The 144,179-nt window shown below is 41.2% G+C and overlaps 3 protein-coding genes and 1 long non-coding RNA gene across 4 annotated transcripts; 3 read left to right on the top strand and 1 right to left on the bottom strand.

The window, feature by feature from the left end:
* Positions 1-58,984: 58,984 nt before the first annotated feature.
* LOC145802258 (uncharacterized) lies at positions 58,985-59,320 on the top strand. The gene has a single exon (XM_082894939.1). It carries the CDS (start codon positions 58,985-58,987, stop codon positions 59,318-59,320), a length of 336 nt encoding a protein of 111 aa, XP_082751065.1.
* A 42-nt stretch (positions 59,321-59,362) lies between these two features.
* LOC145802259 (uncharacterized) lies at positions 59,363-60,541 on the top strand. The gene is made up of 2 exons (XM_082894940.1): positions 59,363-59,443; positions 60,089-60,541. The coding sequence occupies exons 1-2, from the start codon at positions 59,363-59,365 to the stop codon at positions 60,539-60,541; spliced, it is 534 nt and encodes a 177-aa protein (XP_082751066.1).
* Positions 60,542-77,446: 16,905 nt separating this feature from the next.
* Positions 77,447-117,037, bottom strand: LOC145801906 (uncharacterized). Its single transcript, XR_014343734.1, has 5 exons — positions 116,868-117,037; positions 116,427-116,489; positions 80,694-80,792; positions 78,132-78,207; positions 77,447-77,715 (listed from the first exon to the last, which is right to left on the bottom strand). It is a non-coding gene; the product is annotated as an uncharacterized LOC145801906 (long non-coding RNA).
* Positions 95,525-96,786, top strand: LOC145803252 (uncharacterized). Its single transcript, XM_082896549.1, has 4 exons — positions 95,525-95,584; positions 95,712-95,873; positions 95,967-96,560; positions 96,640-96,786. Exons 1-4 carry the CDS (start codon positions 95,525-95,527, stop codon positions 96,784-96,786), a joined length of 963 nt encoding a protein of 320 aa, XP_082752675.1.
* Positions 117,038-144,179: the final 27,142 nt, after the last annotated feature.

Consider the following 144,179-nt stretch of genomic DNA (forward strand, 5'->3'; position numbering starts at 1 on the left):
TGACAAAACTCGGAAGTCAAGAAGTGATGGGAGTGAATGTCAAAGCCCAGAGATTACCCATTTTTGACAAGGCCAAAGACTTAGACAAACAGGCAAGATAACAAAGAGATGCGCCCATAGGCGGGGGCAAGATGCAAATGACATGCACAATGCCGAACATAACTTATGATCATGCAAAGAGAGCTATGATGAAGCAATTATGCAAAATAAATGTGACATTTTAAGCGAATGCTATGCGAGCAAGTAAACACGAACCAAACTACATCTCATGTAGAAAAGATGTAAGAAAATTATACAATTCTCACTGCGTCTCACGTGGAGAAGTCTAAAAGCGACTACTAAGAGTACCTAGAGTCTCAAACACAACATCTCTCAACATATCACACGCAGGAGAGGAAAGACAACACTTCTAAGCGTATCACACGCAAGAGAAGGAAAGGAAGCATCTCTCAGCGTATCACACGCAAGAGAGGAAAGCTACATCTCTCAGCGTATCACACGCAAGAGAGGAAGGAGTAACACTTCTCAGCGTATCACACGCAAGAGGAGAAATGAAGCATCTCTTAGCATATCACACGCAAGAGCGAAAATGAAGCATCTATCAGTGTATCACACACAAGAGAGGAAAGGTACATCTCTCAGCGGATCACATGTAAGAGAGGAAAGGTACATCTCTCAGCGTATCACACGTAAGAGAGGAAATGAAGCATCTCTCAGCGTATCACATGCAAGAGAGGAAAGGCAACACTTCTCAGCGTATCACATGCAAGAGAAGGAAAGGAAGCAGTGCAAGCACCAAAGAGTTGTATAAACACCGGAGTGCGTCTTGATGCTTCTAACAAGGGTAAAGCGTAAACATCGAGCGCACCCGGGTGTTTCTAACCGAAACAAAACGAACTCAAAGGATAGGAAAGGTCTTACCTGGAATTCCTCTGAATGAACCGTACATACAATATCGTCTGTTTGCATCAGCCTCAAATGAACCGTACATACAATATCGTGCCTGCATAAGAAAGAAACTCAACAGGTACAATATAGTAGAAACGCATGTTCAACGTTGTATCAAGATCCAATTCCAATACGAGATAAACGCGTGCATATACAATGCAAGTGAAAAGGTACATAACAATGCAAGTGAAAAGTGCATAACAATGCAAGTGAAGAGGTGTAAAACAATGCAAGTGAAAAGTGCATAACAATGCAAGTGAAACGGTGCATAACAACGCAGGTCGAACGTGCATAACAATGCAAGTGAAACAGTGCATAACAATACAGGTCGAACGTGCATAACAATGCAAGTGAAAAGGTGCACAACAATGCAACTGGAACGTGCGTGACAAAACAAGTAAAGTGTGCATAACAATGCGAGTAGCGTGCGTGACAACACAAATAAAGTGGTGCATAACAATGCGAGTAACGTGCGTGACAATGCAAGTAAAGTGTGCATAACAATGCAAGTGGAGTGTGCATAACAATGCGGATGAAACATGCGTGACAACGCATGTGAAAAGTGCATAACAATGCGGGTGGAAGGGTGCATAACAATGCAAGTGGAACCTGCTTGACAACGTATGTGATGAGTGCATAACAATGTGGGTGGAAGGGTGCATAACAATGCAAGTGGAACGTGCATGACAACGCATGTGAGGAGCGCATAACAATGCGGGTGGAAGGGTGCATAACAATGCAAGTGGAACGTGCGTGACAACGCATGTGAAGAGGGGATAACAATGCGAGTGGAAGGGTGCATAACAATGGAAGTGGAACGTGCGTGGCAACGCATGTGAAGAGTGCATAACAATGCGAGTGGAAGGGTGCATAACAATGCACGTGATACATGCATAGCAAGGCAAGTGCAAGACATGTATGCTCCATGCAACATTAAGATGCGCATTTCATGCCAGGGTGAGAAGTGCACATTCTATGCAAGCAAGGTTAAAACGTGCTCCATGCAATGTACATACTCTATGCAAAAGGATCAACGACGTACATCCAAAGTAACGTGTATATTCTATGCGATAACAAGAATAAGTATAGTACAAGATGCATTTATGCAATATGTGTGATGATATGATACACGTTATAAGCAATGTAGAGCATGATGTCTAGGGGATGCAATAAACAAACAAAGTGGCACTTTTAGGAAGCACCTCATGGGGCGAGTGGCGATGAACCGCTCTACTCTGATGGGGATCTCCCCTTGTGTTCTTCAAACTCTTACCTTGCGTTCTTCGAACTCTTTCCTTCAACTCACAGTACAAAGGTTCTGATATCCTGACAAGGATTCTTCATGTAGAACACTTTGGATGCCGCCTTTCTTCCTGACCATATTCACAACTTTCCCTATTTTCCAACGGGGTGATAGACTAGGTTGGTTCAGTATCCAAAATTGAGGTGCATACATGCTATCTCAACCTATGGGGCTTCCATACAGATTTCAAGCTGGGGATACACCCCTGGGTATTTAAACCAGACTTTAGTCTCGAAAATCCCAAACCTTTGCGTTCTAGGCAACATCATTTAAACTCTAGTTTCCACCGCCGCAGTTGGTCTCCTAGGAACTCATTGCAAACACGGCCAAGATGCCCCTAGTATGGAGCAGTACTTAGGGAGAGCAGTTCTGATTGCCATTTTGGCTCGTAACAGGTTTGAGCTTGAGCTTGAGCTTGAGGTAGAGGCACACTCATACTTTGGAGCATTGACAAGACCTGAGGAGGTACATCCGAAGTACAATCACGGAATTTGCTGAAGGTGAAACACACTCAGATGCTTCAAATTTTCCCTCTTTTCTTTTACTTTGCAGTCTGGAACCTATATAGCTTCAGATAGGTCCTTATTTTACTATTCTCACATGACCTGGGTTGAACTCTGTAGTTTATGAAAGAACCACATCTTGTTTTGTACATATGTGGAGAACAACACAGCATTCTGAGCACAAAACGATTCATTTTTGAAATTGAAATTGAGAATGAGTCTTTAACCAGGTATTGAGTCTACGACTGACCATAGCCAAAATGACTCAACAATAGAAAACAAAGGTAAAACAACCTAAACACATATATTGACATTCGAAATGACTCAAAACAAGAATCGAGACAAACAAAAACACAACAAAACACAAGACTCAAATGTGCACAGGGAGCCTGTTTCTCCGGGTATTGTTTCCCACCCTTTCTCATTTGTGATTCTCACATCACTCTGGCACTCAATCTCTATTTTTCTTAAAAAGCCATTTTCTCACCTTTTCTCTCATTGCACATCTCTCTATTCTTCAATCTCTCTTCTTTTTTATCCCTCCCTTGGGTGGTTGATGGATAAACAGGAAGTTGTGGGCTCATGCCCCTAGCATTCTGCTAAATTCTTCTTCTTTCGCTCACAGCCAGTGAGTTCCTCCCACAGAGGGGTTGCGCTACAGTTGGGTGTGCAGCAGGTTTGCAACTGAGACCAGTTGACGATGACCTTGGCTTAGCTTGACCAAGGTGAGTTTTAGCATGTCCCACCAGCCAAGCATACAATTGATTGGTCTCTCACATTACTTTTTCTACGTCCCCATTTCGAGTCAGATGCCAATTTTTGATTTGATCATCCAGATAAGGGATCCGAATATCCCGCTCTAGTTTCAATTTGTGCTTTGCACTTGGCTTGATACCTCGCTGCTTGGAGGATGAGAAAGCTTTCGACCGTTTACTGCTAGCTTCAGCTATGCCCTTTCTGGCGAATACAGTGCCCTTTCCGGCAAGTATGGTGCCCTTTCTGGCAAATTCATTGACAATGGCGAAAAGACAGGAATCCTTACTCAACTGTGCCCCTAGTTTATCATTTTGACCATTTTTTTGTTTTGGTTTTCTACTAAAATAATTTTGACCAACATGAGAGTTAGATTAACATGCTTGTTCGATTTTCTGATTTAAAATCATGCAAGTTAGGTTATGAGCACTGAAGATTTTCCTTTTTGGGTCCAAGATATGGTCTAGTTTTGAAAAAAATGGAATAATTTTCGTGAGAATTAGTCAACTTCAGTAAAAATTCTCAAAAACTATTTTTGCAAATGGCCACTGCTCGACCAACACAGAATTTACTCTTGAGATGCACAACCTCAGATCCAAAACAATGGAAAATTGCCCCTTGTCAAAATGGCACTGCACAGTAATGGAAAGTTGCCCCTTGTCTGAATGGCACCACAACGCATTGTACAGCAACGGAAAGTTGCCCCTTGTTCGAATAGCACCGCAGCACACTATAACCAATTCTCATAGTGAAGATCACAACCGAACACTTGGATACATAAATGACAAAGATGACCCGTTCAACCTCATGGACATGACAATTGAATTTGAAGTGTTTACGGCTGGACATCAGAATGAAGTTGCCTATGTATCCAAAAGATGGGAATCAAGCCTTACGTAGTTCTGGGGTTAAGGTACACTCGGGTATTAACCTCTCCTTTTGCGCTCTAACTTTTGCCAAGGTCGCCCTTCTTGGTTTTCAACCTTGCGAGCTCTGTTTTTCTTTTCTTTTCTTTTCATTTTTTCTTTTTCTTTTCATTTCTTTTTAAAAATTTTCATTTCTTTTTCTTCATTTCTTTTTTGTTCTTTTCGCTTTTCTTTTCATTTTTCTTATTTTTCTTGCTCTAACTTTTGCCTGAGTCAACCTTCTAGGTTTTCTGCCCAGCGAGCCTCTCAAGGGTAAAAGTTATAACTTGGTCCATGTTGATCGGTTTGAGACCTCGAAGCCACCTGTATCCAAGAGAATGGTTGCTGTTTGCTGGTGGTGTAAAAGTCCATCTAATGGGGGCTGAATTTGCCCCTAGTGTTGTGGATAGGAACTCAGTTGTCCTTCAGCAAAAACTTTCTTCTTTTCTCCCTTCTCGGATTTGGCATTCTTGCCAGTCTTCATTGGTTTGTAGAATGATCCATCTTTGGCTCTTCGAGCGCATCTGACATTTTTGCCCCTAGTTCAAGGGCTATTTCTGATCCAGCTTTGCAAGCTTCTTTTGATAACACCTGATTTTCTTGATCTGACTTTTCTTGCCCCTAGTTCGAGGGCTGCTTTAAATCTGACCTGACAGGCCTCCTTTGATGGTTGATCATTGAACATTCTAAATCCCAATTCAAGGTTTGAAAGCAAAAAAGGTCAAGTCTTGAGGCTGAGAGTGATCCTATGCTGCACAATCTCAAGAGCGATTCCACACAAGTCTTCGTAGGACGGCGTATGTGACACCCCTGTTCTGTATTATGCTAATTGGTCCCAAATGCCAATGTGATTATATGTTTTGATATGATTTTGTGTGCCATTATGCGAATATATATATGATTTTGAAGTTTTATCTGTTCATCGTAGGAATATCTGTTTGAATAATCCGCTTCGGGAATTAAATTGAGGGCATTATCGGCCACAGAACCCGAAATTGATTATGCCATTGTGACTGGCATAATTTTTAGAGCCTACGGTGAAATTTAATTGAAAATTGGTTCTGGTCAATTTAAACTGATTAAATTGATAAATTAAGTACCCCATTATTTTATATTAAAATATTTGTTAGTGGGGCTTGTTGTATATTTGCACTGCACTCTCCTTTAGCTCTCTTAAAACTCAAAATCTGAGTTAGACAATTGAGAGTGAGAGAGAGGCCGGCTATAGAGAGAGAAAGGAAGAAACTTGAGCAATTTTTGGCTCTAGCTTGGGAATTTGAAGATTTAACTCAAGAATTGACTAGAATTTGGAAGATTAAAGCTCTTAGGTGAGTAACCAACCCCTAACTCATGAATTTGAGTTGTGATTTCGTGAATTGAAGATTAATTTGTGATCTAGAACATGAAAGGAGTTGGTTTTGATGAATTTGAAGACTATATATGCATGCATGTATGTATTGTTTTGAATTTGCATATTTGAGCTTGAATTACATGACTTATGTTGCAATTTTGGTTGAAATCCATGTATTTGACCATCTTGTCATCATATGAGATGAGAATGAAGGTTATATGTCACATGCATGTACAATCCATGGAAGTAGAAGCTTTGAATGCATGAAATGGTTACATTGGTAATGAGTTGGTGGAAAATGAGCCATGCATGTAGATAAATTATGAAATTGAGCTTCAATATGTTGTAATTCTATGTTTGTACCATGTTAATACATGATTATGTGAAGTTTGGACCGAAATCATGCATTTAGAGCCTTTGAATGTCGAGATGAAGCTCAAGAACTCAATCTGGAAAACCCAGATTTTCAATGTCCGCTCGAGCGGATGAAGTGCCGCTCGAGCGGAGAAATCGAGCTTCCAGCATTTTCTGCAGACATGGTTCCCGCTCGAGCGGGGAAGTTGACGCTCGAGCGGGGAGCTATGTAGACAGGCAGTCCGCTCGAACGGCCGAGTTCACACTTGAGCTGGAATTGAAGGCAACTAGTACTTTCGCAGACCTAAGGGTCCGCTCGAGCGGGGACCCTATTTTCTGAAATCCTGTTTTTGCATTTTGTGTTCTGTTTTCCGTTCTCTTTCACTCGCAAGCACTCTTAGGCATATGTTAAGCATTGTAAATGAGTTAATGAGATAATAATAAAGCCTAAAGAGGAATATGTGGATTAAAGAACGGATTGAACTGTTAATGACCCTTTTGTGTCCATGAAATGTGTAGGGTCAAGCTCCAGGGCAAATCTACAAGCCGATCACTGTGAGTAATATCAATATTTGAAAGCTTGTCAATGTCCAATTGTTATTCCCTTATAAACTTTACGAGTTGTTAATTGGGATTGTGGACAAAAGTCTGACAGGAATAAATGAATGGACCAAAGGTCGTTTTGATAAGAACGAATGGACCGAAGGTCGTTTTGATGTAAATGAATGGACCAAAGGTCGTTTTGATGTAAATGAATGGACCAAAGGTTGTTTTGATGTAAATGAGCGGACCGAGGGTCGTTTTGACCTATATGAATGGACCGAAGGTCGTTCTGTCATGAATGAGTGGGCCGAAGGCTGTTTTGACGTAAATGAATGGGCTAAAGGCCATTTTGACATAAATGAATGGGCCGAAGGCCGTTTTGACAAGAATGGAAACCTGAATGGGCCGAAGGCCAGTATGTTGGAACTACAGTCACTTAATCTAAATTTGGTATAAGTATATATATATGTTAAGTAGAAATGTGAATTGGGCCCAAGGCCGTTTGGAACATGTTGTTCTACATTGTTATGTAATTTCTGCATTTGATATTATTCACTGGGCTACCGCTCATGCTCATTCATGTGTTTGTAGGTGAGCCAAGGGAAGTCCAAACCCAGCCCCAGTGAAGTCTGCTAGGAAAAATTCGAGTTTTAAGGAAGTCAGCCTTGCGTCTCACTCTTGAGACCTACCCTTGCCTTTTTGCTATGTAATTATATTTTGTCTTGCCGGCAAGGACTTTATGTATATCTGTAAATAGTCTGTCATAGGTTGACTCGTTTTGGATGATCCGGTCTGTAATGAATTTTGTGCAACTGTACTTTTGATGTGGGTTATTAACGTAACTGAATATGGTCTGTTGATGTGCATATAAGCATGGCTCTATGGACAAAGTTTTTATTTATTGCTTCCGTTTGGCCCCTTTACTCTGACAAGTTATGTCTGTTTTGGTCTGAGGCCGTAGGTAATCTCAAGATTGCTGGCCGGTTATGTCCTTAACCCATAGGGGCGGGTTCGGGTCATGACAGCATAAAATATATATTTTTTTGAAATCTTTTAAGAAAGCGACTAGTCGCTCGTGCTGAAGACAAGGTAGAACCAATCTGGATCAAGCCAGGATCCTTCTCAGTACTCATGTTAACAAGCATGATCTCATTCATTAAGGGCTTAGCATGCCTCTCTTTCTTTCAATTGATTAAATATTTGCAAATCCCAAGGAATTCCTTCCTCTTCGTTTTCATCACAATGTTCAAAAAGTTTTGAAAAAATTAGGTTAAGGCAAAGAGTTCAAGGCACAGAAAAGAGACAATTTTGGTCAAATACTGCCATCTCATTCAGAACTTCTGGCACAACTGGCTCTATAGACATCCCATTTTTGATCGACCTTAAGACTCAGACGTCATCGATTGAGCACTCGGTGATAGTGCATGTTGTGTTCGTTCGAGTTTCCGGAGTTTTGGTTGTGAGTCTTGCCTCCGGGCCTCTGAACTCTTTCTGCTTTGGCTCGGTTTGTGGACCGAACCTTGTTTTCTCTTCCCTGGAGGGAGGGAGTGGTTTGTAGACCATCCTTTTGTGGTTTTAGACCACTTTTTGCGGTCGTAGACCACTTTTCCCGCTTAGAGACTAGTTTCCGATTTTCGGAGCCTTCGGCCGTGTGCCTTGTCTTAGGACCGCTTAACGTTCTCCGTTTGGCTTGGTTTTTGAACCATGCCTTGTTGCCTCTGCCTAGAGGGACACTGTGGTCCGGGAGACCACTTTTGGTGCTAGTAGACTAGTTTTTGAGGCTTCCGGCTGCGCGCCTTGGCTTCCGAACTTTTGTCTTCCATCCTTTTTGGTTTGTTTTTGGTACAAACCTTGTTTTCCTTGTTTGGAAGGTGGTACAAGGGTGGGAGACCAGTTTTTCCCCTTGGAGACCACTTTTCTTCCTACCAGCCAGTTTTCTGGTCGGATAACTGGTTTTCTTAGTCTTTGGACCACCTTTTCTGGTCGGCCACCACACCACCACCTTGCTTTCAGTATGTAGACCACCTCTCCCCAGTGGCCGACCACTTTTTCTTCTGGCCGACCACTTCCACTGGTCGACCGACCAGTAGAAGTAGTTGGCCGACCACTTCAACTGGTCGGCCATTTTCCAGCTCATTCCTGGAGATATTTTCTTTACAACTGTAATAGCTGGAGGGCACATAAGCCATCCTCCATGGCTTTAAGCCCTTAGCTTCCTCAACAAGCTTGACCCTTGTTTTTCTATAAGAGGGAGGCTCCCCCTCCCTCCTCTAGGTTCAGATTTTTGTGCTTGAGTTATACATACACATCTTTGTATCTATCTTGCTCTTGCTCTTCATTTTTGTGTTCAAAAGTGCATATTTGTCTCACTTTTGCACACAAACACACACTCAAACACCATACTCTTGGAGCTGAGGTCCCTTGAAGTTGTTTTTGAAGTTTTTGGACTAGTTTTGGTCAGAAAAAGCTACTGGAGTTGTAGCTTTGAAGTAGTTCTACAAGGGCGAGTCAACTAGCCTTTTATCCCCTTGTTTTGCTTAAGCTTTTGGACCTATTTGCATGGTTTTTTAGACTTAACTTCCTACTGCAAAAAGTTCTATTTTTCAGTCCTTAAAATGTTTGTTTAAGGTCACTTTTGTGTTGGGGGTGATCTACCCCCTCTTAGGCCTTGTTTGGCCTTGTTCTTATGCCTTCTTTTTGAGCTATTGGTATCACCTTGTTTTGGCCTTCTCACCACTGAAACTCAGAGGAATTTTAGTGGTGGAATGGTGTTTTAAGGTCCCAAATAAGAGAGGGTCATCCTCTCTCCTTGTGTTTTGAATACTTGCTTTGAATGCCTCATGTTTGAGCATGTTTATTAAGCTTGTGTTGGCCACATCTCAACCTATATTTGGGCTTATTTTAACATTGCATACCACTATTTTTACTTGGTTTTGTCATCCCTTGCATGCCTTATACACTTGTAGTGTATTTCTCAAAAACTAGCTTTGTGTGCTTCATGAAGTAGCATGTCATTTTAGCATGTTTTGAGTCCATCTCAGTATGTTTTTGGTGTTGTTTTAACATGCCTTAGATCTATTTTGGGTTGGTTTGGTTGGCTCATGCATGCTCCATGCACTTGTAGTGCAATTCCATGATTTAGCCTAATGTGTCTCATGCTTTAACATGTCATTCTAGCATGCTTTTGGCTTAACTCTAAGAAGATTTTGTCCATGTTTTAGCATGCTTAAGCTCTAATTTGTGTTGTTTTGGCCATGCATGCCATGCTTTGTATAGCTATAATGCATTCTAACTTGTTAGCTTTGTGTATCAAGTCCACTAGCATGCATTGCTTGGCCTATTTGAATGATTTGGCATCATTTGGTATGAGATTTCAGTGCATGTTTCATGGTCATACACTTGCATCTTTCACTTATTCAATGCGTTGAAGGGTTGGTCCTTTATGCCTTAAACATGGGTCATTGTGTATGCCTTCATGCCTAAGCTTGCGAGCTATCATTTCAGTGTGTCTTTGGAGTTATTGTGCCATGATATAACTCTGATTTTTGTTGGCGAAGCCATCTCATGCTTGGTCCTAATAGGTGTAGTGTAATCCTCCCTTTTGGCCTTGCCTATACCATGCTTTATGCCCTTTATGCTAGCTTATTTTGGCTTCCCTCCTTGCATGTTTTAGACTCATTTTGACATGATCTAGGATTGTTTTGGGTTGCCTTGGCCATATGCTTCATGTTTTGCATAGTTGTAGTACAAATGCCTATGCTAGCTTCGAGCTTTGGGTACCATAGCATGCTTCATTTGTGTTACGTACATGATTTATCATCATTTACCATGTCATTTCAGAGCATGTAGCATTACCATGTTCCCACTTCATTCACTCTTTAAGTGCCTTTGAGTGTTATGCATTGTTGTTTTGTTTGTGGCCTAGCATGTATGCCATCTTGCCTAGCTCCTTGAGCCTCCATCTTAGTATGTTTTGGTCTTTGTTTAGACCTATTTAAACTTTGTCCATGGTTGGTTCATGCATTTGTACAATGTGTTGCATGCTTCTTTTGTATAGTCCTCTTTGCTAGCTTTGTGCCTTAAGGACTCTTTACATTCCATGCTTGTGTTGTGTATATGATTTGGCATCATTTCATACCTTATTTCAGAGCATATAGTGTTGTTACACTTACATGTTTATCACTTCTTGAGCACTCTTGAGAGTTGTGCTCTTGGGCCTAGTTAATAGGCCAATGCATGTGCATGCATGCCTTGCATTTTGTGCCTTTGTTTTGGTGTTATGGCCGCTGATTTGGGCATGACCGAGGTCTGTCCCTTTTTGGTTTAAGTTCATTGAGCATGTTTGCTTTCATGTTATTTGCATGCTTACATTGCATCATGTTGTTACATGCTTATGTTGCCTTGCATGTCATTAGCTTTGTTAAGTAGATCATGTCACATTGCATTGCGTATGCTATGTTATTCTTTGCATTGTGTATACCATGTAGTTGCATTGTGTTTTGCATGCCTTGTATTGCATGTGTCATGACCCCAAACCGCCCCTAGTAGTTTGGTACTGTGATGGCCAGTAATCCAAGATTACTGAAGGCCAACTTTCAAAATTCACACACAACAGAGTATAAATATAGGGGGCTCACAAGTACAGAAGCGATACATACAATCAGATTAGTCCATAAGAGCTGTGCATAAGTTAAATGAAATAGCAATCATCTGCAGATGGGTTACAACTCAATTACAAACGAAGCAAAGTACAAATTACATCTTACATATTAACAAAAGGGCTTCACAAGCCGACATGAACAAAATACATGAAATACAGCTAGAAGCAAAATCTTCAGGATTGCCGACATCCTCACTGCCGGCATAACATGTATACAAAACACACATCTTGATCAAAAGGCTTCTCAAGCCGACGTATGCAACATACAAGTATTACAAATCGAGAAACATAATTTTCAAGACTGCCGACGTAATTACAGGTTAAGCCGACATAATCAAAATCCAAAATAAGCTCCAGAATCACATCTAGGCGTCACCGCCTTCTTGCTCATCACCTGCATATATATAGAGAGGGTGAGCTTGGATACTCAGTGAATGGTATAAATAATAAAGGGTTTGCATCAATAACAGCCGAAGTCCTCTCAAAACAACACAAGTCAAAAACTTTAAATAACAAGGGATTGTACTCGCCCAACTAACAAATCTTCAAAGCTTCAAGGGGTGTTTACTAGCATCAACATATTACAAACGATAACATTCCGGCAAACATATCCACACGGTAACCCGTCAGTGGCAAAACAAGACAAGGTCAGAGAGGCATCTCGAACAAGGGTGCTACAAAAGTTTAGAGTCCTCTAGCACAAGGGACCTATGTTACAAAGGCCCGTAGCCTTTTAACACGAGAGTACTGCGAAAGTTTAGAGTCCTCCAGCACAAGGGACTTTCAAGACAAGATGTGCTGCGAAAGTTTAGAGTCCTCTAGCACAATGGACTTCCAAAACGAGATGTGCTGCGAAAGTTTAGAGTCCTCCAGCACAAGGGACTTTTCAAACAAGATGTGCTGCGAAAGTTTAGAGTCCTCCAGCACAAAGGACTTTCCGAGAAGGTCATTCAAGCAAGTATAATGCGAGATATAAAACTAAGGACAATCATTCATGCTTAACAAATATCTTTGAAAAACAAAACAAAGCAAAGCTCATCAAAACATTGATAACATAGCTTTATCAAAAATACCACTCACATAGTTCTTCCAACGTCGGGGTCAAGGCAAGTCAAAGTCCTACAAACACATGGCAAAGTCTATTGAATGCACTACTCAAAACAAGTCTAGCATACATGCAAATGACCTCGGCATTCTTCAAAAACTAGGTCAAATCAAATCAAAACACAGTTTCTTATCTTTGGAAAAACGTGCTGGGCAACCATCAGGTCTTAACCGAGGTCCCACACCTTCTCGCCGAGGTGTAGTCCCGATGGCCACATTCAAAAGTGAAGTCGGGAAAATCTGGGTTTCCCTCTCGATAAACATGAAGAACATGAGTATGAAGAACATGAAGGACATGAACATGAGGGAGATGAATGCAAAGATCAAAACTTGCTATTACAAAAGTGGAGATTTCATGCTACGAATTCAAAAACATGGACCTGGGTACCCATACTCAAGGATCTTATCAAAATAAACACAAAAACATGAGCCTTTCGAATCAAATGAGGCTTTTCTTCAAGAACACATGAAAACCATTTTCTCTTTCTAAAACCAACTTTAAATCAATGCATGACGTGCAGAACGGGTTTGATCGTGCAATGCAGCTAGATGATCAATAAGAACAACAAGAGTAGGTTAAGATTCTAACCTCAAAACTCGAATCTAACGGCTCAAGCTTCAACGATCAAGCTTGGAGGGTCTCTCTCTCTTGCTCAAACTTCTCCTTCTCCTTCCTAGAGTTTCTCTCTCTAAAAGGCAAGATTTGATACAAAAAGACATGCTCCTCACGACAATCACTGACTTAATCCCTCTGTCGGGACACGTGGCATCGGCTGATTGGCTCTAACCAAAAAGGTGACTGATATGACAAGACAAGACCAAGGCAATGTGTACTCAACAAGCTAGGCGGCAAGAACACACCGGCAAGTAACGACATCGGCTAACAACAAGACTCCGGCAATCAAGGGGCAAGGACATCGGCTTGGAAGGACGACACTTGACTAAACTATGCCACACCTTGGCCTAGATGTGCCACACCTCGGTCTAGGTCATACCATTCCAGGAACAAAACCACTAATGCAAGGATCAAGGATCTAGAACGCCTAGATATTAACATCTCGGCCTAGATGATGCAAATCTCGGCCTAGGCGACGCGCACCTCGGCCTAGATGGTGACATCTCGGCCAATATGCCAGAGTGAAGATGGAGGTCAACCAAAGGGGTTCCAAGATAGTTCTAAGTGATAAAGGTCTCAAAGGTGTCTAGGCTTAAGACGACCTTGGCAACACACCAGGCAAGAACAAAGTATGCAAGCAATCATTCAAGCAAAACAAGACAAGATTTGCAAATGCACATATTAAAACAAGATCGTCCATAAATGTATGCAAGTATGACCAAGTCAAAATGAGGGTTGTTACATCCTACCCCCCTTAAAGAAGTTTGGTCCCCAAACTTGAGTTACCTTATTCCAAAAACAATTCTGGATGTCGGACTTTCATTTCCTCTTCCATTTCCCATATAGCATCCTCTCCGTAATGCTCCTTCCATTCAACTTTCACCATTGGTATCGACTTGCTTCTCAACTGCTTCACTTGCCTATCGACAATCCGTATCGGCTTCTCTTCGTAGCCTAAATCTTCATTAATTACAATTCCGAAATAGTTAATCACATGTAACGGATCTCGAATATACTTCCTCAACATCGAAACATGAAATACATTATGGACTTGGCTCAATCCTGGTGGCAAAGCAGGTCTGTAGGCAGCGAGGTTAACCTTCTCAAGAATTTCAAAAGGCCCGATGTAACGGGGTGCTAACTTACCCTTCTTCCCAAATCTTGTAACTCCTTTCATCGGCGAAATCTTTAGGAACACGTGGTCCCCGACTTCAATTTCTAACTCTCTTCTTCTTTGGTCGGCATAACTCTTCTGTCGACTCTGTGCGGTTTTGATTCTTTGCTGAACGAGCTTAATCTTCTCGGTTGTTACTTGAATTAGCTCGGGACCAAGCAGAGCTTTGTCTCCTACCTCGGTCCAACATATCAGCCACCTGCACTTTCTTCCATACAGTGCCTCATACGGCGCCATGCCAATGCTAGCTTGATAGCTGTTGTTGTAGGTAAATTCCACCAAAGCCAAATGTACTCCCCAACTTCCTTGGAGGTCCAATACACATAGTCTAAGCATATCTTCAAGTGTCTGAATCGTCCTCTCTGTTTGCCCATCAGTCTGGGGATGAAAAGCTGTGCTAAACCTCAACTCGGCTCCGAAAGCTCTTTGTAGGCTCTGCCAAAATCTGGAAACCAACTTCGGATCTTGGTCTGACACAATTGACATCGGCATTCCATGAAGTCTAACAATCTCATTCACATACAACAAAGCAAGTTTATCGGCGTTGAAGGTGGTCTTAACAGGCAAGAAGTGTGCTGACTTAGTTAGTCTATCCACAATGACCCAAATCGAATCCATACCCTTTTGTGTCTTCGGCAAACCAACCACAAAGTCCATGGAGATGTGCTCCCATTTCCACTCAGGAATCGGTAAAGGTTGAAGGAGTCCTGTTGGCCTTTGATGTTCCGCTTTTACTTGTTGACAATACAGACACTGGGACACAAACTCGGCTATCTCTCCTTTCATGTTCGGCCACCAAAACGTCTACTTCACATCCTGATACATCTTGGTGTTCCCGGGGTGAACAGCAAACTTGGAACCATGAGCTTCCTGCAGAATTTTTCTTTTCAACTCTGGGATGTCGGCTACACACAACCTTCCTTCAAACCTGAGCACTTGATTCTCTAAGGTGTACCCTGATCTCGGCTTTGTGATAATCTCATCAGCTACTTTCTTGAAGAATTCATCTTCCATTTGTCTCGTCTTTACTTACTCCACAATAGTCGGCTCCACTGAGATCGCGGTTAGGCATGCAAAGTTTCCAACCACCTTTCTGCTCAAAGCATCGGCTACGGTGTTAGCTTTTCCTGGGTGATATTGAATCTGCATATCGTAATCTTTCAACAACTCAAGCCATCTTCTCTGCCTCAAATTCAATTCCTTCTGAGTGAACAAGTACTTCAAGCTTTTATGATCTGTAAAAACCTGACAAGAAGCTCCATACAAGTAGTGGCGCCAAATCTTCAAAGCAAATACCACGACTGCTAATTCTAAATCATGGGTGGGATAGTTCTTTTCATGTGGCTTCAACTGATAAGAGGCATATGCTACAACCCTACCTTTTTGCATTAACACACAACCCAGACCCTTATGCGAAGCATCACTGTAGACATGAAACTCTTCATTACCTAATGGTAGTACAAGAATTGGTGCTGCGACTAACCTCGTCTTCAACTCCTGGAAGGCTGCTTCTCTATCCTTAGTCCATTCGTAAGCCACTCCCTTCTTAGTCAGTTGTGTCAATGGAATTGCAATCCTTGAGAAATCCTTTATGAATTTTCTGTAATAGCCAGCCAATCCCAGAAAGCTACGAATCTCGGACATATTAACCGGCTTCGGCCAATTCACAACGGCTTCAATTTTACTAGGATCGACCGAAATACCCTCTTCATCAATTACATGACCCAAAAATGAAATAGTGGAAAGCCAAAACTCACACTTGTTAAATTTAGCATACAATTTCCGATCCCTCAAAGTCTGTAAGGTAAGTCTCAAATGCTCCTCGTGTTCGGCTTTACTTCTAGAGTAAATCAATATATCATCGATGAAGACAACCACAAGCTCGTCTAGATATGGCTTAAAGACTCTGTTCATCAAATCCATAAATGCTGCAGGGGCATTGGTCACTCCAAAAGGCATTACTAAAAACTCGTAGTGGCCATACCTCGTCCGAAAAGCAGTCTTCGCAACGTCCTCGGCTTTAACCTTAAGCTGATGATAACCTGACCTAAGGTCAATTTTGGAAAAGACTCGTGCTCCTTGCAACTGGTCAAACAAATCGTCTATCCTCGGCAACGGGTACTTATTCCTGATGGTTACCTTATTCAGTTCCTGGTAATCAATACATAGACGAAGCGTACCATCCTTCTTCCTAACAAACAAGATGGGTGCTCCCCAGGGTGAAGTGCTCGGCCTAATAAAACCCTTATCTAGCAACTCTTGTAGTTGAAGTTTCAATTCCTTAAGCTTGGCGGGGGCCATCCTATAGGGTGTTTTAGAGATGGGCTGGGTTCCCGATATGATGTCAACAGTAAACTCTACCTCTCTATCAACTAAATGGCCAGGCAAATCATTTGGGAAGACGCCGCGGAATTCATTAACCACTGGGACGTCGGCTAACTCAACGCTTTCACTCAAATTACTTAATATGCTACACAGGTAACCTTGGCACCCTTTTTGGATTAACCTATAGGCCTTCATGGATGAAATTAAGTAAGGTGGGGATACCACACCTTTTCCCTGAAATGTGACCTCGACTGGGTTTGGGGGTTTTAACGTGACACTCTTAGAAACACAATTTATGGACGCGTGATTTGCCACTAACCAATCCATCCCCAATATAACATCAAAATGAGTTATGTCCAATGGCATTAAATCAGCTAATAGTTCAACATTCCCAATCACAACAACACATGCTCGATAGATGGATGCAACATTCATAGATCTCCCAGATGGAGTAGATACAGATAATACATAATCAAGGGGTTCTAGTTTCCTATTAATCTTCTCGACAAACTTAGCAGAAATGAATGAATGCGTAGAACCCGAATCAATCAATACATATGCACTTTGAGAGCAAATTGAAAGTATACCTGACACCACTGTCTCAGCATTTTGAGTGTCCCCTGGTACCATTGCAAAAACTCTGCCTTGTCGCATCGGTCCTTTCCCAGCGTTACCTTTCTGCACGGAGCCCGAAGTATTCTCATCTTTCTTACTTTCTCTAGCCTTTATTTTTGGACAGTCCCTCACAAAATGACCTACTTCGCCACATTCGTAACAAGCTTCAGACGCCCGACGACAGACCTTGAAATGTGGCTTCCCACAACTGGAACATATCGGCTTAGTACCACTCTCTTGTCTTGGGTTGCTTGAACTGCCGACGTTCGCTTTCTTCTTGGTACCAAACTGTGCTCGGCGATTGTCATAACTCTGCCACTTCCTCTGGCTCTCTCCCGAGCCCTGGTATCTGTTCAAGTTGGCTTCGGCCAGAATAGCTTTGTCCAACACTCCGGCATAAGTCGGCATGTTGAGCATGTTAACCCGGTCTTGTATCGGTCCACGGAGTCCACTTTCGAACTTCCTAGCCTTCATATATTCATCACTGACCATGTGGGGTGCGTACCTTGCCAACTCGGTAAAGGCACGGTCATATTCAGCTACTGTTCTACTGCCTTGCGTCAAAGTCTGAAACTCGGTAGCCTTGCGATTCCGAACAATTAAGGGAAAATGCTTGGTGTAGAACAATTCTAAAAATCGGGTCCAGGTCAAGTCTGGATTGCTTTCTCGAACCATCATCCACCACCTGCGGACGTCGTCATCTAGTGTAAAAGCTGCTAATGTCACCTTCTGGGTGTCAGTGTTGGGAAAGATCTCGAACAGCTTTTCCATTTCCAAAACCCAAGCTTCGGCCTTCATCGGTTCTATACCCCCTTGGAATCTTAGTGGCTTCATTTTCTTGAACTCCCTGATCAGAGCTATCGTGCCATTCCCATATAAAGCTGGCTGTTGGGGCACTTGTGGTACTGGAGGAGGTGGAGGTGGAACTGCATTTCGGCCGTTTGTCTACTCAGCCTGAGTCGATGTAGCACTAGCATACTGCTGTCTTGTCTGCCTTAACTCGTGGGCCAAACCTTCAACTAGCCTCTCCAGTCTGTCCAATCTGTTCTCGGACTGATCTCGGCCAACTGGAGGTCTACCTCTCCTCGTGATGCTATGAGTATGCAAAATGTGACTTTTAAACAAGACGAACAAATAATCACGTAGGCAGGTAACAATTAAGCATGCCGAGATGATGCACACCTTGACGACAAAGCAAGCAATATGATGCAATCCTAACATCTTTCTAAGGAGAAATCCTACGCTTTTTAGGACTCAAAGTGTGTGAATAACATATACTAAGGAACTTGTGCTCTGATACCATTCTGTCACGACCCCAAACTGCCCCTAGCAGTTTGGTGCCGTGATGGCCAGTAATCCGAGATTACCGAAGGCTAACTTTCAAAATTCACACACAATAGAGTATAAATATAGGGGGCTCACAAGTACGGAAGCGATGCATACAATCAGATTAGTCCATAAGAGCTGTGCATAAGTTAAATGAAATAGCAATCATCTGCAGATAGGTTACAACTCAATTACAAACGAAGCAAAGTACAAATTACATCTTACATATTAACAAAAGGGCTTCACAAGCCGACATGAACAAAATGCATGAAATACAGCTAGACGCAAAATCTTCAGGATTGCCGACATCCTCACTGCCAGCATAACATGTATACAAAACATACATCTTGATCAAAAAGCTTCTCAAGCCGACGTATGCAACATACAAGTATTACAAATCGAGAAGCATAATTTTCAAGACTGCCGACGTAATTACAGGTTAAGCCGACATAATCAAAATCCAAAATAAGCTCCAGAATCACATCTAGGCGTCACCGCCTTCTTGCTCATCACCTACATATATATAGAGAGGGTGAGCTTGGATACTCAGTGAATGGTATAAATAATAAAGGGCTTGCATGAATAACAGCCGAAGTCCTCTCAAAACAATACAAGTCAAAAACTTTAAATAACAAGGGATGGTACTCGCCCATCTAACAAATCTTCAAAGCTTCAAGGGGTGCTTACTAGCATCAACATATTACAAACGATAACATTCCGGCAAACATATCCACACGGTAACCCGTCAGTGGCAAAACAAGACAAGGTCAGAGAGGCATCTCGAACAAGGGTGCTACAAAAGTTTAGAGTCCTCTAGCACAAGGGACCTATGTTACAAAGGCCCGTAGCCTTTTAACATGAGAGTGCTGCGAAAGTTTAGAGTCCTCCAGCACAAGGGACTTTCAAGACAAGATGTGCTGCGAAAGTTTAGAGTCCTCCAGCACAATGGACTTCCAAAACGAGATGTGCTGCGAAAGTTTAGAGTCCTCCAGCACAAGGGACTTTTCAAACAAGATGTGCTGCGAAAGTTTAGAGTCCTCCAGCACAAGGGACTTTCCGAGAAGGTCATTCAAGCAAGTATAATGCGAGATATAAAACTAAGGACAATCATTCATGCTTAACAAATATCTTTGAAAAACAAAGCAAAGCAAAGCTCATCAAAACATTGATAACATAGCTTTATCAAAAATACCACTCACATAGTTCTTCCAACGTCGGGGTCAAGGCAAGTCCAAGTCCTACAAACACATGGCAAAGTCTATTGAATGCACTACTCAAAACAAGTCTAGCATACATGCAAATGACCTCGACATTCTTCAAAAACTAGGTCAAATCAAATCAAAACACAGTTTCTTATCTTTGGAAAAACGTGTTGGGCAACCACCAGGTCTTGGCCGAGGTCCCATACCTTCTCACTGAGGTGTAGTCCCGATGGCCACATTCAAAAGTGAAGTCGGGAAAATCTGGGTTTCCCTATCGATAAACATGAAGAACATGAGCATGAAGAACATGAAGGACATGAACATGAGGGAGATGAATGCAAAGATCAAAACTTGCTATTACAAAAGCGGAGATTTCATGCTACGAATTCAAAAACATGGACCTGGGTACCTATACTCAAGGATCTTATCAAAACAAACACAAAAACATGAGCCTTAATGCAAACTTTTGGATCAAACGAGGCTTTTCTTCAAGAACACATGAAAACCATTTTCTCTTTCTAAAACCAACTTTAAATCAATGCATGACGTGCAGAACGGTTTTGATCGTGCAATGCAGCTAGATGACCAATAAGAACAACAAGAGTAGGTTAAGATTCTGACCTCAAAACTCGAATCTAACGGCTCAAGCTTCAACGATCAAGCTTGGAAGGTCTCTCTCTCTTGCTCAAACTTCTTCTTCTCCTTCCTAGAGTTTCTCTCTCTAAAAGGCAAGATTTGATACAAAAAGACATGCTCCTCACGACAATCACTGACTTAATCCCTTTGTCGGGACACGTGGCATCGGCTGATTGGCTCTAACCAAAAAGGTGACTGATATGATAAGACAAGACCAAGGCAAGGTGTACTCAACAAGCTAGGCGGCAAGAACACACCGGCAAGTAATGACATCGGCTAACAACAAGACTCCGACAATCAAGGGGCAAGGACATCGGCTTGGAAGGACGACACTTGACTAAACTGTGCCACACCTTGGCCTAGATGTGCCACACCTCGGTCTAGGTCATACCATTCCAGGAACAAAACCACTAATGCAAGGATCAAGGATCTAGAACGCCTAGATATTAACATCTCGGCCTAGATGATGCAAATCTCGGCCTAGGCGACGCGCACCTCGGCCTAGATGGTGACATCTCGGCCAATATGCCAGAGTGAAGATGGAGGTCAACCAAAGGGGTTCCAAGATAGTTCTAAGTGATAAAGGTCTCAAAGGTGTCTAGGCTTAAGACGACCTCGGCAACACACCAGGCAAGAACAAAGTATGCAAGCAATCATTCAAGCAAAACAAGACAAGATTTGCAAATGCACATATTAAAACAAGATCGTCCATAAATGTATGCAAGTATGACCAAGTCAAAATGAGGGTTGTTACAACGTGTTTGCATGCTTGAGTTGCATTGCATGTTTGCATGCTTAGTTGTTATTTGCATTGTGTATGCCATGTTATCTATTGCATTTTGTTTGGATTAGGTGTTAGTCCAAACACGAGGAACGAGGGATGTTTCATACTTTAAGTGATTAAGCGTGCCTCAATTCTCGATCGTCGACGCTCTTGATCATACATGATAGAGTTTTAGGCTTTATGTGTTTATGTGTGCATTCATTTTACATTGAATTATGCAATTTGGCTTCTCGACCATCATGCATTGAGATGCGTGATTGGTGGACCGAGGGTCGAGAACTACACTCGCTTGAGCTTATGAATTGATAGGGAGGGTGGTTGTGCACACATATCTTGCAAATAGATTGCCATGCCCTTTCTTGCTCTTTGTTGCAGCAAATTACAGTCTGGCAGCAATAACTGGTCAGCCAGCCAGAAAAACTAGCTGGCCGACCACTTTTTCTGGTCTGCAACAAAGATAGGTGGTCGGCCAGTGGCTGGTGACACCCCTAGGTGGTCGGCCACCCTCCCACAGGTCTCCAAGGTGAGTTGGAAGCTTTCTGGAGCTTGGTGCAAGGTTCTGAGAACAAATGAAAACAAAGGCAAGTTGGAGCATTGCGATGGATTTCCGAACGAGGCAACCGGGCATGCATGCACTCTTCTCCCTCTGAGGACCTTGCTTTACTGTTTTACTTAGCTAATTTGCTTAGCTAATTTATGCTTTGGTTCTGTACCTAAGTAGTTAATGCGTTTAGCTGCTTATTTGTGTTGTAATAGCTTAATTAGTTAGCTTGTTAGTTAATTAGTTTGCTTGTAATAATTAGCTTAATTAGCTTAGATTAGCTAGTTAGCTTCTTATTCGGACCCTTCGTTGAGAGGGCACATTGTTGTAATAAGCGTGCGTGTGTGCGAAGCATGCCTTCCAACCCCTTTTTCTTTCTCCCTTTTACTTAACCCCTTACGATGGTTAGTTTTAGGGCATATTTCAATTAGCATACCTTATGCTTCGCATGTGTGCATTCATCCATCTGTATTACATGCACCGGGCTCGGCGCATCATACTAATTACATTGTATTTCAATACATTTACTTGAATACGTGTTCAACAGCATGTTATCAAGTTGCATTTCACATGACATCTTAGAATAGCCGAGCCTATCTTAGTTGCATTTTTACATGTGTTGCATTAGCCATCTTAACATGAACTAGGATCATGCATGATTTCTAACTAGTTCTCTGTTTTGGCTCGGAGTACACTATGAGTGTTTACGCTTTAGCATACTGCATGTGTGTTATTGATTGCCATGAAAGCATGCTTGCCATGAGGCTAACTGCTTATTTGTTTAACTACCTGAATGCTTGTGGGTGAAGGTTGGATTACTTGAATTGGAACAATTCATCAAAATCCGCGATTTAGCCTACTTGCGAGTAGTACCTATAAAACTGTTTTCAAATAAACGAATATGCAATGTTTCATTCCAACTTAGGCGATCTAGTCTATACTTGTAGGTTGTGCGCATCACATAGTAATTCTAGGTTAATAGCCGGAATAAGAACACATGTGTTTTCAAAAACAAAATATCATGTTAGTAAAGGCTGATCTTTGATCAGGCGAGCGGGGGTGCTCATTGCATGACCTTCCACTCTTGTACCCAAGTTCCCGAGCCGAGGCAATTTTGGTGATGACGGACACGTGGCCTTAGGCACAAGTCAGGGTTTCCTAAATTTCCTAAAAATAAAATATTTAGGTGGCGACTCTGTATCTGGCAAAGCAGTCCATGTTTCACACTTCTTTATTAAAATCAGTTTTCCAAAATGATTTGCCGGATTTGGACTCTTTGGTGATTTATCGGTCTTGCATTGCACTTTGAGAGATTAGATTCAGAACCGTGACATGAGTCCGAACTTGTAGTAGCTAGAGGGCAAACCGAATTCGCGCCCTTCGCGCGCGGAGCTCGGGAGTTCTCCGGGGCGGTCTACAGGCTCCAAGGCAGAAACAGACACAAAAGGGTGAAAATCACTACTGTTTCATTCAGATCTTCTGGCGCAACTGGCTCCACGATAGGAACAGACTCAAAAGAAAGAGTGCAAAAGACAAAACACAAAACAAGAGAGTGATGTCCGAGGTAACACCCACGAAATCGCCCGACTCCAACAAAACAGGACTGACTCGATACAACAAGATAGACTCAACTGAAAAGACTGACTCAATACAGCATAACAAAACAGACCCAATACCCAAGTCAGAAAGGAAAGTAAACAACATTCACAAATGCTCAAAATAGTGCGTGCCATCCTCACATCTGGAGTAAACGGAGTGCCAACAGTAGGTGGTTCATCCCCCTATCACATAGTCACATTATCCCCCACAAGTTCACGGATCAAGTGCCGATAGACTTTACAGGACCTAGTGCAGCAGCGACCCTGTTATCAATCAAATCTTGTACTTCGTGGCGAAGACAAAAGCAATTGTCAGTATCATGACCGGTTTGTTGATGGAAGGCACAGTATTTGGCAGCATCATGCGTAGCCGGAAGGGGATTCCGGAGGGGCCGAGGCTCAAGGGGTTTGAGATGGCCTTGTCCAACTAGGGTTTGGAGAGCTTTGGACAAAGGCATGTAGAGGGCATGGAAGACCCTCCGACCTCGGGGTTGGTACTTTGAGGTTTGTGGATTTTTGTTGGATGCACCAGCAAATGGATTGATAGGCGCTGACTGGGTTTGCTGATCTCTTCCGAGTGCAGGATTGAGGCTGAAAGGGGTGTTTCTGGTACGATGACCCTTCTTTCGGCTTGCCCCTTGATTCAAACTGCCCCCAACTTGAGTGGTGAAAGTATCATCCACAGTCTTCGCAATAACTGCAATCACTTGCTGTTTGTTCAGCCCCTCAGCTTTCAAAGCCTTGACAGCCCACTGGAGGTATTTATGGGGACTAATGCCTGCCCCAACCTTGTCTTTATCACTGGCCTCCACTTTTCTAAGAGATTGGCGTTCTTCTACTGCAGCCCGTCCTAAGATTGGGGAGCCTTTTGGCGTGAAATCCGTAGTAGGTGATGTGGTTGATGACAGAGCCAAAACTCCAAAGGCTAAATTTGCCACTGTTCTCTGAAGATCTTCAATCATTCTCATCAGCTCGGAAGTAGTGGGTTCACTGGTTTGAGATGATTGGGGTTCAGAGACTGGATCGGTGGTAGGTGCCCCAGATGCGCATTGCATCTCGACATCGGTCTCATCCTGCATGGCAGTTCCCTGATTTAATACTACTATCGTGGCCACAACTTTTTCCGAACTCTGTGCCATCACGGTCTGCTGAGTTTGGACAAAGGTGATGCGACTGGTGACTGTCAGATCAAATTAAACAATGAGCCCTGACTGGCCTTTCTTTGCCTTGCCTTAGCAAAGGAACACTGGTTACCCTTTAATTGAATCTCTGACCTGACAAAGTCTATCAACACAAGTTCGGCGTACTCGGGGGATACTAGAGCCCTCTGAAGCTATATTTCCAGGACTACCTAGCAAAAGAGAAAACAGACGGCACCTCAGCCTGATTTCGCCAAAACAGATATGAGCGTAGCTAAATGACTGTGCTCTCTACTGAAATATGCCCCAAAATTCTGCCTCAAATCTGATACCCTCAGGCCGATACTCAGACTTACTACTGATACATGCATCCTGTAGAGACACATCCCTAACAGCACATAGCAAGTAAGTGAGAGCCAAAACACCCCTATGGTGGGGTAGGATTTCCTTGTCCTATCTTGTTAGGAGCTAGGGTTTCACTACGCACACAGCAGTTTCAAACAACCTACATTCTGGTAAGCAACCTATCTTAGTTTGGAATGGTCACTATGGATTCCGATATGCACTAGGTCGAATGGTCAAAAAGGGCGCCTTTGTAAAAACCGAGGTTCGTGTTCCCGTTGTGGTAGAGCCCGTAACCGATCAGCCCTATGGCACGCAGCCTCGGCAAACTGTTCAGGAATAGCAGACGGCAAACACGGTGTCCTAGGCGCACCAATGCAAATGCAATGCAAAGAAACACATAAGTGTAGTCAAAATAACATATCCTGAGTTCGAGTCAAGTTTTCTAACTCCCCAGTAGATCCCCAAAAACTATAGACTGCCTAAAACTCCGCTCCGCGCGCGATGGCGTGAATTGTAGTTCTAGCTACTACAGTTCGGACTCATGTCATGGTTCTGAATCTAATCTTACAAAGTGCAATGTAAGACTGATAAATCACCAAAGAGTCCAAATCTGACAAATTGTTTTGGAAAATCGATTTTAATCAAAAAGCGCCAAGCATGGACTACTTTGCCAGATTTCAGAGTCACCACCTAAATATTTTGTTTTGGAAAATTTAGGAAACCCTGACTCGTGCCTAAGGCCACGTGTCCGTTATCACCAAAGTTGCCTCAGTTTGGGAACTTGGGTACGAAGGGGGAAGGTCATGAAATGAGCACCCCCGCTCGCCCGATCAAAGGATCGGCCTCTACTAACAAGATATGTTGTTTTTGAAAACACATATGTCCTTATTACAATTATTAATCTAAAATTACTATGTGATGCGCTCAGCATACAAGTATAGACTCAATCACGCGGATTGGAACAAAATAACTCATGTTTGTTTTTGAAAGTGGTTTGAAAGTGCTACTCGCAAGTAGGCTAAGACGCGGATTTGCCACCCTCAAGTGGGCTTAGAAAACATGATTTTGCCACTTCAAGTGGGCTTAAAACTCACAATCATCGAGTTGTTCCAATTCAGGCAATCAAGCTTCCACCCACAGGCATTCAAGCAGTTATAGCACTTAAGCAGTTAGCCTCATGGCAAGCATGCTATCATGGCAATATGCAATCACACTCATGCAATATGATAGGCGTAAACACTCACAGTGTACTCCGAGCCAAAAAGGAAGCTAGTTAGTAATCAAATGCATGATCCTAGCTATGTTAAGAATGCCTAATGCAACACATGCAAAATGCAACTAAAATAGGCTCGACTATTCTAAGATGTCATGTGAATGCAACTAGATATCATGTATTCAAATTGGTATTGAAATACGATGCAGTTACTACGATGCGCCGAGCCTGGTGCATGCAAGATAGATGAATGATTCAAACATGTGAGCATAAGGATGCTAATTGAAACATGCCCTAAAACTGACCAACGAAAGTAGATAAGCAAAAGGGAGAAAGAAATGGGGGTTGGAAGACATGCATCACACACACGCACACTTATTACAACAGTTGTGCCCTCTCGACGGAGGGTCCGAATAATAAGCTAAACTAGCTAATCTAAGCTAATTAAATTATTACAAAACAAAACTAATTAACTAATCCTAGTTAACTAATTATTACAAAATGAAGCTAATTAACTAACAAGCTAACTAACTAGTTATTATAGAAACAACTGAATAGTTAAGCGTATTAACCACTTAAGTACAAAAACGAATGCATTAGCTAGCTTAAGCAAAGCAACTATGTAAAGCAAATAGAAGGGCCTCAGAGCGAGAAGCGCATGCATGCTCGGTCGCCTCGTTCGGAAATCCATCGCGATGCCCTAACTTGCCTCTATTTTCAATTGTTCTCAGAACACTGTACAAAGCTCCAGATAGCTTTTGCCCCACCATGGGAACCTCCAGGAGCATGGCCGACCACTTGCCGACCACTTGCCTTTGCTGCAGACCAGAAAAAGTGGTCGGCCAGCTACTTGTACTAGTCTGCCGACCAGAAAATGCTGCACTGCTCCAGTTTGCTGCAACAGAGAACAAGAAGGGGCATGGCAATGTATTTGCAAGATATGTGTACACAACCACTCTCCCTATCATTTCATGAGCTCAAGAGAGTGTAGTTCTCAACTCTCGGGCCACCAACCGAGCATCGCAATGCACGATGGCCGAGAAGCCAAGATTGCACAATTCAATGTGAATGAATGCACAAATAACACATAAAGCCTTAACCTCTATCATGCATGATCAAGAGGGTTGGTGACCGAGAATTGAGGCACCTTTCATAACTTCAAGTATGAACGTCCCTCGTTTCTCGTATTTGGACTAACACCCTATCCAAACCAATGCAATGCATGCACATGGAAATACAATGCCACGCAACATGAGCATGGCAAATATAATGTAAACAACATGAGTATGCAACCACATAATGTAATGCAACAAGCATGCAACAACATAATGCAATGCAACAAGCATACAACATGCTATTCTACCAATGCTAGGATGGCAGGCACAAAATTCCAAACACAATGCAAGGCATGCACACACTATGCAATGCATGCACATGCAAACAACATGGAATGTAACAACATGCAAACAACATGCAAACAAACATGCTCAATGGACTTAAACCGAATATGGATAGACCTCAATCATGCCCAAAACAGTGGCCATAATGCATCAAAACTGAGGCGCAAAAGGGCAAAGAACACATGCTCATGTGAGGGCCCATCAACTAAGCATAACAACACAACTCTCAAACATGATCAAGGAGTGACAAACATGGAAATGTGACAACACTAAATACACTAAAATCATGTATGAAATGGTGCCAAACCACTCAAACAACACAAGTATGGCATGCAAGAGCCCTTAAACATGAAAGCTAGTGAATGGGACTAGACAAGAGGCATGCAATGCATGGCACAAATGATTAAACCAGCCATGGACAAAGCTCAATTAGGTCAAAACAAAGACCAAAACATGCTAAGAAGGGAGCTCAAAGGTCTAGGCATGCATGCATTCACATTGGTCCACAAACAAGGCAATAATGCACAACCCTTAAAGGCACTCAAAGAGTGAAAGAAGTGGGAACATGGCAATGCTATATGCTCTGAAATAACATGGTAGATCAGGCCAAATCATGCACATGTCACAAATGAAGCATGCTATGGTGCTCAAAACTCAAAGCTAGCAAGGCCACTTGCACTACAACTATGCAATACATGGACCATATGGCCAAGGCAACCCAAAACAGTCCTAGAGCATGTCAAAACAATGCTAAAACATGTTTGGAGCAAAGCCAAAACAAGCTAGCATGAAGGGTCAAAACATGGAATATGCAAGGCCAATAAGGAGGATTACACTACACCTACCAAAATCAAGCATGAGATGGCTTCACCAACAAAATTCAGAGTTATGGCATGTCAAAATAACACCAAAAATGGGCTAACACCAAGTCAACACATGCTAGAATAACAAGCTCACTCATTAGGCATGCAAGGCTAGCAAAGAGGATTTACACTACAAGTGTAAGAAGCAAATGAGGGAAGCTCTAACCAACCAAAAATAGAGTTGTATCATGGCAAAACATCACCAAAAACGCACTGAAATGGTAGCCCAAAAGCCTAGGCAAGATGGCATACACAATGGCTCATTTTAAGGCATAAAGCACCAATCCTCCAAAGCATTGAAAGAGTGAAAGATGTGAAGACATGGCAGGGTAACATGCTATGAAATCACATACTAAATGATGCCAAATCATGAAAATAGCCCAAGCAATGCATGCTAGTGGCTTGGAAACTCAAAGCTAGTGGGCTAGAATGCACTATGGCTGTACAAAGCAAGGCATGCATGACCAAAACAACATAAATCAGAGCTCAAGCATGGTAAAACATGAACAAAAGCTTCTTTGAATAGAGCCAAAAGCATGCTAGAATGATGGTCCAAAGCATGATGTATGTTAGGCTAGTGAATGGAAATGCACTACAAGTGCAAGAAGCATGCAAGGGGTAATTAAACCAACCATAGACAGAGCTATAACATGGTGAAACAACACCAAAAACCTATTGAGATAGACCCAAAACAAGGTTAGCAAACATGCTACTTTGATGAGATACAAGGCAAGCACACAAGACATAAGGAGAGGGGATGACCCCCCCTCCTTTTTGGAACCTCAAAACACCCTTTCCACCACTGAAATTCTTTTGAGTTTCAGTGGTGAGATGGTCAAAAAGAGGTGGTCCCAATAGCTTAAAAGGATAGCACAAAACAAGGCCAAACAAGGCACAAGAGAGGGTAGACCACCCCAACACCAAAGAAGCCTTAAACAAACATGTTAAGCACTAAAAATTAGAACTTTTTGTAGTAGAAAGTCAGGCCAAAATAAGCATGCAAATAGGTCCAAAAGCTTAATCAAAATAAAGCTTTAAAGGGCTAGTTGACTCACCTTTGAAGAACAACTTCAAAGATGCAACTCCAACTGCTTTTCTGAGCTCAAACCAATCCAAAAACACAAAAAACAGCTTCTAGGTGCCTCAGCTCCAAGAGTATGGTGTTTCACTATGTGTTTGTGTGAAAAAGTGTGAAGAAACTACACTTTCAAGCACAAATATAGAAGGAAAGGAAAAAGTATAGATATAGATGATATGTATAGCCCTCAGCCAAATTTCTCAACCTGAGACAAGAGGGAGGAGGCTCCCTCTCATAGAAAATCAAGAATCAAGCTTCTTGAACAAGCTAAGAGCTTGAACTAATCCATCCATACACGTGTATGGAGGATGCATCTGCGCACTCCAGCTGGCACGGCTGGCATCCACAACACCAGCAGAAGGTGAAGGAAAGCTGCCGACCAGTTGAAGTGGTCGGCCAGCTACTTTTTCTGGTCAGCCAGGACAAAAAGTTTTCTCCTAGAAAGAAAAGTGGTCTCCCAGGGGGAGGAGGTGGTCTGCACAGAGAGAGGAAGGTAGTGCTATGGTGGGAGACCACTTTTTCCAGCTGCAAACCACTTGTAGACCACCAAAAGTGGTCTATAGGGAAGAAAACTGGCTGGCGAGAAGAAAACTGGTTTTCAGGGAGAGAAACTGGTCTCCAACCCTCATTCCACCCTCCAAGCACGGAAAACAAGGTTTGTGCCAAAAACAAACCAAAAATGATGAAAGACGAAAGTCCTCCGGACAAGGCGCGCAACCGGAAGCCTTGAAAACTAGTCTATGGGCACCAAAAGTGATCTACGAAGGAAAAGTGGTCTACAACCACAAAAAGTGGTTTCCAAGACCTCAGTGTCCCTCTAGGGAAAGGAAACAAGGTATGGTTCGAAAACCAAGCCAAGAGGAGAACGTTAAGCGGTCCCGAGACAAGGCGCGCGGCCGAAGGCTTCGAAAACCAGAAACTAGTCTCCAAAAAGGAAAAGTGGTCTACGACCACAAAAAGTGGTCTACAGACCTCTCTCTCCCTCCAAGCAAGGGAAAACAAGGTTTGGTTCAAAACCAAACCAAAAGGGAAGCAAGACAAGGCGCTCGGCTGAAGGCTCCGGAAACCGAAAACTAGCCTACAAGAGGGAAAAGTGGTCTACAAACCTCTATCTCTCTCCAGGCAAGGTCAACAAGGCTTGGTCCACAAACCGAGCCAAAACACAAAGAGTTCAGGGGCCCGGAAGCAAGGCACTCAGCCGAAAACTCTGGAAACTCGAAACGAGCACAAACATGCACAATCATCGAGTGCTCAAACGATGACATCTGAGTCTTAAGGTCAGTCAAAAATGGGGTGTCTACACATACTACCGATATCGCCACTACTACCACCACCACTATTGTTGGCTGTCACCACCACCACAACACCACCTTACCACCACCACTAAGGCCATAACAATCTACTACCGCCATCCTACAATCATTGCTATCACCACCATTGATGCCACTGCCGTCGCCACCACCATCACCACTATTATGACTCACACCATCACTTTCAGAACTGTTAACATTATAATGATCTATATAAATTTTTAATTTATTTGTTACTAGCTTGTTAAAAAAATAAATAAATAATAAAAATTTATTCCATTGCATGAGTTTAATAGGTATAACCGAATATGAGAATGATAATTATCATCATATTCCTATGTCATTTCATATTGACAACCAAACAATGGAATGAGAATGGACATTCCATTCCATTCAACCTTGTATTCCATTCTTACTCTCATTCCATTCCTACTTCGTTTCATTCCATTGTACCAAACATACTTAAGGGTTTTGGAAATCTTAGACTAAATATGAAAATAAGGTCTTATAACTAAACGTTTGAAAATTTGGGCCTTTAACAATAAGAAATTTTCAAAATTTTCTCATGAGTCTTAAACGACAGCCTAACTAGCCTAATAATTGAGTCTGTATGAGTGTGGGTCATCAACCCTAAAGAAGCTTGACAGTGGTGTTGGTGTATCGGGTACGCTCCAAGATGATGTCTCTGGGTAGGTTTTAGAGACAGAAAGGAAGAAGGAAAAGAAAATCGATCGGTATGTTTGGTTACAGAGATTAAGTAGTGGGATGTGATTTTTTGAAATATTGTTTGGCTTTAGAAAATTGTAAGAGTAGAAAGGTAAATATGCAAAATCAAATCTTTTGTGGACCATGTTGCTTAACAAATCTAACAAGGACGATAATATAATTTCAAAAAGGACAGGTAAGAATTGTGTATTTGTCAAATACTTGAGGAGAGGCTGTATAATTAACTCTAAAAAAGGCATAAAAGTTGTTGTTTTAATAAAACTTCAAGCAAGTCCTACATTTTTAACCATTATTCTCGGCAAGTTTTCATCTTTCAAAATCCCTACATGATAAATATAGTAAACCTATGGTAATGCGGATGGGAAGGGAAAAAGAGCGGTGGAGTTGGAGTTGGTAGGTGGTGGGTTTATTCAATTATTATTATTTTTTTTTTGGCCCCTGCTAAACAAAGAATTGGTGGGTTTACGAGATAATGGCAAGTTATGAGTAAATGATTAAAAGTAAGAACCCAGTTCTTCTCTAGTAACTGGAGGGAGTTGTTCTGCATTAGTGGGCCTTGATTTGGGCCCATGTCAATGATCGCTTAATGTGTAGAACCCATCAAATATATTATTATTAAAAAAATCACATTGATCGGATATCAATAACCACTTAATCAGATCACATTTCTGTCACAATTTGTTTTGAAAATTATTTTGAAAACATGATCTGATCAAGTAGTTATCGATATCCGATCAACATGATTTTTTACAAGGATGATGTACTTAATGGGTTCTACATATTGACGGTTTCGATCATCGATATTAACCCAAATTAGGGCCCACTAGCGTCGAACCGCCCCTTCCAATTATTGGAGAGGAACTAGGTCCAAAAAGTAAATTGGTATTCTCCATTACCGACGGTGTTAGTAAAATTTAAAATTCATATATTTTGGAGTTAAGTGTGAAGTTTAAAACATTAAGGGTAACTTGAAAACGGGTTATAGTAGAAGGAATTTTGTTTGGATTGCAGGGTTTAGTGAGAAACGAAAAGAAAGGAAATTGAGATAATAATGTTTCTCACCACTTATTTAGATGATTAATGAGGTGAGTAATAGTGAGAAATAAAAACAAATCAAATAAAGTTTTATATTAATGAGGTGAGTAATTAATGACGATCAAAATTTGAACCAAATAATTTGTTCGACACACAACTACCAAACAATTTGAACCCATTCAATTCTATATATGTGTGTGGAGAAGTGGTTTGGGAATACTCTTCTGATCCTGGAGAACGCTTGTGATCCTCTTCTAGTCACCTGAAAAGGAATAAACACTCCGGTTGGGGGTGCTGGAATTAGCACTCCGACGGACAAGTCAGTCCCAACACTCAAGAATGCTTGTATTCTAAGTTTAGCACAACAATTCTCACATACCTCCTTATGGCTGATGTTTCTTCTATTTATATCTTTTCTTCTTTGGGCCTCGGGATTAGATCCATTTTCCACCTCATATTCGGCACATTTTATAATAGACCGATCTTCACTCGGCCCCTTGCTTAATCAGTAATTTGGCCGAGTAGGGTTGGATTTGAGCTTTCGAGCCAATTCCCGAGTGCTTCGAATCTAGACTCTCCCAGATTCAACTATTCGAAATCTCTACAACTCCCAATTCTCGGCCCCCACAATTATCCCCCAAGCACTCCACTAACGACAATTGGCTGGAGTGTTTGGCTTCGAACTCGAAGAGTCAGAGCCGAAATTCGGCAGTTGACCGTATTCCAACGCAAATGTCTGTACACACGCTTCTCAATTATCATTTCAACTTCCCGCCTCTTCGTACACTTCTATTTATTGTGATTTAAAACTTCGACGTCTTTTCAAATGCATACACGCTTTTAGACGCCCGTCGCTGGACTGCCTTCCGAACTATCTCTGCAACTTCCTACTCTTCTCTATCTCCTTCACCTCTTGTAAGTTCCCTCATTCTCTGCTTTTTTTTTTTGGCTTAGCATAATCCTATTGGCTGGGGGGAATGACGAAACATTTAAAAGATCTCCTCTCACCGGATCGAATTTCTGGCTTCCGACGCCATTTTTCAATTCTTGACGACGTCCGTCTGTCATTTGTGGTAGACGACACCCTCGATATGGAGAGGGTTGATGAAATCACGATCGTCTTCCCTCTTCTATCAATCGCAGAAGGTGGGGTCCATTTCCCCCTTCACCCATTCCTTAGGGCCATGCTTTGCCATTGGGGGTTAATCCTTTCCCAACCCAATGTCAACTTCTTTAGGATCGTGATGGGGATTATCGCACTAAACCGCCACCTTGGGCTTAACCTTGGCATTCCCGCTATTCGGCATTGCTATGCCTTGGCCAAGTTTTCTGGTCTGCACGGGCGTTATTTCCTTACGGCCAAAGACACCGACCATCAACTAGTGACTATGCTTTCCAGCTCTGGGAAGCGAGTGGATGATGTTATGGTCGTCGTCCAAGGAAATTGGGAATTCGGAAAAGGCGAGGATCGCCTTGATCGTATTCCTAGACGGAGGGGCGAACCAGGTGGCCAAGTATCTTCTTTTATTTATTTACTTGTTATATTTATAAAACTTTATTTTCGGGACCTCATGGTTCTGCTTTTGTAGGAAACGATTTGAAGAAAGTCTTGACCTAGACCGACGACATCGTCCTCTCGGAAATCAGGACTGCACTCAAGTATTTTGGCCGATCGAGTCTTCAAAAGCAGGGGAGGGCGGCCCATGTTCTGCTTCGCTACGAGCCGACTTATACGACCTTTTCGGCGGTAGAAAACATCCCAATTCCGAAGGGTGAGGAGTTTCTTATCACCCTTATCTTGACTGATTTCAGAAATTTGAGGCAAGTCGGTTGCGAGGGATCAGATTCAGAGCGACCTGAAGTAGCTGAGGCCGCCGAGTCAAACCAATCCGAAACTGAGGTTGACGAAGCTTTGAAGTTATCATTTGAAGAAGTCGACCTCAATTCAGCTGATCCTCCGTCCACTTTGGGTCGAGAGGACCGTTCGCTTGACGATATTTTTCACGGTCTGGAGGACTTTCCCGGCGCGTTCCCAAAAGATATGGCTGGGTTGAGCCTTACTAAACTTTCCATGAAGGCGAACGCGGAAAGGATGGCCGTGCGGCGAAGGGCGGAGGAGATTCGGGCTGCCGGATCTCAGTCCCAGTCCTCCTTGCCTGTTATTGAGGGGACGGAAAAGAACAAAAGAATCGAGGCAGAACCTTTTGTGCAGGCAAGTGTAGAAGTTGAGCAAAGGGTGGAGAAATGCCCTGCCGATGTCGAGGCCAGCTCAGAAGAAGACCGTGCCGACAAACGACCTCGTTTGGAGGAGTTGGATGTGATTGTACCTTTTGTTATTCAGCCCAAGATAAAAAATACGCCGATCTCCTCCGATGCTTCGGTAATCAAAGATCAAGCGGTTGCACTTAGCTTGGCGACATCTGTTTCACTGCCTGCTGACAAGGCAGCTTTTCAAGTAGAGCCTGATCTGGTTGCAATTGGGTTGGCCGCGCAATCGGCTCTTTTGGTATATATCTGGACTTTGTCTTTTCTCTTTACGCAAATATTATTTTGTTCTTGACTTCCTATTTTGCAGGCCGTCGAAAGGATAGCTGACATGGGCCGTCGCTATCACGATGCCATCGAGCTAATTGGCAGTTTACAAGTGGAGGTTGAGGGCCAAAAGAGTAAGGTGCAGACGGAGGGCGCCCGTACCAAGGCCGAGATGGAGAGAGCCCACAATGCTGAAGAATTGAGATCAGTCACCGAGAAGAGGGCAGATGCGAGCGACGACGCGCTTAAATTGGCCTAGGAGGCGATCTCTAAATTGGAGGCTGGGTTGGAAGAGATGAAGGCGACGAAGGAAACAGCCGTCCTGAAGGCTTCCAGCGCATTCGATGCTGAGAAAAAATCTGCTTTTGACGAATATGTAGACGAAGTCCCCAAATTTGAAAATCGGGGATTTAAATACGGCCGGCTCAAAGCCCTTGCTGCTGCTGATGTGACATTGGCTACGCCAATTTCATACGAGCAAATGGATGTTGAGCCGCTGGAGTCTAACTCCGAGGGCTAATTTGGGCGGCTCTTGTTTTTGTTTTAGGATTTGCATGTAATTTTCAGCTTTTTACAACTTTTTGTTTAGTAATTTTCATATGTAAAATGGCTACAATTTGTGTCCAATTTACTTAATGAAAATTCATTTTGTACTTTGCTGTTACTAATGAACGGAATTGTTTGGTTGCTGTTTTGGATAAAACGTTTTGTATACTTGCCGACTAGATGATTAGGCCGTTTTAACAAGCCAAAAATTAGTGCATGAAGTGGCTGTGGCACATATCAATCGGCATGGGGCCAAGATGCTTCGGCCGGTTAGATTAATAAATCTGCCCTTGCCCCAACCAGTGCATGGACTTCAAGGCATTCTCCCATAATGGCCGTTTAGATAATTAGGCCGTTTTAACAAGCCAAAAATTAGTGCATGAAGTGGCTGTGGCACATATCAATCGGCATGGGGCCAAGATGCTCGGCCAGTTAGATTAATAAATCTGCTCTTGCCCTAGCCAGTGCATGGACTTCAAGGCATTCTCCCATAATTTCCGTTTAGATAATTAGGCCATGTTAACAAGCTAAAAATTGGTGCATGAATTGGCTGTGGCACATATCAATCGGCATGGGGCGTTTGGAGACTGCCAAAAGCGTTAATGAAATTGCCCCGGGGTCGTTGCACACCTGCGAATATATGGGGTGAGTTCGCACCAGTGGGTCCACTTATTCTTATTCAGACTCGATTTGAACTAGCTTGAGGCGAGGGCGAATGTCAAATAGACTGTTCTTCAATAGCAGAGGAGAGGGACGAACGCTGGCCTAGCTAGATACTGCGATGAATCGTAGCAGCGAGCCTGCGCGTATGGGAGGAAGGACGTCCAAGGAAAGTGAAAAACGTCAACCTTCAAGCCGTCGATGTAGATCACCCCGAAGAGAGAAGCATCAACAGAGAAGCTCCCCGCGACCACGACCGAGGAATGAGTCAGACGCGACGTCACGACCATTGAGTTTTGCGGTGTTCGTGGGGAATAAACTAGTGACTGAGGCAGATTCCATCGTCAATGATCCGGGTGTAGCAGTCGAGTTCGCTCGACAGATCTTTCCACCGGAACTCCAACAATCGATGGTTGGACGATGAGATTTCGAAGTGTTTCGAGAAGGTATTCATGGGGCGGTGAAGGGGCTGTACACCGCCTACGAAGTCGGCATGCGTCTGCGCACCGCGCGGTAGGAGATGGAGAAAATAGACGAACGGGTCCGCAGTTCGGAGGCTCGTGCGGAGAAGGTGGAGGGTGAGCTAAGGGAGCTTAGGAAGGTTAAAGTCGTTGATCCGCATGCGGCGGGTCAATCTAACTCGATTGTGGACGAGAGGGTGACTCAAGGGCTATTAAGTCATGCCATCGTCGACCGAGATACGGCAGGCATGTTTGCCGTAGCAAATGCGAGGGCCAAGGGTTACGAGGGTTTCCATGCTGGCTGGAAGGTTGGGATTGACAAAACGAAAGAGACACTTGCTGAGAAGGTCTGCCGATGCAAGAATCGCGGCTTTAAACATGGTTGGATTGCGGCTCTTCAGGCCGCGGAGGCTCTCCGAGCAAAGGGTGTCGATTTCAACTTATGTGGCCTGGATCATCGTGATCATTTGGCCTTTTCCGCCTTTGAAGTTGAAAAGAGCGATGATGAGGGAGACGCCGAATAAAAATATTCGTTATAAATGTTCAAACGCGGATTGCGTCTAAGATTATGTGATTATTGGTTGGTAGAATAAAAAAGCATTTTATTTTCAGTGTTTTGTTATAAGTTTTGTTCGGCACACACGTGCTTGCATGCGTTTTATTATATAAATGTTTGAATAAACGTATTTCAGACGATTGAATGGACATTGTTCGGCCTAATTTAATCGACCCGAAGGGTTCATTAATCGGCCCAAAGACGTCATTCGCCGATGTGGCTCTGAATCCGGATACTTTAATTGGCCAATTGTGATATCCACGAAGGGCGCTCCGAATCCGGAGGCTTGATCGGCCTAAAGAGGTCATTCGCCGATGGGGCTCCAAATCCAGAGACTTTAATTGGCCAATCGAGATATCTACGAAGGGCGCTCCGAATCCGGAGGCCTGATTGGCCCAAAGACGTGATTCACTGATGGGGCTCCGAATTCGGCGACTTTAATTGGTCAATCGTGATATCCACGAAGGGCGCTCAGAATCCAGAGGCTTTATCGGCCCAAAGACATCATTCGCCGATGGGGCTCCGAATCCGGAGACTTTAATTGGCCAATCGGGATATCCACGAAAGGCACTCCGAATCCGGAGGCTTGATCAGCCCAAAGACGTCATTTGCCGATGGGGCTCCAAATCCGGAGACTTTAATTGGCCAATCGCGATATTCACGAAGGGCACTCCGAATCCGGAGGCTTGATCGGCCCAAAGATGTCATTCGCCGATGGGGCTCCGAATCCAGAGACTTTAATTGGCCATTCGGGATATCCACGAAGGGTGCTCCGAATCCGGAGGCTTGATCGGCCCAAAGACGTCATTCGCCAATGGGACTCCGAATCCAGAGACTTTAATTGGCTAATCGTGATATCCACGAAGGGCGCTTCGAATCCGGAGGCTTGATCAGCCCAAAGACGTCATTCGCCGATGGGGCTCCGAATCCGGAGACTTTAATTGGCCACTCGTGATATCCACGAAGGGCGCTCCGAATCCGGAGGCTTTATCGGCCCAAACACGTCATTCGCCGATGGGGCCCCGAATCCGGAGACTTTAATTGGCCAATCGTGATATCCACGAAGGGTGCTCCGAATCCGGAGGCTTGATCACCCCAAAGACGTCATGCGCCGATGGGGCTCCGAATCCGGAGACTTTAATTGGCCAATCGTGATATCCACGAAGGGCGCTCCAAATCCAGAGGCTTTATCGGCCCAAAGACGTCATTCGCCGATGGGGCTCCGAATCCGGAGACTTTAATTGGCCAATTGTGATATCCACGAAGGGCGCTCCGAATTTGGAGGCTTTAATCGGAACATCTTCGAACTAGATTCTGTAGTAGGTGAATAGGAATCTTTGTATTACAGAAAAAGAGATGTACATAGCGAACAATTCGGAACAAGCATCATGTCCCGCAAGTCGGGTTAATGATAAAATTTGCGTAAATGCATGGAATTCCAGGGCCATGGCAAACTCCTTCCTGACATGTCTTTGAGCCGATATGCCCCTACTCCAGCGATCGAATCAATCTGGTAGGGGTCGTCCCAGTTAGGACCCAATTTTCCATCGGCTAGTTTCTTGTCACCTGGAAGCACCTTCTTCAGGACCAATTCTCCTAGTGTGTAGCGGCGCAACTGAACCCGTTGATTATACGACTTTGCCAGCTGCTGTTGGTACTGTGCCATGGACGCAAGGGCTCGGTCTCTTCGTTCTTCGATTAGAATCCAATCCAAAGCCAGCATCATGTCATTTCAGCCCGTATCAAAAACTTGCGAATTGAGTGTCGGGTGGCCGATCTCCAGGGGTAAGATTGCTTGGGTTCCAAAGCATGCGGCAAACGGCATTTCTCCAGTCGATCTTCTCGGTGTAGTTCAATGAGCCCACAGTACACTCGGCAATTCTTCGACCCATTTGCCTTTGGCTTTCTCTAGCCTCTTCTTGATGCCGTCCAAGATGGATTTATTAGAAGCTTCGGCTTGGCCATTGCTTTGGGGATAAGCCGGTGTAGAAAAGTAAGGTTGAATACCAGATTTGCTGCACAGTTCTCGGTATACGCCACAATCAAACTGGGTGCCGTTGTCTGAGATAAGAGCTCTGGGAATGCTGAATCGTGTTATGATGTTCCTCCACACAAAGCACTTAACGTCAGCATCTCGAATGTGTGTTAATGCCTCCGGTTCGACCCATTTTGTGAAGTAATCTATTGCGACGATCAGGTATCGCTTGTTCCCTAGGGCCCTCGGCAGTGGTCCAACGATATCAAGCCCCCACTGGGCAAACGGCCAAGGACTGGTGATAGAGTTCAACTCTTCAGCAGGCAGATGGTTTAACGGGAAGAATTTCTGGCACTGTTCACACTTTTTTGCATAACACTTGGCGTTCGCTCTCATTGTCGGCCAATAATACCCCTGCGTTATAGCTCGATGGGCGAAAGAGCGTCCGCCAAAATGGGCTCGACAACTGCCTTCGTGTATCTCGGTCAGAAGCTCCTCGAGTTTGTCCGGGTGCACACATTCCAAATATGGGCCAGAGAGTGACTTTTTATAAAGCCTTGCTTGCGGATCCAGATAGTATCGCATAGCTTTGTTTCGCAGCTTGTGTGCTTCTTTCTTGTCCTTTGGGAGTTTTTCAGAAGATAGGAATGCAACAATGGGATCCATCCAACTTGGTGAAGATTCTATAACGTTGATTTGGACTTCCTCCGAAGGGCCAATGCTTGGCTCTGGGATGAATCCTACTTTGATGGTCCGTTTAATCTCTGAGTTGATTGCGGAGGCTAGGCAAGCCAAGGCATCTGCATGGGTGTTCTGATCACGTGTTATCTGATTCAACTCATGATGGTCAAATTTTGCCAACAGGGAATTGGCCATTTTCATGTAGGCCACCATACGGTCGTTTCTTGCCGCGTTCTCCTCCTTTAGCTGATTGATCACCAGTTTTGAGTCGCAAAACACAAGCAGACGCCAAGCACCCAGAATATGCGCGTTCCGCAAACTGGCTAAAAGGGCTTCGTATTCGGCTTCGTTATTTGATGCTTCGAAGCTGAGCTTGACGGCCTGCTCAATTATTGCGCCGTCAGGGGTCATAATTACAACTCCAGCTCCACTGCCCCGCTGATTGGACGATCCGTCACAATACAATTGCCAGATGTCCCCAACATAAATCCTTCAGTTCGACTTCGATCGAATTTCATCTGACCTAAAGTCAGCGACATCAGACTTGAAGTCGGCAAGACCCCTAATGAATTCTGCGATAAAGTCGGCAAGCACCTGTCCCTTGATTGAGGTTCTGGGTAGAAATTGAATATCGTACTGGCCAAGTTCCAGAGCCCACTTTGAAACACGTCCAGATGCTTCCGCACTACGTTGTACTGATCGGAGGGGATAATCTGTCAGCACCCCAATGCTATGCCCCTGGAAGTAATGCATGAGCTACTTTGCCGCCATAACTAGGGCTAGGATGAGCTTTTCCAGTGGAAGGTAGCGTGTTTCGGCATCAGCCATTGCCTTGCTCACATAATACACTGGTCGCTGCTCCCCTAGCTCTTCCTTTATCAATATAGCGCTGACGGCTCGGTCAGAAACTGCTAGGTACCAAATGAGCGGGTCGCCAGCAGAGGGTGTTGTCAGGAGCGGTACTGAGCAGAGGTAGGTCTTCAGGCTGTTGATAACGGCTTCGCACTCGGTGGACCATTCAAAGGCCTTGCCCTGCCGTAGTATGTGAAAGAATTGTCGGCAGCGATCTGTGGACCGACTGATAAACCTGTTGAGTGCGGCAGCCATCCCCATCAACTTTTGAACCTCCTTTACTGAAAGAGGGGAGCCGAGCTCTAGGATTACTGTAATTTGCCTTGGGTTGGCTTCGATTCCTCTGTGGTTGACAATGTAGCCCAAGAATTTGCCAGAGCTGATACCAAACGCACATTTGGAAGCGTTCAACTTCATTCCATATTTGCGTAGGATGCCGAATGTCTCTTCCAGATCGGCTATATGATTTTGCTCTTCTTTGGATTTGACTACCACATCGTCAATGTACACTTCCATAGTTTTGCCGAGTTTCTCCTTGAACATGGTGGTGACCAGTCTCTGGTAGGTTGCCCCTGCATTCTTCAACCCAAAAGGCATTACCTTATAGGAATAAGTTCCTCTTGGGGTGAGGAATGCAGTTTTCTCTTGGTCCTCCGGGTGCATAGCGATTTGATGATAACCTCTATAGGCATCAAGGAAGCTCATACGCTGATGGCGCGCCGTAGCATCTACAAGCTAGTCTATCCTAGGAAGAGGAAAACAATCCTTTGGGCAGGCTTTGTTCAGGTCCGTGAAGTCGACGCACACTCGTCAAGTCCCATTTTTCTTTTTCACCACCATTGTATTAGAGAGCCATGTAGGGTAGGTCACCTCCCTAATTGCTCCGGCGTCAAGCAGCCTATCAACCTCCTCAACAACGGCTGCAGTGTGCTCTGCGGCTGACCGTCGGCTTTTCTGAACGATCGGCTTGCACTTAGGATCGACATTCAAATGGTGCTGTGAAACTGACGGATCTATACCCGGCATCTCGTACGGAGTCCATGCAAAGACATAGAGGTTGTTGAGCAGGAAAGATATTAGCTGCTGTCTGTCGGCCTGATTCAAGGAGGCGCCGACCATGAAGAACTTGTCTGGGCTTCCATCGATTTGAACTCGTTCTAAGTCTTTCGTTGCCTTTTCATTTGGGAGCCGCCCAACATCGCTGAGGCTTTCTCGATCCGGCAACTCAATGGAATTCACCTGTAGTTCCTTTGGCGTTTTCTCAGCAAGGAGATAACATGCTTGTGCCGATTTCTGGGAGCCACGGATTTGCTCAATACCGCGTTCTGTCAGGAAGCGAAGCAGCTGATGATAGGTGCTAGGCATGGCTCGCATAGTATACAACCAGGATCGCCCCATGATGAGATTATACGACGACGACAGCTTGACAACCAAGAATCCCACATCCACTGTTCGGGAACCTGCTCGAACGGGAAATCTGATTTTTCCCAACAGGTACTCTGGATTGGCATTGAAGCCGAATAGTGGATAAGGGGCCGGAGAGAGGTCCGATTCGGAGAAGCTGAGTTTGGTGAATGTCTTGTAGTTCATAATCTCCGATGTGCTCCCTAGATCAATGAGTACACGCTCAACTGTGAATCGGTTCACGCGTAACTCAATTACCAAGGGATCAATGCGGGGTAGTGTTACTCCGGCCAAATCCGAATCATCAGAAGTGATAACCTCGGCTTCATAGGGCCGTTTAGCCGGAGTGAATTGCTCTTGAGGGTTAGACTTCGACTGAATCGCATGCACCGCCGATGACATTGGTAGGCTGTATATCATGTGGATCACGCGGAGCGAATGTGAATCCTGTGTCAAGGCTATTGCTTTGGTTGGGTTGCCTTTACCGTCGTACAAGGTGAATGACGGTGCTTTGAATTTCTTGGATAGCACTACCTTTACAATCCGCCTTACAAAAGGATCGTGTTGATCGTCATCCGAGCTATTTCTTCTTCGCTTACACCTTGTACGGGGACTCTCTTCAGAAGAATTGGAAATTTCAGATCGTCCCTTCTTCTTGGGCTCTAAGGATAATGAGCCAGAGTTGCTATTAGTATCTTGTTGTTGGGCTCAAGATCGTCGACCAGCTGCCCTCACGGGTCATTTTGGGCCTTAGTATGTAGCTTGTTTGGACTTCGCCACCTCCAAGGCCAAATCCTGATGGAGATGTTCGTTCTCTGCGATCATGTTCTCCAATCTTTGTTCCTTTTGCTTTGCTTGTTCCAGGATCGGTTGCATTGCTTCGTGCTCCAAAGTCGAGCGTGAGGCAAAATTTAAGGCATGTCTTGTGGCGATAGTCTCTGTTTGAAGCATGTTTGTTGGAGTGGTTTCATCTTGCGGTATAGGGTCGACAGTGACTGTCGAGGGATCTTCCGCCACGCTCGCCATGGATATGCTTGAGTATTCCCACAGACGGCGCCAATTGTGGAGAAGTGGTTTGGAAATACTCTTCTGATCCTGGAGAACGCTCGTGATCCTCTTCTAGTCACCTGAAAAGGAATAAACACTCCGGTCGGGGATGCCAGAATTAGCACTCCGATGGACAAGTCAGTTTCAACGCTCAAGAATGCTTGTATTCTAAGCTTAGCACAACAATTCTCACATACCTCCTTATGGCTGATGTTTCTTCTATTTATATCTTTTCTTCTTTGGGCCTCGGGATTAGATCCATTTCCCACCTCATATTCGGCACATTTTATAATAGACCGATCTTCACTCGGCCCCTTGCTTAATCGGTTATTTGGCTGAGTAGGGTTGGATTTGAGCTTTTGAGCCAATTCCCGAGTGCTTCGAATCTCTACTCTCCCAGATTCGACTATCCAGAATCTCTACAACTCCCAATTCTCGGCCCCCACAATGTGAAAGGTAAAAATCAAATAAAATTTTATATTTCAGAAGTTAACTTTCGAATGAATGAAACAATTTCGATTGTTGATTTTTGAAAAGGTTGCACTTATCCAACACTGGTTTGCCCAAAAAAAATGAATAAATAAATAAAAAAATGAGCAACTTTTACATATAAAAAATCATATTTTCATTGATGCTTTGTTGGTAAACACATATATTCCTCTTCAAATTTGAACTTTCATTATTTTGTAAATCTTTCATTACATAAATTAAGAATGACGGAAGGAGTAGTAGAGTACAACAATGGAGGGAGTGAAAAACAATGCCAAGAGCAATGTAGGTCTTAGGAGAAATTTTTTTATGCCAATAAGGTACCATGTGGCACTACCTTCCACTAATCACAAATGTATGTCTCCTATTGCTCCCCAAACACCCAACATAAATGTAGTGGACTCTACTATCAAAGTCAATCACAATAGTAGAAGGTACCACATGGCACATACCCTATATGCATACAAAAATCACTCAAGTCTTAGTCTGATGTATTTTAAGTTTTTTTTTTTTTGAAGATGTGCATTGAGAATTTTTTATTTATTTATTTATTTATTTTATTTTTCCTAAAAGATGTGTGTAGAGAAAGCTTAGTTTTAAGAGTTGGTATGCATTGGTGTCTGTAGTGATCATTTTGTTTAATGGTAAAATTATAATAAAAATTTAATTCATTAAAAGTGTGTGCACAGGGAATAAATAGTGTGTGGAAATAGAATTGTCCCAAAATTACTTTTTACAAAAAAGTTATAATACCTAAACTACCCATCTAAATACAAAACAAATAAAATAAAAATATACATGTATCATCATTTAATCATTGTCCTTATAAACAAGAATGTAACAAAATACAATAATTTATTTGCTTTTCTCACCTTGATGAGATACTTCAATAATCTTTTCCGATGTACGAAAAAAAAAAAAAGAAAGAAGAGACATTTCAATAATTTTCTTTCTTTTCTCATCTCATGATCCAAATGGAGCCAAACATTGATGTTGATTTTTTTTTTTTAAACATTATGAATATTCCCAATAGATTACAACAAAACAAATATGTCAATTATAGACTGTCAGAAGAAGAATTCTAGTTCTGAGTTCCAATGTAAAATCTTCATAGAAATTTACCTAGATAAGCAATGTATTTCATCTCAAATATTTTTATGAATGCCATGTTTTGGTCAAATACTCTTTCAATTCAATAAGTAATTTGTCCTAGAGCAAAGCAGTGTAGGTAATCATTCTAGCTGTGGCTATGCGAATCTTCTTAGAAGATGCTTCCTAGTACACCACTCTCAAGGTTGTTTAGATCATCGATAAGTCTAAATGCACAGAAGTCAAACATAGAATGAAACGCAAATGTCTCACAAGGGTTGGGCATCCGCTTTAGCCAAGGCGCGAAAATAGTTCCCAAGCCCATCCATGGGCTAAGCTTAGCAGGCTTTTTCTGACTGGTTGGTCCACAGGTCAAAACCTTAGGCACAAAAATTGCCCGACGAGCTGAGCCAAACTGCTCAGAGACCATTGAGCTTAGCCCAATCGACCAAGATTTAGGCCTATTTTTAGAGTTTTTCCCTTATTTTTCATACTTTATGCCGACTCACAGTCCAAGCAAGTTAATGGATGGACCCACCAACCGTCTCTCATGAGCCACCGGGCCAGACCGAGCTTCAAATCTTAGGTCCCAGGCCTATCCCAAGCCTCATTCGGGCCAAGCTAGGTCACATAGAATATGAATTTAGGGCTGGGTAAAAGCCTACTGGGCACAGCAAGCCTAGGCCAGGCCTGGCACAAGCCATTACCCATAATCTCCATCATTTTATAATGGAATTTGATTGTCATCCTCTTCAATGGATGTAGCCCAATTGGAGTGTTTTGTGTTTGTTCTTTCTATCCATTTTTTTTTTTCCAGAATGTTTTTCACTGTCAAAGGAACAACACAATCCGTTTGGATTAGTTTTAGAATTACGATTTGAGTCTAATTGTGATTCAAGTGTGGAATTGTGAGTTGAGTTTTGAAAAGTGAAAATTTGTTTGGTTATTAGTTTTGAAAAGAGTTTTGAGTTTTTGAATTTTGAAAAGAATTTTGAGTTGTATTTTGAGTTTTGAGTTTATGAATTTTAAGTTGTATTTTAAAATTTTTTAGAATTTTTTTTTAAATATTTAAAAAATTTTAAGAAAAATTTATTTTTTATGTATATAAATTTATTTAAATATATTTTACTCTTTATTTTAAATATTTTATTTTCTTTAAAATATTTTAAAGTCAAAACACAACTCCACACTCAAATCATAACCAAACATATAACTCAAAACTCAATTCAAAACTCATAACCAAACTTTTTTCAAAAAAAATATTTTTTTATTTTGTTCTTTAAAATTATTCTATATTTTATATTTTTTCTGGAAAAAAAAAAAATCATTAGCTTGGAAGGATTTGGATTTTGAAGACTACCTTTAGTTATTTGTTTTTATTTGATAAACATTCAAGCCTAGGGCTTTATTTGTATTTGAGTTAGAACTCACATTTTTGTGTCCAAGTATTGGCTTGGAAAGATGTAAGCCCATAGGACATTTAATTTGATATTACATGTAATGTTTTTATTTAGTAATACTCTGATGAATGAGATAATGAATTGTTTTCTTTTAATATTGCATGTCAATAATATATATAATGGGTTATTTTGAGGTCGTGACAACTTTGTATCAAATTTTTTTTTGTTTATTTTTATTTTTTTGAAAAGTAATTTTTGTTGTTTTTTTCAATATTGGTCAAATAATTTGTTATGATTTAGCTATATATGGCATTCCAAATTGTTTTAAAATTTAAAAAAGAATAAAAATTTTAGAAAAATTTAAAAAAAAATTAAAATATTAAAAAAATATTAATAAAATAAAATATTTAAAATAAAAATAATAAAAAAATATTTAAGATAAAAATTATATATTTAAAATAAAAAAATACAACGTACAAATATATGAAATACAATGCACATTAAAATAATTAAATTAATATTTATAATATAAAATATTTACCCTAAAAAATAAAATTAAGAAAATTTTTAAATATTTAAAAAAAAAAGAAATTTAAATTTTTTAAAAAAAACAACTCAAAACTCTTTTAAAACTCATAACTAAACAAATTTTTTCTTTTCAAAACTCAAAACTCATAACTCAAAACACCACTCCACTCAAATCATGATTTTAAAAAACAAAATAAAAAATATTTTTTAGATTTTTTTTTTTAAATAGAGTTTTGAAAAGAGTTTAGTTATGGATTTTGAATTGAATTTTGAGTTACGTGTTTGATTATGAGTTTTGAAAAGAGTTTTAGATTTTTTTTATCAGAATCACGATTCCAAAATTAAACCGAACACAACCAAATGTTTCTCTTTCACTTCTACATCCCCTGAATTTAAATGTCATATCACAATAAATTTAAAGGAAATTCCAAAAAATCAAACTTCAGTTTTTCTTTAGAGGGAAATTTGTGTGCACAAATTGAGCCGAGCTAGGCAACGTCATTAGTGAAGACTGGGCCACACAGTGGGCCAAGGAGGAGCTTCTGGGTAGCTCAGTCTTGGGCCAAGTAGGCGCTATGACGGTCGCATATGTGTTGCATGGGCTTGGGCCTAGCTATTTGGGGACAATTTTTTATCAGACCAAGGTGATTACAAGTGTATTGGGCCGAACTAGGTGTAGCTCGACAGGTTGCCATCTGGTAGCTAGGGTCATCACGGTTCAGCCACGTTGAGCACAGAGCCGAGGTAGCTCGGTTGGGTACATTCAGCCGAGTAGAGTATTAGGCCATCTCACTTGGCTTGCAGAGAAAGGGGTGTTTTGAGTATAAACATTATCCTTAGGTGTGTGATTCCTAGGAGGACTCTGCTAAGGAGAGTTAGAGTCCTTCTAGGATTGTGCCAGGTGGATTCTGTAAAAGCTCATTACTGAACCTATGCAGAGGTATTGCAATTCTTACCTCCGAATACACAGAGCTTTTTGTGTCTATTGTTTATTGGCTGACTTAAGCATTGAAGAGGTTTTCGGCACACATCCACCGGCTAGCTCACGTTTTTGTTTTTAGGTAGCAAAGCGACGACATTTGGAAGAGTGCAAACTTGATCAACAAAATTATACGAGAAGATTATTTTGTGCTCGTGCAATTGGCGCCGTCTGTGGGAAGGAGTGACAAAGAACAAACCTTTTGATTAAGTTTTCCTTCAATTGATTCTCATGGTGCACAACGAAGACTTGCCACATTCTACTATTGATAGGCAAACCCCAGAAGGGGGCGGGAGGCGCGAGGGCTTGCCTTTTGTCTCGCACATGGCAGAATTGGATTTCCAGCGACAGAACTCATAAAGAGACGCATGAGAAAGATGGGGTTGAAGCCCTTATCGCTCTTAAAGCCCTAGTAGACAAAGGCGGAGGATAGATCCTCAAGTTCTGGAAGATCGCACAAAGGAGCAAAACGAATTGATAAAGAGAATGGCGGTTGACATAGAGACGATGAAGCGTCAGATAAAAGGCAAAGGGTGGCAGGAGAAGAGATTCGCCAAGGCAGGATGCATTCTCGCCACTCAAGAGGTCATGACAGACAAGTCACACCATCACAATCTGAAAGTAGAAGCCTCAGAACCGGTGATACACAATCAAGGACTTCCAGGACTCGTTACTCCAGGTCTGAGAGAACAAGGGCTGAAAGATCTTACGTGGAGGAAAGCAATTATCGACCCTCACATATGCATCAAACAACTTCTCAGCACACCGAGTTGCTTAGGTCAACGGACCTGCGGACATCGCTAGAAGAGAGGGCTCGAATGAGAGAAGATGCCCAGGCATGCGACCTCCAAAGGGTCTCTACTCTCCAGCGGTTGGCTTCTAGGACACGTGGAAGTGTCGAGGTTAGAATGCTAGTGTCGTGCCTTGTTTACGAACCAGTAGATAAAGCGTTGGCAAGTTTGCAAAGCTTGTCATTCATCCCAACAATAGAGAATGCACCACTACCCTTGGGCTTCCATCAGCCTAAATTCACGACTTATGACGGGAAGTCAGACCCCTACATGCACTTGAGCCACTTTCGCCAGGTTATGGCCGTATATCGACAGAATGTGGCTCTAATGTGTATCTTATTTCCTTCAAGCTTAGGCGACTTGGGCTTGACTTAGTTTGAGAGATTGTGTAGACACCCCATTTTTTACGGCCCTTACGACTTGGACGTCCTCACATGCACAATCGATGATGAGTCTGTTTACTCACCAAGTGCTCGAAGCCCTCAACGGAATGCCACAACTTTGAGCTTTTCAAACCCTACACCATTTTCTCTCATTTTTAGACCATGCCTTGGTCTTTCCAGCCTGTAACCTCTGGTGGCCTACCAGCCATCCCTAGAGGCTGTCGGCCATCACTTTTTGGCTACCGGCCACCAATGTGTTTTGCAGATATTTTATGCCAATTGTTTACACAGATGCATGTATCTTCACCCACGTGTAGGGCTGGATGTTTTTGAGGGAATTGCTTGGTTCTCTATATATAGAAGGCCTCTCATATTGTTTTAAAGGTTAGAAAATTTTGAACTCAAAAATTTTCCTCTCTCTCTACCAAATCTCTACACTTTAGCTTGCAATTCTTCAACCTTTACCTATACACCCTTAACCAAATCTCTTCACCTTTGAGCTGAGGTGTTCTTGAGCTTGGTTTGAGCTCTAGAGGGTGTTGTTTGCTTGTGTTGTTGCTTGGAATTGCTTCTTCTTTTCAAGAGGTATAAGGCTTTATCTATTTGCTTTCTTGCTTTGCTTTTATTCCTATTGTTTTTCCACTGTTTTTGGGCTGTTAAAACTCTACATTTTTTGGGCAGAAGCTTAGATTTAAGGCCATTAAAGGTTGAGGGGTTGATAGCCCTTCTTTATGCCTTGTTTTGGAGGCTTTTGCCCTTGTGTTTCCCACCATTTTACTATCTATAGACCGCCCGAACTCTCTTCACACGCCCCCTTTCGAAGAAGGCGCGAATTGGGTCCTGCTACTACAGGTCGGACTTCTGTCACGGTTTTGAATCTAATCTCACAAAGTGCAATGTAAGACTGATAAATCACCAAAGAGTCCAAATCCGACAAATCGTTTTGGAAAATTGATTTAATCAAAAAGCGCCAAACATGGACTGTTCCACCTAAATTTTTTATTTTGGGAAATTTAGGAAACCCTGACTCGTGCCATAGGCCACATGTCCGTCATCACCAAAGTTACCTCGGCTCGGGAACTTGGGTACGAGAGAGAAAGGTCCTAAAATGAGCACCCCCGCTCACCCGATCAAAGATCGGCCTCTACTAAGCATGATATGTTTTTATAAACACATGTGTTCTTGTTCCGGTTATTAGCTAACTTACTATGTGATGCGCACAGCATACAAGTATAGACTAAGTCCCGAGACTTGGAACAAAACAATTCATGTTTGTTTTTGAAAATGGTTTGAAAATGCCACCATCACGGTGGGCTAAAGCGCGGATTTGCCACCCTCAAGTGGACTTAAAACATGATTTTGCCATTTCGCAAAGTGGCTTAAAACTCGCATTTGATGAATTGTCCCAATTCAAGCAACAAAGCCTTCATCCATAGGCATTCACGCAGTTAATCATTTAAGCAAATAGCCTCATGGCAAGCATGCTAAACATGGCAACACTCACACTCATGCAAGTATGCTAAAGCGTAAACACTTACAGTGTACTCCAAGCCAAAACAGAAAACTAGTTAGAAAGATGCATGATCCTAACTATGTTAGATGCCTAATAAATAGGCTTGGCTATCTAAGATGGCATATGAATGCAACACTTGATAACATGCTTTGAAACACGTATTCAAGTAAGTATTGAAATACGATGCAGTTTGAATGATGCGCCGAGCCCTGTGCATATAATACAAATGAATGATGCAAACATGCAAGCATAAGGTGTGCTAATCAAAACGTGCCCTAATCTAATCACTGAAAGCGGGTAAATGAAAGGGAGAAAGACGTGGGGTTGGAAGACATGCACACACACACACACCCTTATCACAACATTTTGCCCTCTCGAAGGAGGGTTCAAATGAATAATAGCTAAACTAATCTAAGCTAAGCTAATCAACTAATCTAATTAAGCTAATTAGACTAATTATTACAACAATTAACTAATTAACAAATTAATTAATTAAATTACAAATTCAAGCTAACTAACAAGTAAAGCTTTAAACTAGGTTGCCTCAGCTCTGTTCGAAGAAGTAGAAGATGCATGCTCGATTTTCGCCCCGAAAAGCCTCCCGGTTTGCTCTTTAGAGGCTTTATTTGCAGGGTGTCTTCAAGAACTTTCTGCTGAACCTTACCAAATAACTGCTGAGGAGTGCACCATTGGCCTGCCGGCCATGAATGGTGGCTGCCGGCCCTTTGCTGACCAACATTGAAAGGGTGTCGGCCAACAATTAAGAACTGCCAGCCATTGGTGTGCTGTGACACCAAGTTGCAACAGAGCACAAAACAGAGAAAAATGGAGGTTTTTCCAGGAACATGTCTGTGCTATGCCACACCTTATCATCTCAAAACATCAAAGGAGTGGCACCATTGGGTCTAAAGCCACCAATCAAGCATTTTCAATGCATGATGGCCAAGGATCCAACTTGCGCAAATCCAATAAATGCACAAAAACAAGACTCTAAGTACCATCACCCCATCATGCATGATCAAGGGCAATGAAGACAAAGGAGATTGGCTCATTTCATCACTTGAAGTATGAAATGGACCAATCTACCTTGTGTTCAATATAACGTCCGATTGAACACAATGCAATGCACACAAAACATGTTTATCTTTGTCATGTTTTACTTGATTCATTTCTTGTTTACACATTTTACATTACCAAGCCATTCTTTAGTTGGTTTGTCCAATGTGAAAGTCCTTTAATGAGAGGAATGATATAATCTAAAGATGACTTAAGACATGAGAGAAACCATGCCTTTGACTAGGAGGAACCCTCAAAAGAGGGTTACAGCCATTTAAGCATAAGCCTCAATCTCTAGCTTAAACACAACTTTAAGACTAACCAAGCCTCAAAACAAATCAAAAGTGAAGAAATGAGGGTGGTGGCAGAATTTCAATGCTGAAATGGCATGAAACACAAGACTCTAACATGCAAACAACTCATGTACAACATGTTAGGGGACTTAAGCATTAAGACTAGTGAAGAGCTTTACACTATAACCATGCAATATCAAACTCAAATGGCTAAACCAGCCCTGGACAGACCTCAAACATGCCAAAACAATGGCCAAAATGTGCTGAGATGGTAGCATAAAAAGCAAGGAAAACATGTTCATATATTGGCTCATAAACAAGGCATAAGGCACAACTCTCAAACACAATGAAAGAGTGATATATGTGAGAGTGTGACGGAGAAATATTCTCTAAAATCACATGCTAAATGATGCTTAAACATGCAATCAACACAATCACAACATGCTAGAGGCCTTAAAACTGAAAGCTAGTAAGGATCCTTGCACTACAACCATGCATAACAAGTCTCATATGACTAAAACCACTCAACACAGAGTTAAAGCATTTCAAAAAAAGGCCAAAAACATGCTATAGTGGAGCCAACACATGCTAGAATAATAAGCTAATTCATTAGGCATGCAAGGCTAATGAACAATATTACACTACAAGTGTAAGATGCAAACAAGAGGTGCTCCAACCAGCCACAAATAGAGTTAAAACATGTTTAAAAAGTCACAAAAACATGCTGAGATCAAGCCATGAGATGGTAGAAAAACATGCTCAACTACTAAGCCAATAACACATGCAAAGGAGAAACAAGGAGGGGAGGCCACCCCCTCCTATTTTGGACCTCAAAACCAAGTTTCCACCACTGAAATTTCCCCGGATTTCAGTGGTTAAAATGCCAAAAAGAGATTTTTTTTAAAGGCTTTAAAAGATGGCACAAAGCTTAGAAAATAAGCCACAAAAGAGAGAGAAACACCCCTAACCCCAAAAGGGCCTAAACCACCATTTTCAACACTTAAAAATAGAGCTTTTTGTAGTTGACAACTAGGCCAAAAACAGCATGGAAGGATGGCCAAACCAATGTACAAAAACAAAGCTTGAAAGGGAATAAAGTCTCACCCTTGAAGAACAACAGCAAAATAGCAAGGAAACAACCAAACTTCTTAGCCAAAACCACTCCAAGGAGCTCAAACAAGGCCTCCAAGAACCTCAACTCTAAGGTGAAGGTGTTTGGTTAAGGGTGCTAGTGCAAATATGTAGAGAAAGATCACTTTCAAGCATAAAATATAGAGATAGAGTATTCTAGAGAGAGAGAGAGAGAGAAAAATCTTGCTCAGCTCAAACTTTGTAACCCTTTGCATACATATAGATAAGTCCTATATATAGAAGATACAAAAGCCCCTTGAAGAGATCCAGCCATCCACGTGGGTGCAGATGGTCTATCCTGCAAACAACTGGCTTAAAAATATCAGAAAAATATCTGTTGAAACATTGGTGGCCGTGATGGCCGGCAGTGCCTCATTGATGGCCGGTAGGCCTAAATGCATGGCCGGCAGTGCAATTTCATGGCTGGCAGTGCACCAAAACAAGCATTATGGAGGGACCAAAGCATGGTCCAAAAATGGGGCAGAAAGGATACAGGGTTTGGAAAGCTCAAACCTGTGACGTTCCGCCGCGAAATTCGAGCGCTCAGCGAGCAATCAAACCTGTCACCGGATGAACCTACAAGCACGTCCAAGTCTTGAGGATGGTCAAAAATGGGGTGTCTACACTATCTTTTTCCAAGCTTTTGAACACTGAATTTCAGAGTATTTTCAGTGGTGAAATCATGTTTTGAAGTCCAAATTCAGAGGGGCCAGCCTCCCCTCCTTGTGTCTTGTTTGCTAGCCTAGATAGCTCTATGTGTTAGCTTATTTTTGTAGCCATTTGTAGCTTAATTCCATCATGTTTTAGGCTCTAATTTGGACTATTTTAACTCTGTTTTGGGTTGGTTAAGTCATTTGAGTCTTGTATTGCATGCTTGTAGTGTAAGTGTCCTCATAAGCTTGGTGTTTTAAGCCTTTAGACACCACTTGTTTGAGTTGATTGCATTGTTTTAATGTTTTTCTCACTTAATTTCAGCAAGTATAATCTCTGCAACCTCCATTATTTCTTCACTCTTTGTTTTCTTTGACGGTTGTTTCAACCTTGGGATTGCTTAAGCTTGAGATTGTGGTCCATACTTAATGGTTTAATCCTCTTTTGGGGGTTCATTATCAATGGCATGACACCTCTCTCTTGCCTTAAACTACCCCTTGTTTGACACTTCCTTCTCTTTTAGAGGACTCAACTCACCAATGGACTTAATTGGTTAAAGAATGGAAGGGTAATTAAAAGGAGTAACTAAAAGTTGAAACTAAAATTGTGCAAAGATAAGAATTTGATTGTGTCTTGGTGTGTTCAATCGGATGTTAATTGAACACATGGAACTTGGACCATTTCATACTTGCTAGTGATGAAATGATCCAAGTCTCCAAGGTTAACCACTTCCCTTGATCTTTCATGAAAGGGAGGAGGTTTGTGTCTTTTTTCCTTGCATTTATTGAACTTGCACTCTTGGGTTCACAAACCATCATGCAATCAAATTTCTTGAATTGGTAGTTTGTGGCTTAGGTTCACCACTCCTTAGATTTGTTCATGAAAATGAAGGGTGAGTTGTGCAGATAATCCTTGAAAATACCCTGTATATGCTATGTTTGTCCTCTGTTGCAGCAAGATGAACCTGTGCACCAGTGGCTGGTAGGCCACTTTCCATGGCCGGCAGGTGGCCGACAGACCACCTCTATGGCCGGCTGGTGGTTGGCAACCTTCATCTTTGGTTGGCTGGCCATTGATTCAAAACTCAGCAGAATGTTGGTAAGGTGGAGCAAAGTTGTTCTGGAAATGTTCAACTATGCAAACAGAGGCATTCGGGAGCAAAACGGTGGTCTTTTCGGGTGGAAACCGTGCATGCACATGAACATCTCTCGTTTCCCAAGGCGGAGTAGTTAATTGCTTAGTTTAATTATTAATTGCAATTGTGTTGTAATTCTTTAATAAGTAGTTAACTAGTTATGATGTAATTGTTTTAGTTAACTATTTAGTTAATTCAAGTGTTGTAATAATTAGTTAAGTAGTTTAGCTAGTTATTCATTTCATTTTGTAATAGTTAGCTTAATTAGCTTTAGCTTAATTAGTTGCTAGTTAGCTAGTTTATTCATTCGGACTCTCCTTCGTGAGAGCGCAATGTTGTAATAATGTGTATGTCTTCCAACCCCACGTCTTTCTCCCTTTTATTTAACTGCTTATGATGTTTAGTTTAGGGACATCATGTTTCAATTAGCATATCGCATGTTTTCATCCATTCATTTGTATTGCATACACTGAGGCTCGGTTCATTATTCTAACTTCATTGTTAGCTTAATACTTCTTTGAATATGTGCTTAGACCACATGTTATCAAATTGTTTCATATTCCATGTTTAGTAGCAGAGCCAATTTAAATTGCATATCGCATGTGTTGCATTAGTCCTCTTGCATAAGTTAGGAATCATGCATTTTTCTTTCTAACTCTTTGTTCATTTTGGCTTGGAGTACTAGGTGAGTTTTTAGTGCTTTAGCATACTTGTATGAGTGTGAGTGACTGCCATGACTAGCATGCTTTCCATGAGGCTAAGTGCTTACTTGTTAAACTGTTTAAGTGCCTGTGGATGAAGGTTTGTTGCTTGAATTGGAATGATTCAATGAATGTACGTTTAAGCCCATTTTGTCAAGTGGCAAATTCACAAACTTTAAGCACACTTTGTTAAGTGGAAATATCAAACCCTTCAAAAAAAAAAAAAAAACAAACAAACATTAATTGAATTGTTCCAATTCGGGCAAACTAGTCTATACCTTGTGTGTGCGCATCACATAGTAAATGCTAGCCTAATAAACTGGAACAAGAGCATATAATGTTGATAAAAATCATATCATGATTAATAGAGGCCGATCTTTGATCGGGCGAGCCTGGGTGTTCAATTCATGACCTTCACCTCTCGTACCTAAGTTCCCGAGCCGAGACAATCTTGGTGATAACGGACACGTGGCCTTTGGCACGAGTCATGGGTTTCCTAAATTTTCCCAAAATTAAAATATTTAGGTGGCGACTCTGTATCTGGCAAAGCTGTCCATTTTTAGCAATTTGATTCAAAATCGATTTTTCAAAAGATTTGTCGGATTTGGACTCTTTGGTGTTTATCAATTTCACATTGCACTTATAAGATTAGATTAAGAACCATGGGAGTCCGAACTGTAGGGCTTATATTCGAGCTTCCAAAAAGGGGGGCGCAAAAAAAGGTGAGCTATAGGTTGCCAGAAGGCAGCACAGCTTTATGGGCGCAACGTGCAAAGGCATTTGTTACAAGGTTTAAGAAAAACACCAAGATGCCGGTGGAGATAGACCAGCTACTCTTTATCGACATAGGAGAGAAAGAAACACTTAAGTCTTACAACAACCGGTATTGGGAGACTTTTAATCAGATTGGGGATTGCCCCACAAACCTAGCTATCGCACAGTATAAATGGGGTTTACCGGAGGGTAATAAATTGAGGGATTCAATGACAATGACGCCACCCTTCACAATGGAAGCCCTGATAGAGAGAGGGCATCAGCATATCGGGGTAGAATAAGATGGCATTCGGGCCAAGGAAAAGTTTGGCATAACAACGATGTCAGACAGAAAACCCACGGCAAAAGTTAACATGGTTGGAAGGGACAAATGATTGAACAAAAATGGCCGAGGCAGACGACCAAACGAAGAGGACTCCCAGACGAGGAGGTTGAGAGTCCGCACCGCTATCACCACGGTGTTCAATAAGCCTATCTACCGGATCCTTAGTGAGATACGTGATGAACCCTTCATTCAGCGGCTAGCCAAGTTAGGGGAAGCACAAAAGGGCTATAACGAGAGATACCGGTGCACCTTCCACGATGAAGTAGGACACAGAACTGAAAATTATACACCATTGAGGCAGCATCTAGTGGAGTTAGTGGCCTCAGGGTACCTGGACCAGTACATCGAAAGGGGAGCTCGGCCAGCACCCCAGGACCGCAATAGGCTAGATGAGATGCCCGTCGACAGTTCGCCTTAAAGAGTAATCAATGTGATATATGGGATCATCAAGCCTGAAAGAGTATGCGAGCTAAGAAGGATGAACAAGAAAGCGGAGCACATGAAGGAAATACTTAGTGCACAACCTACTGTGAAAAGAGGGAAGATGGAGGAGAAAAATGTCATCGCCTTTTTCCAACAGGGACTTAGCAAGGTTGCAAAGCCCTCAAAACGACGCACTGGTGGTGACGATGCGCATCAAGAATTTTGACATTAAGCGGAAAGTCCCTTCCACTTATAACATCATCTTGGGCAGAGCCTGGTTGCACGCCATGCGAGTGGTAGCGTCAACCTACCATCAGGTGATGCGATTCCGTAACGAAGCTGGAGTGATTGAAGAAATCTTGGGAGACCAAATCATGTCCAAACAATGCTTCGTTACATTGAACGGCTGTCGAGCTGCTAAAGGGTTCGTACAAATTGTGAAGGAGCTAGAAAGCAATGAGTTGTTCGCAGACGTCGGCAGGGTAGCTAAACAAAAGGCAGTAGAAGATCTAGTGGAGGTCAAAATAGACGAGAAGGTCTCAGAAAAGTTCTTTTTGCATGGCTCATCTTTGTCTAGCACAGAGAGAATAGAGATCATGGAATTCTTGATCTCTAACATCGAGGTGTTTGGCTGGACACCGTATGACATGCCAGGCATTTATCCAACTTTCATCTACCATCAACTTAATGTCCATCGCTAGACCAATTATACAACGAACTCGCCGATCGGCACTTCACCACGCTGAGATAGTAGCTGAGGAAGTGGAAACCTACTGGAGGCAGGGGCAATCAGAGAGGTTCACTATCCCAGGTAGATCTCTAACACCGTGGTGGTGCCAAAGAAGAACGACAAGTGGCGCATTTGCGCGGACTACAAGACAGTCAACAAAGTGTGCTCGAAAGACAGCTTTTTTCTACCATGGATAGAACAACTAGTGGACCTAACTGCAGGTCATAACTGACTTAGCTTTCTCGATGCATATCGTGGTTACCATTAGATCTTTATTCATGAACTGGACCAGGAGGTCACATTGTTTACAACACCCCAGGGATTATATTGCTACAAGGTCATGCCGTTTGGCCTAAAAATGCAGGGGCAACATTCCAACGAATGATCACCAGAATGTTCGAGCCATTGTTAGGCAGAACAATAGAAACTTACATTAATGACATGGTGGTCAAGAGCAAGAATGAAGGAGACCATATCAAAGACCTAGCTGAGATGTTTCAAATCTTGAAAACCCACAAACTACGACAGAACGCATCCAAGTGCGCGTTTGGCATGGGGTTAGGAAAATTTATTGGCTTTCTAGTTACCAACCAGGGTATAGAAACCGATCCCTCCCAAATTAAAGCCATTCAAGGTCTAGAAAGACCCAACACTGTCAAGGAAGTACAACATCTCACAGGCCTAGCTACCGCGCTAAACTAATTCATAATTCTATCGTCAAACAGATATAAACCGTTCTTCCAAGCACTAAAGGCCAAGTTTGAGTGGGATGACGAATGCAACCGCGCTCTGGAAAGGTTGAAAGAATACATGAATTCTCCGCTGTTGTTGGCAACCCCAGTACCAGAAGAAGAACTTTTCTATACCTAGTAGTTTTCCAACATGCAGTTAGCGCAGCATTGGTACGAGCCGAGGGAATACAACACTTGCCTATCTTTTATGTTAGCAAGACATTATTGGGCGTCGAAACTAGGTACTTACCATTGGAGAAATTGGCCTTAGCTTTAATAATGGCTTCAAGAAAATTGTCTCACTACTTCCATGCCCACACTGTGATCGTCTTAATAGCCTTCCCCTTAAAAGCCTTGTTTGAAAGGGTGAACTTTTCTGGGCAAATTTTGAAGTGGGCCGTGGAGTTAGGACAGTTTAACATTAAGTTTCAGCGAAGAACTGCAATAAAGGCCCAAGCTTTGGCAGACTTCGTGGCCAAGTTTGCTCCAAGAAGTCATTATGTTTGCTCGACTGACTTGACCAAAGTAACCGAGCTAAGGGGGAAAAGTGCCGCAGGGATAGCGCAACCCTTGCATCAAGTCGCCCAACTGCATAGCAAACCATTTAGCCTTGCAGTAGAGGGGAAGAAGTAGGCTGCACTACTACAAGCAAGGACTCACCTGAAAGTGAAGTCCTAAAACAGTCAGACAGCAAAGATCAAATCCTAACAACGGATAACAACTTAGAAGATGACATCATCCCCAAATTCTAAAGCGTCCTCAAATCCCTCCACTTGTTAGAAGCTTTTTGTAGGAGAGATGTGGAAGCTCTTTGTGGACGAAGCATCCAACAGATATAGGGCTAGACTTAGGATGGTCCTCATTTCACTAAACGACATGACCATTAAGCAGGCTATCAACCTCGATTTTCCAACATCCAATAATGAGGAGGAGTATGAAGCACTGTTAGCCAGTTTAAAGTCAGTCTGCCGAATGAAGGCCACCAAACTGATGGTGTACAGCGACTCCCAACTGGTTGTCAACCAAATTTCGGGTGATTATGAGGCGAAGGATGATAGAATGGCCAAGTACCAAGATTTGATTAGAAAAGAGATCACGAATTTTGAAGTTGTAAGAATAGAGAAAATTGGTTGAGAAGAAAATAGCAAGGTAAATGAACTAGCCGGTTTTGCGTCGATGGTGGACACATCTATCCCATACCCATTGCTAGTGGACTTCCTGCCAAAATCGAGCATTGAGCAACCTGAAGCAGCCGAGGTATGTTGTGTCGAGCTAGGTCCCTCCTAGATGGACCCCTTCATTGTGTTCCTAAAAGACAGCATTTTGCTAGAGGACAAGGAGGAGGCTAACAAGATTAGGGCAAAGTCACAGCGATTTTGGCTCTCCCTATCGCTAGCACTGTACAAAAAGTCCTTCCCAGGACTGTACTTAAAATGTGTCCATCCTAGCAAGATCGAATCGTTTTTGTTTGAAATCCACGAGGGCATTTGTGGAAGTCACCAAGAAGGGAGATCTTTGGCCTACCGAGCTATTTCACAAGGGTATTGGTGGCCATACATGTAAGCCGACGCAGAGAAGTACGCCAAGAAATGTGAGAAATGTCAGAAGTTCGCGCATCAAATCCATCAACCAATCAGAGAGCTCCTATCTTTGACCAGGCTTTGGCCCTTTGCAATGTGGGGTTTAGATATAGTTGGGCCACTCCTAACCACACCGGGCAATAGAAAGTTCTTTATTGTGGCAACGGACTACTTCACAAAGTGGGTGGAGGCAGAAGCGCTCGCATCCATCAAGGAAAACGATGTCAAGAAGTTTGTCTGGCAGAACATCATAACCCGGTTTGGAATTCCCAAGGCCTTGATATCTAACAACAACACTCAATTTGATGGATGAATCTTTAAGGGTTTTCACGAAGAGCACAAGATCAAATTTTACAACTCTACGCTAGTATACCCCCAATCCAACGGCCAAGCCGAAGCTTCCAACAAAGTAGTCTTAGATGGTCTAAAAAATAGGCTGGAAAAAGCGAAAGGAAAATGGGCTGAAGAGCTTGCCCACGTCTTATGGGCTTACCGAACTACACCTAGGTGGTCGACCAGTGAAACACTTTTTTCCTTGGCTTATGGAATGGAAGCAGTAATTCCCCTGGAAATCAGCCTCCCCACTATTAGAAGCGAAAATTTTGATCCCAAATTGAATGGTGAGGCCATAGCGTTGGAGCTAGATCTTGCTGAAGAAAGAAGAGAACGGGCACTGGTACACATCGCTTCGTATCAACAGGAATTGTCTAGAAAATACAACAAAGCGGTACATCCAAGCAATTCAAGATCGGAGACTGGGTACTACACAACGTAATGGGAAACACTTTGGTACCTGGGGATGGCAAATTGGGACCTAACTGGGGGGGGGCCATACAGAGTGATTGATTTAGCAGGAAAATGAGCATACCACCTTGAAGACGTAGATGGCCGACCTATCCCAAGGCCGTGGAACATGGCCAATCTCAAAGTATTTTACTTTTAGCTCTTTAAAAACTTGTAATTTTCTTTGACATTCAATATAACAAGTAGACATTTTTTCAGGTATATTTCTTTCAGTGCTTGTATTTCTCTGTTTGTAAACTTTTTCGCGCTCTTTGCCCAACTAGGCTTAAGAAGGTTGGTAGGTTTGACCAACACAATTTTGCACTCTTTAGCCGAGATAAGAATCTAGGCTAAAGAAGGTTAGCAGGTTTGACCAACACAGTTTTACACTCTTTAGCCAAGACAAGGATCTAGGCTAAAGAGGGTTGGCATGTTTGACCAGCAAACATTTTTTGCACTCTTTAGCCGAGATGAGGATCTAGGCTTAAGAAGGTTGGCGGGTTTGACCAACACAGTTTTGCACTCTTTAGCCAAGATAAGGATCTAGGCTAAAGAAGGTTGGCAGGTTTGACCAACAACATTTTTTGCACTCTTTAGCTGAGATGAGAATCTAGGCTTAAGAAGGTTGGCAGGTTTGACCAACACAATTTTGCACTTTTTAGCCAAGATAAGGATCTAGGCTAAAGAAGGTTGGCAAGTTTGACCAATATAACGTTTTCGCACTCTTTAGCCGAAATAAGGATCTAAGCTAAACAAAGTGGGCAGGTGTGACCATCTTTTTACACTCTTTAGCCGAGATGAGTATCTCGGCCAATGATAGTTGGCCAATTTGACCAACAAGTTTTGTGGATTCTTCAGTCGAGATAAGTATCTCGGCCAAAAGAAGGTTGGCAGGATAAGGTAAGACCGAGCTAATTAGTTCAGCTAGGCATGCAGTCAAAATGATGCACAACAATGAAGAAGCACAGTTACCGAGCAAAAAGATCGAATTTTTTCATTAATTGGAAGTTGATTACAAGAGGTGGGGCTTATAGCCCGGTTATATCGCAAAAAGAAAACAAAGAGAAAAATAATGAAAAACAACAAGTGGTATCTTGGTTACGCGAAGAGATCATCCAGCTCAGCATCAAGGTCACCGCGAGCCTCACCGCTTGACCGAGTGGCCTCGACTTCACCTTCTTCTGTTAGGTCGATGATATCTCCTCCGTCGGATAAAATGGGCTCGGTTTGACTAGTGACCTCCATCCAAGCTGGCAGCGACGTTAAGCAGCCGAGGTTAGTGTTGGCGGGAGGAGCATCTGCTAGATTTGGAACATCCTCCTTCTCTTGAAGAAATATCTGCTGAACAACATCAGCATACTTAGTCATGTAAGACGAAATGAAGTGGGGTGGAGGATTCAGGAACACTTCGGAGTCATGCGCCTGGCCGAGCTTGTCAGCTACCGCCTTCCAGCCGCACTTAAAAAAGATATCCTTGGCCGCCTCACACTGCTGGACATAGGTTTCTTCGCCTTCTTTGAAACCTCGGTCCTCGGTGTCCTCCATTTTCTTTTTCAGCTCTTGGATCTCGGCGTTCTTTTTCTTCTCAATCTTGGCAAGTTCGTGTAGGTTGCGATCTTTTTTCTTGGCTAGGGCTTTTTGTTTGTCAGCTTCGACCACACTGACCAACTCGGCCATTCTTTCTTTTTCAGCAGCTAGCTCGGTGAGCTTTGTGTTAACCTCCTTCAGCTCAGCTGCCTTCGCTTTTACATCAGCTACAGTTAACCGTACTGTCTTACGCAGTTCAAGCACACGTTTATGGGCAACGTGGCTTTTTTGCACGGCTTGCGGTTCAAGTGAGAGTTGTTAGAATAAACTGAGCAAATACATGTACAAATTATGGATGTAAATAAACAGATGGATAACTTATAAGAACCATGGACTTAGCAGGCGATCGAATGGCCTTGAGCTCGGTCAAGTGGTTGTGATGTTCCATTCGGCCGGCAGACAGAGGCTTTCGATAAATTAAAAGCCAGCATGTGGTCCCTCTTTGCAACCATCGAATCTGTGGTGGACACAACGTGGTTTGTGTAGGACACGGCTGGTGCCCATGCCGGTGGAGAAAAAGGGCCTGCTCGGCTAGAGCAGGCAGGCTCCGAGTTCGACAACACGGGATCAGGAAGCACGGTCTCTTCCTCATCCACCAGACACCATTGTTCGGTGGACAAGGTGCGAGCATGCTTTCTTGGCCGAGATGTTGTTGCCCTGGTGATTGGAAGGGCGACGATTGTCTCGCGTGGTTGGTCAGAGGGTACTTGTTCGATTTGAACCTTGGTGGTGATTGGCTTGGTGATAAGAGCTCGCACGGCTCTCCTCTTGGCTATTTCTTGTTCTTCAGTAAGTGGAATTTGGTTGATTTGAGGAAGGCTTGGGTCTAGTTTCGACAAAGATTTGAGGAGGAAGTCAGTTACTTTGCTCTTCCTCTTGCCGCTATATTGGTAGGTCGGCTCGAAGCTTAGTAGCTTGGTCCAATCCCCATGCCTATATCTTACCGCGGTGCAAAGCGCGTCTTGGTTAGCGTGTGGGTAATTCTCCTTAAGCATGTTCAGATCTACAACAAGACAAAGGGTTAGCATACAGTAGGGATAGAAAAGTTCAGAATAAATAAAACCAAAATACTCATACCGGCTGTGCCCTTGTTCAAATTTATGTTATAGCCTAGTACAAGGGCCTCCTGGTCCTCATAATTCCCAGAGACCTAAAGAAAGTCGTTGTCATGCAAGTCTTTGTCTAGTGTGCACTTGACGACTTTCTCTCGACCTCTTTTGACCTTGAGATAGTAGACCCAACTGTCATTGTTTTGGCTGAGTGAGTATTGGTGGAATATCTCAGCCAGTCCCAAGTTAAGGCCAAGGCGGTGGTTGAGCTCGGCGATGCCGTTTATAATCCTGTATGTATTGGTGGATAATTGGGTAGGACAGAGTCTGGTCTGCCTAAGGAATTCACATATAAGGGGTTGGATCGAAAAGCGGAGTCCACCCTCTACTATTGACATCACGGCGAAGGGGAATCAACGGGGCTTGTCCTAGGGTATAGTGTCTTGCTCGGCTAAAGTGAACTGGACGTCATAAGGAATATTGTAATCCCTCATAAATTCAACTATGGCTCCTGGCGAGCTAACCATGAAGCGATATTTTCCCATTGGCTTTAACTAAAGAACTATTGGGGTTTGCTCGGCTAAATTGATCAGCACTGTTGGGTTGTTCGGTTGAGCAGAGACTTTAGAGTAGCCAAATGAATGGTCTGCCTGGGTAACCTAGTCAAGTCTGCAAAGTGAGAAGCAATTTTGGTTATGACCAGTTATTGACCAAGCTAAGGTGGCTGTGTAAGTTAAGCAGGTTTGGTTGCTCAACCACACGGCCTAGCATGACATTTTTATCTCGGCTGAGATAAGGGGCACGGTATTTAGCCCTGTCCTGGCCAAAGGGGAATTAGGTAGCCCGGTTTAATGTGACCGTCATGTTTTGCTCAGTCAAAGTCCATGAGGACCGTGCAAACTGTTTTTTATTTCGATTTCAGCATGATTTCAAATCAAATTTGCTACCTATGGACAGCTTTAGTTCCAGCCAGAGGGGATTCGTCTTAGAGTTTGAAGGGTTTACAGTGGTACTAGAGACCATTACAAGTTCATTTTATGCTTATTTGGTGGGTTTCTATGCTATAGTGTTTAGTTTTGAGCCTCAAACGATGGACTAGCAACCCCATGTGTAGCAACAACATGAATAGCAACAACATGAATATCCATAATTAAAATATCAGAAGGCTTGAAGAACTTACTAATTTGAAGGCTGATTCGGATTTCGAATAGTAGGATAGCTTTGTTGAATGATTACAAAATCCTGGGTGCAAACTGCAATGGTGATTGGATACAACGATAAAGGAAATTGAAGGAGTTTGGCGCTGGATCGAAAGGTCTGACTGAGGAAGAAGATGAACAGTGGCCAGAGTTGTTCAAGTTTAAGGTTATCTATATGAAATGCAAAAAGGTGCAGCTATTCAAATTTTGAGCAGTGCTTGACAGCTGCACTAGGGATACGAGACTAGTGGGGGCCTGCCACATGTCCACAGAAATAATAGTGTATCAGACAAGCCAAGGTAGTGCAACAATGTACAAAGCAACTGATAAGACGTTTCTAGACCAGGTAGATCAAGAGACCAAGTGGGCGTTCTTATCTCAGTCGAAGTGTAGCTCGACAGAGAGACAGTAATCCCAATCATGCTACACAGATGGAATTAAGGGACAATTGAAAGGGTAATTGTGTGCACAAATTGAGCCGAGCTAGGCAACGTCATTAGTGAAGACTGGGCCGCACAATGGGCCGAAGATGAGCTTTTGGGTAGCTCAGTCTTGGGCCGAGCAGGCGCTATAACAGTCGCATATGTGTTGTCTGGACTTGGACCTAGCTATCTGGGGACAATCTTTTATCGGACCAAGGTGATTACAAGTGTAGTCGGCCGAGCTAGGTGTAGCTCGGCAGGTTGTCGTCTGGTAGCTAAGGTCATCACGGTTCGGCCATGTTGAGCATAGAGCCGAGGTAGCTCAGTTGGATATAGTCAGCCGAGCAGAGTATTAGGCCATCTCATTTGGCTTGCAGAAATTGGGGTGTTCTGAGTGTAAGCATTATCCTTAGGTGTGTGATTCGTAGGAGGACTCTGCTAAGGATAGTTAGAGTCCCAGTAGGATTGTGCCAGGCAGATTCTATAAAAGCTCATGACAGGACCTATGCAAAGATATTGCAATTCTTACCCCCAATACACAGAGATTTTTGTGTCTATTGCTTATTGGCTGACTTAGGCATTGGAGAGGTTTTCGGCACACACACGCTGGCTAGCTCACGTTTGTGTTTTCAGGTAGCAAAGCGACGACGTTTGGAGGAGTGCAAACTTGATCAATATGGTTATACGAGAAGATTATTCTGTGCTCGTACAATTCTCTAAACATTTCTACATATTTTTGTTATGTCGTATCACTTCAAAGCAAACAATAAGCACAACAATTAAAAAAATAAATCAAAATGCCACTGGTAGAGCATTGAGTTATGCGAAATAAATATGTAGCAAAAAATTCCAATTACACAAAGCAAATTACTTGAACCAATAAGTGTAGTTAATCTTCACAAACAACAACATCAATATCAATTTCATAAAACTCACTAATCAATAATAATAGTAATAAATCAATACCAATTTAATAAAACTTAAATTATTCACTTACATTCATAACTAAGTTTGGCATTGGGCATTTCACAGGTTGGTATTCATTCGACGGCTCAATCGGATGCTTTGCCGGCTAGAATTCAGTGTTGCATTCAACCTATTTTGGCCAGAGCTCAGTTATCACCTGGCTGTACATTGTGGTATTAGTTATCACTTATTAATTATCACATTATTTTAATTATGATCTAAAAGGTCTTTAGTTGTACTTTATATGGTGTTTGATTATGACTTTTTTTCTTTTTTTCTTTTTTTAGTTATGACAGAAAAAGATAGCTATGACATTTGTAGTATCAACTCCATAAATATCATTACTTACATAGCATCTCCAAGGGGATAGCTAAAAAAGGTTTGTTAGGTATTTTAGCCAATGTAACTCTAATTGTGGGCTCCAATAGACTGGCTATTGGGCTAGCTACTTTACCATCCTACCTTTTTGCTGGCTACAATTAAAGAGCCCCATAGGCTCCCCAAACAAATATGTATGTATATATCTTGAATTTTTATATATTTATGTCTTAGATTTGGGATTTTATATATTTTATATATGTATATGTGTATGTAGTAATTTTATATGTTCTTTCAATTTTGTTTAATGAATTATGGAATAACTTATTTTGTATTTTGTATTTTTTTTCTCCTCATTCTACAAGTTTTGTATGCTTGTTTTGGGAAAATTTATTATTATTGCAAATTTACATTAGTAAAATATGAGCAATTTTTATTTTTTATTTTAAAAATTAATTAAGTTAGTTAGAATGATTAGCTAAAATAAATAGTGTGGTTAGAGAACACAATAACTAAAGTAATTAGGTAAAATAAAAAATATACTTTTTTCATACTTTAGTTAGTGAAAAGTAGAGAGTGTCGTTGGAGTTGCTTATAGCACAATCCAACAAATCATACTATGAAAATATATATATATATATATATATATATATAAGTAGTAGAAAGTTGTTACATTGATGAAAATTTCAAAAATTCTATAATTAATAGACAAACATTGAAAGGTATTCCCATTTTGATCAGTAAAATTATAAAAATAAAAATGAAAATTGATGAGAATCAATAAGGTGATGACACATATGTTTTTATATTATAAAAATTCAAAACTTTGAGAAATATAGATCGAGATCTTGATTAACAAAAACTTGAGAAATATAGATCGAGATCTTGATTAACAAAAATATATATATATATATATAGAATTTCTCATTATTTATAGTCAACGCCTCATCATCAAAGCCCACCATAATTTCTTCCTCCACCATGGTTCTGTTCCCAATTGACATTGACGGGACTTCATCGAAAGACTTTTCATCTTGTAAGAGTTGGATCTGATATGTCTTGTCATAAGACTGCATCGCTTTTAGCTCGATGGGCTTAATCTGTTCCAGGATATTTGTGAGGCTTAAAAAATCAAACAAACAAATGCTTTTACCATTGTTGTTGTTGTCCCTCTGCTTTGCAACATCAGCAACAAAAAAACTGAGGAATTCTCCTGTCTTGTAGGTCACATAGCTAATTTGCATAGCCAGGTTTTCTCCTTCATCATTCTCCTCATGGTGTTTCTCCACCATATCCTTGAGAATAGCTCCTCGGAATCTTAGCCGATTGTAAAAAGATTCGATTTCATCCCTCTCTTCATCTGCCATCAATTTGTCCTCACTCTTTATTAGATACTTCAGTTTCCTCGTGACAGAATAATTTTCAGTCATTAATCTCTCTCATACACAGTTTATTTACTGCTTTCCGGTGCTTCTATCTCAATTTGAGTGGTCTAAAGGAGGATTAGATATTGGGACCTAAATCAGAAAGACTTGTGGAAGCCAAAGTTGAATTTGTCCACAGGCTATTGGAGATATACGAGTCTCAAACATCCAGAACCAAGTATATTTAGCATTAAGAATAAAATGAAAGAAACAACGGTTTCTAAGGAAAAGATGGTGAGTTTTCTGGGATGACAAGAAGCCAACAAATTGGGATTTTTGCGGGACATCTGGTGATTGAGCAGAGAATCTTGAAATAGGTTGGTGGTGTCGAACCAAAGAAAAATGAAGAAAGATCTATCAGAGTCAAGAAGCAGAAGGAGCAAGTGACTTCTTGATTTTGGATCCATATATTGAAAGCAGCATTGCAACGCCGAAAGTAATTAAAGAGAAAACAGAAGCTCACAACTCTACTTTTACTATGCTGAGAATCTCTTACCTTGAAAACTAAAAGCAGCAGAGTGAATCCACCTTCTAATCAATCCGACTTTGGAGTAATCTACTCGGCCGTTGGAATCAATCTTTGTTATTTTCGTAAAAGAAAGCGGGATTTTGGGTGACTGCTATGTCCCAACACCACAGTTATTAAATGGGTTCATAATTAAATGGGTTTATTTTAGGGTCTATTTTGATGATTCGAACTGTTCATATCTTAGACTATATAGAATAGAATATACCTGCAAAAAATTAAATTAATCGGAAATCGTTAATTCTTTTATTCACTCATATTTGTATCTATTAAAATAAATGATAATTGTGATTTAAAGTATTAAAATGAATACAAATGTTAGTGGATGAAAGGATTAACGATATCTGATTAACTTAATTTTTTGCAGGTGTGTTCTATTCGATGTACTCTAAAATGTGCACAGCAACCACCCTAAATCCAAGCCTATGGCCGGCCATATGCATCCTATCACAATTAGAGTAATTTTATCATAAAATTTTATAATATCTATCACAAAATATAGAAGTTTCCCACAAATTAGTCCAATAAAATATTTAAATTTTTGTGATTCATATAACCGAAGTTTGTGACTTAGTTACGATATTTTTTATCATGCCAACTTATGACAAGATTATGTATTTTGTGATTAATATTACCATATGCATACCATATGCACTCCATCACAAATTGATATAATTTTATTATAAAATTTCGTAATATCAACTATAAAATGCTTAACCTCATCACAAATTAACGTAACAAAATATCTCAAATTTTGGTGTTGTTTGGGAAGGCAAGTTAGGGCTAATTTAGCCACTAATGGACAAAAAAGGCTAATTTAGCCAAATGGAGACAAAACAGACTGCACGTGCTTGGCAATAACCCTTATTGGGGTAAATTTACCAAACTACCCCCACTCTCCCCTCTGATTCTGAGGCCCATCGCCTCACCACACACACAACATTTCTAGGGCACACAATATTCGTGAAGCGAAGAAGGCGATTAATGTATACCAGCGGCGACGACATCTGAGGAAGCTTCCCAGAGCCGATCGGCACCGCAGTATGCATTTGCGGTGTCGAAGAAGACTCGTGAACAGGAAGGCAAATCGAACGGTTGGGGCGTACGTTGGCGGCGTCGAACAAGAAGTCACTGTCTCAAACACCACCGATCTTCAGGTAATGCTTCATGGCCGTTCTGATTTTGTTTCCCTTTTTGCGTAAATCTGTCCCCTGCTTCCGATCTGCTTGGGTTCATGTGTGAAATCCTTTTCTCTGTTAAATACCAAAAAAAATAAAAAATTTAAAAGGAAGTGTGGACTATGTTTTTTGAATATCTATAGTTGTTAAACCCACTGCCGAATGTGAAGTGGATTCTTATGTTTGAGTTCCCAAATCATACATGAATATTTCCATTTTCGGATTGTTTACTCTTCAATTTTTCGGTTTTGTACACTACTCTGCAAAATGGGCCAATAACACTGACCTGGCTTGAGAATAGGGTTTCGAAGGGTGGTCTGTCAAATGTATTGGTCTGTTATGTTACAGTGCTTTGTTTGCTACAACACAGAATTATAGTGCTCTGCTCAAATTGGTCATCCCTTTTCCTTCATTTATTTCCTTTGGTGAGGACGATAATTATTTAACAAATCATGACATTTCCATATCCATGGTCATTACGGTTAAATTAAGTTCAGACATTTTGCTTCATCCAACTCAAGTCGATTTGGATCTATTGTTATGTAAATGTACTTGCCGTAAATTGGGCAGATATATATAAATTTGTTCTTATATATATATATATATGATCAACCCATGGTAAAAATTGAGAAACAGATACATATGAAGAACCTTAAAAACCTATTCTTATACATCTATTGTTCATTTATCTGTTATACATTTCTTGGGATTCTTAAAACAATATGTTCTTGATTTGAGAGACAAATATATGTACATCTGTGCTTAATAAAGTAATAGGTTCTTCAGTTGTTGTTATACAAATGTAAGGGAAATCTGTTTGGGGGATAAATGTATGATCAATCTATGATACAAACTGACAAATCGGACATAGAGATGAAGTAGTTTATTCTTTTTGGAACTTCTTGTGTGGGAATTTAAACGTATCCAATAGTTTATGCAAATGTTAATCCATTTCGAAGCCTTTGCACTTGCTCGATGCAAATTGATAGGCAACACACGGTGTTCATGGCTTTTTATTATTATTATTATTATTATTATTATTATTATTATTGGTTTGGGGTTGTATATCTCCAATGTGTGCAAGTGCATATTGATAAAAGAACATGGATGAAGAACATAAAATAGAAAAAAGACAAAATAGATTTTTAAAACTTAATTAAGAGACGTAAAAAATTAATTTCACAAATTTAATTTGAAGAGAAGTATACCACTGTAATACATGTGGATGAATAATAATTTTCAAAAATAACTTTTATTAATGGTAACTTACGACATTAGTATTTCTACGTTACCATTTTCATTCATGTAATCGTAATTGATTTACTTTGATCACGAATGTATAATTTTTAATTAATTGATTTTGCCATAACATGAATTCTTAATTTGATAATGTAAACACATGATGTTCATTACTATGTTCTATATATTATTATTGTTTTTTTTTTTTTTTTTTGGTTGTATATATCCCATGTGTGAAAAAAGCCATATGGGTCACTATACAAAGCTATGGATGAATAATACTTTTACAAAATCAATTTCATTAATGGAATCAAATTACGACAGTAGATTTGTACATAATCATTTTGATTCATGTAAATTTAATTGAATTGTAATTTGATTATGAATTTATAATTTACATCAAATTGGCTTAATTTGATCATGAATTCTTAATTTGATTCATGTAAATACACGTTGTTGATGCCTTTTTTATCTGTTAGGTTTGAAAAGGAAATTACAAATTTACCTTTCTATTAACACTTTGACAGTGAAACCATAATTGGTAGGCAGCTTTTCTTTAATATTAAATGAATAAAATAATAAGTTTGTATACCCATCATATGAAATTTGTGCATTAGCGTGTTCAGTTCATGTTTAACCTGAAATATGGATATCATAAACTAATTACTGCTATGATTCATTGTTACTTTCGAATGTTTGTCGTTCATAGCATGGCTTCGTTTACCTCTAGTGCAACTTCCAGTACATGGCCACGTCGAATGTGTGCCTGTGGACATGGCCCCTGTATTGTTTAGATTTCAAGGTCTACCAAAAATCCAGGGCATCCCTACTTTGCATGTCCCTGCCCTGTGGTGAGTGCCCAATTCATTACTGGTCATAACTGCATGAACATTAAGAACCCATTGACTAATAGTTTCATCATTTGCACTCATCAGCCCTATGTTAGTTGGATTGGTTGGTGCGAAGAACCAAGGCGAGAGAGCATGAACTATGCGTCACCCAGAGACGAAATTGTCATGCAATTACGGGATGATGTCATACACATTCAACAATCCTTGCGTGTCCTTAAGACCATTGTGTATGTGCTATGCATTGTCGTTGTCATTTTGTTGTTGCGTATGTAAGCAAGGCCTGGATGTTGTTAGTATGTACAAACACGTTACGAGGTTGTTAGTATGTTGGTAGTATGTTTTAGTATGACTATAATCTTGCTTTGCGTTCCTCCACTACAAAAGGGTAAACGTATTAATGACTATCATAACTATGTGCACCGCTCAGTTCCATGTTTGTTTATAAATGTTACTAATGTGCAATGGTTGTATGATGTGTAATTTAGCATCCTATTTCTCTGTTTATTGTTCATGGGCATAGACTGTGCATCGTGCAACCAATTTAAATTATTTTGCTATGGGCTTATACGTTTGTATGTAACAACCAAATATGTGATGGTAATCTTTTGTAACCGTACATTAGTAATGGCTTCCATACGTACTTCGCCGCGTACCCAATCCAAATGCAAAGGCATTGTCACAGAGAAGTCAAGCAGTCTTGAAGAGACACAGAATCAGTTCAGCCACAAGGCCTCCTGGGACAATGACTCAATCTGAGTTTTCCTGCAGTTGATTGCAAATGAGATTACAAAAGGAAATTGGCCATTCCTAGTCCTCAGCCAAGCAAGGTACAAGTCGTTGGCCAAGAAATTTGAGAAAAAAACAGGAAGAAAACATGGCCTGAAACAGTTGAAGAATAAATACATGAGTTTGAAAAAAGAGTGGCAAGCGTGGACAAAGTTGATGGATTCAAGTAAAGGAGTGTCAGGGATAGGGTTTGATTGTGACACCGGTATGTTTCAGGCACCTGAGGAGTGGTGGGACAAGATGGAATCGGTAAGTATATGTTTCTTGCGTTTAAGATTTGTCTGTTACCAGTACATTTAACCTTTTTAGTTAACTTTTAATTAATTATGTGAAATGTAACGTCTTTCTCTTTCACATATCTCCCTTTGTGCAGATAAATAAGGTGTGTGCCAAGTTCAGGCAAAAAACTTTGGAACATCATGACTTGATGGAGACGGTCTTCATCGGGGCATCAGCTACTGGTAAGCACCATTGGACCCCGGGAGAGAAACTTCCTGAAGATGCTGATGACTCATCTGATTCTGTGCATAGTTTGGGAGCCCAGCCATTTGCTGATCCGATACCCGCAGGAGTACAGGACGTGGATTCAGATTCTTCACTGTAACTTGTTCCGATTGAAAAGGGAAAAAGGAGAAAGACACCATCAATAAGTGTTTCAAAGTCGAAGAAGGCAACAAGTGGAGCGTCAATTATTGCGGAAAGCATGAACAATCTAACAAATGTGGTGCGTATGAAGAATCGGCAGGTTACGGTGAGGCACCTCACAGGTAACGAATCGTTGTACACTATTTCAGAGTGCATGCATCGCCTGACGACTATTCCATTCCTGATTGGTACGCCGCTATTTCATTTTGCCTCAACACTTATGGATAACACAAATTACCGGGAGGTGATGATGTGCCAGCCTGATGACAACCACATCATAGGGTGGCTTACACAAAAGCAGCTCCAGTGTACTGCATCGACACTGTTTGCGAACCTGTTTGGGGCTCGCCAGATGTGATATAGCGGTGTTAGGATTGTTGAAGATGCCTGCCCTTCTCTTGCTTTGGGAAACTTTTAGTTATGTTATTGTTGGCACTGTACTAAAACAGGATGGTTGTGTTTGCATGTTTTAAACTGTTCCTTGTTGTTTTTTTTTCTTGCTAGCTATGGTGAACAAAAGTTTTGCATGTTTGTCGTAGACGGAATGGAATCATGGTTGTGTGTTTTTTTGGAAAGGAATAGGATGCTTGTGTTTGAATTAAATGTATGGCAATGAAATGTGCAATGACGGCTTGCGTGTGCTGCTTTTGTATTTGTTTATTTTGTTTGGGAAACTATTATGTTAGTTTGACGTCATTTTTTGTGGTTGTGCTAGTAATGGTCCCCCTGTAAACAATAACAACGAGGTTCACTATTTGTTTAATTCATATCATTATGCGTTAGTAATGACATTGGTGACGGCATTACTTACATTAAAAACGATGTCGGCATTCTGTAATTGCAAACTGTTATTACATTTGAGTCAATGAATCACGTGGAAACTGATTGAAACAATAACACCCTTGTAGGTTTCGCATCAATGAAGACGTGATGAATCCCTGGGATGGAAGCAATAATGACAATTTAAGGAAAATGCTTAATCAAATGGCTGTACAGCTGCAACAAGAAAACAACTGGACATTTCTACAAGCATGCCAGTATGCGACAAAGTGGTATGAAAAACACATGGCTAAAATGCCATGTTGTACTTCTATATTGACCGGGCATGCATGGATATCCGAACTATATGCGGGCCATATGGGTCGATTTGAGGAAAATGTTTGCATGCCAAAGGAAGTTTTTGCCGCTTTGTGTGAGACATTAGTAAATGATTTTGGGTTACAAGTACCGCAACGTCCACATGGCTTAGCTGCTGAAGAAAGTGTTGCAATGTTTATCCACGTGTTGAAAGGAAAGCAAAATCGGGAAATCCAAGAACGGTTCCAACATTCGGGGGAGATTCTGTCTCGGCACGTGCATAACGTATTAACTTCCATGAAAGAGTTCACTATTGTTCATTGCCGGCCCACATATAGTCAGCAACGTATACATCCATACGTGTGGTCTAAACGAAAATACCTATCGTTCAAGGTACCATTGACTAAACCTTCAACAGTTATTTGTGCCAAGTCCAATTATGTTGTTTTTAATTTTAAGTGGACGTGACGTATGAAAACAACCATTACATGTACCCGTAGGAGTAACAATACAATTGGGTTATTAGCAGGACTGTATTGGAGCCATAGACGGAACACATGTAAGTGCATGGGTTACGAGGCCAGGCGCGGCAACATATTTCGGTAGGAAATACTGTCACACGCAAAATATCATGGTCGCGTGCGATTTTGATATGTGTTTCATCTTCATTTCGTGCGGATGGGAAGGAAGTATGCACGATAGTTGCATCTTTAACGAGATACTAACAAATGACAATGTCCCATTTCCACATCCTAAAGAAGGTAACACATTGCATTGAAAATTCGACCACTGTTATAATTTTTCGACAAACATCGTTACTTGAAAATGAAGCACAATGTCGATTTTAGTGTCAAACATAAATTCTTGTTGCGTATGCAAGCAAATATTATCTTGTCGATTCTGGCTATCCAAACCGAGTAGGTTACCTAGCACCTTTCAGAGGCAGCCGTTACCACCAACAACAATTTCGAAGTAGTCAACAGAGCAGGACAGCAAATACCCCGAGGGAATTATTTAACAAAGTGCACTCATCGTTACACAGTGTGGTGGAACGCACTTTCAGTGCCTGGAAAAATCGATGGGGGTTTATTAGAGACATGCCTCGGTATGACTTTGCAAATGTGCAAGGTCAATTAGTAGGTGCGTCAATGGCATTACATAATTATATACAGCAAAATATAGGTAATCCAACAACTGTTCACCCAATATGTGACGAGGAAGAGGCTATGACAATAGTAAATGCCATACCAGAAGTTGACCATGACGAGGATGGTTTAATAGTTGGGGATGAGGACCCGCATATGGCATTGGTGCGACTCCGCATACGCAACAAGTTAGTGTACTTGCGTAATAACGGAACGTTAGGAAATATATAATAGTCCACCTAATATTCGTAGGGTTCTAACATTGATAACACACGTGGACCCTCCTGTATTCAACTATATTATCATGTACAATATGTATGTGTTTACACGGGAATATAATCCCTTTTAGTTCGTGACGTGCCTAACTTTGAAAAACCAAAAACCATAGAAAAAATCCTTTTCGGAAAAAAAAAATACAAGGTCAAACCAATAAGAAACTTAAAAAAAACACAAATTCAAAAATTATCATGTGCGACGTCAATTAAAAACATAAAAAGACCTGTTTAAAACAACAAAAAGCCAAGGCTTCCATCATTTTTTATCATGTGCCACGACAATATATGATTTTTCACATTATTTTAAATAAAGGATCTGAAAAAATGTTTTTCCAAAAAAACAAACAAAGTAAAAAATTAAAAATTAAAAATTAAAAACTAAAAACATAAATTAGCAGTTGCCACATAATTTCAAAATAATGAAAACACATGAAAAACCATTTACGAAGACTAAAAACAAATTAATGTATACAAATAAAAAAAAAAATTGACATACGCGTAAATGAAAACAAAAGGACCACAAAAATAAGTTTCAGAAGAAAAAAAAAACAAAAACAAAAAAATTCCAAACAAAAATTAGTATTTGCCACGTAATTTGGAATTGTTATAAAACACATGAAAACCCATTTTTCAAAAACAAAAACAAATTAATGTATAGAAATAATAAAAAATGACAATTTTGTAAATTTTAAAAAAAAGAACCACAAAAACACAGCTCATCCAAAAAAATAAAAAATAAAAACATAAAAACAGAAATTAGCATTTGCCACGTAATTTACAAATAAATAAAACACATGAAAACCCATTTTTGAAAAATAAAAACAAATTAATGTATAGAAATGAAAAAAAAAAATGATAAAAACGTAAATTTAAAAAACAGAACCACAAAAATACGCCTCATCAAAAAAAATAAAAACATAAAAACATAAAACCAAAAATTAGCATTTGACACGTAATTTACAAATAAATAAAACACATGAAAACCCATTTTTCAAAAACAAAAACAAATTAATGTATAGAAATAATAACAAATGACAATTTTGTAAATTTAAAAAACAGAACCACAAAAATACGGCTCATCCAAAAAAATAAAAAATAAAAACATAAAAATAGAAATTAGCATTTGCCACGTAATTTACAAAGAAGTAAAACACATGAAAACCCATTTTTGAAAAATAAAAACAAATTAATCTATAGAAATGAAAAAAAAAAATGATAAAAACATAAATTTAAAAAACAGAACCACAAAATACGCCTCATCGAAAAAAATAAAAAATAAAAACATAAAACCAGAAATTAACATTTTCCATGTAATTTACAAATAAATAAAACACATGAAAACCCATTTTTAAAAATAAAAACAAATTAATGTATAGAAAAAGAAAAATGACAAAAACATAAATTAAAAAAAAAATAACCATGAAAATCCGCCTAATCCCCAAAAAATTAAAAAATTAAAAAAAAAATTCCGCTCCAATTACACTGACGTGGAGGATGTAAGGCAAGGAGTTGACATGAAAAAATCACTTGAAGGGCACTATGATCATTTACCATGACGACACCTCACCAAAAAGCCAAAAAGGCCAAAAAGGCCAAAAAACCCTTTCCAAACCAGACTTTTTAGCCTCAGGTTAAAATAGCCAAAAAGTCAACCCACTTCCCAAACGGAGGCTTTGTAGTTCATATAACAAAAGTTTATGGGTTAATTATGACATTTTTTGTTTCGTTAATTTATTACAAGGTTATACAGTTTATGATTGATGTTATAAAAATTTTAGTAAAATTACGTCAATTTATACACTCATAAGAAGTGCACACCATAAAGCTTTCCAAGAGAAATTAATAATACGAATTTTTTCATGGCACCGACACTACTACAAAATTGATTAAAGGTCACAGTGAACCTTCAATCTTATTTTTTCCTTTGTGATAGATGAATGTGTGATTGTTTGTGCAATTTTTCCATCACAATTTTTAACCGTGATAAAAAGATTAAAAATTAGAGATCAAATGTTAAAAATGTGAATGATAGTAGCAATAAGATCTCAATTGTGACCATTTGTCAAGTTATAATCTCAATTTTTTCATAAAAATTGTGATCTATTTAAGAAAAAGATATCACTTTTTAAAAAAATTGAGATGTTTCTCTCAACACATTTTCTCACTATTCGGAAAGAAATTTTATAACCAAAATAGAGATGAGTACAACAAGCTCAAGGCACGGACCTTAATTTTATTACCAAACTAAGACAAATTTATCACAACCCAACGTACAATTTGAAGCATAAGGCAAAATATAGATACAAATATAGTAAAATATTCCAAAGAAAACCTACAAAAATCTGAAAAATCAAATAAACTTGAAGTGGCTCCTCCAAAATCTGGAAGCCCCTCTATGGGAAGAATCATCATCAAGGCCATCAATAAGAAATTCATCGCTATCACTTCCACAAGGCAGGGCCATGTTGACAACACTATTCTGAAAGACAGCAAAAGACAACCATTTACTTGTTCCTTCAAAAGATAAAAATGTTAAAAAACTTCTGCATTGGATCAAGGGGACTCAAGAGACATCGATAAGTCTCAAACCACAACCTAATCAGTGACTTGTGACTACTCATCAGCAACTAAACATGTAGTCAATAAGATATATTGACATAAAACTTCAAAACTTCTAAGATTTCAAAATCTTAAACATAATGCAATTTCTTAAAAGTGTGGGTTCAAGAGATGCCCAAGAAAGAACATAAAGTACAAGATCCTAGAAGATTTTAAACACAAGTAGGCGCCTTGCAAAGAAACAATCCAACCCTCTGTTTCACAAACAAACCCAATTCACAACAAAACCACAAAAACAGATCATCATCAACAAAATCAATATTTTCAAAAACTCACATTCCGGAAAAAGCAGCTTTGTCAACAATCCGCTTGGTCAAGTTTTGTTATTCATCGCCCTTCAGTGGTGATTTTACTGTCATGTTGGAATATATGTACAAAGAAAACAAGGCAAGAATAAGCACAAAAAGCCTTTCAACATTAACAGATTCCACTAGAATAAAATCAACACAATATGTAGTCGCAACTACACTGCACATGCAACAGAGAATCTGTGTTAGTCACACACACACACACACACTAAGAGAGCTAGTATAAAATGTGTGCTGGTATTCATATCTGTATGAGCATACAAATCAAGGCAATATTATTTGTCATATTGATCTTGAACATAATTCATAATTTAGATTATCTAATTCATATTGAAACTAAATTCTGATGCTTTCCTATTAAAATCAAAATACCAATACTTACGAAGTTTTATCCTAAGAGGTAGATGGTTGAACCTTTCCCTATATTCACTTTCATGACATAACCAAGGCAATTTGGAAAGCATTTTTGTTATGGAAGCACACCACAATCTCACACACAAACCAAAAAGAAAAAAACACAAAGAATTACGAAAAGGAGTGTGAACAAGAAGTACTAATACCAAGAAAAGGCAGGACATTAGGTAATATGCTTCTCCTAAATATAGTAACATGTGTCAAGAAAAGGAACATTGTCTTATCCTATAGGATAGCCGACAATGCACAGACACTATAAGAGATGGAAGCATGCACATCTAGTATCTAATATATATGCCACGTCACAATACATAAGAGAAAAAAACATACAACAGTTCCCCATCGGCAAGTAAATCAGAAATTGTCAGCTGGTCATGCAATCGCTTGTGCAGGACTTCTCCAAGCCATATTCTTGTTTGCATTTGAATGATTGGGAGAGAAAAAAAAATTAGGCTTGCGCAAATAAAATGAGAGAACCAATACAATTACAATCACTGGCTTCGTAAATTTGTTTCACCTCAAGCCTTGAAAAACTAAGTACTCTGAACTGGTTTCTAACAAAAATTAGCATTCAAGGTCATAAAGGATGTCCATCAGGAAACAAATTTACTATTTAATATTTAAACCACTAATAAGGAAATGAGAAAAGTCAAGACAAGTAAGTCTTTAGCTTAGCTTTGATTGCCTCTGATAGTTTCATTGTTTCCTCATCCAAGCATTCTTGTCAGTTGTGAATTAATAAGAAGAAAATTCAATTTTTGCTTATCATACTCATTGACAAGCTAGTGGGTACCCACACCAAAGTATACGTGTAACTTACATTCCTTTAATTTTTTTACATTCCAAGCCAGACATATGTCATTGAGATTAAGTTATGAAATAGTAAAATACAGTTTTGACTAACTCTTCACTTCTTTGGTGTAAATTGAATTTCAATTAGCAATTTTCATGGACAATATGAATTACAAGATCTTTTGCTTCCAAGGCTTTACTCCAGCAGAAAGCATAAGAGGTAGAATTTATCATAGATGTTTTCAGTGTCAAGTCCAAAATAGATGCAATATGCCCATCAGAGACAAATATAATTTCAGAATATCAAGAGACAGCAAGAAGGGCAACCCGCTCTGTGGACCAAATTGACTACCTTAAGTCACTGAGGTCCCACAGGGAACAAGAGTAGAGCAGAGATGTCGCTGTAAAGACTCAAATAAATAAATAACTCACCTGATCCTATTATTAAAATAAAAATAAAAATTCAGTTGGTTGTCGGTCCAAAAAAAAAAAAAAACCACAAAAATTAGGTGCCTAGTTGTCATATATGTATATCTACATCTTAAAACAAGTAACCAATGTTGGCGACAAATTGGTTTAGCCAAAGAGGGGATCATAGTTAATCTATTAACACATTCTCTCACTATTATCCTTAAGAGAGTAATCACCAAATAATTCTATTTTCTCTTTTCACATGTTCAAAACCAAAGAGGGGCACAAGTTCACCAAATCGATAGATCATAATTAAACAATCAATAAATTCTCACTCCTATCCTTAAAAGATTATCACCCAATAATCCCTTCTTTTTTTTTTATTGATAGGTAATTTCTATCAAACAAGGGCTTTCATATACCACACAAAAAATCATTATCTACAACTTCCATGGTAAACCGAAAGATTTTTTTTAATTGACTATTATCGTAGTAACATTTTAAATGAAAGTGAGAATTTGAATAATAATTAATTGAAACATGATGTGTAATGTCTTTCAAATTAAGCAAGTAACGGGCATTGGATGTGATGAGTCCACGGAGGGGCATGTGCATAAGGTGACAACCTTACATTTTCTTTTTTCATAAGGTGGCAACTTTGCATTCTCTTCAGTGTTATGGGAAGTTCAGATTTATCATTGAGGCAATAGAAACCTTGATTTCAGATGTGGATGGCATTTCAACATATGACATGGACTGCAAAAGCCTAACAAACGATGGAAATTTCCAAACTCCAACTCATTTAGCTATGCTATAAACAACAATGAAATTAACATTACTCTAGGAGCAGATTCAAACCGAAAAACAGGAAAAAGAAACAGAGAAAGAAGAACGAGAGAGAGAGAGAGAGTACCTTGAATGGAGTAATAACAACATTATTCATCCTAATCTTGGATTGATCACGAGTGTCATCAACAAGTGCAATGCAGAACATATCTTTTCTTTTCTTGCCCTAAACACCAAAGGGTAAATCATAAGATGCGTTGTTAGTACCCACAAAAAAAGTCCATGAACCATTAGACAGCCAGAATAAAAAAACAATGAAAACTCCCACATACATTCGAGTGCAAACACACAACAAAAGCAATTAACAATTGCCGAAACCAAATACTTAAATTCAATATATTTTTTGTTTTATAAAATGAATCTATTTTCTTTCTCATGGATTAAAGCCATATATATAGGACTGTTGAACTTGATATCAGTTTCAATGCTGTACTGGGAAATTAGTTATGGTAGACTTCTTGCCTGACCATTGATAAGCATGAAAGAAAATCAAAAGCATGCCCAAATTAAATAGATAAACTGCAATCGATAGCACAAATCCACACTTAGTGAGGGATTAGCCTTAGAATCATAAATCACCACTTCAGGTACAAAATAATATAGAACTTTAACTTGCCTAGTGATATATCTCTGCCCAAAAAAAGGGGACAAGAAGCATGTAAGTTGAGAAAAAGAGAAGTCCAGGCAGATCCAATAGTACCAAAATTGGTACCTAGTCCAAGACACAACCAGCCAATGTCAGCAAAAAGTGTTTTAGAAAAGGTAAAAAGGTTTTTAAAAGTTTTGAAAACAATGAAAAGTGTTTTGAAAAAAGTGAAAAATGACTTGTATTCTTCACTTCTTTTTTTTTTTTTTTTTTGTGTGTGCGCGTGTCTATTTCTTGCCTTAGATTAGATGCACTTGTTAGCAAGAAGGTATGTATGTGTAAATCCAAAACATGTAGTACACACATAAGGTATGTATGTCTAAATCCAAAGTAAACAAATTTTGGAACAACAAAAAAACTACCTTGGGATTCAAACAAAACACTTGCTTGTGAAACAAAATTCATAAAGTAAAGGAATACTAAGAGATAGAAACTTCCTTTATGCAAAAAGCATAACACATTAGGTGAATAACTAGTGAAGCAAGTCCAAATAAACTTTTTGGATACTTAGACAATTCTCCAGATTTGTGCTTCACAGCATGTGAATAACTAGTGAACAAGTCCTTAAATATACCACAACGAATATATATTAACGCAATTGAAGCCAATTTAACTAAGAATCATTCCACCATTTTCTTTCTTCCTTTTTTTTTTTTTTTTTTGGTGAAAATGTTTAAGTTCCAGCACCCTAAAATCTCCACTTCACCTGTTCTTCTTGATTTCCGAGCCATTACATAATTTTTTGCATTCAAAAGACTACTAGTAATAGACTAATATAGTGCAGAAATAATTATTTGAAAGTGAAGAAACTCCAAAAGAAACCATCACTTTGCTCAAGAATCCAACATTCGAAAAGCTCTAATTCAACGAACATAACAGTTCAATTAATCCAGTTAAAATTATAGTAGCTTGTAACACTGATTAATAATGTTTGCTATCATCAATTCAAAAAGTTCAAATAAAACCTTCCTTGCTTCAAAACTTTAATCTCCTAATCCCTTGAATGTTAAACAATCACTCATTAAGACTAACTATCAATATGTCATTAGTTGCTTTTAACCGAACACAGACCATGGGAATTTACTGTTTATGCAAGCTTTGTTAAGTGATGGGGTAACTCTCCACTAAGTTGATTGTCTTCCAAATGTCTAATAATGAAAGAGAACACAATATGAAATTCAATAAGGCCTCTCACCAAGTATATCCATTTATTAGTAGTATGAGAAGGCTAGTATAGACACCCCATTTTTTACCGTCCTTAAAACTTGGGCGCTACTGATGGTTTACTGGGTGGTGAGAGATGTGCAGGGCAAAAGTTCAATTTCTTTGGCAAGAAGAGAGTCAAACCCCCCAACCTCACACCTCATTTTGGACCAAAGTTATTTTGAATGGATTTTAGACTTTAAAACCCTCTCTTTCAAAACATTTTTGAAAAAAAGTTTCTACGATGTTCCGACGCTCGCATTTTGTTAAATGTCGCGCTTTTCGGTAAACCGAGCTAGGACAAAATGGAAATGAATGAAAGAGAGATGAACCCTTTTGAAAAATCTTTCAAAACACCTTTTTTAGGGGTTTGGAGTTGAAGAAAAGAGGAGAGGAGAGAAGAAAACTAGTTTGGGAGAAGTTCGGCATGAATCTGGGTAGGACCAAAACTGCGCGGTTTCACCAAAACAGACATAACTTTTTTCACAGTTGGAATTTTGATACAAGGCTTCCACCATTGGAAATATTACTTCTGGGGCTTCAATTTGCACACAAGAATGACCTGAAAAGGAATCCATATGAAGGAGTTAGGCTTGCTTCAAGTCGAGGACTAGAACAGATTTTTGCTGCCGGCCTCTATGGGAGTGTGTCGGCCATGAATGGCCAATGCCGTCCAAAAGTGATCCATGCCGGCCAACAATAGTGTGCTGCCGGCCAACAATGATAAGGTGCCTGCCATTGATGCCAGAAAGCAGATTTCAATAGATATTTTGCTCCAGCTTGCTCCAGCTGTCTTTTTTGAGATATTTTCAACCCAAACCTCTCTTCTTGCTATATATGGAGGCCTTATCTATTGTTTTGAAGGGTTAGAACAATTTGGCAAAGGCTTGGGAGCCTCTCTCTCTAGAACTCTCTCTCTCTCTCTCTCTCTCTCTCTCTCTCCCTATTTTAGGCTTGAAAGTGGGAAATCTCTACATATTTGCATACAACCTCTTGACCAAATACCTTCATCTTGGAGCTGAGGTCCTTGGAGGTCCTATTTGAGGTCTAAAGCTTGGTTTTAACTCAGAAATCTTGCTGTTTTGTTATTGTGTTTCAAGGGTGAGTGTTTTTCCTCTTTAAGCTTATTTTTGTACACAATCTTGGCCACCATTGCAAACTGATTTTGGCTTGGTTTTGAACTAAAGAAAACTCTATTTTTCAGTCCTAAAAATGATGGTTTAAGCCTTGTTTGGCTAGGGGGTTGTCTCTCCCTTTTGTTCCTTAGCTTGTATAGCTTTTGAGCCATCTTCTAAGGCCTTTCAAAACAACTTTTCATGGCCTTTTAACCACTGAAATCCAGAGGATTTTCAGTGGTAAAAACCCTATTTTGGGGCCCCAAATGGGTGGGGGTTGTCCCCCCTCCTCTTCTCTTGTTTGCATGTCTTATTGGCCCATCAAATGAGCATGCGTTTCTACCATTTTGAGGCTTAGTTCAGGCACTTTTTTGTGACTTTTAGGACCTACCTTAACTCTATCCATGGTTGGTTTAGTGACCTTATGCATGCTTTATACACTTGTAGTGTAATTCTTACAAACTAGCCTTATATGCCTCATGAAGTAGCATGTTTGTTAAGCTTGTATGGGCTCCATTTCAACATGTTTTTGGTCATTATTTAGCATGTCATAACTCTATCTAAAGTTGGTTTGATAGCCTCTTGCATGCTCTATGCACTTGTAGTGCAAATCTTGCTTACTAGCCTTGTATGCATGATGTTTTGGCTCATTATTCTAGCATATTTTGGCTATGCTCTAGCATGATTTTATTCATATTTTGTGCTGTTTTAGGACTGTTTTGGGCTGCCATGGTCATATGACTTATGATTTGTATAGCTATAGTGCAAATGCCTTGACTAGTCTTGAGTTTTGAGGCAACTACCATGCTTAACTTGAGATATTTGCACGCCTTGGCATCATTTGGAATGATATTTCAGAGCATATAGTGTTGTTACACTTCCATGTTTTCCATTCTTTAAGTGCTCTTGAGAGTTGCACCTTTATGCCTTATTTGTGAGCTAATACATGAGCATATCCTTCTTGCCATCTATGCTGCGAGTCTAGCATGTTTTTGCTACTGTTTTGACCTGCTTTAGGTTTGTTTTGAATGGTTGAGGCCATTTGAGCATTTCTTGGTATGGTTGTAGTGTAAAGGGCCTTGCCTAGCTTTGGGTCTTGAGGCCTTTAACATGTTATGCATGTGATGTTTGCATGGTATGGCATCATTTAGCATGTAATTTCAGAGCTTATTACATCGTCACACTCGCACATATTTCACTCGTTCATTGTGTTTGAGAGTTGAGCTTTGTGCCTTGCTTGCGAGCCATCATTTGAGCATGCTTTTTCTTGCTTATCATGCTATCATTTCAGTCCATTTTAGCCATTGTTTTGGCATGTTCTAAGTCTGTCCATAGTTGGTATGATCATTTGAGCATTATATTGCATGTCTCTAGTGTTGTGTCCTTCACTAGTTTCATCATTTCAGTCCCTTAACATGCCATGCATGCATTGCTTGCATGATAGAGTCTCATACAGGCTACCTTAACATGTCAAAATTAGTATGATTGTTTGCATTGCATGTTGTTGCATGCTAGTTGTATTACATAACATTTTTGCATGTCATGTTGCATGTGTGCATTGCATTGTGTTCAACCCGGTGTTGTGTTTGAACACAAGGTGGATTAGCTCATTTCATACTTGAAGTGATGAAATGAGCCAATCTCCCTTAGTCTCCATTTCCTTTGATTCCTCATGATAAGGAGATGGTCTTGGTGTCTTGTTTGTCATGCATTTATTGAGTTTGTACGAATTGGACCTTTGGCTATCATGCATTGCGATGCTCGATTGATGGTCTTGGATCCAATTATGCCTTTCCCTTGATGTTTCAAGATGATATGAAGGGGCATAGTACGTACATACCCTTGGGAGACCCTCCATTTTCTCTATTTTGTGCTCTGCTGCAGCTTGGCGTCACAGCACACCAGTGGCCGGCACCCCCTTATTGTTGGCTGACAGATCTTCATTTATGGCTGGCAGTGTGCACTCTTGGTCGGTAGGGAGGTCGGCAGAAGCTCCTCATGGCCGGCAAGCCACTAGTGCACTCCTCAGCACTGTTTTGGTGAGATCCAGCAGCTAATTCTCAAGGACACCTGTAACAAGCCCGCGGGGGACCTCGCTACAGCTCGGACTCTCAAAGTTGTCACGGTTCTTAATCTGAACCAAAGAGTCCAAATCTGGCAAATCGTTTTGAGAAAACTGATTTTTTGAAAAAGTAGTGCCAAACATGGACTGCTTTGCCAGATACAGAGTCGCCACCTAAATATTTTATTTTGGGAAATTTAGGAAACCCTGACTCGGTGCCAAAAGGCCACGTGTCCGTCATCACCAAAGTTGCCTCGGCTCGGGAACTTGGGTACGATTGGGGAAGGTCACTTCGTGAGCACCCCCGCTCGCCCGGTCATAGACCGGCCTCTACTAACCATGATATCAATTTTTGAAAACATTGTGAGTTCTTATTCCGGTTATTAGCCTAGGTTACTATGTGATGCTCACAGCATATAAGTATAGACCGGGTCGCCCGAATTGGAACAAAACATTTTATGTTTGTTTTTGAAAATGGTTTGCTACCCGCAGGTAGGTTTGAAACATTTTGATGATTCATTCCAATTCAGATAACCCAACCTTCACCCACAGGCATTCAGGCAGATATATCAGATAAGCACATAGCCTCATGGTAAGCATGCTATCATGGCATTCACTCACACGCATGCAAGGATGCTAAAGCATAAAACTCACCGAGTACTCCAAGCCAAAATAGAAACTATATTAGAAATCATGCATGATCCTAAGTGTACAGAAATGCCTAATGCAACACATGCAAAATGCAACTATAGTAGGCTCGGCTATTCTAAGATGGCATACGAAATGCTACAACTAACATGTATTCAACTTGGAATTGAAAGTACAATGCAGTTAATATGATGCGTCGAGCCCGATGCATGCAATACAGATGAATGATGCAAACATGCTGTCATACTGTATGCTAATTGAAATATGCCTTAATCTAACCATCAAAAGCAGATAAATAAAAGGGAGAAAGACGTGGGGTTGGAAGACATACATCACACTCACCCACACTTATTACAGTTGTGCCCTCACTCGGAGGGTCCGAATAAATATACAGTCCAAATATTACAGTCCCCAAAATAAAAGAATATTACAGTCCAAAATATTACAAAATCCTAATTAATTAATGAATTAACTAAAAAGCAAATAAACTGGCGTGCAAGCCAGGGACTGCCTTGCTTCTGGTGGATGATGCATGTCCGGACTGTCTTGCGCGGAAATCCACCGGAATGCCCCAATTAGCCTCTGTTTACACCTGTTATTTTTGAAAAGCGTGCCAAGTCCCGGAAAGTTGCTGATTCCTGATTTTGCTGCAACAGAGAGCAAGAAAGGGGCATAGCAATGTATTTGCACAAATATATGCATGTCTCGATCCTCGTGCCACCAATCGCGCATACCGAGGCATGATGGCCGAGGAATCGAAATGCATAACTCAATATAGGATGAATGCAAATGAAACTACAGCTAAAAAAAAAACCTAACTCCATCATGGATAATCCGGAGTGTCGGTGACTGGGGAATTGAAACACATTCCGTCACTCGGAGTACGAAATGTACCTCGTTTCCCGTGCCCGGGCTAACTCATATTCCGGACACGATGCAATATGCATGATATGCGTGAAATGCAACTAAGATGCAATCCTAACATATACAATGCTATGAAAATGAGATGTCTCGAAATGCGTGCACACGGGCACGCAAACCGAGAAAATGACAGAATGCACTGAAAATGAGGTGCCTCGAAATATGTGCACGCGGGCATGCAAATCGAGGCGATGATAGGTGTCTCGAAATACGTGCACGCGGGCACGCAAATCGAGGCGATGATAGGTGTCTCGAAATACGTGCACGCGGGCACGCAAACCGAGACGATGATATATGTCTCGAAATAGGTGCACGCGGGCACGCAAACCGAGGCGATGATATGAAAAAAGACAAATGGGCTTATACCAACATGAGTGAGCCTCAGCCACACTCACATAGGATGCCGACGGATAAAAAAGGAGTGCCTCGAAATGCGTACACACGGGCACGCAAACCGAGGCGATGACAAAATATTATGAAATGACATGGAAAATGACAAATGGACTTATACTAACATGAGAGAGCCTCAGCCACACTCACATAAGATGCCGATGGCAGAAAATGAAGTGCCTCGAAATGCGTGCACACGGGCATGCAAACCGAGGCGGTGCATACCCAATGCAAATGACATGGAAAATGAAGTATGGACTTATACTAACATGAGAGAGCCTCAGCCACACTCACATGAGATGCCGACGGATAAAAACGGAGTGCCTCGAAATGCGTGCATACGGGCATGCAAACCGAGGCAATGATAAAATGTGATGAAATGTGGCAAAAATGATATGCAAGCATGCCAATGGAATTTCAGCACTAAAATATGGGGGAAAACAGTCCCGAAATGAGGCGAAATGACATGAAATGCAAGGAAATGTCCCGAAATGCAACATTAGGCACCCGAAATGACCTATAGCTATGCCAAACATGCACAATATGGATATGCAATGCAAAGACAGAAGCTAGACAGTCCCAAAAGATGCACTTTTACAGTTATAAACATGGCCAAACAGCAAGCATAGGTAGGGGAGAAATAGCATGCAAGAATAGGGGCCAAAAGAGGGGTAATGAAGCAAGTGGTATAAGCAAAACCCAAACTGAAAAATTTCTTTCTACAACACTGAAGATGGACCAAAAATATGAACATTTACAGTATATGGAAGCCTCAAAATCAGTATACAAACATGCTAAAAATATGATGCAAAATGAGGCTCAAAAGGTGCTAAAACATGAAGTATACAAAATAATCACCAAACAGAAAAAAAGTGTGAATGAAACATGAAGTATAGGCCGAAACAAGGCCACTTTCAGTTCGGACCAAGGTCCAAAAACAGAAGCAAAGAGGGCTACTAATTTATGCAAAAATGGGGCCAAATAAGGGATATAACTACAAGTGACACATAGAGACACCAAACAATGTTGAGCCCTTCTCCAATGTTGAAGAGGGGCTGAAAATATGCCTCATATCAGTTTACAACATGCTCGAAAATAAATTGCTCATGGGTCAAAAATAGCATGCAAAACTATGACATACAAGATGATCAATGAAGCAAGTGTATTATGGAGGGCTCAAACAGGGTTGAGCCCTTAATGAGAAGTGAAGATGAGCTCAAAATATGGCCCTTTTCAGTTAGGGCCGAAGCTTGAAACCAAAAATAAATGAGGCTTAGAAATAGATCAAGGAAAAGGGTCAAAAGGATCAAAGTGTAACTTACCCTTCAAGATCCAAGCTTTTGTTGCTTCTTGGGTTGATTTGCAGCTTCTTTAGCCTCCAAGAATCCTCCCTTGCTGCTGGAAATGAGATGGTGGTGGTAGAGCTTGGTGGTGTAGAAGGAATGAAGGTTAAGAAGTTAGGGTTTTTTGGAGAATTAAGAAGGATGACAATGGAGTTTAGGGTTTGTGCTTGGAGAGGAATTTTTCTCACCCTCAAGAAGAAGACCCTCAGCTGGTTATAAGGTCAAGAAAGGGGTGTAAAAGGGGGATGAAATGGAGAGGAAAACTCTCCCACAAAATATCCCCCGGATACAGAAAATATCTGGGGGATATTGCCCAACAGCTGGAAAGGGTACAGTGAGGAGAATACGGCCGGCCTCATACTTTTGCTGGAGGTGGCCGGCCGGCCACACCCCCTAGCCGGCCGGCTAGGGGTCAAAAGGGTCAAGGAGCTTTTCTGGCCGGCCAGATATTGGGGAGGTAGCCCTATGTGTGTACAACACAACCATGTAATTGAAATTCCAAGAAAGTGGGCCCAAGGGGTTCAACAATGGCTCCGAAAGAGGGGATCAAAAGGGTCAAGTTGACTTACTGGCCGGCCATGAACTTTTAGGGGCCTCTCAGGTGTGTACATCACAGATATGTGGTTCAAAGTTCGAGAAAAAAGGTCCAAGGGGTTCAACAATAGCCCGGAAGAAAGGGGTCAAAAGGGTCAGGTGACCTTAATGGCCGGCCACCAACTTTTAGTGGCCTCCCAGATGTGTAGATCACAGATATGTGGTTGAAAGTTGGCAACACTAGCTCTAAGGTATTCAACATTAGCCCGGAAGTGCGAAAAACGGGCGCCGGGAGGCTCCGGAGGAGAGATAACTGGTTGCTGCAACAATTGCTGGCCTCCCACCCTTCAGTGACCTTCCCTATGATAAAACAGAGGTACCTGCCAAAAATGATCGAAACAAGGCCACTTTCAGTTCGGACCAAGGTCCAAAAACAGAAGCAAAGAGGGCTACTAATTTATGCAAAAATGGGGCCAAATAAGGGATATAACTACAAGTGACACATAGAGACACCAAACAATGTTGAGCCCTTCTCCAATGTTGAAGAGGGGCTGAAAATATGCCTCATATCAGTTTACAACATGCTCGAAAATAAATTGCTCATGGGTCAAAAATAGCATGCAAAACTATGACATACAAGATGATCAATGAAGCAAGTGTATTATGGAGGGCTCAAACAGGGTTGAGCCCTTAATGAGAAGTGAAGATGAGCTCAAAATATGGCCCTTTTCAGTTAGGGCCGAAGCTTGAAACCAAAAATAAATGAGGCTTAGAAATAGATCAAGGAAAAGGGTCAAAAGGATCAAAGTGTAACTTACCCTTCAAGATCCAAGCTTTTGTTGCTTCTTGGGTTGATTTGCAGCTTCTTTAGCCTCCAAGAATCCTCCCTTGCTGCTGGAAATGAGATGGTGGTGGTAGAGCTTGGTGGTGTAGAAGGAATGAAGGTTAAGAAGTTAGGGTTTTTTGGAGAATTGAGAAGGATGACAATGGAGTTTAGGGTTTGTGCTTGGAGAGGAATTTTTCTCACCCTCAAGAAGAAGACCCTCAGCTGGTTATAAGGTCAAGAAAGGGGTGTAAAAGGGGGATGAAATGGAGAGGAAAACTCTCCCACAAAATATCCCCCGGATACAGAAAATATCTGGGGGATATTGCCCAACAGCTGGAAAGGGTACAGTGAGGAGAATACGGCCGGCCTCATACTTTTGCTGGAGGTGGCCGGCCGGCCACACCCCCTAGCCGGCCGGCTAGGGGTCAAAAGGGTCAAGGAGCTTTTCTGGCCGGCCAGATATTGGGGAGGTAGCCCTATGTGTGTACAACACAACCATGTAATTGAAATTCCAAGAAAGTGGGCCCAAGGGGTTCAACAATGGCTCCGAAAGAGGGGATCAAAAGGGTCAAGTTGACTTACTGGCCGGCCATGAACTTTTAGGGGCCTCTCAGGTGTGTACATCACAGATATGTGGTTCAAAGTTCGAGAAAAAAGGTCCAAGGGGTTCAACAATAGCCCGGAAGAAAGGGGTCAAAAGGGTCAGGTGACCTTAATGGCCGGCCACCAACTTTTAGTGGCCTCCCAGATGTGTAGATCACAGATATGTGGTTGAAAGTTGGCAACACTAGCTCTAAGGTATTCAACATTAGCCCGGAAGTGCGAAAAACGGGCGCCGGGAGGCTCCGGAGGAGAGATAACTGGTTGCTGCAACAATTGCTGGCCTCCCACCCTTCAGTGACCTTCCCTATGATAAAACAGAGGTACCTGCCAAAAATGATCGAAAACCGTTGCAAAACGAATGTTCCGGAGCCAAAACACGCAGTTCGGGGTCCCGAAAATGGGTCGTTAAGCACCGAAAATGGTATTCGACCTCGAAGTGGGTTTCTCAGCCCCCAGTGTCCCTCAAAATGGATGAAATAAGATGTATGCCAAAAATCAGAGCAATAGGAGATGGTTAAGCGGTCCCGAACCGAGGCACACGGCCTGACGGCTCCGAAAACCGGGAACCGGACTCCGAAATGGGCAAAATGGCCTACGGCCACCAAATGTAGCCTACGGACATTGAGAGATGGTCTACGGGACCTCTCCCTTCCCTCAGGAAAAGAAACAGAGAAAACCGAGTCTGGTTCGCAAACCGAGACAAGGCACAGAAGAGGGTTCGGAAATCCAGAGGCAGGGCTCACGGCCGCAACTCTGAAGCTTCTGAACAAGCACATTATGCAACATCACCAAGCGCTCAATCGGTGACGTCTGAGTCTTAAGGTCGGTCAAAAATGGGGTGTCTACAGTTGCCCCTCTTTGACAGAACTCGGAAGTCACAAGTGACGGGAGTGAATGTCAAAGCCAAGAGACGACCCATTTTTGACAAGGCCGAAGACTTAGACAAACAGGCAAGATAAACAGAGATGTGCCCGCAGGCATGCCCGCAGGCAGGGGGCAAAATGCAAATGACATGCAAGAAGCCGAAGGTAACCCAATGATTATGCAAATGCAGCAAGCTGTAATGAAGCAAGTATTCGCAAATAGATGCAACAGTTCTAAGCAAGAATGCAAAGCAACAACTACATTTCATGCAGTTAAGAATGCGGAGGATTATTCAATCTCCGCCATGTCTCACACGGAGAAGATACGATACCTGCGCGATTCGTCTGGTCGCACCAGCCTCAATTGAACCGTACGTACAATATCGTGCCTGCAAAAGAGAGAAATTGCAACAAGTACAATATGCTAACAACATATATTTAGTGCGATTTCGAAAGTTCGACACACGCAGTGCCGGTGAGTGAATGTGTCGCAATGCAAGAACAGAATATGTGTGACAACGTACACTCAAGCACAGAAGTATGATTAACATCAAGAAACGTGCATGTTAATAAAAGTATGTTCATGAAAATGCAAGATAATGTGACATGAGCATGAATCAGGGTGCCCGTTTGTTATGAAACAACGAGTACGGAAATGCGCGTTTCGGCGAAGGCAACTTAATCACGACCTCCGATCTGCTTCTTTGAAATGTTACGACTCAATTAAAAAGGATACACTTTGATTTCGATGAATGATGATGAGACATATGTCAGAATTGGAAACCGAAGTCCTGACGGAGCAATTTCGCGACCGGAAGTGTACTTTTCTTGAACTTTTTCAGGTCCCGGGAACTCCAATCTTCCTCAAAATTTGCAGAGAGCTAGGTGAGCATGTGGAGAGCATGGCCGGCCACTTATCTTCCCAAGGGGGGGTGTCCAACCGGTTTCCATTAAAGTAGATGGCTGGCCGGCCATTTCTGCAAAAAGCAGATGGCTGGCCAGCTAGAATTAGAGGCCGGCCGGCCATGCCCTTTTCCCAGGGGCATTTTGGTCTTTTCCCCTCCTTTTTGCATGCCTTTTCACCCAAGGCTTGAGGCCTATAAATGGCAGCCGAACCTCACTTCATTTCTTGCCTCTTTCAACACTTTTCTCTCCAGTTTTGAGTTTTACGCGCGTTTTCCAACGCCTCGCGCAAATTGTTTTCGTAAAAACACTTAGTTTTAAACACTTTGGAGCGATTAAATTCCGGCTTCGGAGCTTCTTTTTTCATTTTCACCACTTGAGGTAAGTTCATCTTAATATTTAGAATATTTTCTCGGGAGTTGACTTTTGTTGACTTTTTATTTCCCGAGAGTTGACTTTTGTTGACTTTTTCCAATTTTGCTCATTTTGCTCATTTTTGCTCCCCTTTTGCAGATTCCTGAAAATGGCGGGTACTTCTTCTCATGGTGGAGGTTTTCCGGGTGCCGGAGATGATTTCGATCCCACGACTCTACCTCCGAGGACCCGACCTTTTATCCCTGAGAGGTACCGTCCGGCAGCTCACGTCCTCCCGCGTGCCGTCTTCCGTCATTTTACCAGCTTCGACGAGAGAGCACCCGCGGATCTGCTTCTCAGAGAGCCGGAGCAGCATCTCTCTCACGAGGCCCAGAGGTATTTACCTTATCTTCTGTATTTCACATTTCGCACCTTTGCCATGCTTGAATATGTAGTTTAGCTTATGACATAGTACTTTGCTTACATTTTGAACATGTAGTTTCAACACTTGAATTTCTGAACACTCGGCTCATTAATTAATTGCGAACACACAGCCCACATTAGAACACACGGTTCAAACACTGATTTGTCGAATACACAGCCCGAATTCGAAAGTGAACATACAGCCCACACTTTACATTTTCTGAACACACAGCCCAGATAGATAGTGAACACGCAGCCCACAAGTTAACTGAAAGTTGAACACGCAGCCCAAATTCGAAAGTGAACACACAGCCCACATTTTAAATTTTCTGAACACGCAGCCCAAATTCGAATTTTCTGAACACGCAGCCCAGATAAATAGTGAACACGCAGCCCACAAGTTAACTGAAAGTTGAACACGCAGCCCAAATTTCAAATTTTTCTGAACACGCAGCCCAGGTAGATAGCGAACACGCAGCCCACAAATAACTGAAAATTGAACACGCAGCCCAAATTTCAAAATTCTCTGAACACGCAGCCTAGTTAGATGGTGAACACGCAGCCCACAATTAAACTGAAAGTTGAACACGCAGCCCAAATTTCAAATTTTCTGAACACGCAGCCCAGGTAGATGGTGAACACGCAGCCCACAAATTAACTGAAAGTTGAACACGCAGCCCAAATTTCAAATTTTCTGAACACGCAGCCCAGGTAGATGGTGAACACGCAGCCCACAAATTAACTGAAAGTTAAACACGCAGCCCAAATTTCAAAATTTTCTGAACACGCAGCCCAGATAGATAGTGAACACGCAGCCCACAAATTAACTGAAAATTGAACACGCAGCCCACATTTTACATTTTTCTGAACACACAGCCCAGGTAGATAGTGAACACGCAGCCCACAAATAACTGAAAATTGAACACGCAGCCCAAATTTCAAAATTTTCTGAACACGCAGCCCAGATAGATAGTGAACACGCAGCCCACAAATTAACTGAAAATTGAACACGCAGCCCACATTTTACATTTTTCTGAACACGCAGCCCAGGTAGATAGTGAACACGCAGCCCACAAATAACTGAAAATTGAACACGCAGCCCAAATTTCAAAATTTTCTGAACACGCAGCCCAGATAGATAGTGAACACGCAGCCCACATTTTACATTTTTCTGAACACGCAGCCCAGGTAGATAGTGAACACGCAGCCCACAAATAACTGAAAATTGAACACGCAGCCCAAATTTCAAAATTTTCTGAACACGCAGCCCAGATAGATAGTGAACACGCAGCCCACAAATTAACTGAAAATTGAACACGCAGCCCACATTTTACATTTTCTGAACACGCAGCCCAGGTAGATAGAATTTGCATGTAGCTTATTTTACTTCATCGGCACACGGCCCATCTCATCTTATTGGCACACAGCCCATTTCATTATTGACACATATATTCATTCTGAACGCAGGGTGGTTCCCGCAGTGTGCGAGGATATGGTTCCACTATGGCGCAGGATTGGTATGCTGAGCTCCCGGAGGGCGTCAGAGACTTAGTAGACTTGGCGGGGTTTGGCCCCTTCTGTGTCGGGTTGTCACGCTGTCCTGCCAGGAGGACCTTGATGGCAGCTCTGGTAGAGAGATGGTGGGACACCACCAATTCTTTTCATTTCTCTGCTACTGGGGACATGACCATGACCCCTTTTGACTTTGCTGTATTGACCGGCCTTGATGTCGGAGGTTGGCCCATCCCCTATGATGAGGATATGGGCGAGTGGGAGGCCGCCTGGATGTATTTGTTGGGGGCTCGCCCACCTGTTGATAGGGTTTCAGGGAGAGTCAGATACACTTGGTTCTCTTCCCATTTTCGGCGGGCAGAGATGGTGCCCGAGACTCCCGAGGAGACAGAGCAGTATGCTCGTGGCTTCCTGATGTTCCTCTTCGGGACTACCCTGTTCGCCGACAGAGGGAACACCATTGGGCTATACCTGCTGAGCGCTCTGGTTGACCTATCACAGGTCAGTAGATATGATTGGGGTGGCGCTGGCCTGGCTACCCTTTACTTTTACATGAGCGCGACCTCCCGCGGGCGGGGTGATTTGCTTGGTGGCTACTGGAGAGCTTGGGAGGTATTTTCTGTCCCCTCAATTTACATTTCTGCTCTTCATTACTTGTACATTGCACACACAGCGCACTTTTACAGTCTGCATTTTGCTCTCAGCATTTCGTACTTATATTCTGCACTGCTTTTCTCAGCTATGGGCTTATGTATACTTCCCATCGTTAGCCCCAGAGCTGGAGGTGGTGGGGATTCCCGTGACCCCATATTCATTGATATTTGAGGGCCCGCACCGGGCGAGGCCTCGAGAGACCCTGGTTCGCCTGCGACAGTACTTCGACACTGTGCGACACTCAGAGGTACTTCAGAACTTTCAGTTCTTTTCATTTTCATCTTTGACTTGCTCTGTATATTCTTGATTTCTGATTGGTTTATGCATTTATCATCCGCAGATTACTTGGCAGCCTTGGGCACCCTTGGGTGATGATCTCCTACTTCAGTATACCGGAGCGTCAGGCATCTCCCGGTATAGGGTCCTGCTCGAAGGGCCAGTTGGCAGAGTCTGGTTCCTGGGGGAGCGCTTTCTGCGCCAGGTACGGGGGTATCTTTCTCAGGATGTTCCCGCGGTACCTCCAGCTAGTATGAGGACTGCTGATAGGCTCTCTTACTCAGAGGTAGTCGGCGCCATGCTGGGCAGCGATGCTTTGCTATATGTTGCGGAGGGGGACTACGCCACCTATCGTCACATATATTTGATGCCTCCATTGACAGAAGCTCGTATTCCGATGATGAGACCTGCCGGTATGTCATCCTCGGACCAGGCTCAGGCTCGAGCTACAGACATCCCTTCTTCTAGCAGGGCTGGCACATCTAGAGGTGGGAGTAGACCGTTTCCTCCGACCCCGTCGATTCATCCTCATCTGGGATGGCCAGATATGCCTACTGAGTTGATGGCATGGCAGTATGGGGCCAGCTCTCCGACCCCGATCCCACTAGAGCCTCCGATGCCCAGTGATCGATATGCCATTGACCCGGACTCACCGCCGGTATGCTTCACTTTTCATTCATCATTCAGATGTTTAGACACTCTTCTGTTCACCGATGATTATGAGCTCATTTTTGCAGCCATCGCGAGGATACATAGAGGAGGTGGTTGGGCTGGTGGCCACACTCGAGGGCATGGTCCTGCGCAGGGAGGCACAGTTGTCCGTCGCAGGCATTCAGGTACCCTTCATTTTTCTGGCATTTATCATACTTCTGATGACATGCTGATTTCTACTGCATCGATAGACTACTTGTGTAGAACACATCTGCCACACACCTCACTTGTACACTGTATTTACATGCACCCACTTCACGTAGCTTTTGCTTGTATCTGCATCTGATGTACATATTTGGACTGATGTATTTGAATTGAACTTTTTGTTTTCAGATGCCTTCTTGGTCCGGTCAGCCGCAGGCCAGGCCACCTGGGCCTCATTGGGGAGCTGGGCCATCTGAGCCTTTTCAGGGGGCGGGGTCATCTCGGCCTTCCCGAGGAGTCGGGCCATCTAGGCCTTATCGAGGAGCTCGAGGAGGGCCTGTCCGCAGACGCAGGGCTCATGTTGTGGAGGTGGAGCCTAATGAGGAGGAGGAGGAGGAGGAGGAGGCTACCGACCGTCAGTTCGAGACATCTGTTGAGGAGGGAGGCTCCGGTTTTGGCTCGGGGAACAGAGGCGAGGCTGAGGAGGATCCTGAGGATGACAGCTCCGACTCTGATGGTGGTGTGGAGGTTGTCCCACAAAAGAGGACCAGGCGTGCTTCTCGTTCCCGTTCCCGAGGATTTTGATGCTGCTATTTCCTGCTTTATTTTTCTTTTTGCTAGTAGTTTGTAGCACTTTGCACATTGTTAGGCAGTTTTATTTCTTTTATAAAACTTGTACCTTTGTTTGTTGTAAAGCATGATGAAATGAAATAGCTTTTGAAAAGGTGTTTGTATTTTGAACTTTTAGCATCGTATCGCATCATTTACTTTGCACAAAAATGAAATTGAATGGTAATGCGCATTGTGTAATCACCAAGTCAGGTAGTGAACCGACGCAACAAACTAAACAACCCAACTTACTAAGATATAACAGAATCCTTAGCAAGTTTACAACTCGATAAGCAAAAAGCCATAACGCAAATAAACAAGACTTTAACAAAAATTGCTTAAACAGAGAGCAATGACTCAAATACAAAACACGTCCGCTCGACGAACAACTCGATAAGCAAAATGCAACAACTCGATAAGCAAAACTCAACAACAACAAAGTGTACTTCTGACGATCTGGGCATCGGAACGCGTCTGAAATGAAGGCCTTCGACTCTCTCGTTGCATGGAAATGCTTGGAGTTCTCCTTCGAAGAGTAAAACAGGGCCGAGGAGACACACCGCAGCATTGCCAGTCATCCATGGGAGCTGGTCGGCCATTTTTGCAAAAAGTGAATGGCTGGCCAGCCATTTCTGCAGAAAGTAAATAGCTGGCCAGCCAGTCCTGCAGCCACCAGATTTTTTGACACGTGTCCCCGTGAATAGTGTTTTTCCTTCTATAAAAGCCCCAACTTCGGGAACATTCATTTCATCTTAGTTTTAGCCAAAGATGGAGGCGTTTCTCGCAGAAAATGTCACATCTTGGATTTCTTCTTTAGATGGCTCGGAAAAGCTAAATTTTCGGGGTTTCGGCTTGAATGCACTATTCACGCTGAGCCGTACTCCGTTACATCTTCCTTTTCTCCATGCCGCGGCAAGGTTCTGGAATCCAGTGACGCATGTTTTTAGCTTTGGCGGCCAAGAGATGTGTCCCACTTTTGAAGATTTTCAGATTTTGATGGAGTCCGAGTGCTCTGAAGTGATCTTGCCCCAGCTCCGTTTTGGTCACGCCCAGGCTTTAGGGCGGATGTGTCGGCTCACAGCGCATGATGCTCGATCTCTGATTTGCAGTAGGGAACTGGACATCCTCGGCTTGATCCATCGTTTTTCCGACGCTGGTGACCGCAGCAACCATCATTGGCAGGGTTTCCGGCAACACGCCCTCTGCTTATGCATGTTGTCTCACTTTCTGCTTTCCTCGGGCTTCGGCGGGGCTAGCATTCGCCTGATTGAAGTCGCCCAAGGTTTGAGAGAAGGAAAGAGCTGTATTGCCATGACTTTGGCCGAGACATTGATAGGTTTAGATTCTGTCTATCGCCGGGAGGCGACTAGGTTTGCTGGGAGTCCGCTGCTACTGCAGGTAAAGTTTCCCACCCAACCTTACCTATATATTTGCTCACATCACTCGACCCTCAGGCTCTATTTTTCTCTCAAAACCTTTGTCTTACTTTTCTCTCATCATACATCTCTCTATTCTTTATTCTCTCATTTTCCATCCTTCCCCTAGGTATGGTTAATGGATAAGTTGCAGGTTGTGGACTCTTGCTCGGCTTATTCAGCTCGAGGCTACTTCTTTCGGCAGCGCCTAGTCAATGCTCTTGACGAAAGGTGGTGGTTCGATTGGATGTGCAATTTGTCCGCAGACGGTATTGCTTGGCGTTGCCCTTGGCTCGACCTCCCGGCAATGAGCTATAGTATGTCCCGGCTGACTGGGATCCAATTGATTGGCCTAACCCACTGCGTATTCTATTTTCCGTTCCGGTTCTTGCGTCAGTTTGGTCATGATCAGACTTGTCCACCGGAGGGGATTGAGTACCCAGCCGCTTTTCCGATCCGGGGGGCGCAGCTTGCCCGATATGCCACGGCATGGAGGACTAGAGAGCTTCTGGCCCCTGCTTCCACTTTCAGTTGCACCTTGTCCGATGAGTGCGTGGATTGGCTCAATGAGGAGGCACAGGTTGGGCCCAGCTTGGCATCAGATGCTCCGTCCAGCTCTGGGAGGGGACACAGAGATACTTGATTCAACTATGCCCCAAATTTATTGCTTATTTAGCATTTTCAAGTTTTCTTTATAAATGTACTAAAAATAAGCAACCTCGATTGTAATGCAAGAGCAGGAGAACTCTATTTTGAAATCAATGAAATTGAAAGTTATGGTACTGAAAATTTTCCACTTTTGGTCCAAAAATGGTCTAAGTCGTAAAAAGATTGATTTGAACAAAGTCAACTTTTATTAAAACTTTTCAAAACTATTTTCGATGTGGATCAGAACTGGACACACCGAAAATCTGTCACTGAAATGCACAACCCCAGATCCCTGCAACTGGAAAGTTGCCCCTAGTCTGAAGAACAATGCGGCACTTCATAGCAACGGAAAGTTGCCCATAGTCTGAGTAACTTTGCATCGTTGCGGCAACGGAAAGTTGCCCCTAGTCTGAACAGCACTGTACCGGAGATCACGATAAATGCTGGTGGATAAAGATGACTGAGATGATCAAAATGGACAGAGTTGATCGGGGAAAAGTTTATGACTGAACTTCAAGGTGAAGCTGCCTACGTATCCCAAAGATGGGAATCAAGCCTTACGTAGTTCAGGCTAAGGTTCACTCGAGTATTTTCACTCTCCTTTTGCGCTCTAACTTTTGCCAAGGCCGCCCTTTGCGGGTTTTCAACCTTGCGAGCTCAGTTTTTATATTTTCTAATTTTTTTGTGCTCTGAATTTTGCCTAGGTCGCCCTTTCGGGTTTTCGGCCTAGCGAGCCCCTCAAGGATAATATTTCTTCAACTTGTCCATATTGATCGGTTGTGAGAACTCCAAGCCATCTAGATCCATCAGAACCACAGCCCCACCTGACCAGATAGCCTTGATGATGTAAGGACCAGTCCAATTGGGTTTGAACTTGCCCCTTGGGTCGTGGATGGGAGCTCGGTTGTCTTTGAGCACCAAATCTCCTTCTTTCAGATTCCTAGACTTAACCTTCTTGTTGAAAGCCCGAGCGATTCTACGTTGATAGCCTTGGATGTGGTACAGTGCTTTCAGTCTCCTTTCATCAAAGAGCATGAGTTCTTCGAATCTGCTTTGCTGCCAATCTGCTTCGGCTATCTGGCATTCAGCCAATACTCGTAATGATGGGACCTCAATCTCAATGGGTAGAACAGCCTCCATTCCATAGACCAATGAATATGGAGTTGCTCCAGTAGAAGTTCTGATTGAAGTCCTGTAGCCCCACAGAGCAAATGGCAGCTTGTCTGGCCAATCTCGATAGGTTTCCACCATCTTCTGTAGTATATGCTTGATATTCTTGTTGGCGGCCTCAACTGCTCCGTTGGTCTGTGGCCTGTATGTAGATGACTTATGAAAAGCCACATTGTATTTCTCCAACAAGTCTATCACTTCTTTCTTGAAGTGGGAACCATTATCTGAAATTATTTCATTTGGCACCCCGTAGCGACAGATGATGTTGTTCCTGATGAACTTTGCGACATGCGACGCCTTCAACACTGCGTATGATTGGGCCTCGACCCACTTTGTAAAATAATCTATCGCTACTAGGATAAACTCATGCCCGTTTGACCCCTTCGGGGTAACAGCTCCGATCACATCAATTCCCCAGACTGAAAAAGGCCATGGCGAAGTCATGTTGTACAGCTTTGACGGCGGGATGTTCATGCGATTTGCATGGATTTGACATTTGTGGCATCGCCGAACAAAACCAATGCAATCCTCCTCCATGGTTGACCAGTAGTAGCCCTGTCTGAGGATCTTTCTGGCCAGCATTACTCCATTCATGTGTGCACCGCACTCCCCCCCATGGATGGCTTCCATCAGGCGTTTTGACTCTTCAGCTTCTACACAGAGCTTATGCATTCCCAGATGACCCCTTTTGTACAAATTTCCCCCGCAGATAACGAATTGAGCAGCCATTCTTCTGACAGCCCTCTTATCCTTGGCATTTGCCCCTAGTGGATATGTCTCCTTTTCCAAGAAGTTCCAGATGTCGTAGTACCAGGGGTTGCCGTCTTGAACCTCATCTATGGTGGAAATCGACTCGTATGCCGGCACGAACTTCTGATCAATAATGACTGGACGCATCCGGACTCCGGACGGGATGTCTATCATAGAAGATAGAGTTGCTAGTGAATCTGCAAACCTGTTGTTCTCTCTTACGAGGTGGGTGAAATTTAGCTTCTCAAACCGAGGAATTAACAGATCCAAGGTTTGGTGGTAGGTTATCATCCTTTCCTCTTTGACCTTCCAATCTCCTTTTGCTTGAGACACCACAAGGTTCGAGTCCCCAATGACGTCCACTCGTCTTGTCCCTAGTTCCAGGGCTGCTTCCAGGCCAGCAATACATGCCTCATACTCTGCTTCATTGTTGGAAACTTTGAACCGGAGCTTGAATGCTAAAGGGATACGGGAATCATCAGGCGCTATCAGCAACACCCCTATCCCATACCCATACTGGTTTGACGCTCCGTCAAAGTACATTGTCCAAGTTTCATCTTTGACGTGCAGAATGGCTTCATCTGGGAATAGATACTCAACCGCTTCATCCCCCTCAACCGGGTGGTCGGCAAGGAACTCCGCTACCGCTCTGCCTTTTACTGACTTGCGCGTCACATACTTCAAATCAAATTCGGAGAGCAACAGCAGCCAGCGAGCCAGCCTACCCGTAAGTGCTGGTTTCTCGAAGAGATATTTGATAGGATCCAAACGCGAAACCAACATTACTGAGTGGGCTAACAGGTAGTGCCGCAGCTTCTTGGTTGCCCATACCAAGGCCAAACAAGCCTTCTCCAGCGGCGTATAGCGGGTCTCGTAATCTAGCATCTTTTTGCTCAGATAGTAGATGGCTCTTTCCACTTTGTCTTCTGACTCCTGCGCGAGCATGCAGCCCATGGTAGTCTCAGTTACCGAAAGGTACAGTATCAACAGTCTCCCCGGCTCTGGCGGTGACAACACGGGTGGGTTCTGTAGATACTCCTTGATCTGCTCAAAAGCTACTTGACATCGGTCGTCCCACTGGAATTTCTTTCCTTTCTTTAGGAGACCAAAAAGTGGTTCACAAGTCAAGGTTAATTTAGAAATAAACCGTCTTATGAATTGCACTTTACCTAGAAAGCCTCGCACCTCCTTTTCAGTCCTTGGTGGTGGCATTTCTAAGATGGCCTTGATTTTGGAAGGGTCGACCTCAATGCCCCTTTGTGTGATCAGAAACCCTAGCATCTTCCCTGCTGTAACACCAAACGTGCATTTCTGGGGATTCAGTCGCAGCCGAAACTCTTTGATCCGTTGAAAGAATTTTTGTAAGGCGGTGTAGTGGCCCTCTCTATCTTTGGACTTGACAATCATGTCGTCCACATACACCTCGACCTCCTTATGGATCATATCATGCAATATTGTAGTCGCTGCCCGTTGATACGTAGCTCCAGCATTTTTCAACCCGAATGGCATCACTCTATAACAATATGTCCCCCACGGGGTAGTGAATGCAGTCTTCTCCCGGTCTTCGGGTGCCATTACTATCTGATTATAGCCTGAGAAACCATCCATAAACGAAAGCAAAGCGTGTCCTGCCGTGAAATCCACCAATTCGTCGATGTGCGGCAAGGGGAAGTCGTCCTTCGGACTGGCCCTGTTCAAATCTCTGAAGTCTACACAGACCCGAATTTTGCCATCCTTCTTTGGCACTGGAACTATGTTGGCCAACCAAGTTGGATATTCAGATACTAGCAGGAACCCTGCGTCAATTTGTTTGGTGACCTCTTCCTTAATCTTGAGGGCCCAGTCCGGGCGAATCCTTCTGAGTTTCTGTTTGACAGGGCGGGCCTCTGGATCAAGAGGGATCCGGTGCTGTACAATCTCAGGATCGATTCCAGGCATGTCTTCATAGGACCACGCGAAAACATCTTTGAAATCTTTTAATAAAGCGACTAAGCGCTCGCGCTCCTCTGAAGACAACGTGGACCCGATCTGGACCAGCCGCGGGTCCTTCTCAGTACCAACATTCACAGTAGTGATTTCATCCATTAAAGGTTTAACAAATCTCTCCTGCTCTTGATTAATTAATTGTTGCAAAACTGGGGGAATTTCTTCCTCGCTGTTTTCATCAAAATTTTGAAAATCCTGGTTTAAGCAATAAATCAAAGGCACAGAGAAATACTCGGAAACCACATCCACATCATTCTTATTAAGTACTTCCAAGCCGTCAGATTCTTCTGTTACAACAGACTCAAAAGAAAATGAAAAAGACGACCTAGACAGGACTGTGGTATCCGGGTTATCACTCCCAAGAATACCGGACTCAGACTCAGTCGAGCTGGAATCTGATTCTGACGTAGAAGATTCGGTAGAATCAGATTCCGGCTCACTACCTGACCCGGAACTGCTAGATAAAAAGCCTTCTTCATATTGCCAGATGAGAGAAGGTGCGATAGATGCATCCAAGATCGGCGCTGGAAAGCCCGCAGCTATTTCATCTCCAATCATAGAAACCGAAGAGTTATCCCCCAAGCACTCTTGGTCGATCGGAGGATCTGATAGTAGACTCGCCAGTGCTACCCCCATTTCCAGCTCTGTACTCTCAGGATCCACTGCTTCATATTGCTCAATCTCAGTTGGTGGGTCTGTCTGCGCTTCGGCAACGTCATCCCCAGATAATTGTATATCGAAGAAGATTTCAGAACCAGGCACACGCGTCCCCTCCGCGTTTAGCCATGGCTCCGGGAAGCCGCAGAATGGAAAATCTTCCCCCTCCCGGACGAAGCGTCCGTTTAGGGTACCCCAGATGGGCCTGTGCATTAAATCAAATGGCTTCCCGGCCTTCTTTGCCCTGGCCCTTCCGGCCATTTCTCTTCCTTTCCTTACCCAATCCTCCTTGGTGGGCAGATAACCCAGGCCAAAGGTGTGGGGGTTGTGTGGCACTTCGGCCAATACTGAGACGCCCTTCCGGCCACTTCTCCCTAATCCCATCCCAGGGGTATGTTTTAGCTTGTTCATGAGGTATATGGATTGTGCACTAACATACATGCCCTCATTCGCAGCCATGACATTCTGAACCACTCGAGCCTCGGCCAAAGTGAACCCTGATAAAAATACATCCTCCGTGCCGTGCTCAATCTCCAAGACAGGTGTAGACACCTCCGGCGGCGGATGGATTGATGAATTCCCAAAAACGATCGCTACCCCTTTCCCGTGAGGGTACTTTAGCATTTGATGTAGAGTGGAAGAGACTGCTTTGACCTGGTGCAACCACGGTCGCCCCAAAAGTAGGTTAAAGGTTGCGGGAACGTCCAAGATATGAAATTCGATACTGTGTTGTCCTGGACCAACCTTGGTTTGAATTTTAACAGTCCCCATCACCTCTCTGCTGGTATTATCGTATGCTCTGATCACTTGGGTGGTTGGGACGAAATCTACGGGCTTCAACCCGATTGCATATGCCGTTCTGGTCGGGCAGACATTAATCGCAGACCCGGTATCAACAAGTACCACCGGTATCCACTTATCTCTACATTCCACAGAAATATAGAGAGGTTTGTTATGACTTGTGCCCTCAGGCGGTAGCTCCTTGTCTGAAAAAGTTAATGCCGGGGAGCCTCCTCCCGGAAAAACCAGCCCGACCAGCTGTTCAGGCGTGGTGTCTATGGAGAGTTTGGACTTGTCCATGGCAGATAGGACAGCTTCTCTGTGTACTCGTGATGCCATTAGCAGTCCCCAGATGGAGATGTCTGCTTGTATTTTCTTTAATTGTTTCAACACAGCCTCGTCTTCGATCTACTTCTCCTTCTGTCTCTCCGCTTCTCTGTCTTTCCCAGATGCCTCGGGTTGGTCTATTTGTGGGGGCTTGAAGTACCGCCCACTTCTTGTCATGTGGTCCACTTCATCTAGATACCAAGTATCATTCGGCTGGTTATTCCCCCAGTCTTCATCGGTGTGGGCAAGACACAAATCGTCATCTTCCCACCACATTCCACTGGCAGCCAACAGACACCTGTCTGGCTCCGGTCCACTCGCACTCTCAGTGCTCTCTGTCCATATGCTCGCAGCATTGCTTGTCTTTGTGCACACAGCACTTTCGGTCCCCTCAGGGCCTTTTGCCTTTCTGGCTCTCTCAGTTTCCTCAAACTTTCCTTGCTCCAACTGCGTCAGTACAACTGTTTGTTCAATAGTTCCTACATCCGTAATGTCCATGTCCTGAGCGGAATTCTTAACACCGGCGCTCTCCGGCGGTACAACTTGATTTTCGGCCGTTCCGGCCACAACTGATACTTCCGCCCCTGCCGGGCTCTGTTCTGATTGGGCTTCCCCCACTGCATCCGGTTGATCTTCGAGCCATCCCGTGGCCTCCTCTGATCCCTCATAATCATTCCAGTTAATGGACGCATCCTCCAGCTCCTGATCATCGAGAAATTGCAAGTTAGCAAAATCCTCTTCTACGGTTGTTGGCTCATCTGTCCATAGCCCAGATCCATCCCCCCGGATCATGCATAGTTCTCCTGTCTCTGGCAATTCTACACTTAGCCCAATTCGGCTCGTTGATAGGATGTACTTGCTTGGATCATAGGCTCCCTCAGCAAAACTCTGCCCAGTCCCAGATTCAACAGACTCATTCTCTCCCAAAATCTGCCCTGCCCTGTCTTCGACGGTCACCACCACCGGTTCCGGTTGGGTTTTGGGGATGTCCACCATGCACAAAAGGTCAGTGCAATCGGGGAGGAGCACCTCCGGCTTGGGTAGATGGGTGGGGGTAATATAGATGCTAGGATCGTAAGACACGACCCCAATCTGGATGAAGTTAATTCTTTTGGGAGGAGGAGCTTGGTTATGTGATGGGAGAGGGTTGGTTGTAACATTGGGTTGATCGGGGGGTGCGATCACCTGTTTGTCAATAAGATCTTGGATCTCATGACGCAGTCTGTAACAACGGTCGGTGTCATGACCGTGTTATTGGTGGTATGCACAGTATTTTGACGGGTCATATGAGGGGGGAAGTGGATTTGGTAATGGTTTTGGTTCCAGGGGTTTTAAATGATTTTTCCTGATCAGTATTCCCAGAACCTTGGACAGGGGCATGTATAGTTGGGTGAAGGTTCTTTGGCCCCGGGGTTGGAATCGGTTGTTTTGTGAGTTACTTCCGGACGCGCCGGAGAATGGTGTGGCAGTCATGGGCCTTGGAGGGGGAGGGGGAGTGGTGGTGACCATACCAACTTCCGAGGCTCTTGTATTAGCAGCGCCGCTCGGGCCTGCATTGTTGTTACGGTTAAAGGTCCTCCTCGGTTGTTCTCTGTCCTGGTCAAACAGACCTTGCCTCATAGCATCTTCTATTTGCACCCCCATATCATGTAAATCTGCGAAAGTAGGGAAGGGGACCACAATCATTCTTTGCATTAACTTGGGGTGGAGATTGCGCACAATCATCCGGATTTGATCTCTGTCAGTGGGCCTTAAAGTCATCGTCGACGCCTTTGCCCTCCATCGGATCACAAAGTCCGAGAAAGATTCCTTAGGCTCTTGCCTTGTTGTTTCAAGATCACGGGTTGTGATCTCGATCTGAGTGTTATACGAATATTGTGTGACAAAGGCCTCAGCCATCTCATCCCAATTCTTCTTCACCTCATCCGATAATCTTGCGTACCAATGGGAGGCCACACCCGACAGGGTTCGGCCGAATAGTGAGAGCTTTTGTTGTCGTGTTAGGCCCATTGGCCGCAAGACATCCGCAAACAGTCGGATATGGACCATGGGGTCACCAGTCCCGTCAAAACGGTCTATTTGTGGCATTTTGAATCTATCGGGGAGTGTCACGGCCTCCTCGGTATATCCATCTCCGATATCCGGCATAGCCTTGGCCCCTTGGGATTTCTTGAAGAGCTTCTCCAGTTTGCTCAATTTCAGAGCTGTTTGATCAACCTCAATCTCGGATGGAGAGTCCGGGTGATTGGGTGTATGGACTTTGGACAGTTGTGGTGGAATCGGGGGCGGAGCTGGCCCCGTTGGAAGACTTGTGTCCTCTTGCAGATTTTGGATAGTCGGTACAGTATTCTGGGTGTTTGGAGGAACGTCCTGAATAGCAGGAGCCTTCTCAGGTAATGGGGCTCCGGCCGGGAGAGGAATTGGGTGTGAAGCAGATGCCGTGCTCTGTTGTTGCAGTCGGGTGATAAGCTCAGCTTGTTGGGTCATAATCTCGGCTTGTTGCTTAGCAAGCTCATCCCGGCGGACAGCATCTTGCTGCATGGCCCGCATAGTTTCCTGCATTTGGCGCATCATTTCCTCAACTCCTGTCGGTGTTGTCATACTGCTTCGATTTGTCTGAACTACTGGCAGATTTGTCTCAATGGGGATCTCAGTCCAACTGTCCACTAGTGGGGGATACCACTGTTCTGGTGCTCTCAATTCAGATGTACTGCGCTTCCTTTGCTTCCTTATTGTAACAGGGGGTAGAGAATGGAACACTGGCTGTCCGTCGATTAGATCCTCAGATCGATGGAGTCGACGACCTCGTGTCCAAGGTGCTTGGGGAATGCCTGTTGGGTCGGAAGCAATCGTGCTAAAACTGACCTAGCAAAAGATAAATAAAGCGAAAAGGAAATAAATAAACAGATAAACGGACGGCACAACAGCTTAAAATAAAATGCAAGACACACAGTCGGGCATAATCAACACACAATCAATAAGCTGAAATACACACTGCCCTCAAACACTGATTATTATCCCTGTATCACTATTCCCCAAAATAGAATCTGATATCCGCGGATAGCTGATCCTCAAATACTGGCTGATGCCCGCAGGCCTGATATCCATAAGACTGAACTGATGCCCGCAGGCTTAATGCTGACGATTCTGAACTGATGCCCGTAGGCTTGATACTGAAACTCACATACTGATCTGATGCCCGCAGGTCTGATATTGCCAATACTGAGCTGATGCCCGCAGGCCTGATGCCCAAACTCATATACTGATACATGCATTCCTGTAGAGACGCACTCTAAAGCACATAACAGATAAGTGAGAGCCAAAACACCCCTATGTTGGGGTAGGGTTTCCCTGTCCTATTGTGTCAGGAGCTAGGGTTTCACTATGCACGCAGTGGTTTCAAAATAACCTATAAACGGGTAAGCAACCTGTCCTAATTTGGAATGGTCACTATGGATCCGAATATGCACTAGGTCGAATGGTCAAAGAGGGTGCCCCGGTAAAACCGGGGTTTGTGTTCCCATACTGGCAGAGCCCACAACCGGTCAGCCTTATGGTCATGCCTTGACAAGACAAGCCTCCGGCAAACCGTTCAGGAATAGCAGATGGCAAACACGGTGTCCTAGGCGCACCAATGCAAATGCAATGCAAAGGAACACACAAGTGTAGCCAAAAACAGATATCATGAGTTCGAGTCAAGTTCTCTAAATCCCCAGCGGAGTCTCCAGAAACTGTAACAAGCCCGCGGGGGACCTCGCTACAGCTCGGACTCTCAAAGTTGTCACGGTTCTTAATCTGAACCAAAGAGTCCAAATCTGGCAAATCGTTTTGAGAAAACTGATTTTTTGAAAAAGTAGTGCCAAACATGGACTGCTTTGCCAGATACAGAGTCGCCACCTAAATATTTTATTTTGGGAAATTTAGGAAACCCTGACTCGGTGCCAAAAGGCCACGTGTCCGTCATCACCAAAGTTGCCTCGGCTCGGGAACTTGGGTACGATTGGGGAAGGTCACTTCGTGAGCACCCCCGCTCGCCCGGTCATAGACCGGCCTCTACTAACCATGATATCAATTTTTGAAAACATTGTGAGTTCTTATTCCGGTTATTAGCCTAGGTTACTATGTGATGCTCACAGCATATAAGTATAGACCGGGTCGCCCGAATTGGAACAAAACATTTTATGTTTGTTTTTGAAAATGGTTTGCTACCCGCAGGTAGGTTTGAAACATTTTGATGATTCATTCCAATTCAGATAACCCAACCTTCACCCACAGACATTCAGGCAGATATATCAGATAAGCACATAGCCTCATGGTAAGCATGCTATCATGGCATTCACTCACACGCATGCAAGGATGCTAAAGCATAAAACTCACCGAGTACTCCAAGCCAAAATAGAAACTATATTAGAAATCATGCATGATCCTAAGTGTACAGAAATGCCTAATGCAACACATGCAAAATGCAACTATAGTAGGCTCGGCTATTCTAAGATGGCATACGAAATGCTACAACTAACATGTATTCAACTTGGAATTGAAAGTACAATGCAGTTAATATGATGCGCCGAGCCCGATGCATGCAATACAGATGAATGATGCAAACATGCTGTCATACTGTATGCTAATTGAAATATGCCTTAATCTAACCATCAAAAGCAGATAAATAAAAGGGAGAAAGACGTGGGGTTGGAAGACATACATCACACTCACCCACACTTATTACAGTTGTGCCCTCACTCGGAGGGTCCGAATAAATATACAGTCCAAATATTACAGTCCCCAAAATAAAAGAATATTACAGTCCAAAATATTACAAAATCCTAATTAATTAATGAATTAACTAAAAAGCAAATAAACTGGCGTGCAAGCCAGGGACTGCCTTGCTTCTGGTGGATGATGCATGTCCGGACTGTCTTGCGCGGAAATCCACCAGAATGCCCCAATTAGCCTCTGTTTACACCTGTTATTTTTGAAAAGCGTGCCAAGTCCCGAAAAGTTGCTGATTCCTGATTTTGCTGCAACAGAGAGCAAGAAAGGGGCATAGCAATGTATTTGCACAAATATATGCATGTCTCGATTCTCGTGCCACCAATCGCGCATACCGAGGCATGATGGCCGAGGAATCGAAATGCATAACTCAATATAGGATGAATGCAAATGAAACTACAGCTAAAAAAAAAACCTAACTCCATCATGGATAATCCGGAGTGTCGGTGACTGGGGAATTGAAACACATTCCGTCACTCGGAGTACGAAATGTACCTCGTTTCCCGTGCCCGGGCTAACTCATATTCCGGACACGATGCAATATGCATGATATGCGTGAAATGCAACTAAGATGCAATCCTAACATATACAATGCTATGAAAATGAGATGTCTCGAAATGCGTGCACACGGGCACGCAAATCGAGAAAATGACAGAATGCACTGAAAATGAGGTGCCTCGAAATATGTGCACGCGGGCATGCAAATCGAGGCGATGATAGGTGTCTCGAAATACGTGCACGCGGGCACGCAAATCGAGGCGATGATAGGTGTCTCGAAATACGTGCACGCGGGCACGCAAATCGAGACGATGATAGGTGTCTCGAAATACGTGCACACGGGCACGCAAACCGAGGCGATGATATGTGTCTCGAAATACGTGCGCGCGGGCACGCAAACCGAGGCGATGATATGAAAAAAGACAAATGGGCTTATACCAACATGAGTGAGCCTCAGCCACACTCACATAGGATGCCGACGGATAAAAAAGGAGTGCCTCGAAATGCGTACACACGGGCACGCAAACCGAGGCGATGACAAAATATTATGAAATGACATGGAAAATGACAAATGGACTTATACTAACATGAGAGAGCCTCAGCCACACTCACATAAGATGCCGATGGCAGAAAATGAAGTGCCTCGAAATGCGTGCACACGGGCACGCAAACCGAGGCGGTGCATACCCAATGCAAATGACATGGAAAATGAAGTATGGACTTATACTAACATGAGAGAGCCTCAGCCACACTCACATGAGATGCCGACGGATAAAAACGGAGTGCCTCGAAATGCGTGCACACGGGCATGCAAACCGAGGCAATGATAAAATGTGATGAAATGTGGCAAAAATGATATGCAAGCATGCCAATGGAATTTCAGCACTAAAATATGGGGGAAAACAGTCCCGAAATGAGGCGAAATGACATGAAATGCAAGGAAATGTCCCGAAATGCAACATTAGGCACCCGAAATGACCTATAGCTATGCCAAACATGCACAATATGGATATGCAATGCAAATACAGAAGCTAGACAGTCCCAAAAGATGCACTTTTACAGTTATAAACATGGCCAAACAGCAAGCATAGGTAGGGGAGAAATAGCATGCAAGAATAGGGGCCAAAAGAGGGGTAATGAAGCAAGTGGTATAAGCAAAAGCCAAACTGAAAAATTTCTTTCTACAACACTGAAGATGGACCAAAAATATGAACATTTACAGTATATGGAAGCCTCAAAATCAGTATACAAACATTCTAAAAATATGATGCAAAATGAGGCTCAAAAGGTGCTAAAACATGAAGTATACAAAATAATCACCAAACAGAAAAAAAGTGTGAATGAAACATGAAGTATAGGCCGAAACAAGGCCACTTTCAGTTCGGACCAAGGTCCAAAAACAGAAGCAAAGAGGGCTACTAATTTATGCAAAAATGGGGCCAAATAAGGGATATAACTACAAGTGACACATAGAGACACCAAACAATGTTTAGCCCTTCTCCAATGTTGAAGAGGGGCTGAAAATATGCCTCATATCAGTTTACAACATGCTCGAAAATAAATTTCTCATGGGTCAAAAATTGCATGCAAAACTATGACATACAAGATGATCAATGAAGCAAGTGTATTATGGAGGGCTCAAACAGGGTTGAGCCCTTAATGAGAAGTGAAGATGAGCTCAAAATATGGCCCTTTTCAGTTAGGGCCGAAGCTTGAAACCAAAAAGAAATGAGGCTTAGAAATAGATCAAGGAAAAGGGTCAAAAGGATCAAAGTGTAACTTACCCTTGAAGATCCAAGCTTTTGTTGCTTCTTGGGTTGATTTGCAGCTTCTTTAGCCTCCAAGAATCCTCCCTTGCTGCTGGAAATGAGATGGTGGTGGTAGAGCTTGGTGGTGTAGAAGGAATGAAGGTTAAGAAGTTAGGGTTTTTTGGAGAATTGAGAAGGATGACAATGGAGTTTAGGGTTTGTGCTTGGAGAGGAATTTTTCTCACCCTCAAGAAGAAGACCCTCAGCTGGTTATAAGGTCAAGAAAGGGGTGTAAAAGGGGGATGAAATGGAGAGGAAAACTCTCCCACAAAATATCCCCTGGATACAGAAAATATCTGGGGGATATTGCCCAACAGCTGGAAATGGTACAGTGAGGAGAATACGGCCGGCCTCATACTTTTGCTGGAGGTGGCCGGCCGGCCACACCCCCTAGCCGGCCGGCTAGGGGTCAAAAGCGTCAAGGAGCTTTTCTGGCCGGCCAGATATTGGGGAGGTAGCCCTATGTGTGTACAACACAACCATGTAATTGAAATTCCAAGAAAGTGGGCCCAAGGGGTTCAACAATGGCTCCGAAAGAGGGGGTCAAAAGGGTCAAGTTGACTTACTGGCTGGCCATGAACTTTTAGGGGCCTCTCAGGTGTGTACATCACAGATATGTGGTTCAAAGTTCGAGAAAAAAGGTCCAAGGGGTTCAACAATAGCCCGGAAGAAAGGGGTCAAAAGGGTCAGGTGACCTTAATGGCCGGCCACCAACTTTTAGTGGCCTCCCAGATGTGTAGATCACAGATATGTGGTTGAAAGTTGGCAACACTAGCTCTAAGGTATTCAACATTAGCCCGGAAGTGCGAAAAACGGGCGCTGGGAGGCTCCGGAGGAGAGATAACTGGTTGCTGCAACAATTGCTGGCATCCCACCCTTCAGTGATCTTCCCTGTGATAAAACAGAGGTACCTGCCAAAAATGATCGAAAACCGTTGCAAAACGAATGTTCCGGAGCCAAAACACGCAGTTCGGGGTCCCGGAAATGGGTCGTTAAGCACCGAAAATGGTATTCGACCTCGAAGTGGGTTTCTCAGCCCCCAGTGTCCCTCAAAATGGATGAAATAAGATGTATGCCAAAAATCAGAGCAATAGGAGATGGTTAAGCGGTCCCGAACCGAGGCACACGGCCTGACGGCTCCGAAAACCGGGAACCGGACTCCGAAATGGGCAAAATGGCCTACGGCCACCAAATGTAGCCTACGGACATTGAGAGATGGTCTACGGGACGTCTCCCTTCCCTCAGGAAAAGAAACAGAGAAAACCGAGTCTGGTTCGCAAACCGAGACAAGGCACAGAAGAGGGTTCGGAAATCCAGAGGCAGGGCTCACGGCCGCAACTCTGAAGCTTCTGAACAAGCACATTATGCAACATCACCAAGCGCTCAATCGGTGACGTCTGAGTCTTAAGGTCGGTCAAAAATGGGGTGTCTACAACACCCTGTAGACAGAGCCTCTAAAGAGCATTTGAAGAGCTTTTCGGGACGGGAACCGAGGCATGCATGTTCAAACTTCTTCAACTTGCTGTGGCAGTATAGTTTAGAGTTTTACTTGCTAGTTAGAATTGAATTTGTAGTTAATTAATTTGTTAATTAGTTAAGTAATGTAATAATTAGTAAGTAGATTGCTTATTATTCAATTTGGTTGTGTAATAATTAGTTTAATTAGCGTAGCTAGTTGGCTAATTTATTCGGTCCCTCCGTCGAGAGGGTGAATTGTTGTAATAAGTGTGCGTGCGTGTGTGAATGTCTTCCAACCCCACGTCTTTCTCCTTTTTACTTAACCACTTACGATGGTTAGTTTTAGGACATATTTCAATTAGCATACTTATGCTTCGCATATTTGCATTCATTCGTCTTGCATGCATCAGGCTCGGCGCATCATATAAACCGCATTATATTTCAATACATTTACTTGAATACGTGTTCAACAGCATGTTATCAAGTTGCATCTCACATGACATCTTAGAATAGCCAAGCCTATTTCTAGTTGCATTTTGCATGTGTTGCATTAGCCATCTTAACATAGCTAGGATCATGCATTTGATTACTAACTAGCTTTTGTTTTGGCTCGGAGTACACTGTGAATGTTTACGCTTTAGCATCTTGCACGCGTGTTAGTGTTACCATGATAGCATGCTTGCCATGAGGCTAACTGCTTAAATGATATAGCTGCCTGAATGCCTGTGAGTGAAGGTTGGATTACTTGAATTGGAACAATTCATCGAAATGCGAGTTTTAAGCCCACTTGAGAGTGGCAAAATCATGTTTTCTTAATCCCACTTGAGGGTGGCAAATCCACGTCTTAGCCTACTTGCGAGTAGCATCTTCAAACCCATTTTCAAACAAACAAACATGAGATGTTTTGTTCCAACTTAGGCGATCTAGTCTATACTTGTGTGTTGTGCGCATCACATAGTAATTCTAGCTAATAACCGGAATAAGAACACATGTGTTTTCAAAAATAAGATATCATGTTACTAAAGGCCAAACTTTAGATCGGGCGAGCGGGGGTGCTCATTGCATGACCTTTCCCTCTCGTACCCAAGTTCCCGAGCCAAGGCAACTTTGGTGATGACAGACACGTGGCCTTAGGCACGAGTCAGGATTTCCTAAATTTTCCAAAAATAAAACATTTAGGTGGCGACACTGTATCTGGCAAAGCAGTCCATGTTTGGCACTTCTTTATAAAAATCAGGTTTCCAAAACGATTTGCCAGATTTGGACTCTTTGGTGATTTATCGATCTTGCATTGCACTTTGTGAGATTAGATTCAGAACCGTGACATTTGAGTCCGAACTGTAGTAGCTAATGAACGAAACCGGATTTCGTGCCATTTCGCACGCGGAGCCCGGGACGTTCGGGCACCTCAACAGCTAGTGTAAAAATTGAATTGAAACCATAAATAAATATACATACACACATCTCTCTCTATATATGGAATTTTGTCTTCCTAAGCTTCAAGCTAAATTAGTATCAACGTACTTCTAACAGTCACTGATTGTTATAAAAAAAATAAATAATAGATGCCTCACTCTCACTGATTCAAATGAAAGTCTCCACCTCACTTGGTCACTGAACCTTCTCATTCTTCTCTCCATTGCACCCTCCCTCTCTCATACAATCTCTTTTCTTTCTCACTCCTCTCTGACTTTCTCACTGGTCTCTCAGGCTCTCTCTCTCCCCCTTTGTCACCTCTCTAACTCTTGCTCTCTTCTCTCTATCTCCCCCTCTCCCTACCCTAGATGAGTTATATGAATTTAGATGTATTGTAAGGTTGGAGTTTTTGGTATAAATTTGTTTTCATGAGAGGTGAGCAGAAAGTTAGTGAATTTGTTGGGTATGATAACATTTGTTTACATGTTATTAAAAATCTCGCGAGTCATGTAAATTTTTTTATCATATAATTTTAGAGCTCTAAAAACCTCTATCATAGACAGTAATAGCTAGTATTATATATCATAAAATTTTAATAGAATGAACTTAGAGTTTTTCCAAGTATTTGCACAAAAAAACTGTCCAGACCTTTACACAAACATCTTGCGTGCAAAAACCTCCTGTCATTACAAAGACAAAAAGTAGAATCAACAATTTGACTGTTGTGAGAGATACACACACAAATAAAAATAAAAATAAAATCCACGCAAAAAGCCTTAGCTAGGAAATAAACAAAATCCCAAAAAAAAAAAAAAAAAAAAAAAAACAATTTGATGAACATTTGATGAAAGGATTGAAGATGGTTGAGTACTATCAAAAAGAGGTTAATGATTGGAGATGCTCTTAGTAGCAAATAGTAAATAACAAAACCTAATCAATCTTAATTCAAGATATTAAACTGCAAATTTCATATAGATGTAAAGAAAGAAAATACAAAATGTAATCATTATAAAATAAATAGCTAACATTCATAACAGAGTATGCACAATGGCTTCGATTTGAACTACATTTCTACAATTATAGATGCATGAGCATGAGTGTAAGTTCAGATACTCTAAAAACCTTTCATTAAGCTCACCTATCAATTTTTTCTTTCGATGCAGGATCTTTTCATATAGATTCCATGATAAATGAAAGACAAGAAACATAAAAACAAATCTTTTCATATTTGTACTAGGTGTTTAAATAATGTCATAATAAATTCTATTATGTTTCACTTCAACTATTCCGAACACTCCACAACCCTCAAACCCATAGACATAGATAGAAAAAACTGAGAGAGCATCAACCACAAGACAACATGGAAAGTAAGAGTACCTTATCTGTGCCATAATATTGAACTATGTTCTCATGCTCAAACTGACTAAGAAGAGCAATCTCCTGAACAAAACATAATAAAACAAAACACAGGTGATGAGAAGAGCAATCTCCTGACCCATTTATCAAAAAACTGCAGTAGATAAATTAGGGGAAAGCACATTGACAACATCCACTAACATAAAGCAAATATTATGAATATATAACCATTGACCTATATATTCAACAATTTATGCATATGCTTAAAAAGGTATTGCTGCTCAGAATTCACAATAGAAATTTTTTTTATCAAGAATTGAAATATAATCTCAACAAGTTAAAATGCATATAAATATGGCTTCAATTGAAATGATCCAGGGGAAGAAGAAAGTGCGAACAAAGCCATTCTCTACTGAAAATTGTAACTAAATGAAATGAAACCAAGAAGAACATATCGAGTACCATTGAGGAAACTGCGCAGAACAGAATTCCAAATGAAATTGAATGCATCGATCATAAGAAGAAATTGCGAAGAACAGAAATCGCGAAGGGCACATGAATGCATCATTCCAAACCCTAGCAAATAATGAAACGAAGACGAAACGAATTCAAATAGTAAGAAGAAACCATGGGAGAGAAGAAACAGGGAGAGGCGAAGAGAGAGAGAGAGAGAGAGAGAGAGAGAGAGAGCCAACCTTTGGTGTAATGGGTAGAGTCCTAATACCACCGTTAAATTTTTAAGGAGAAATGTGAGATTGAAAGTAAAACGCTATTACCTATACCAATTAGTTTAGTAATATAGTAGGCTATCACCCGTGCTATGCACGGGATAATTATAGATATTTATATTTGTTTTAGAATATATAAATTATGTTTTTTAAAAAAAATTTCTTATCACTAACCATAATGTATGGGAGAAGTTGAAAAACGTATTGCAGTAACTATACACGAATTGTATCTATAATTATTTGTATGAGGGGATTTTAAATGCTGATCAGAAGATTTTGACCAAATCAATAATTGCAGGCATGTGGAAAGATATGTCGATTGAAAAAAGTTAATAAATACTAATCAGGGGATTTTGACCAAATCAATAAATGCTGAGTTTTTTTTTTTAAATAAAAAATAAAAAAAATTCAGATTGGGATATTGAAGCTCCCATAGGTCTGGGGGGTTTAAAACTCCATTTTGCTTAATATATAGATAGATAGATAGATATATCTTTTTATTTTTATTTTTATTTTTGTGTGGTTTCTATTCGGGTATTTTTTTTTCAATTTATTTAAGATGGAGTTGTGGGTATCTTTTTTTAAAAATTTAATTTATCTGTCATTTTTGTTTGTTTTTAATTATTATTATTTAGGTACGTTATGATGTGAGTTAGATATGTGATAGACATGTGAGTTATATTGATTTAAAGTTTATTTAGATAAACTTTAAAGATTTTTTTTTAGTTTTTTAGTTTTTTTGGTTATGTTATAATATAATATATAAAATATAGGTAGATATCTACAACTTTAATAGAAAATATTATCTGATTTTCTGGGGAAGAGAAAATGAATGCAAGTTTTAATATTTTTTTTTAAATATTTGTGAGAGAGATTAGGAGGGAGAGATTATGAAATATTTTTGTTATTAAATAAATAAATCAGTCAATAGTTTTTTTTAATCTATTTTGTAAATTTAAAGTCAATCATTTTGGAAAATTGATTAATTTGTCCTATTAAGTGATTAAAAATTTTGATAGATATACATAAAAAAAAATGCATCATTATATTATTAAATCATAATTCAAATTTAGAAGTTATATCTTTTTGAGATCTATAGCTAAATTCTTATCTTTTAATTTTTTATTTTTGTGTGTAACCATAGTATATGAGAGAAATTGAAAAGGGTAAGTCAAAAGGGATTGTGGGTTGGGAGAAGTCAATAAATGTTGAAGTTTTTTTTTTTTTTAAATCAAAAAATTAGAAAATTAGGATTAGGAGATTGGAGCTCCCACAGGCCTTGGGGTTAAAAACCTCCATTTGCTTAATATGGAAGAGAAAATGAATGCAAGCTGTAATTTTTTTTTTTGAAAATTAGTGAGAGAGATTAGGAGGGAGAGATTATGGAATATTTTTGTTATTAAATAAGTAAATCAGTCAATAGTTTTTTTTAATCTATTTTGTAAATTAAAAATCAATTATTTTGGAAAATTGATTAATTTGTCCTATTAAGTGATTTAAAATTTTGATAGATATACATAAAAAAAATACATAATTATATTATTAAATCATAATTCAAATTTAGAAGTTATATCTTTTTGAGATCTATAGCTAAATTCTTATCTTTTAATTTTTTATTTTTGTGTGTAACCATAGTATATGGGAGAAATTGAAAAGGGTGTTGCAATAATTATGAGAGAAGTCAAAAGGGATTGTGGGTTGGAAGAAGTCAATAAATGTTGAGATTGGGTTGGGAGAAGTCAATAAATGTTGAGGTTTTTTTATTTTTTTAAATCAAAAAATTAGAAAATTAGGATTAGGAGATTGGAGCTCCCACAGGCCTTGGGGTTAAAAACCCCTTTTTGCTTAATATTTAGTATAGATTCTCCACTGAAAATTGTAACTAAATGAAATGAAACCAAGAAGAACATATCGAGTACCATTGAAGAAATTGCGCAGAACAGAATTCCAAATGAAATTGAATGCATCGATCATAAGAAGAAATTGCGAAGAACAGAAATCGCGAAGGGCACATGAATGCATCGTTCCAAACCCTAGCAAATAATGAAACGAAGACGAAACGAATTCAAATCGTAAGAAGAAACCATGGGAGAGAAGAAACAGGGAGAGGCGAAGAGAGAGAGAGAGAGAGAAAGAGCCAACCTTTGGTGTAATGGGTAGAGTCCTAATACCACCGTTAAATTTTTAAGGAGAAACGTGAGATTGAAAGTAAAACGCTATTACCTATACCAATTAGTTTAGTAATATACTAGCCTATCACCCGTGCTATGCACGAGATAATTATAGATATTTATATTTGTTTTAGATTTTTTTTAATATATAAATTATGTTTTTAAAAAAAATTTCTTATCACTAACCATAATGTATGGGAGAAGTTGAAAAAGGTATTGCAGTAACTATACACGAATTGTATCTATAATTATTTGTATGAGGGGATTTTAAATGCTGATCAGGAGATTTTGACCAAATCAATAATTGCAAGCATGTGGAAAGATATGTGGATTGAAAAAAGTTAATAAATACTAATCAGGGGATTTTGACCAAATTAATAAATGCTGAGTTTTTTTTTTTAAATAAAAAATTTAAAAAATTCAGATTAGGATATTGAAGCTCCCATACGTCTTGAGGGTTAAAAACTCCATTTTGCTTAATATATAGATAGATAGATAGATATATCTTTTTATTTTTATTTTTATTTTTGTGTGGTTTCTATTCGGGTATTTTTTTTTTCAATTTATTTAAGATGGAGTTGTGGGTATCTTTTTTTAAAAATTTAATTTATCTGTAATTTTCATTTGTTTTTAATTATTATTATTTTGGTAAGTTATGATGTGAGTTAGATATGTGATAGACATGTGAGTTATATTGATTTAAAGTTTATTTAGATAAACTTTAAAGATTTTTTTTTAGTTTTTTAGGTTTTTTGGTTATGTTATAATATAATATATAAAATATAGGTAGATATCTATAACTTGAATGGAAAATATTATCTGATTTTTTGGGGAAGAGAAAATGAATGCAAGTTTTAATATTTTTTTTTTGAAAATTTGTGAGAGAGATTAGGAGGGAGAGATTATGAAATATTTTTGTTATTAAATAAATAAATCAATCAATAGTTTTTTTTAATCTATTTTGTAAATTAAAAATCAATAATTTTGGAAAATTGATTAATTTGTCCTATTAAGTGATTTAGAATTTTGATAGATATACATAAAAAAAATACATAATTATATTATTAAATCATAATTCAAATTTAGAAGTTATATCTTTTTGAGATCTATAGCTAAATTCTTATCTTTTTATTTTTTATTTTTGTGTGTAACCATAGTATATGGGAGAAATTGAAAAGGGTAAGTCAAAAGGGATTGTGGGTTGCGAGAAGTCAATAAATGCAGAGGTTGGGTTGGGAGAATTCAACAAATGTTGAGGTTTTTTTTTTTTTTAAATAAAAAAATTAGAAAATTAGGATTAGGAGATTGGAGCTCCCACAGGCCTTGGGGTTAAAAGCCTCCCTTTTGCTTAATATATAGTATAGATTCTCTACTGAAAATTGTAACTAAATGAAATGAAACAAAGAAGAACATATCGAGTACCATTGAAGAAATTGCGCAGAACAGAATTCCAAATGAAATTGAATGCATCGATCATAAAAAGAAATTGCGAAGAACAGAAATCGCGAGGGGCACATGAATGCATCGTTCCAAACCCTAGCAAATAATGAAACGAAGACGAAACGAATTCAAATCGTAAGAAGAAACCATGGGAGAGAAGAAACAGGGAGAGGCGAAGAGAGATAGAGAGAGAGAGAGAGAGCCAACCTTTGGTGTAATGGGTAGAGTCCTAATACCACCGTTAAATTTTTAAGGAGAAACGTGAGATTGAAAGTAAAACTCTATTACCTATACCAATTAGTTTAGTAATATAGTAGGCTATCACCCGTGCTATGCACGGGATAATTATAGATATTTATATTTGTTTTAGATTTTTTTTAATATATAAATTATGTTTTTTAAAAAAAAATTGTTATCACTAACCATAATGTATGGGAGAAGTTGAAAAACGTATTGCAGTAACTATACACGAATTGTATCTATAATTATTTGTATGATGGGATTTTAAATGTTGATCAGGAGATTTTGACCAAATCAATAATTGCAGGCATGTGGAAAGATATGTCGATTGAAAAAAGTTAATAAATACTAATCAGGGGATTTTGACCAAATCAATAAATGTTGAGTTTTTTTTTTTAAATAAAAAATAAAAAAAATTCAGATTGGGATATTGAAGCTCCCATAGGTCTTGGGGGTTTCAAACTCCATTTTGCTTAATATATAGATAGATAGATAGATATATCTTTTTATTTTTATTTTTATTTTTGTGTGGTTTCTATTCGGGTATTTTTTTTTTCAATTTATTTAAGATGGAGTTGTGGGTATGTTTTTTTTTTTTAAATTTAATTTATTTGTGATTTTCATTTGTTTTTAATTATTATTATTTAGGTAAGTTATGATGTGAGTTAGATATGTGATAGACATGTGAGTTATATTGATTTAAAGTTTATTTAGATAAACTTTAAAGATTTTGTTTTTTTGTTTTTTTGTTTTTTTGGTTATATTATAATATAATATATAAAATATAGGTAGATATCTTCAACTTTAATAGAAAATATTATCTAATTTTTTGGGGAAGAGAAAATGAATGCAATTTTTAATATTTTTTTTTTGAAAATTTGTGAGAGAGATTAGGAGGGAGAGATTATGAAATATTTTTGTTATTAAATAAATAAATCAGTCAATAGTTTTTTTTAATCTATTTTGTAAATTAAAAATCAATAATTTTGGAAAATTGATTAATTTGTCCTATTAAGTGATTTAAAATTTTGATAGATATACATAAAAAAAAAATACATAATTATATTATTAAATCATAATTCAAATTTAGAAGTTATATCTTTTTGAGATCTATAGCTAAATTCTTATCTTTTTATTTTTTATTTTTGTGTATAACCATAGTATATGGGAGAAATTGAAAAGGTTAAGTCAAAAGGGATTGTGGGTTGGGAGAAGTCAATAAATGCTGAGGTTGGGTTGGGAGAAGTCAATAAATGTTGAAGTTTTTTTTTTTTTAAATCGAAAAATTAGAAAATTAGGATTAGGAGATTGGAGCTCTCACAGGCCTTGGGGTTAAAAAACCCCCTTTTACTTAATATGGAAGAGAAAATGAATGCAAGTTTTAATATTTTTTTTTTGAAAATTTGTGAGAGAGATTAGGAGGGAGAGATTATGGAATATTTTTGTTATTAAATAAATAAATCAGTTAATAGTTTTTTTTAATCTATTTTGTAAATTAAAAATCAATAATTTTGAAAAATTGATTAATTTGTCCTATTAAGTGATTTAGAATTTTGATAGATATACATAAAAAAAAAATACATAATTATATTATTAAATCATAATTCAAATTTAGAAGTTATATTTTTTTGAGATCTATAGCTAAATTCTTATCTTTTTATTTTTTGTTTTTGTGTGTAACCATAGTATATGGGAGAAATTGAAAATGGTGTTGCAATAATTATGAGAGAAGTCAAAAGGGATTGTGGGTTGGGAGAAGTCAATAAATGCTGAGGTTGGATCGGGAGAAGTCAATAAATGTTGAGTTTTTTTTTTTTTTTAAATCAAAAAATTAGAAAATTAGGATTAGGAGATTGGAGCTCCCACAGGCCTTGGGGTTAAAAACCCCCTTTTGCTTAATATATAGTATATAGATATAGATGTTATGATATTTTTATTGATATCATTTATTATATAAATTATAAATATTTAAAATTATATCTTATCATGTATTAGTACATTAATTGATATATTAATTAGTGCATATAGTATTATTTAAAAACTGAAAGGAATGTATTTTTATATATGGGATTGGTTTATTCAAGAGCAGATTATTTTAATAATTTTATGATTTTTTATAAAAAGATATTAAAAATAATAAAGAGAATGTTGTGATAATTTATAATATATATATTTTTTTAATTTTTGACTAAAATATTTAATTATAAAAAAAAGTTAATTTCACTTTTAATAAAAACAAAGATAGAAAAGTATCAACTACAATTTCGGTTAGTTATAAACTGATTAATTATTTTGATTAGAAAAGTATGCGACCGTATGGTTGAGATGGCACCCAATCGGGATCGTTGTGATTGGTCAAGGCATTTATTCGGTATGAGATGGATTTGCGCCATAGATCATCAATCCAACGGTTTGATCTGATCGGATGCGATCAAGGGAGATAACCATTCGATCAGGTGCATCAAGGTCTATAAATAGGCTGCAAAATCATCCATGTTAGTGATTCCAAAAAAAAAAAAAACTTAAACCATTTCTGCTATTCTCTCTCTCTCTCTCTCTCTCCCCCTCTTGATTTAGAGTTTTCGATCAAGAGTTTTTTAAGCAAGCTTCTGCTTTTCTTACTGGTAATCAAATTCTATAAACTTGATTATTTGTGTCTTGATTTTCTTGATTATAATAAGAGTATTCTGATCTACTATTGTCAATGCAGACACCAGTAGACTTGATTCTTAGATCAGGCTTCATTATATCTTGGAGGCAAATTTACTGTAACCCCCTGCACACCTTTTGATGGGTGCAAATTTTGTCTTTAGAAAAATAACTAAGTAACGCGACTTGAAGCATCAATTTTCTGTTCTACATAGACAAGATCATCGTCAAGTTTTGAAGACTCGGAGATTACCAACTTAAGAATTCAAAAACGAATTGTTTCAACAATCTAAAGACAATATTTCCATATGGCAATGTCTATTCAAAAAATGATTCAAGATTCATGAAGCTTGACCAATTTGATGGAGGAAATTTTTTACGCTGGCAAAAGAAGATGCACTTCCTGCTCACTACTCTCAAAGTGGTCTATGTGTTGACTACCCCTTATTCGGCGAAGCAAGAAGATGAGATGGTAGAGCAAACCCGTACTAGAACCAAATGGGAGAATAACAACTATATTTGTCGAGGACGCATTCTGAATGCACTGTTAGACTCTATGTTCGATGTGTATCAACATCGGAAAACGACAAAGCAACTCTGAGACATATTGCAGTCAAAGTATCTCACCAAGGATGCCACTAGTAAGAAATTTCTTGTCAGTAATTTTATGTATAGCGATCCCAGGTTTACCCTTGTTATACAGTGATCCGGACATGTGTCCGTGGATGTTGGTAGTTGATTATTATCTTGTTTACATCCTCTTTACTTCGTATTTGAGTTATAGGATGTGTTGGGCGGATTTGTTTCAGGTTGGTTGAGTTTAGAAACCAAAACTAGCTGCGCAGATTTTTGGCCTGTCCGCTCGAGCGGAGGTGTTGGCGCTCGAGCGGGGAATACACCCATCCAGTATTTGTTGTGCAGTGTTGTATGCTCGAGCGTGGAGTTGGCCGCTCGAGCGGATCTGTGTGAGTGGCCGCTCGAGCGTAGGGTTGGGAGCTCGAGCGGAGGCCTGGTTCTGCAAAAGTGCTGGGCGAGTGCATACTGCGCTCTAGCGGGAGGTTGGCCGCTCGAGCGGAACTCTGTGAGTGGCTGCTCGAGCGGGGTGTTTTACGCTCGAGCGGAGACCTGGGTTAAAGTCCCGAATTTGTGACTCTTCAAATCACTTTTTCACTTTCTCTTCTCTCTCTTACTTTTCCAAAAACACCATTGTTGAGTCTCTCTCTCTAGATACTACCTTCTCTCTAGGTTTTGATCTAGTAGGAGTGATTTGTTCACCTTTGGCCTTTACAAAAAAGTTGTTGATCGTCGAGGGCTACATTTTAATCTGAAAATCACGGGTTTTGGAGCACGTTGGGTTTTGTCGTCTTCTCCTTTGGGACTCCGAATTTGAGGTAGGGATATCCTACTCCTCTCTATGGATTTTGTCTTTAAATTTTGGTATTTTGAGATGTTGGGGTTGGTTTGGTAATTTTGTGAAAGTTTGGGGGCTTTTGTGTAATTTTACAAAAGTTGGGGTTTTATTCATAATAAACCTAGATGCATGTTTGGTATAGAGGAATGGTATAAATGTTGAATCATTGATGAAAATGGGACCTAAGGGTTGAAATGGTAATTATGGAAAATGGCCTAATTACGTTGTTTGATTAATTGGGATAATTAATTGAGAAGAATGAGGAAATGAAATGTTGATTGAATATCCATTTGTGCATTTATTCTCTGTTTAGAAATAACTGCTTTGGGCTATCGGTGGAGGATAGTCGTGATTGTTGTAGACAATGCATGTTGATTAGGCAAACTGAAACTAATCAAGTGAATGTGTCATGGAACTTGACGGTTGATTGAATACATTAACTATATGTATTGAGTGATTGTATATGGAACCAATGTGTTTATATACGTTATGTGTAGAGGAGAAGATAGGGGATGTACTCCGCGGTTTAGGGGAAGATAGGGGATGTACCTCTAAACCGGATAGTGTTGGGAGAAGATAGGGGATGAACTCCGTAGATACAGCTCATATGCTTGTCTAAAGAAGTGAAGATAGAGCTTATATGCTTATCTTTGTTATGTGTGGATATAGCTTATATGCTTATCTGTGGATATTGTTTTTATACATATCTGTTGTAGAATGTGGATATAGCTTATTTTCTTATCTGAGTATGTGGATATTGTTGTTATACATATCTGTTGAGAATGTGGTTAGTGCTTACATGCCTATCCGTTGAAAAAGGGAAAATGAAAGGAGACTTGGACTCATAAGTCGTATGACATAAATATGTAAGTTATGTGAATGTATCTGTGTTAGCCATCTATCAATTGCTAATATTTTAGTCATTGTCCATGGTTGGTTTAGTGTATTTCTACTGGGCTGTGGCTCACCCTATATGGGAATATCATTTTCAGGTACAGGAAGCATGCCACCTCCAAGGACATAGCTGGGAGGCTAGAGGCGGACATATTTTTGTCGCTTAACTTTTGATGTATTACATGTAACTTCAAGCCAAGGGCTTAATGTGTAACGAGTTAGTACCCTTTTGTTGTAACCAAGTGTTAACTTGGAAAGCTGTAAGCCCGTAGGGCATTTTGTTTTGTTGTTAACATGTAATACATATGTATATGGAACTTTAATGAATAAAGAATGATGGTTGGTTTGTATGTAAATGCATGTCTTATCTGATGGGTTTAATGTTATAATTTTGAGGGCGTTACAACTTGGTATCAGAGCGTACCGGGTTCGAATACTTTAGGTACGCGGGAAGTGATTAGTATCACAATGGGTTTGTCTCGCTTGATAGAGACTTAGATGTAGTATCATATGATATGTGTTTACTTGATAACATGCTTATGTGACTATGTGGGTATGGAATTTAATTTCTAGGATGTTGATTGGATCCTTGGGTTTCTGGGAGTCTTGTTGGAAAAGCACTTGATCAATGCTATTTATAACCGGAACTCTAGTAACGCCTCGGGACTATCATTATCCGGAAATGAAATTCGTAAGTGTTTATGTGTTTATGTGCTTACGTGGAGTGAATTACATTTGTCCATGCATTAGGACGTGAGTGTTTAGTTCCGGCACATTTGTGAATGTGCTAACGTTCTGTGTTACCTTTATTAGGATGTCAGGACGAGGAAGAGGTGCTAGGCGTGGTAGACCTGCGAGGCAGGAAGCACCGTTACCGGGGGAGATTCCGGCAGTGCAGGAGGGAGTTGGTCAGGCCAGTGTGGCTGAGCCAGTGGGTCAGCAGGCTATGGGTGCCTTGGCTAGAGAGATAGCAGGAGCTTTGGGTATTCTTAGAGCTGGGAATCAGGCAGCTGAGGCAGGGCCTTCCTTCTTGAAGAGGGAGTTCTTCCGGTGTAATCCGGATGAGTTTATTGGGGATCCGAAAGAGCCACTGAAGGCTGATGAGTGGCTAGAGCAAATGAGTAAGACGTTCGAGATGCTTGGCATCGAGGACGGAGCACTGAAAGTGACCTTGGCATCCTTCCAACTGAAGGGAGATGCGGGTCAATGGTGGAAGTACGAGAAGGCTCGTGTTGGTGGTACTTGGGAGGCGTTTATAAATGCTTTTCAGGAGAGGTTTTTGTCTGCAGTAGCTAGGGAGAAGCTGAGGGATCAGTTCAGCCGGCTTAATCAGCAGGGCTTGTCAGTGGCCGAGTTTGAGGCTACTTTTACCAGTCTGTCCAGGTTTGCACCTGAACTGGTGGCGTCTGAGGAACGCCGTTGCTATGAGTTTGAGCGGAAGTTGAGGCGGGGCCTCAAGTTGAGAGTTGGTGGGTCTTACATCCGAGAGTATAGACACCTAGTGGATGCTGCAGCTCATATGGAGCTCATGATGCAGGAGGAGGATGAGGGGCAGAGAGGCTCCAAGAGGAGCCAGGATAGTCAGGGTGATGGCAGGAGGCAGAGGGGTTCTAACCCTCAGCAGTCGCAGGGTGGTGTTGCTAGATCGACCTTCCCAGTGCCGAGTGCAGGCTCCGGGAGAGGTGGTCAGGGGGAATTCACCTGTTACAAGTGTGGCCAGCTGGGTCACAAGGCTTCTGTTTGCCCGCAGAAGGGTGGGGGTCAGAGAGCTGCTTCTTCTTCAGCTAGACCGCAGAGTCAGAGTTTGAGCAGGGGGCAGCCCTTGACTTGTTATCAGTGTGGACAGCCTGGGCACCTGAAGAGGTTTTGCCCACAGTTGAGTGCCACTTCGGGAGCGTCTGGTTCTAGGCAGACGCAGAGTTATCAGCCAGCTCAGTCTGTGCAGGCCTCGAGGGCCAATCCGGGAGCTTCGTCATCCCAGTCTGTGCAGCAGTCTTTTGCTCCGAGAGGTGAGCAGGTAGACCAGGGGCCTACGGGGCGCGTGTATGCTGTTACCGCGCAGGATTTAGTGCCGGCTCCATCAGTAGTGAGAGGTACTTTTCTGTTTTGCAACTCGGTTGCTAGTGTGTTGATAGACACGGGTGCATCTCATTCTTTTGTATCTGCTGCATTTGCATCGGTTTTGGAATTGGAGTTAGCACAGTTAGCATCTCCTATTTGTGTGGTATCGCCTTTGGGCGGTGAGTTGATTCTGAAACAGGGTGTTAGAGGATGTGATATAGAGGTCGCCGACTATAGGCTTCCTTTTCCATTTGTTGTCATGCCCATGAAGGGTTTTGATGTTATTTTGGGTATGGACTGGCTATCGTCATACCGGGCTATTATCGATTGCTACCGCCAGAGGGTCACGTTATGTACCTTGAGCGAGGAGTGGTTCCATTTCTTGGGAGACCGGGTGGGTTGTGTTTTGCCACCGGGGTTTGATTCGCGAGGGCGAACTGAGCTTAGTAGTCTACTTGCTAGCTTTGAGAGTGGTGAGAGTGGTGAGACCCAGGTTGTGTTACCGAGGGTGGTTTGTGAGTATTCGGATGTCTTTCCCGAAGATCTTGTTAGTTTGCCACCTCACCGAGAGATAGAGTTCTCTATTGATTTAGTGCCTGGCACGGCGCCGATTTCTATGGCACCTTACCGTTTTGCTCCAGCAGAGTTGGTTGAGTTGAAAGTTCAGCTCCAGGAATTGCTAGATAAGGGCTTTGTTCGCCCTAGTGTTTCACCGTGGGGAGCCCCGGCCCTCTTTGTTAAAAAGAAAGATGGTGCCTTGAGATTGTGTATTGACTACCGGAAGTTGAATCGGGCTACGGTTAAGAATAAATACCCTATGCCCCGTATAGATGACCTGTTTGACCAGTTGAAGGGTTCCCGTTGTTTCTCTAAGATAGACTTGAGATCGGGTTACCACCAGTTGAGGGTTCGGGAAGAGGATATTCCGAAGACGGCATTCCGTACGCAGTATGGCCATTATGAGTTTCTGGTGATGCCATTTGGGCTTACCAATGCACCGGCAGTCTTTATGGACTTGATGAACCGGGTTTTCCGGGAGTTCTTAGACCGATTTGTGGTCGTCTTTGTGGACGACATCCTTATCTATTCACCTTCTGCGGAGGAGCACGAGGAACACTTGAGAGTGGTGCTTGAGTTGCTTAGAGCCCATAGGCTGTATGCCAAGTTTGGGAAGTGTGAGTTCTGGCTGAGGGAAGTCAAATTCTTAGGTCACGTGGTATCCGGGGAAGGGCTGTCTGTTGATACATCCAAGGTAGAGGCAGTGCAGGATTGGGCACAGCCTAAGAGTGTGTTTGAGATCCGCAGTTTTCTGGGATTGGCTGGGTATTACCGTCGGTTTGTGAAAGATTTCTCCAGGTTAGCGTCACCATTGACTAGACTGACTCGGAAGGGAGTCAAGTTTGTGTGGAATGAGTGTAACGCCCTCAAAATAATAACATTAAACCCATCCGATAAGACATGCATTTATATATAAACTAACCACATTCTTTTATACATTAGAGTTCCATTACATAAGTATTACATGTTAACATCAAAACAAAATGCCCTACGGGCTTACAGCTTTCCAAGTTAACACTTGGTTACAACAAAAGAGTACTAACTCGTTTACATATTAAGCCCTTGGCTTGAAGTCACATGTAATACATCAAAAGTAGAACGACTACACTATGTCCGCCTCTAGCCTCCCAAGCTATGTCCTTGGAGGTGGCATGCTTCCTGTACCTGAAAATGATGTTCCCATATAGGGTGAGCCACAGCCCAGTAGAAATACACTAAACCAACCATGAACAATGACTAAAATATTAGCAATTGATAGATGGCCAACACTGATACAATCACATAAATCACACATTTATGTCATACGACTTATGAGTCTTAAGTTACCTTTCATTTTCCCTTTTTCAACGGACAAGCATGCTAGCTCTATCATCATTTCCACAGATATGTATAAAAACTATATCCCACATTCAGATAAGCATATAAGCTATATCCACATTCTCAACAGATATGTATAACCACAATATCCACAGATAAGCATATAAGCTATATCCACACTTCACAAAGATAAGCATATAAGCTCTATCTTCACTACTAGACAAGCATATGAGCTGTATCTACGGAGTTCATCCCCTATCTTCTCCCAAGACTATCCGGTTTAGAGGTACATCCCCTATCTTCCCCTAAACCGCGGAGTACATCCCCTATCTCCTCCTCTACACATAACGTATATAAACACATTGGTTCTATATACAATCACTCAATACATATAGTTAATGTATTCAATCAACTGTCAAGTTCCATGACACATTCACTTGATTAGTTTCAGTTTGCCTAATCAACATGCATTGTCTACAACAATCACGACTATCCTCCACCGATAGCCCAAAGCAGTTATTTCTAAACAGAGAATAAATGCACAAATGGATATTCAATCAACATTTCATTTCCTCATTTCTCACCATTAATTATCCCAATTAATCAAACAATGTAATTAGGCTATTTTCCATAATTACCATTTCCACCCTTAGGTCCCATTTTCATCAATGATTTATCATCAATTCCATTTCTCTATTCCAAACATACATCTAGGTTTATTATGAATAAAACCTCAACTTTTGTAAAATTACACAAAAGCCCCCAAACTTTCTCAAAATTACCAAACCAACCCCAACATCTCAAAATACCAAAATTTAAAGACAAAATCCATAGAGAGGAGTAGGATATCCCTACCTCAAATTCGGAGTCCCAAAGGAGAAGACGACAAAATCCAACGTGCTCCAAAACCCGAGATTTTCAGATTAAAATGAAGCCCTCGACGATCAACAACTTTTTTGTAAAGGCCAAAGGTGAGCAAATCACTACTACTAGATCAAACCTAGAGAGAAGGTAGAGTCTAGAGTGAGAGGCTCAACAATGGTGATTTTGGAAAAGTAAGAGAGAGAAGAGAAAGTAAAAAGTGATTTGAAAAGTCACAAATTTCGGGACTTAAACCCAGTCTCCCGCTCGAGCGTAAAACACCCCGCTCGAGCGTCACTCACAGACTCCCGCTCGAGCGTCCAAACTTCCGCTCGAGCGCCGGATGCACTCTCCCAGCATTTATACAGAACCAGGCCTCCGCTCGAGCTCCCAACTCTACGCTCGAGCGGAACTCACACAACCCCGCTCGAGCGGCCAAACCCACGCTCGAGCGTACAACACTGCACAAGAAATACTGGATGGGTGTATTCACCGCTCGAGCGCCAACACCCCCGCTCGAGCGGCCAGGCCAAAATCTGGGCAACTAGTTTTGGTTTCTAAACTCAACCAACCTGTAACAAACCTGCCCAACACATCCTATAACTCAATTACGAAGTAAAAAGGATGTAAACAAGATAAAGAACAACTACCAACATCTACGGACCCATGTCCGGATCACTGTACAACAAGGGTAAACCCGGGATCGCTATAATGAGACTTGTGAAAAGTCGTTCCAAGAGCTGAAAGTTAGATTGACCACCGCTCCGGTGTTGATTATTCCAGAGAGAGGGTTGGGTTATGCGGTTTATTGTGATGCCTCACGAGAGGGTTTGGGTTGTGTGTTGATGCAAGAGGGGAAAGTGGTAGCTTATGGCTCACGTCAGTTGAAAATACACGAGAAGAATTACCCCACACACGACCTAGAGTTAGCAGCAGTGATCTTTGCCTTGAAAATCTGGAGGCACTACCTTTATGGTGAGAAGTTCGAGGTATTCTTGGACCACAAGAGTTTGAAGTATCTGTTTACACAGAGAGACTTGAATTTGAGGCAGAGGAGGTGGATGGAGTTCATCGAGGATTATGATTTTGAGTTACATTATCATCCAGGAAAGGCCAATGTTGTGGCCGATACCCTTAGTAGGAAGACCATTAGTGATGTAGCTTGTATAGCCATCCGGGAATGGGAAATGTTGGGAGCACTTGGCGAGTTTGATTTGCTACTGGGCGAATCTATTGAGGCTGCGGCCTTGTTTTCTGTTGTTGCGCAGCCTACTCTTGTGACTAGAGTGTTAGAGGCACAGGGAGGTGACCTTGAGGTAGAATCCCTCCGAGAGAAGATCTCTAGTGGGACAGTTGAGAAAGGTTTGACGGTGTATCCCGACCTGAGTGTGAGATACCGAGACCGTTTGTTTGTACCGGAGTCTTGCCGAGAGGAAGTACTCCGAGAGTTTCACCATTCGCGCCTTGCGGTGCATCCGGGAGGTACTAAGATGTATCAGGATTTGGGTCGCCAGTTTTGGTGGCGGGGTATGAAGAGAGATGTGGCTGTTTTCGTATCGAAGTGCCTTACTTGTCAGCAAGTGAAGGCCGAGCATCAGAGGCCAGCGGGTTTGTTGCAACCCTTGCCTATTGCCAAGTGGAAGTGGGAGCATGTCACTATGGACTTCGTTGTAGGTCTTCCGAGGACTCAACGGGGTAGTGATGCTATTTGGGTGGTTGTAGACCGGTTGACTAAGTCGGCGCACTTTATTCCTATGCGCGTGAAAGATTCGGTAGATCATCTTGCCGATTTGTATATTCGGGACGTAGTGAGATTGCACGGGGTCCCAGTGACGATCATCTCAGATAGAGATCCTCGTTTTACTGCTAGATTGTGGCAGAGTTTGTAGAGTGCCTTGGGTACTAAGTTGACCTTTAGTACGGCTTATCATCCTCAGACTGACGGGCAGTCCGAGCGTACTATTCAGATCCTCGAGGATATGCTTCGGGGTTGTGTCCTGGATTTCAGTGGGACGTGGGAGAGGCACTTGCCCTTGGTAGAGTTTGCCTACAACAACAGTTTTCAGTCTAGTATCGGTATGGCACCGTTTGAGGCCTTGTATGGCCGACCGTGTAGGTCTCCAGTTTGTTGGGCCGAGGAGGGTGATGCACCTTTGTTGGGTCCGGAGTTGGTTAGGGAGACGACGGAGAAAGTTGAACTTATCCGTAAGAGGCTTGTTACAGCCCAGAGTCGGCAGAAATCTTATGCTGACCGTAGGAGGAGACCTTTGGCGTTTGAGGTAGGTGATCATGTCTTTCTGAAGATATCACCTAGGCGAGGTCTGATGAGGTTTGGGAAGAGTGGGAAGTTATCCCCTCGGTTTATTGGTCCTTTTGAGATTCTTGAGAGGATTGGCGAGGTTGCATATCGGTTAGCCTTACCGCCGCAGTTGTCCGGAGTGCATGACGTGTTTCATGTGAGTATGCTTCGGAAGTATGAGCCAGATCCATCACATGTGTTGGATTGGACCGATTTAGAGGTAGATGAGGATGCCTCGTATGAGGAGAGACCGGTTCGGGTCTTGGATAGGCGGGATCAGGTCCTGCGTGGCAAGACCATTCCTTTGGTGAAAGTCTTGTGGAAACATCACGGAGTGGAGGAAGCCACTTGGGAACGTGAGTTGGAAGTCCGAGAGAAATATCCGGACTTGTTGGTTGATATGTGATCTTATATTTAAATTTTGCGTTTTGTTGAACTTAAGAGCTTTTTTTATATGCCTTAAGTTGTGAAACATTGAAAATGTTTGGTTTATTGGAAATAAGTTTTGGGAACTTGCCTCATATGGAAGTTGAATGTAACATTGTATATGTTGAATATGTTGTTTACATATTGTGAAATACCTCTTGTTAGAGTGATGGGCTGACCGGTAATGGGTCGAATTGTTGAATGTTCCAATGTAACATTGTCTAAACTAAAGGAAAACCTGTTTTTTGAAAACTTGTGCTTAATTTCAGGGATGAAATTCTTTAAGGGGGGGAGGTTATAGCGATCCCGGGTTTACCCTTGTTATACAGTGATCCGGACATGTGTCCGTGGATGTTGGTAGTTGATTATTATCTTGTTTACATCCTCTTTACTTCGTATTTGAGTTATAGGATGTGTTGGGCGGATTTGTTTCAGGTTGGTTGAGTTTAGAAACCAAAACTAGCTGCCCAGATTTTTGGCCTGTCCGCTCGAGCGGAGGTGTTGGCGCTCGAGCGGGGAATACACCCATCCAGTATTTGTTGTGCAGTGTTGTACGCTCGAGCGTGGAGTTGGCCGCTCGAGCGGATCTGTGTGAGTGGCCGCTCGAGCGTAGGGTTGGGAGCTCGAGCGGAGGCCTGGTTCTGCAAAAGTGCTGGGCGAGTGCATACTGCGCTCGAGCGGGAGGTTGGCCGCTCGAGCGGAACTCTGTGAGTGGCCGCTCGAGCGGGGTGTTTTACGCTCGAGCGGAGACCTGGGTTAAAGTCCCGAATTTGTGACTCTTCAAATCACTTTTTCACTTTCTCTTCTCTCTCTTACTTTTCCAAAAACACCATTGTTGAGTCTCTCTCTCTAGATACTACCTTCTCTCTAGGTTTTGATCTAGTAGGAGTGATTTGTTCACCTTTGGCCTTTACAAAAAAGTTGTTGATCGTCGAGGGCTACATTTTAATCTGAAAATCACGGGTTTTGGAGCACGTTGGGTTTTGTCGTCTTCTCCTTTGGGACTCCGAATTTGAGGTAGGGATATCCTACTCCTCTCTATGGATTTTGTCTTTAAATTTTGGTATTTTGAGATGTTGGGGTTGGTTTGGTAATTTTGTGAAAGTTTGGGGGCTTTTGTGTAATTTTACAAAAGTTGGGGTTTTATTCATAATAAACCTAGATGCATGTTTGGTATAGAGGAATGGTATAAATGTTGAATCATTGATGAAAATGGGACCTAAGGGTTGAAATGGTAATTATGGAAAATGGCCAAATTACGTTGTTTGATTAATTGGGATAATTAATTGAGAAGAATGAGGAAATGAAATGTTGATTGAATATCCATTTGTGCATTTATTCTCTGTTTAGAAATAACTGCTTTGGGCTATCGGTGGAGGATAGTCGTGATTGTTGTAGACAATGCATGTTGATTAGGCAAACTGAAACTAATCAAGTGAATGTGTCATGGAACTTGACGGTTGATTGAATACATTAACTATATGTATTGAGTGATTGTATATGGAACCAATGTGTTTATATATGTTATGTGTAGAGGAGAAGATAGGGGATGTACTCCGCGGTTTAGGGGAAGATAGGGGATGTACCTCTAAACCGGATAGTGTTGGGAGAAGATAGGGGATGAACTCCGTAGATACAGCTCATATGCTTGTCTAAAGAAGTGAAGATAGAGCTTATATGCTTATCTTTGTTATGTGTGGATATAGCTTATATGCTTATCTGTGGATATTGTTTTTATACATATCTGTTGTAGAATGTGGATATAGCTTATTTGCTTATCTGAGTATGTGGATATTGTTGTTATACATATCTGTTGAGAATGTGGTTAGTGCTTATATGCCTATCCGTTGAAAAAGGGAAAATGAAAGGAGACTTGGACTCATAAGTCGTATGACATAAATATGTAAGTTATGTGAATGTATCTGTGTTAGCCATCTATCAATTGCTAATATTTTAGTCATTGTCCATGGTTGGTTTAGTGTATTTCTACTGGGCTGTGGCTCACCCTATATGGGAATATCATTTTCAGGTACAGGAAGCATGCCACCTCCAAGGACATAGCTGGGAGGCTAGAGGCGGACATATTTTTGTCGCTTAACTTTTGATGTATTACATGTAACTTCAAGCCAAGGGCTTAATGTGTAACGAGTTAGTACCCTTTTGTTGTAACCAAGTGTTAACTTGGAAAGCTGTAAGCCCGTAGGGCATTTTGTTTTGTTGTTAACATGTAATACATATGTATATGGAACTTTAATGAATAAAGAATGATGGTTGGTTTGTATGTAAATGCATGTCTTATCTGATGGGTTTAATGTTATAATTTTGAGGGCGTTACATTATGCGTTGTACTATGATTGATACAAAGCCCACTATGGAACAATTCCATGAGATCCAATATATTCTGAGTCAGTTCCGACAAAAGAATATGAACATGGATGAATCTATTATAGTTTCATCTATAATAGAGAAGCTACCATCTTCTTGGAAGAATTTTACGATAACCTTGAAACACAAAAAGAAAGATCTTACTTTGCAGGAATTGACTCAACACCTCTGAGTTGAGGAAGAGTCAAGACTTCTTGAAAGTAAAGATAACCAATTGACTCAAACTTTTAAGATCCATATGGTGGATGATAGCAAGAGGTTCAACAAAGGGAAGCGTAAGCGTAACCTCCAACGCAAGAAAGATGCTAAGAAGTCGAAAGGCGTTTGCTGGCACTGTAGCAAGCCAGGGCACTTCAAACATGAATGCCAGTCATACAAGAAGAAGTCAAAAACATCAAATGTCAAGAACAAGTTCGTGGCTGTTGTATCCGAGGTGAACATGCTCAAAGATGCTGGTAACTAGTTGATTGACTCAGGAGCAATGAGATACGTCTGCAACGACAAAAGCCTTTTCACTACTTATGAACAAGTGAGTGATGGAACAATTCTCTACATGGGCAACTCTTCAACTGCTACTATCAAAGGCAAAGGGATGGTTGATCTGGAGTTCACATCTAGAAAAGTCTTAAGTCCTAGTGTAATGGCCCCAAAATGAAAATCATGATTATATGTGTTAATTAGTGATTATATGGTTTAATTTGTGTATATCTGTCCAAATTGGGAAATTATCTATTGTGCTTACAGCTCTAAAACTAAAAGTGACGGCCTAAATAGGTTCAGAAACCGAAATTATGTACATGGATGGGCTCATTGGAATATTTCGTATCATTTGGGAAGTTTAAAGAAAAATTGATTCAATCTAATTTGTTAAGTGGTGTTTGGGTGGCCTCACATGTAATAAGCTACATATATATATATATATATTATATACTTGAGCCTCCCATATGAGCTCATCCTTATCATTTGAGATCAAATATCTGTGTGTGAGAGAGAGAGAGAGAGAGAGAGAAAAGAAGAGAGAGCTCTAGAGAGCTCTAGAGAAGAAAGAAAAAAAGAAGAAAAGATGAGGAATACAAGCAAGATCTGCATAAACCAACTCTCTAAGGTAAGAATCTTTCCCAAATTTCTTGAAAGAGGGTTGATACACTCATGATCTCATGGAAGTTAAGTTGAATTAAGAGGAAATCATGTCTAATTGAAAGTGTTGTGTTGTATTTTAACCTAGAAATCATATATGGGCATACATGGCAAGAATTGAGGAAATTGGTTCATATGTATGACATGCATGGCATAAGTTTATGAAATTCATGTTTATAAATCATGTTTTCTTGCATGATTCTTCATATTTGGGTAGGAAACTCCATAGATTTCAGAAGTGGAACTCTTATATGCATGTTTTATGCTTTTTACCAACTTAATTCAAGCTTGTGAGCTTTTATATGGAAATTTGGATTTTGTCTTGAAGTCATGATTTTTATTTGAAGTTAGAGATGGGAAATTCAAGATGTTTTTGAGGGTTTTGAGCCCTGATATGGATGAATTTGGAGTTTATTTTTGAAAAGGTTGAGTTTCCCATTCCAAGCAGATTTTCAGACAGGATTTTACCCAGAACCGCATGTGTGGCTTAGAGCCCTGCACGTGCGAAAAACAGAGTACATCAAGTTGAACATTCTGCTTAAATTACACGTGTGGACGCACATGTAGTGGTGGTTCTGCACGCGCGGCCAGTGCTCTCACACGTGCGATTTTCAGGGCAGTCCTAGTCTCGCTATCTTTTCATTTTTCCGACTTCCGAACTTCCATTTGCATGGTTTTCAAGTGTATTTTAAATGCATATGCATAGAATGAACATGAAAGAAATAAAAGAACAAAATATAAATGATTTAACGAATAAGTATTGAATGAACATGAGTCAATGATCTCAGTATGTGATCCAATGTGCACAAGTTATGTGATAGAAATGGATAAGAAGTTCATGTAAGCAAGCCAAGCCATGTTGGCCAATTGAATATATATAATGATACGACATGTGTTATGTTATGTGCATTTGTGATTGTAGGTCAAGAGTCGAGGATTGCACAACCGTCGCAGAAGCCCATTGTGTAAAAACTTTGCATATAACTACTTTTTGAATGATACGATGCCATCTATCCTATGATTTATGATATGCCATTTGTGAAGTACGAATGATTGTCTATTCTTCTGAAATGTAATGTGGTATCCATATGCTCATGTGGCCCTTACCCAAAGGTAACAATTCCGTGGTTTATGTTCATATATATTCACGTGGCGCTTGCTCGGGGGTAATAATACCGCAGCCTATGTTCATGTGGCCTCGCCTGGGGGTAACAATATCACGGCATATGTTCACGTGGCCCTTGCCCGGGGGTAACAATACCACGGTCTATGTTCATGTGGCCCTTGCCTGGTGGTAATAATACCATGGTTATCTGTGCACAGAGATCTCTGACTATTCCAATTGGAACTGCGATTTTGTTATGCTAAGGGATGTACTGATATAACTGTTTACAAGCACTAATAAGCAATGTTGTAAAGTTCTTATCCAAGAATCACTGATGAACTGAATTATTTTAATTACTGTAATGGACATTATTCATTACCCCTTTACACTGTTGTCATTAACTGGGCTTTAGCTCACTATTTATGGATATATGTTATAGGTGAGCAACATGAAGATCAAGCTTAGAGGACTCCCTAACTGAGCCACCAGTCAAAGCCCTATTGCGTTTTTTATGCCTCCGAGTTGAGGCTAGGTTTGGAAGACCGTTGTCTATGTAGATCATGGAGTTGGGCTTTTGATGTATGTATGGACCTAGTTTTGTATTTGTGTATTTGTAAATAAATGTTTTGGCACAGATGTTATATATGTGTTGTTATGTATGTATTGTAATGTGTGTAATGTGGATAAATTAACATTATTTGCATGTGTTGTTCATATAGACTCACAGCTCATAGACTATTTGGTATTTTTGTATATTGCTTCCACTAGTCCCTAATTAGTGTATGACTATTAAGAGGCCTTTGGTAATTTTAGATTACTGGCCGATTACAACACTAAACCTATAGGGGCAGGTTTGGGTCATGACAGAATGGTATCAGAGCACGAATTAATTTACCTACACACGTGTCCAATTTAGAAAAGAGTTAGGAACATGTGCATTTATGTTTCAAGTATATAAAATACAAAGATGTGAGATAAGATGTGGATCCATGATCTTATATGACTATAAGAATGAAAGTTATATGCACTTGTGTTATGCTAATTCTGATATTGAATATGAACTATGTGGAATACATGTAGCAGTATGATTATCGTTTCAGCATGAATACGAAGGTTAAGTAACCACATGTATGATTTTGATCTTATCATTTATGCGAATATGAGATATGAATGTGAACAAAGAAGTTATGAGAATTAATGTGTAGTAAGATTGTGATCCCGAATGTGAATATATGAAAGCGAAAGTCACGTGATCTACGTGAAACTAAATGTGCAACTCTGTTTGTTTATATCCTGATACATGTTTATATATATATAGCAAAATGGAGAGAACAAGAAATCTAGATGGGACTGAATCCGTTGAGGCTAGAATAGAATGGTTAGAAAAAAAAAGGTGGAAGTTGTAACCGACATAGTAAAGCAACTACAAGAACAAAGACAACGACCCCTATCTCCTCCACTACCTCCGGTTCAAAATGAGCTAAGGAATGATGATGTAATTACCCATAGACAGAAGAAACAAAAAATGGAAATGGCAAGAACGTTTGGCATAACAAGTCGGAGAAGCAATGCTTTCACACCTAACTATAAAGAGTATGGGAAACAACATTGGGGCATCTGTCGCCGCCTATTTGGAGTTTGTTTTAAATGTGGGAAGAAAGGACATTTAGCTAAATCTTGCCCACAAGCTCATCCGAGTAATGATAGACCTAATGCTAGTGGGACCAATTTTATTCCTGTACTAAGAACCAACGCAATTGCTACTTCTGAGAGGAACAATATGAGACAAGCAAAGGTCTATACCCTAGTGGCAAAAAATACTGAGACAACTGATGCAGGTACTATCTTATTTCTATGCGAAATGTATGTGTGAAAATCGATTTGGGGAAAATTCGTATAACCTTTGGCATGAAATGAATTGTTAATACGTTGACCGAATCATGAATCTATGCCTTACACTCTAATATTACTGATGTGAAATGTTATTAGAATTGATGAAATAGAACCCTACATATTGCATAATCTTGAACCTCTACTGATTGACAACTTACTTATACTATGGAAATGTTTGACCTTGTGGATATGAAGAATTTTTTGATTAGTCATCACACTGTATCTGGCAATTTACTATGATACCTATTGATATGATTATGATATGACACAGACATGAATTTGAGAACTGTAAGAGTTATTCCTAAAGAATGAACAGTGGGAGTTTTAACTGAAATAATGAAACAATTGACACAGATTATGTGCAAAATGGTTATGTGGTAATGAGTATGGAAATTGAACACTCCTTGATTCAATAAAACTTGGGAACATGATGACTGAACTCAGAGGCTTATTAGAACTATGAACTTGAACTGTGTACTGTAGAATACTCAATATATAGAACTTTTGGAAATGGGATGGCGAATGAACTTTTGTTGTTGAGCATTCATAGAGGGCTAATAATAGACTTGTGAATGTATTGAACATGAAAGAATTGACTTTGGTTTTTAAAATATTCTTGAGAATTATGGATGAACTTCTGAACGTTGAGAACTTATCGAATTAAATCTGCTGAATAGATGAGAGTGAAAGTGCTTCGTTATCATATGGTGTGTATTGTTACTGTTTGACTGATGATTGCCTAAGGGAATATGTGATAACATGAATGTATTTACTCGTATCTTCTTATATGGAAAGGTTGAACTCACATTGTTAAATACTCTCGAAACTTACTAACTGCATTAAATATATATGTGGTGCATTGAAGCTCTATGACATTGACAAATTGCCCTTGCTGTGGAAATGTTTGGACTTGTGATTTTAAGAATGGTTATATATTTGTTTGTAATGTGGAACTATTATGTACCTACTTGAACCATGACTTCTGACAATATTATGATGGGTTACTAACATGATCCCTATCACTATGCCTTTGATATGATTTTGAGAATTGGGGAGCATAGAACAAATTGTGAACTTATTAACCTTGTACCTAAGTGAAAAGATTGTGACTGATAGAACTGCACGTTGATGAGAATGATGGGGCAGAAGCTTGTGTAACATGATCTAATAAGATCTATATCTGCTTTGATTTGATAGAACCTCTATCTGACTTGATTTTGGTTTATGAGGAAAATTGTGAATTGTTTATGAACGAATGACTGGATTATGATCGCTAAGGGAATTGATAGACCCAGAACGTGAATCTATCTAAATACTTGACCTATTGTGAATAATTTAAGTACACTACTCATAGTAGACTATTTGGGTAATGAGCACATGTGAGAACCAACCTGCAATTTTGGAGGAATACATGCTTCACAGATGAACTGAATTGTGATTGATTATTGATTATTTCAGAATAGTTGCTTCGGTGATACCGTATTTGACCTCTAATACTATAGAGATTGTCAACGATAGATTGTATTGCTTATGAATAGTAATTGTACATGTACCTTAGACTGAGCGGGAACATATGTATTATGATAGACCTTGACTGCTTGTGAATTCTGCTATGGGAATATATGAATTATGTGCAACATGTGATTAAGTGCTCCAGTATTACTCTTGTTATCATGGGATTGCTATATGGATCCGCCTATCATTTTGTGAATGACCTTGACTGTGATAGATCACTGAATCGAATACCAAAGTGAATTGTATGAACTATTGACTGACTGAGAACTGAAGTGAATTTCTGTGACAAATTGAATGAAAAAGAGAGCAATATGATATCTGGAGACTTGATCCATAGTAATGAAAGTTTGTAGGACCAAACTTCTTAAGGTGGGGAGACTGTAATGGCCCCAATATGCAGATCATGATTATATGTGTTAATTAGTGATTATATGGTTTAATTTGTGTATATCTGTCCAAATTGGGAAATTATCTGTTGTGCTGACAACTCTAAAACTAAAAGTGATGGCCTAAATAGGTTCAGAAACTAAAATTATGTGCATGGATGGGCTAATTGGAATATTTGGTATCATTTGGGAAGTTTAAAGAAAAATTGGTTTAGTTTGATTCGTTGAGTGGTGTTTGAGTGGCCTCACATGTAATAAGCTACATATATATTATATACTTGAGCCTCCCATATGAGTTCATCCTTATCATTTGAATGTTCTGCTTAAATAACACGTGTGGACACATGTGCAGTGGTGGTTCTGCACGTGCGGCCAGTGCTCTTGCACGTGTGATTTTCAGAGCAGTCCCAGTTTCGCTATCTTTTCATTTTTTTGACTTGCGGACTTCCATTTGCATGGTTTTCAAGTGTATTTTAAATGCATATGCATAGAATAAACATGAAAGAAATAAAATAACAAATAGAAACAATTTAACGAATAAGTATTGAATGAACACGAGTCAATGATCTGAGTATGTGATCCAATGTGCAAAAATTGTGTGATAGAAATGGATAAGAAGTTCATGTAAGCAAGCCAAGCCATGTTGGCCAATTGAATATATATAATGATACGACATGTGTTGTGTTATGTGCATTTGTGATTGTAGGTCAAGAGTCGAGGATTGCACAACCGTCGCAGAAGTCCACAGTGTAAAAACTTTACATATAACTACTTTTTGAATGATACGATGCCATTTGTCCTATGATTTTTGATATGCCATTTGTGAAGTATGAATGATTGTCTATTCTTCTGAAATGTAATGTGGTACCCATATGCTCATGTGGCCTTTACCCAAAGGTAACAATACCGTGGTTTATGGTCATATATTCACGTGGCCCTTGTTCGGGGGTAATAATACCGCAACCTATGTTTATGTGGCCTCGCCTGAGGGTAACAATATCACGGCATATGCTCACGTGGCCCTTGCCTGGGGGTAACAATACCACAGTCTATGTTCATGTGGTCCTTGTTTGGGGGTAATAATACCATGGTTATCTGTGCACAGAGATCTCTGACTATTCCAATTAGAACTGCGATTTTGTTATGCTAAGGGATGTACTGATATAACTGTTTACAAGCACTGATAAGCAATGTTGTAAAGTTCTAATCCAAGAATCATTGATAAACTGAATTATTTTAATTACTGTAATGGACATTATTAATTACCCCTTTGCACTGTTGTCATTAACTGGGCTTTAGCTCACTATTTATGTATATATGTTATAGGTGAGCGACATTAGGGTCAAGCTTAGAGGACTCCCTAATTGAGCCACCAGTCAAAACCCTATTGCATTTTTGATGCCTCTGAGTTGAGGCTAGGTTTGGAAGACCGTTGTCTATGTAGATTATGGAGTTGGGCTTTTGATGTGTGTATGGACCTGTATTTGTATTTGTGTATCTGTAAATGAATGTTTTGGCACAGATGTTATGTATGTATTGTAATGTGTGTAATGGGGGTAAATTAACGTTATTTGCATGTGTTGTTCATATAGACTCACAACTCAATAGACTATTTTGTATTTTTGTATATTGCTTCCGCCAGCCCCTAATTACTGTATGACTGTTAAGAGTCCTTTGCTAATCTCATATTATTGGCTGGTTACGACGCTAAACCTATTGGGGCGGATTTGGGTCGTGACACTTAGTGATGCCTATCATGTGCCTGATGTTAGGAAAAACCTTGCATCTAGAAGCGTACTTATAACGATTCTAGTTTAGACCGACCCATTTCTTGCTTTCGAATCTGGAAATCCACATCCGTAACTGTTGCTCATTTCATTGCATCTTGTTTCTAGTGAGTTGGGTTGTTTAGGAGTTGTTATTGTGTTTAAAATAGGTTTGGAGTTAGTTTTTCAAAAGAGTTGTTGTCCATATTTTTGCTTGTTCGCTCAAACGGTCTTTGTTGTGCTTCGAGCAGTCTTTGAGATCTCCTAGTATTTTTGCATGTCTTGCAAAACTTCTAGGAGTAGGGTGCTCTTCGTTTGAGCGGTCGTTTTTGCGCTCAAGTGGTCTTTTTCAGCAGTGCTAGAACGATTCACAGATGCTAGTTGGATAATTGACTATGAGGATCATTCGTCTACGAGTGGTTAGATTTTTACTCTTGTTGGAGGAGCTATCTCCTGGGGTTCTAAGAAACAAACATGCATAATAGATTCAACCATGGCGTCTGAGTTTGTAGCATTGGCTTCTTGTAGCAAA

The sequence above is a fragment of the Camellia sinensis genome, chromosome 11, assembly GCF_055761805.1.
Source record: "Camellia sinensis isolate YWXY chromosome 11, ASM5576180v1, whole genome shotgun sequence".
Classification (NCBI taxonomy): domain Eukaryota; kingdom Viridiplantae; phylum Streptophyta; class Magnoliopsida; order Ericales; family Theaceae; genus Camellia; species Camellia sinensis.

What these genes read in the sequence shown, in the direction of transcription:
- LOC145802258 (XM_082894939.1), top strand. Translation starts at nt 58,985, where the DNA reads ATGTGGAAGCTCTTTGTGGACGAAGCATCCAACAGATATAGGGCTAGA.
- LOC145802259 (XM_082894940.1), top strand. Translation starts at nt 59,363, where the DNA reads ATGGTGGACACATCTATCCCATACCCATTGCTAGTGGACTTCCTGCCA. An exon ending in AGCAACCTGAAGCAGCCGAG is followed by an intron (nt 59,444 to 60,088) that starts GTATGTTGTGTC and finishes TGAATCTTTAAG; the next exon opens with GGTTTTCACGAAGAGCACAA.
- LOC145803252 (XM_082896549.1), top strand. Translation starts at nt 95,525, where the DNA reads ATGAGCGCGACCTCCCGCGGGCGGGGTGATTTGCTTGGTGGCTACTGG. An exon ending in ACACTGTGCGACACTCAGAG is followed by an intron (nt 95,874 to 95,966) that starts GTACTTCAGAAC and finishes TATCATCCGCAG; the next exon opens with ATTACTTGGCAGCCTTGGGC. An exon ending in TTGACCCGGACTCACCGCCG is followed by an intron (nt 96,561 to 96,639) that starts GTATGCTTCACT and finishes TCATTTTTGCAG; the next exon opens with CCATCGCGAGGATACATAGA.